Raw genomic sequence first — 125,614 nt, forward strand, 5'->3', positions numbered from 1 at the left:
GACACAAGACTAGGTTCATAAGCAGTTGCAAAGGCAAAGAATCTTCTTCTATAAGATAAAAATTCCACCTCCTTTTGCCAAAACACGCGTTTGACAGGATGATAAACCCCCATTACCGTAATTACTCCCTTGCCATCAAACCTGCCAAGAGCAGTCATCAAAAATTCCCTGGTGGGCATGATTCCGAAAAGTTGTACTGAAATCGGAGGCTCTACAAATTCAGTGAGAGATCGAGATATGGTGAACATCATAGTCCAAGACTTTGATTTTCCATACTCTCTCATAACCCAGAGGTCTAAATCACCATACCAGCTGTCTCGGAGTACGATTCCAAGTTGATGTTGGCCATTCAAAGGCCCGAAACCAACTATTTCTTTCTCCTTAGCACCAGCATGATCTGGCCGTGCCATCTGCCTGAACACTCCATCAGCCAAATCAAAGTAAAGAATCCGCTCCCGTAATCCCCTCAAACTCTCAAATTCGTTAGTAGACAACCAATGAGGCACCCCGCACACAACTGTTCCTACTTCAGGTTGCACACGATATAGTACTTCATATGACAAGCCTTCCTCGACCTGTTTACTTGTACCTGTCCTGAAATTCACTACGAAAACTTTTGCCTTACCATCAAAACTAGCATAATTAACATAATCATAAATAGTTAAAACTACACTATATTCGTTACAAGATGCATTATAGCAAAGCCCTGACAGCAGACGGTCGTCATAACAATCCTCCGGATAAATACTATATGCTTTTTCGTTACAGGATTCCACAGTATGAATTCATTATAACACTCACGTAAACTCAAGGCTACTAACCCATTGCAAGAACCAAAAATTTCAGGTTGTACTTTACAGCCCTTGCCTCAATGACACTTGTGAGGAGTCTGAGGATTTTCCAATTCTGCAGAGGCTGCAGCTTTAAAATTGGAAAGATTATTATAACTTCCAAGGTATAGTTGGTCACTTTCTAAGAAGATTAGGTGATCATCCGCTACTCGGTGAATACGGCGTTGATGAGAACAATGTGTCTGCATAAACTTCTAGCTGGATAATATTAAATTCCATTCTTTGTTAACAGCCTTGAAACAAAAAACAGATTTAGCTGGCAATCTGTTTATGATTTCGTTTGGAAGAAAAACAGATTTCAGTATCTTTGCAAACACTTGTTTTTTGGGATTGTTCATGTTCATGGTTTTACTGATGTAAAACGCTACGGTTGGTTGGGGAAGATTTTCGTGGGTTAGGGTTTTCGAAAGAATCTTCTATGTTTGTACATTGAAACAACTAATTATATCATATCAAATAAGATAGGTTTCAAAAATAAATAAATTGAAAAAAAAAATAAAATCAGATAGTAAGTATATAAAAGTCGTAGGATTAGTTAGGCCACAAGATTTTTTTTTTTTTTTTAAGAAAAAAGATATGATAACTGCGGGCTTGTCCATTTTCACTTTTAATTTTTTTTTTTAAAAAAAAAAATAATAAATAGAAAAATAATAAAAAGAAACCATAAATAAAAAAATAGTAAGGACTTTATCATTGTCAGTTTTCAAAATCATAATGACTTTAATATATACAACTTAAATATGGTATATATAATGTATATGAATGAAGAAGAATAGTTAAAAATAAAAAATAAAAAATAAGTTGATCTTCATTACCTTTCCTTTCCATATCAATTTCACAATGGTTTACCTATAATTTAAGACAGTGGGAATACATGGATATGTAACTATGGCGTATACTTGTACTCTGTTTACAAAATTACAAGAATAGTAATTACAGTAAAGTGAAGAACACATGATTCCTTTTGGTAAAACAGAATCATTGGCAGGCATGGCAGCATATAATCTCATAAATTATGCAATTATCTGAATAATAGATTGGATTCAATACTAAAAGTTAGAACTATGTCCTTGGTAAAGCTTCCATCAAATTACACTGAAATAAAAAAAAATAAATTCAAGTTTCAGCATAATTCATTACCAGCATGCTAGTGATGTGTGTCAGACTGATAATCATGCAGCTTATCAGACATAAACGAATAAATAGATATGAAATAACAAATAAAATTGTTAGAAATACCTTTGATTGATGAATTTGTTTGAGCTCATGATTAAATTGATAGGCGAAGGAAGTTCTAAAACAGCAACTCAAAAGTCTCGAAGACTAAACTTACAAAATCTCACTAGCTTAACTCCATTTTGTTGATCTCAAAACCAGAGAGAAGCTATTCCTTTGAGCAAAATTGGAAAAAATAGGATAGTAGTACATCCAGACAGTCCTGATAAATTATGCTTGCTGATAATGATGCAACTTATACAGCAAAACCTTTCCTGCTGCATTCCCCGCAGCCATGAAACCACCAGCAGGACTAAAATCCAAACATCTTGGATAATGTAGTGTTTTGTTTGCAGGAGGCCAGTTAGAAAAGACAGTAAATGAAGGGATGTGAACCAACTTCAGGCTGCTTTTCTGCATAGTTGAACAGATGGCTAATATCTGGGCATCATGGTTGAATTTCATAAAACTTGCTTCAGTTCTGAGATGCTCAAGTGTTTTGATTGGTTTTCTCTTACCACCCAAAAATTCCTCCCTGTTGTACACATTAACTATTCCACTCGATGAGCCAGCTGCAAATAGATTCCCTACTGGTGCGGTACAAAGAGCAGTGCCATTAATGGAGCCCTCGTCCACACCCTTATGGAGACAAGTTCTCGTTCGTAAATCCCAGTGGTAGACGTGCCCATCACCACCAGAGCTCAACAATTGCTGCCCGTCATCAGTAAATGCTAGTGAGCGAGCTGTTCCATTCATTTTAAAGGTGCCAATCAGTTCCTTCGTTTTAGCAGATACCAATAATATGTAACCTTCATTTCCCAAAAAGGCTATAGTACGAGAATCCGGTGAAACCGCAAATACTTCTAAGCTTTTTTCTTCTCTTCCAGTCAGTGGCCCAATCTTATCAACATTTCCCTTGGATATGTCGACGCTGTAAAAAAACTTTCTTCTCCCTGAAACAATAACTTGAGAGCCATCAGGTAAGAATGATGCAGTTCTAATAGGACAATCTTCAATGAAAATGGAATCCATCATTTTGTTCCTCTTGCCATCAACCTGAAAGAACCTCAGCTTTCGGTCTAATCCAGCAGCAAGGAGTAACTGATGATTTCTGTGAAACTGGACAGAGTTTATTGGGCCATTAGAAGGGTCTTCTGCATTTGCATCTACTAATCTCGAGTACTCAAGGGTTCCAGGCAAAAGCTTTCCCCCCCTCTTCACCACAAGCTCTTCATTAGTTTTAAGAATATCATCAACACTTTTATACCCAGAAGCAACCACAGCCCCATTTTCTACCTCAGAATCCTCGCCAGAATCATATGTTCTGACCTTCGAATCAAGATTGGCCCAATCTGTGCCAGGGTTCAGTTTTGCATGGTGAGCCCTCAACCTTGACACATATGCAGTACCAGATATAACAGTCTCATCTTCTTCCTTCCTCAGCTTCCTCAACCTATTAACCTTTGAAATATTAACAACAATCTCCTCCTCATCATCCATCCAAGCAGGCTTCCTTTGCTTATCAGAGTTATCACCATCTTCATCAGCAAATCCCACTTGATTGCCCCCATCTTCTTCATTAATCAACACATCTTTATTACCAGAGCGGTCCAAGACAAACAATGCAGAGTCATCCACATCCAACACACCTTTTTCATCTTCATCTTCATCTTCATCTTCCTTTCCAAATTCAACGGGGGAATGAAGAGAACCAAACAAAAAATTCCCCAACTTCTGCATTTCCAATTCTTCCTCAACAAGAATTTTCTTTTCCTCAACATCATTCTTCTTCTTTCTTTTCTTATGACTTACAGCAGCTTCAACATCAGAACCTTCAGTCTCTAAATCTCCTCCCTGTCTTCCGTCAAGGAAGGCTCCTCACCCACATCACCACTCCGCTTACCCTTCTTCTTCTCTTTAATCTTAACAACAGCATTTTGAGATATTAAACTCATCTCTACTGCACAGAAATGTAAACTCCTGGCTGCAAATCAAATTAAATCAATTTTAAAAAATCAATCACTTGAAATTTGATCTAAAAAACTCCAAAAAAGCTTACAAAAACCCACCTGTAAAATTACACAAACTATAACAAGGAATTAAACACACACACACACACACACACACACACACACACACACACACACACAAAAAACATAAATTCATGTAAACAACACACACACACACACACACACACACACACACACACACACAAAAAAAAAAAAAAAAAAAAAAAAAAAAAAAAAAAAACTACTACAATTTTGAAAAGAACCCACCTCGACTATACAAACTTTGCAACTTCCTAGCTTCATTTCTTATTAAAATCAAGCATACGAACATCAAATAATTGAATAATTCAGAGAGAGAGAGGGAGAGAATCCCAATTAAACAGTGGCAATTGACAACTTTACCAAGCCCGCCCTAAACCAGGACAGGAGGACTGGCCACACTCAACCCTTTTAATTAGTAAAAGTCCAAAACAAATATGCTAGATCTCAATATCAACGAAAAGGGTTAGCGACTATCTGTTTCCACATCTACCAACTTGCGTAAATTCCCTAATTCAAATCTTAATTTAAGCCTTAACAGCCTAAGTGCCTAACCACTAAACCTTCAATTTAGTATTACAAGTTAGCTTCCTGTTTACAGCAGCATATGTTCCTTTTATTTCCCCTTATAACAATAACAGTATCACAAACCTTATTCTCCTCTTATGTTAAGTTCTAGCTTGGCATTATTCGAATTCACACGACTTCGTACATTAATAAGCAAACATTGTACTTTCTCACACTAATTTTTGTAACACCATTACTAAGAATTTTATCAGCTCAGCCTGTATCGAAACGATGGCAATGAGGGGCAGAGTCAACCAGGCACATAGAATTGATTTTCATAGTTCCATCTTAACATTACAGGGTTATATAAACAAAAACCTGCATTTTATAGTAAGCTCAAAAAATCAAATTTGACTCAAATATCAGAGTAAGCTCAAAAAATCAAGATAAATTCTTCTCGCTCGTTATAATATTTCATAACTTGAGTAATTAATTTTCAAAAGTTCAATGGTCCCTTATAAGAACCCAAAATTGAGTATACTGAATCACTGACAATTAAATTTTGATATAAACCCTAGAATGTGAAATTGATATTCAATAATTAAAAAGAAGAAAGAAAATCTTACCTCAGAAGATGTTTCAATGGAGGAAAAGAAAGCTCGGAAACCGCTTCAATGGAGGATTTAGAGTGTGCAGCGTAAAAGTGAAAACTCCGAAGTGGGAAAAAATTGAAAACATAAGAGAAATACTCATGAGTCATGACACATATTATCGTGACAGTGACTGTTAGATCTTACAAATATCCACGGATCGAAATTCTTTTTTTTTTTTTTTTTTTTTTTTTTTTTTTTTTTTTTTTAAGAATCAAAATTCATTTTTATTTAGGAAAAATTGACATTTGCTACCTGCGAAAAACCTTGTGTCATATTTACTACCTCTTTAATATTTTATTTTATTTTACTACCTTCAAAAGTTACAATAGATAGATTTTGCTACCACTTAACAGAATCTGTTATGATTCCGTTAAGGTGGGGCCCATTTTTTATTAACAATGATTTAATTTATTAAAAAAAAAAGAAAAAACTTTAAAAAAAAAAAACCAAAAATATCAGCCACCTCCCGTCAGTCTCCCTCCCCTCCGTGGCGGTTGTCGGCGCCCAAATGATCTCCCGACGCTGGCAATCTCACCCCCTCCCCTTTACCAAGCTGATTGGAAAAAAATAGAGAAAAGGGAAAATGCAGAAAATTAAAACAGAGTTTAATGAGAAGTTTAGTGGTAATCAGTAGAATGAGAAACAAAATGAAGGGTTGAAGACAAAGACTTGGAATTGAGAAGAAGGTAAGCAGCAGCAGCAGCAGCAGGCTGACGGATGAATTGAAGGTTGATTCTGTCGATTTCGAACTCATTGAGGGTTGATTCCCCTTAAGATGTAGCCAAATTCCACTTTTTCGAGCTCGGTTTGTACAATTAAAATGTAACAAAATATTGATTGCAAGAGGATTAAGGGATGAATTGAAGGTTGATTCCAGCGTTTTCGAACTCGGTTCGTAGCACTGAAGCATTGAAAATGGATAGAAGAGCCATTGAAGTAATTTGATTGAAGATTTTGATTTAGGGTTCTTGAAAAGGGGGGAATTTTTTCAATTAGAGCGACTTGTAATCGGAGACGAAGTCCAAGCATTCATCTTGTACATTGAGGGGTGACAGTACTGCTGTTGATGATGTAAGGTCAGTTAGAGAGAAGTGGTGGGGTGACAGTGCTGCTGTGATGATGTTTTGAGCAAGTCTGGTGTGCTGGTCGCTTGGGATGTGAAGGTGGAGTTTGGTGCCGGCAGTCGGCAAGAGGGAAGGGGAGGGTGCTGGCAGTAAGGGTGGTTGGAAGGGGGGAAGGAGGGTGGTTGGAAGGGAGAAAGATGGCTGCAGTGAAGGTGGTTAGACAATGGTTGTGCCCCCACTAACAGCAACATTAACGGAAACCGTTATCTGGTAGTGAATTATATATTTTTGGTATTTGAGTGGTAGTAAAGTAAAATAAAATATTAAACAGGTAGCAAATGTGACACAAGGTTCTTTTGCTGGTAGCAAATGTCAATTTTTCCTTTTATTTACTTTTTTTGTTGTTGTTGTTGTTGTTGTTGTTTAAAGAGCCACAAGGGCTATTTCTCGGGGTCTATTGTCATTTATTAAACTAAATAGAGCTGAAATGAATTATTTATGAGAGAAGGAAATTTAGAGTTGAACTAAATTGAACTGAACTGATATTAAGCTGAGAGAATAGGTCCTTAGTCCTCACTCACATTTTTATTTTTTTGAAAGAAAGATAGAGCCACAAGGGTTATTCCTCACTCCAAATATTTTGACTTTTATTTGTAGTTCATGTATTATTTCATCAACTATCATTGACCACTTTTTTTTTTATTTTTTGAAACATAAAGTACAAATGTAACTACGTAAAACGTATAGGATAATTTGTCCCGACTTTGTACAAATGTAACTACGTAAAACGTATAGGAGCTCTCGGTTGGGGCCCAGTTGATCTTACCGTGTAAAAAAAAATATATCATTCATAATCGAAATAATCAACCAAACCGTCTTTAACAACATTCCATAGTGTATGTAATTTAATTTTGCGGAGTGGCTATATACAATGGCGGATCAAAGATTTGGGTAATGGGGGTACGAAATTAAGTTTAATAAAAAAAAAATTACAAAATACAAAGTAATATGTGGAGCGTAATAATTTTTTCTTAACTAAATATTGAGTTAATAAACCATTTAACTATTGTAACACTATCTTCCGACAACAAGGCTTATAATTGAGTAACGAAATATCTTTTTAAAAAGAGATTGTTTGAGCAACCTGTTATGGTAACAATAGATCTCTTTGGTCAAAAGTACAAATTGGAAAAACAACAGGTCTCTTTGTTCTAAAGCACTGCTGTGGAATATATATCATCTAAGAGACCACCTGAGGAATATATATCATCTAAGAGACCGCTTGAGACCAGTTTCAAAATAGGCGGTCTCTTAGAATTTAATACTTGTACAAAAAAGACGCGCTGATTAGGTTGTTGTGGTATATTATGGATAACAGTACCTTAGCGAACGCCTATTAGATACAGGCTGCCTCTTTTTGTATCAGTTTTTTATTTTCCATGGAATCGGGGTACAATTGTAACTCTATGTATCCCCTAGATCCGCCACTGGCTGTATATACCACAAAACAACCATACATACCAATTGGATGTTGATGTAGTGGTGATTGGGACTATACTTGGTAGGGAGGACCTGTGTTCGATCCCCCGCAACAACAATTGGAGAGGACTGAAACCTAACCACCCAGATTTGATCCCCGAATCCGGATTGGCCCAAAAGGTGAACCGGGTGGAACAACAAAAAAAAAAAACAAAACAACCATACATTAAAACATTTGCAAATTAAAATCAATATTCATGCTTAAGCGGATGTACATACGAACTCATACGACGCCTACAATATGCAAGCTAAGGTACACATACTTGCTTTTTGAATCATAAAATTAAATCCCATTATTTCAAAATACACACAACATTTAATTTCATCACATCATTTATTTTGTTACATGAATCCTAAGCCAGTTAGGGCCTTTCAATGGCCAGTAGTGTAGCTAGCTCGATCGATTAGGCACCCCTAGAGCACGTATATGGTGAACAAAAGCGAGGGCGATCAGTCAGCCTGCCCTTTGGGTTAGCTTGGCACTCCACAGGTGGATTGGCGCTTTTGCATGGATCCATATTAATGTAGTCTACTTTATTAGTCTGTAAATTTGAATTTGGATTAGATTGGCTATTTGTTATTAGCACCATGCTAATAATTAAATATAAAAACAACGTGAATATTGGCTTCATTTCTTTTGTTGTAACGAAATAAGAGAGTGAGATTCAAATAATAAGTTTGAATCCTTTTTTCAGCTTAAATTTATGTTGTGAAGATAATGGAACAATTATATTATTATTTATTATTTATAAGCTTTATATATTAGTGCAATGAAAGATTGTAATAAGAGGTATAAGTTGGCTGTTTTTAATCCACCAACGTTTTAGATAGTCAAATATTAGGTGAATTTTTCTATTTTTAATTTATTGGTGTAAAATGAAGGATTCAATTATTCTAAACTCAACAAATTAGATAGGATATGATCCGTCTAAAGTTGACAACCTTTATGAAAGAGATAGCATAAAATTAGAGTTTTTTTTTTTTTTTTTTTTTTTTTTTTGGAATAGGCATAAAATTATTAGAGAATTTACCCCCACTAATTCTATATCAAGACTTCTATCAAGACAAATAAACTTTAATATATGTGTGTAAAGCCGCAATGGTATGCTACTCGTATTAGATATCATAATATCAAGGGAATTTCTCTTGATATCAAATTATCAAATTCTTTTATCTTTATGTAACACAATCTCCAATTCTCCCTGATTCACAAGAATCAAATAATGTAATAAGTGATTATAAAATATAATATCAAACAGTATAGTAAGTGATTACAAAATACAATATGAAATATTAGTAAATCAATAAAAAAATACGTGAATAATCTTAATACAATCTCTATGATTCACCATAATCAAATAATATAATAATTAATTGCAAAATATGATGATGTGTATTGAATATATTCACATAACATAATATCGTATTATACCAAAGATGAATGAATTTGATAAAAAAAAATATGGATATTAGCATCAAATATTCTCTCTCTCTCTCTCTCCCTCTTTTTTTTTTTTTTTTTTTTTAGGAAAAACATCTTATCTTTTCCTCAATTTGATGGTGAACCCTTTTATGCTTACTTTGAAAGACTTGATGGTTTCCTTAGTTACCATGGGTGTTCTCTTAGTGATGCTTGTGGTATAGCTGACCAGCGGCGTTTATCAATAACCTCTCTGAAAATATTTATCCTAATAGCACCACTATTTTTTTTTGACATGCTTCAATAGTAACAAAATTGGACACATTAACTTACAAACTCTCTCTCCTCCCTTCTCTCTCCAAAACCCTAGCTAGCCTCCATTGTTGAATTTTGAAGGGGCTTCCTTCGATTTTAATCGGTGGAAAGCCCCAATCCTTGTTTCTTTATTGTTTTTTTAGGTTTATAATAATGCTTTCTCCTTTTGGGAGGAACTTTTCTCCCTCGAAAGAAAGGGTTTCCGATCTTCTTCAAAACACAAGGGTTTTTCGACCTCCTTCGAAAGACAAGGTTTATCTCCTCTTTTCGAGGGAGAAATTTCTTAGGTTTGAATCCATGGTAGCAGATCTAATGGATTGTCGTGAAATTATTTCGTTGGTGAAAAAGCTATCAAGTTTTCGAATACGAACAGATGAATCAGAAGGAAAACATCCTCACGGCTACAAAGGATCATTAGATTGTCTCTCCAACAAGGCTGTAATTTTCAGCGATATAAGCGGGAGATGCTCCGCAGTGCAAGATCTACTCGATGATCATAGTTTTTATGAAGGAAAATTATATTTGATTCAATATCTTATGTATTTGTTAACGTCGAATCTCTATTGTAGATGTCGTATGACTTTTAATTAATGAAATATTTTTGCTATTCAAAAAAAAAAAAAAAAAAAAATTGGACACATTAAAAATCCCTAAATACTCCCTTCATTTTTTACTTACTTGCTCCATTTCTCCATGCACAGAGTTTTAGGAGATAAAAATTGGAGAAGTAATAAAATATGGACATAAATGGGGTTTGATGGAAGAATAAAAAATTGTAAAAAGCTAAAATAGTTGAGAGAATGGGAAGGTAGATAATATGAAATTAATAAAATACGGTGCCTTTTTGGTGCAGCAGGTCACACCATGTGGCCTGCTGCCAAGTCAGCAAAAATAACTGACCTAGAAGTTACTATTCACGCGCATGTAGGAGTTATTGGTATTGTCAGGGTTACTTGTATTTTTCAGGTGTTACTATTTTTTTTTTTCAGGAGTTACTTGTATGATTACTTATTTAGGGGTTACTTGTATTTTTTTTTTCAAGAGTTACTTGTATAGATTACTTATTCAGGGGTTACTTGTATTTTTCAGGGGTTACTTGTTTTATTTTTTTTTCAAGGGTTACTTTTATGGATTACTTATTTAGGGGTTACTTGTATTTTTCAGGAATTACTTGTTTTTTTTCTTTTTTTTTCTTCTTCTTCTTCTTCAGGGGTTACTTGTATAGATTACTTATTCAGAGGTTACTTGAATGGGTTAATTAAAGGGTTACTTGTATGATTACTTATTTAAGGGTTACTTGTATGGGTTACTTTAGGGGTTACTTGTATGAGTTACTTATTCAAGGTTACTTGTATGAGTTACTTATTCAAGAGTTGCTTGTAGCCCCATACCAAACCAGTAACACCCTACAAGTAACCGCCGACCAAAACTAGTAACACCCTACAAGTAACCCCTGACCAAAACCAGTAACACCGTACAAGTAACCCTGACCAAACCAGTAACACCTACAAGTAACCCCTGACCAAACCAGTAACACCGTACAAGTAACCCCTAACTAAACCAGTAACACCCTACAAGTAACACTCTTTTTTTTTCTTTTTTTTTTTTGACAAGTAACACTCTATAATCTGCTCATACTATTATTGTTGTTTATGTTGCTGATTTTTTGACGAAGAATGTTCGATCGAAGATTCCACGAAGAAAACGAGCTCAAATTTCTCCGGTTCTCATTGATTTCACTACTTCAAATGTTGTTGATGATCTTAAGCTTAATTAATCGCAATTTTCACAGCAACTTAACACCCAAATTATACAATTTCGGGCTTTAATTCCATCAATTTGGCAAAGAGGAGAGAGAAAATGGGTTGAGTAGAGATGTGCTTGTTGGCGATGTGTGGTCTGATTTGAAGAAGAAACTAAGAAAAGAGAAGAGAAGAGAGAAAATGGGTGGAGTAGAAATATGGTTATTGGTGATGTGTGGTTTGGCTTGGAGAAGAAGCTAAGAAAAGAGGAGAGAGATAAAGGAAAGAGAAACTTATGTATTTTTTAATAAAATTGTGGTTGGCCACATGGTGTGGCCAACCACATACAAAATTTTGTGAATAAAATATGATTTATGTTGGCTCCACTAGTTTAGATAAATGATTAAATCCCACGAAATCGGCCAAACATGAATCCTAAATTCCTAATAGCCACCCAAAAAGAATAATTGTTATTAACCCTAATTTTTACTACCACTTGATACTTAGAGCATGAGACAATATTGACAATGATATCATTCCACCAAAATCCAAGCCCATAAGGAAGCATTGTTGTCATCTCTAATTTTTGCTACCACATGATACTTAGAGTATGAGATAAGCACGGATTATGATATTTCTCTTCCTCTTATTTTATTGGTTAGAAAAGCACAAATTATTGCTTAGATGCTATCAATCGCATAAATTTTTAGTAGAGCAATAAGCTGTACAAACTTTGGAAGTTGGATGCAGAAAATGACGTATACTATTACACCATTAGCAAATTATTAAATATTAGATGACACAAGTAAAGGAAAATATTGTAGTTTTTTTTTTATCTAACCGTTAACACCATTAGCAAATTATTAGAATTGGAGCAAATATTTAAAAACGGAAGGAGTAAAAATATTTTCTATCAAAATTTTACATTTGTATACGTACGTTGATATAGGAGCTTTGGCTAAATAAATTCATTGTATGAAAGTTGTTACTTTTGGCGGGAAAGTTGGTTAGCAGCTTCATTTTTGTCGTTTCCTAGTTTGTTACAGGAAGATGCTTTTTGTCTGAGTTTGTTACAAGTTGAGCTGTAATATATAATTAGTGGTTGTAATATCATAATCATAATGATAATTACAATCTTATCTCCCTATCTCTCTCTTCTCTAATTCTCTCTCTCTAATCATCTTCTTCTTCCTCACGTTTCTTTTCTGGTTCATTTCCCCTGTTCTTCTGAGTTTATTTTCATTCAGCAAATTCACCCTTATCAGTGGTATCAGAGCCACCGATGTTCCCTCTGCACAGTCTGGCACCCTCACTTTCGACTCGAGTATCAGGGATGGAAGCTCATTTGCAGGCGTTGGAGAAGCGTCTTGAAGCTCAGTCACTAGCTTCAAATCAGAGGCTGGAAGATTTGGCCCTGACTTCTAATCGGAAGTTTGAAGATCTGCTACACATGATGCAAACAATGAAGGATCAACTGGTGGAATCCAGATCACCTAGATCTGATGATCGTATTAATCAGCCTAAACTGGGGTATATTCCTAAACTTGATTTCCCTAAGTTTGATGGTAGTAACCCGAGATTATGGATAAAAAAATGCTGCAAATATTTTACTCTTTGTAAAATTCCTGATGATCAAAAAGTTGATCTAGCTTCACTCAATATGATTGATAAGGCTGAAAATTGGGTGTCTAGCTATTTATCTACCCGTACTGTAGTAGATTGGAATGATTTCGTGATTGATGTGAATGGAAGGTTTAAGGATGAGGTGGGTGTTAATGTGGTTGAGGACTTTAATAAACTCCAGCAAACTGATAGCATTGAAACCTACATTGATGAATTTGAAAATTTAAAAGCCATCATGCTGCAAAATTCTCTGTCATTACCTGAGAAGTACCTGCTAGAGAGCTTTATTGGTGGCCTTAAGCCTGGCGTTAGGCCATTTGTGCGAGCTTTTAAGCCTCAATCTGTGATGGTTGCAGTTGAATATGCTCGTTTGCAGGATGAATCCATTGCAGCTAATTCTGTTAAACCTACAAAACCCTTTCCACCCAGATCTTCTCAACCCAATTTCACTTCCAATTTTTCTAAGCCACCTTTACTACCAACACCTTCGGCTACCCCCACGACCCTTCCTGCTTCAAACACTAAACCACCCTTTTCTAAACCCAAATATGTCCCTGCTACTGTGAGAGCTGAGAAAATTGCAAAAGGGCTATGCTATTATTGTGATGCCCCATATGACAGAAATCATGTCTGCAAATTCAAAGAGTCACAACTATTTACTATTGAGATCCCAGGATTGGATGAACCTGATGCTGCTGTGGTTCAGTTAGAGGAGGAGATACTTGAGGACTGTCAGCTGGACCCTAGGATCTCTTGGTGTGCTCTTTCAGGTAGCCAGAACTTTAATACTATGAGAGTGAAGGCTTTGGTGAAAGGATTACCTCTGCATACTTTAATAGATTCAGGAAGTACTCATAACTTCTTGGATTTGCATCTAGCTGCCAAGTTGGGTTGTGTGACTGAGCAGATTCCTGACCAATCAATTCAGGTAGCTGATGGGAATCACTTGTGTTGTCAATCAATTTGCAGAAACTTCACATGGCAGCTAGGTGGTCATGATTTTTGTGCTGATGTGATGTTGATCCCTTTGGGAAGCTGTGACATGGTATTGGGTGTTCAATGGCTTAGTACTCTTGGCCCTATTTCTTGGGATTTCAAGCAGTTGACCATGGGATTCTGTTCTGGGGGCAGGAATATTGAACTAAAGGGTGTTCCACTCCAGAAAGTTAAGGTGATTGAAGGAACTCCATCTGCAAAGTGTCTCACTAATGTAGCTCATTTCTGCTTGTTGCAAGTGAATAATGTGATGCCATCTGCTGTCCCAACTTGTTTGCTACAAGTTTCTGAGGAAGTTCCTGAACCTGAAGCCTTAACTGCTTTGAAAACCAGATTTGCTAGTATTTTTGAAGATCCAATTAATCTACCTCCTAGCAGAGGAATATTTGATCATAGAATTCCTTTAGTACCTGGAAGTACTGCTGTAAACATTAGACCTTACAGATACCCTTTAAAACAAAAGGATATCATTGAGCAGTTAGTCTATGAAATGCTTGATAGAGGCATTATTCAATCTAGTTCAAGCCCCTTTGCTTCTCCTGTAGTCTTGGTGGGTAAGAAGGATGGGTCTTGGAGATTATGTGTTGAATATAGGGAGTTGAACAACAAGACAGTTAAGAACAAATTTCCAATTCCTGTTTTGGAAGAATTGGTTGATGAATTGGCTGGTGCTGTGGTTTTCAGCAATCTTGATCTCAGGGCAGGTTATCATCAGTTAAGGGTTCACCCTAATGATGTCTTTAAAACTGCTTTCAAGACTCATGAGGGGCATTATGAGTTTTTAGTTATGCCTTTTGGCTTAACTAATGCCCCTTCCTCTTTTCAAAGTTGGATGAACTTTGTTTTCAAGCCACTTTTGAGAAAGTGTGTGCTGGTTTTCTTTGATGATATCCTCATTTATAGCAAAAGTTTGGATGAACATTGGTCTCATTTGGCTAGTGTGCTTGAGTTAATGCAGCTGCATTCTCTATATGCTAAGCTCAGTAAGTGTTCATTTGTTACAAGGAAAGTTGAGTACCTTGGACACTTTATTTCTGCTAAGGGTGTTGAAACTGACCCAAGCAAAATTAGTGCTATTAACTCTTGGCCTAGTCCATCCAATGTGAAGGATCTAAGGAGCTTTCTTGGGCTTGCTGGTTATTACAGAAGGTTTGTCAAGGGTTATGCTATCATTAGAAAACCATTGACTGAATTATTGAAAAAAGGTGCCTTTGATTGGTCTGATGATGCTCAGGCTGCTTTTCTGGCTTTAAAAGCTGCCCTGTGTTCTACTCCTGTTCTTGCTGTTCCAGATTTCTCAAAGACCTATGTGGTTGAGACAGATGCATCTAAAACTGGAATAGGTGCTGTGTTGATGCAGGATAATCACCCTATTGCTTTTATTAGCAGGGCACTTGGTCCTAAATGGCAAAAATTATCAGTTTATGAGAAAGAATTGCTTGTTATGGTTTTTGCTGTTCAAAAATGGGAACAATACTTGTTGGGTGCTCATTTTACTGTCAAAACAGATCAAAAGAGCTTGAAATGGCTCTTACAGCAGAAAATATCTACACCTTTTCAGCAATTTTGGCTCTCAAATGGCTATGATTATGAGATCCAATATAAGGCTGGAAAAGAGAATTTGGTTGCTGATGCTTTGTCAAGGCTTCCTGATGCAGAGATTCTTCTCATGGCTATTTCTGTTGTGGATTCTAACTTAGCTCAGGGGATCCAGGCTAGTTACACTCTAGATGATAACACTACTGCTATTCTGAACAAGTTACAGCAAGGGCAATCTATACCTCACTTCACTTTGAGAGATGGTTTACTGAGAAGAAAAGGAAAGCTGGTTATTGGTCCAAATAATATTTGGAAAAAGAAGCTCCTGCAATGGCATCACTCTTCTCTAGAGGCAGGACATTTTGGCAGGGAACATACTTTGAAGAGAATGCAGTCACTTTTTTATTGGAGGGGCATGACAAGGGATGTTAGTCAGTATGTTAGAAAGTGTGTGGTGTGCCAAGCTTCTAAGTATGATACTGCTGCCAAACTAGGCTCTTTACAGCCTTTACCAATTCCTGATGAAGTCTGGACTGATATATCCATGGACTTCATTTCTGGTTTGCCTTTGTCTATGAACAAGAATGTTATTTTTGTTGTGGTAGATAGACTGAGCAAATATGCCCATTTTATCTCTCTGAAACACCCATTCACTGCTGTGGATGTAGCTCGGGCCTTTTTAGACTATGTCTTTAAATTACATGGCTGGCCTAGAAGTATTGTGAGTGATAGGGATGCTGTCTTTTTGAGTCAATTCTGGAAGGGTCTCTTTTCTCTTCAGGGCACTGAGTTCCTACTGTCTTCTGCTTATCATCCAAAGACAGATGGTCAAACTGAGGTTGTTAATAGGTGTTTGGAATCTTATTTGAGGTGCATGATTAGTGACTGCCCTAAAGAGTGGTGCAAGTATCTACCTATGGCAGAATGGTGGTACAATACTCATTTTCACTCAGCTGCTCAAATGACACCTTATAATATTGTCTATAATCAGCCCCCTCCTTTGCATCTCCCTTACTTACCTGGTGAGTCTCACAATGCTGTAGTTGATAGATGTATGCAAAAAAGGGAAGCTATGATTCAAGTTCTCAAGGGTAATCTATTAAAGGCTTAGCATCGAATGAAAATTCAAGCTGATAGGAAGAGATCTGAGAGAGTTTTTGCTGTAAATGATTGGGTTTGGTTAAAACTGCAGCAATACAGACAACAATCTGTGCAGTTCAGGAGCAACAATAAGCTTGCTGCTAAGTATTTTGGGCCTTTCAAAGTACTCTCAGCTGTTGGCAAAGTGGCTTACAAGCTGCAATTACCTAACTCAGCTAAGATACACAATGTTTTCCATGTGTCACAACTCAAGCCATTCAGAGGTGACCTGCCTCAAGTTGCTCAGATCCCTTCTGAAGTTGAGCATGACACTACTACACCTGTCTTGCCTGCTGCAATTGTTCAGCACAGGGTTTTGGATGTTGCTGGTGTCCCTCAGCAGCAGTTTCTAGTTCAGTGGCAGAATGCTCCAACTCATGATGCTACTTGGATTTCAAAAGATGATTTTGAAGCTCAGTTCCCAGGTTTTCCTCACACCTGACTTGTGGGCAAGTCTCTTAAAGGGGGAGGGTATGATATAGGAGTTTTGGCTAAATAAATTCATTGTATGAAAGTTGTTACTTTTGGCGGGAAAGTTGGTTAGCAGCTTCATTTTTGTCGTTTCCTAGTTTGTTACAAGAAGATGCTTTTTGTCTGAATTTGTTACAAGCTGAGCTGTAATATATAATTAGTGGTTGTAATATCATAATCATAATGATAATTACAATCTTATCTCCCTATCTCTCTCTTCTCTAATTCTCTCTCTCTCTCTCTCTCTCTAATCATCTTCTTCTTCCTCACGTTTCTTTTCTGGTTCATTTCCTCTGTTCTTCTGAGTTTATTTTCATTCAGCAAATTCACCCTTATCATACGTACACAAGAAAACTTTTAGACTATTCAGATAACCTTAATTTCTAATAACAATTTTGTTGCTTGATTTGCATTCTAAATTTATCAAGGTGACGACAAACTTGGCTTTTCTCTCTCTCTCTCTCTCTCTCTCTTTTTTTTTTTTTTTTCTTTTTTTCTCTCCCACGATTAAAATACACATGCAATACGCCACGTGGCACAAATCTATACCAAAAGTCAAAGGTCCCAAATTTTCCAACGTGAAACTTGAATTGATTCATCTTCTTTCTCGTGTTCTTCCTTTTCATTTCCCCCCGAAAGTGAAGGAACAAATTCACTGAACCATAAAAACAAAAAAACCCACAAATATAAATCTTCACCAATCATAAACAACCCCAGAAATTCTTCCTCCAAAAAAAACCCAGAAAAAAAAAATGGACAAAATCTCTCACAGAAAAATCCCAGTAAATGGCATAAACATGCACATAGCAGAAATCGGGGACCCCACAAAACCAACAATCCTCTTCCTCCATGGATTCCCCGAGCTCTGGTATTCATGGCGTCACCAGCTTCTTGCCGCCGCCGCCGCCGGTTACCGCGCCGTCGCACCGGACCTTCGTGGGTACGGTGACACCGACGCGCCGCCGTGTTCGTCGAACTACACCTCGTTTCATGTCGTCGGAGATTTAATCTCTCTCCTTGATTTTCTCGAAATTGAGCAGGTTTTGTTGGTGGGTCATGATTGGGGTGCGATTATTGCTTGGCATTTCGCTCTGTTTCGGCCTGATAGAATTAAGGCTTTGGTTAATTTGAGTGTTCCGTTTTCGCCGAGGAACCCTAATCGGAAACCTGTTGATGGGTTGCGTAAAGCTCTTGGAGATGATTTTTATATCTGTAGATTTCAGGTAGTTTTTTGGTTTTTTTTTTTTTTTTTTAAAGTGTGTTTTTTATGTAATCAATGAATGTTTTGTGTAATTTTTGGTTGGTGTTCGTGATCTTTTTGATGTTGACATGTTTAGTTCATTTAATTCTTCTATTTTGTGGTTTGTTGAATACTGTTTGATCATTTATTGATCTTGGATTTATGAACAAAAGAGGCAAATCAGTTGATTTTTTTGGTGGTTTGTGTAATTAATGTTTTTTTTTTTTTTTTTCTTTCTGATTTTTGAGTGAATTGAAGTCTACCCCCAAGTCCCCAGTTTCTGATTTTGAGTGGAAAAATGGATTTTTGAGTGAAAATAAACTACCAATTGAGAATTTCCTTCATTGATATTCTATGTACATTCATTGGGTGTATACTATATAGTATATACCCCCATTTCCCATTTAATTGCTATGTTGATAGCAAATGAATATGTAGGATTGTAAAAGTTAGATGCTGGCTTTTTACTCTTTTGAATTAGAACTGTAATTTTTGTTATTTACTGATAAATAAATTGATGGGGTTTTTATGGAGAATTATTTGATGGCTTGTAAGTCTTCTTTTTGGTGTATGAGGACAAATTCAACCTGGTACGCTACTCGAATTTAGTTCTGGCTAATTAACTATTTCCAGTAATCTATTTATTTAACCCTAATTTGATTGATGCTTAACATGTTTGGTTTTTTTTTTTTTTCTTGGCTGATGATGATTTTGACCTGTTTAGTCAATAGACTGCCAATTATCGAATACGGAGGATTATGGAGTAGTAATAGTTCTCTTTCTTATTGAAACACATTTCTCTCAATGAAATGCACTATTGTGTATTCTGCTCAGAAGCTATTTGCCTATTTCACTGAAGTTAATTACATTGGTAGTTCAGTTGCCCGCTCTGGCAACATTGTTTGGACAACTATCAGACGAATCAGTTATTGGCTCATTTCCTCTTTGATAAGTATGGACACGAATCGTATCTTCATTGCACTTACCTTCTGGCGTAGTCCCAGAGGTTACATGAATTTAATAGTATCCTCATTACAGTGCATCCTTGACTAATTACTGTCATACTGTAGGAACCTGGAGAGATGGAGGAAGAATTTAATAGTATCGATACTGCTAGATTAATGAAGCAATTTCTTGTATCCCGTGATCCAAAGCCTCCTTGCATACCTAAAGGGAAAATGGCAGCAAGTGCACAAAAGGCTATTACTTTGCCTCCATGGCTTTCAGAGGACGACATCAACTATTTTGCTGAAAAGTTCAAACAGACAGGCTTTACTGGTGGTCTGAACTACTATCGAGCCATGAACCTGTATGTTTCTCCTTAGTCTTGGAATTGTTAATAGACTCTTATTGTGTGATCATTGTCCTTACACTTTTACATCACTTAAAGACTAGCTTGAACTTGAGATGGTGTGATGAGGCATAAGCCATTATGCTAAAGTATATGTATCTCTAGTGCTATTTTATACAGTGTCAGGGATACACATACACTCATTGCTAGAATTCACAGTGTCAGGTAAATGCTTACTTGATTAAATTTTTGGCAATTGACTATGTATTTTCACCAAGAATCATTCAATAAGGTTCCAAGTGTTTGCTCTAGAGACATGGAATTGAGGCTTGTATGAACCATATCCATTTGCATTCGTGAATCTTTATGAACATTGTAGAACAAAAGAAAGGGCATTTATAAACATTGTCTTCTTTTATTTTGGTAGACCATTATAGGCCTTTGAAATAGTTAGTTTTTCCCAAAATCGATATATATAGCTTCGGCATGTTAGTGCTGACTCATAAACTCATTTTCACGGCAATTAGGATTTGAATTACCGGGAATCCATTACTTATTTCTTAGGACTAACAAGGTTCCCAATGCAAATGTGTTGATTATATGATTTTGTGGCATTTCAATTTTTATAGGCCACAGAATAATGAACTATTTATTAATGCTGTACACTTTCTTTTTTTATTGGTAGGACTTGGGAGCTCATGGCACCATGGACAGGGGTGCAAGTCAAAGTACCAGTTAAGTTCATTTTGGGGGAGCTGGACATAACCTATAGTTTTCCACACATGAAGGATTACTTACACAAGGGTGGGTTCAAGAGAGAAGTACCACTTTTGGCTGAGCTTGTTGTAATGGAAGGAGCTGCTCACTTCATCAATCAAGAAAAGCCAGAAGAAATAAGCAACCATATTTTGGAATTCTTTGAAAAGTTTTAATCCTCTGGTAGTCTGGTATATCTCAAGATGCTCTTTGCTTGGTTAATACATTTCAATATTCAACTTATGTCATTTTAGAATAAGCAGAGCACGCTCTAATTAGCTGTAAACATGATTAACAAAGGTGTTGATATGGTGTGTCCCTTGTATAGTGCTCTCCATCTTTAGGATCTCCTCCTTTTCCATTGTATAGTGTTTAGTGTTTAGTTGTCCCCCTTTGTGACTTTGTCCCAATTGTTGAGATTCAAATACAGTAAGTTTTAGAGATGACCCTTGGATTCTTTCGCCAATACATCTTTTTCTTGCCATAATGTCTAAAATATCTTGTGTTAAGTTTTTTTGAATGGTTTTGTTTCTAATGCTATAATTGTTATTTTAGGGGCATGTATATTAGTTGCTATACTCCCTTGTTGCACCCCTTTTATAAGAGATAGGAGGTTACAAACTTACAATAGTTGGCTAGTTCTCTGTTATCCAGGCATAGGGTTAGGGGTCGAATCTCACCAAGCTTATTCTAGGAGTGCTGGAGGGGTTTCCTAAGTCCCCCTCCTAGGATAAGTCTTCTCCTTACCACAGAAAAAAAAATAAAATTTATTAGTTCTATACTTGAATTTATATCATCATAGCTAGAATTATTTACACTATCTTTTTCTGTGCTAGGATTGCAAGCCTAGCAAGTATAACTTGGTAGATTGGCAGCCGGTGTTGAGCAAAGGTTGTGTTCTTGAGCGACTTGCTGTGAGAACAAGCTTGCTATGGTGTTCTTTATAATAAGACGTGTTGGCCTTGGTATGTGTTGACATTCTACAAGATCTTGGCTTCTTGTCTGGAAAGGAAGTCTTTGTTGATAAGTTTCCTGATTATTACTCTGTGATTAATAATTAGGAATGTAATATATTATTGTTGTGAGTACTGCAATATATTTGGTACTATTAAGGACACCATCAATAAAGAAATAATTAAATCCTAGTTCTAGTTCTAGTTCTGTTTATTTGTTTGTGCTTGTATGAGGGTGCACAAGACGTAAACTATAATGTCACTAGATTAAGTCCCGTGCCATGCACGGTTTTTACAAAATTTTATAAAGAATTATACGAGTAATGTTAATTCAAAATCTATCAAAAATAATCCTCAAATTTTTATACGAAATTGAAAAAGTTTGAATCCTAATTTATAACCAGAATTGAGTTCCGAACCAAAAAGTAAAAGATAGTATAAAATAATACTCCCTCCGTCCCCTTTTGATAGTCCCTTATGGACAAATTTTAGTTCCAAAATGTTCACCCCATTTGCTTTTTTCAACAACCATTAATATTAATTTTTTACCAAAATTCCCTCCAATTTGCAATAATACTTATACAAATTTAAATTTCTCATGTAAATTTTGTTTTTCCATGTACTTTTATTACTTTCTCTCTCTACTTTTTTACATACCCAATGTCAATTCATTTTTTCAATGTACTTTAAGCATTCTTATTTGTGTTCATTAATTCCCGTGAAAAATTTCCATAAGGGACTATCAAAAAAGGACGGAGGTAGTATTTTATAAAATAAATTAAAAGATACGAAAAATATGTGAATATTTTCTTAGAAAATGAATAGTACAATAATATGATTTAAGTGAATCACAAATATATAAAAAGTGAATTTTTTGAAAGAAGTGAATTAAAGAAAGGAAAAATTGCAAAAAACCACCTTTTATAACACCTTTTTTGTGGAAAAACACCTTATAAAAATTTTCTTGTAAAAACACACCTAAAACCACTTTTTTTTTTTTTGCAAAGTAACACCTTAACCCGGTTTCCGGTGTTTGACTTGGTTTTCCGGCATTGACTTTGCACGTGTGGGTCATGTGATCTTCTTCCTTTATTTTTTTTTCTCTTTTCCCTCACCGCCACCACCACCTCACTACCACCCCCACCAACACCAACTCACCACCACCACTAATTCACTACTACTATCACCAACACCATTTCACCCAATAAATTTGCTCCCATGAAAATTCCACCCCTATTCATTCAGCCCCATCCATTCAAAAACCCCACTTCACCTCTTCATCCCCTTCCTCCATTGAAGCCCAATAGAGCAAGCACATACAAAAAAAAAAAAAAAAAAAAAAAAAAAAAAAAAAAGACCACATTGGTGTACATTGGCCTCTCGAAATTACTTTCAATTTCATCATTTGTGGGCAAAAACGAAGAACCCTAATTTTCAATTACAAACCCTAATTTATGAATATTCGAAAACCCAACATAATTTACAAGATATTCAGTAATTACAACAACTTACCCTACTCGAAATTATGTCAATTGCAACAATTCATGCTTAAAAATTAAATGGAGATTTCTTCATCAATGGTGAATAATTGGGACTTTGTTGGAGAAGAAGGGAGGAGAGAGAAAGTTAAATTGGAGAAATGGAGGGTAAATTGGGAAAAAAAAAGGGGGAAACTCACCGGTACACGTGCTTCTCACGTGCAAGGCAATGCCTGAAAACCAAGTCAAAGGACGAAAACTGGGTTAAGGTGTTACTTCGCAAAACAAAAGTGGTTTTAGGTGTGTTTTTACAAGAAAATTTTTATAAGGTGTTTTTTTACAAAAAAAGTTGTTATAAAAGGTGGTTTTTTGCAATTTTTTCTTAAAGAAAAATAATTTTTCAAGAAAAACAGCACTAAAAAGTAACACGTGTTATTCTTGGTGTATGTTTTAGTACTCCCTCCGTTTTTACATACTTGCTCCATTTCTTCATGTGCGGAGTTTTAGGAGAAATTAGATAAAGTAATAAAGTATGAAGATAGTGTGGAAGAATAAAAAATTGTAAAAAACAAAAGTAGTGGAATCATGGAGAGAATTGGAAGATAAGAGTTTGATTTATGTTAGGTCCACTAGGTGAGAGAAATTAATTAAATACTCCCTCCGTTTTTTTTTTATTTATTTACATCACTTTCCTTTTTGAGGTGTTTTTTTTTTTTTTTAAATGCATCACTTTTATATTTGGTAACTTTATGCTATATTTTATCATTTCTCTCTCTTACTTTAAACCCCACTCAACTGATTTATCATTTCTCTCTATTTTATGGTCCCCACTAAAATTATAAAATTATAATATATCCTGTCTCACATACTTTCTCTTTCATGGTCCCATCTTACTTTTACTATATTAATTTATTCACTCACTGACAATATTATGTTACTCTCCTAAAACTTTGTGCAACCCAAAATGATGCAAATAAAAAAGAACGGAGGGAGTAAATTAAGTCTCGTGTCGCGCACGGTTTTTACAAAATTTTATAACAAATAATAATTTTAATTCAAAAGCTACCAAAAAAATAATCCTCATATCTTTAAATGATATTGAAAAGGTTTGAATCTTAATTTATATATAGAATTGAGCCCCGAATCAAAATGTAAAAGATATAAAATAATATTTTATACAACATAGATAAGGAAAATATGTGAATATTTTGTTAGGAAGTGAATACTATAATTATATGATTTGGTGAATATTTATTTTAGAAAGTGAATCACCAATATATTTAAAAAAATGAATTTTTTTTAGGAAGTGAATAAAAAAAATTTAAAAACATTTTGGAGGGTAAAAACAGCACCAAGATGTAACACGTGTCATTCTTGATGTCTATTTTATTATTATGTTATTGATTGTAAAATCTTTTCAATTAAGGAAATGAAGCAAGTATTTAAAAAAGGTAGCAATAGAAAGTGGAGCAAATATTTTAAAACGGAAGGAGTATTTTGTTATTGATTATGCAAAGGTGTTATAAACCATTTAAGTAGTACTCCATCCGTTTTTAAATACTTGTTCCATTTCTATTTTTTGCACTATTCATTTGTCATACTTTAACTAATGTTTGTGATTTATACATAATTAAAATTATAGTCTTGTGGGTACTTGTTGGAATCATGTCAATGAATAGATTATTAATTTTCAATTATTAGAATTTACACTTATTGATAATTAAAGATATTAGTGTTCAAAGATTAGCATCGGCATGCGTGTCCAAGAGAAATGGAGCAAATATTTAAAAACGGAGGGAGTAACTTATATCCTGACAGTGACAGTGACTGTTAGATATTACATAGGAGAAATACTCATGACACATATTATCGTGACAGTGACTGTTAGATCTTACAAATATCCACGGGATCAAAATTCTTTTTTTTTTTTTTTTTTTTTTAAGGACTCAAAATTCATTTTCATTTACTCTTTTTTTTTTTTTTTTTGTTTTTTTGATGTTGTTGTTGTTGTTTAAAGAACCACAAGGGCTATTTCTCAGGGTCTATTGTCATTTACTGAACTAAATAGAGCTAAAATGAATTATTTATGAAATAAGGAAATTAAGAGCTGAACTAAATTGAACTCAACTGATATTAAGCTGAGAGAATAGGTCCTTAGTCCTCACTCACATGTTTATTTTTTTGAAAGAAAGATAGAGTCACGGTTATTCCTCGCTCCAAATATTTTGACTTTTATTTGTAGTTCGGTATTATTTCATCAACTATCATTGACCACTTTTTTTTATTTTTTGAAACATAAAGTACAAATGTAACTACGTAAAACGTATAGGATTATTTGTCCTGACTTTGTACAAATGTAACTACGTAAAACGTATAGGAGCTCTCGGTTGGGGCCCAGTTGATCTTACCGTGTTAAAAACAATAATAAAAAATAAAAAAAAAATTCATTCATAATCAAAATAATCAACCAACCGCCTTTAACAACATTCCATAGTGTATGTAATTTAATTTTGCGGAGTGGCTTTATACAATGGCGGATCCAGAATTTGGGTAATGGGGGTAGGAAATTAAGTTTAATAAAAAAAATTTACAAAATACAAAGTAATATGTGGAGCGTAATAATTTTTTCCAAACTAAATATTGAGTTAATAAACCATTTAACTATTGTAACACTATCTTCCGACAACAAGGCTTATAATTGAGTAACGAAATATCTTTTTAAAAAGAGATTGTCTAAGCAACCTGTTATGGTAACAATAGATATCTTTGATCAAAAGTACAAATTGGAAAAACAACAGGTCTCTTTGTTCTAAAGCACTGTTATGGAATATATATCATCTAAGAGACCACCTAAAGAATATATATCATCTAAGAGACCACCTAAAGAATATATATCATCTAAGAGACCGCTTGAGACCAGTTTCAGAATAGACGGTCTCTTAGAATTTAATACTTGTACAAAAAAGGCGCGCTGATTAGGTTGTTGTGGTATATTATTGATAACAGTACCTCAGCGAACGCCTGTGTTCGATCCCTCGCAACAACAATTGGGAGAGGACTGAAACCTAACCACCCACATTTGATCCCCGAATCCAGATTGGCCCAAAGGGTAAACCGGGTGGAACATAATAAAAAACAAAACAACCATACATTAAAACATTTGCAAATTAAAATCAATATTCATGCTTAAGCGGATGTACATACGAACTCATACGACGCCTACAATATGCAAGCTAAGGTACACATACATGCTTTTTGAATCATAAAATTAAATCCCATTTTTTCAAAATACACACAACATTTAATTTCATCACATCAGTTATTTTGTTACATGAATCCTAAGCTAGTTAGGGCCTTTCAATGGCCAGTAGTGTAGCTAGCTCGATCGATTAGGCACCCCTAGAGCACGTATATGGTGAACAAAAGCGACGGCGATCAGTCAGCCTGTCCTTTGGGTTAGCCTGGCACTCCACAGGTGGATTGGCGCTTTTGCATGGATCCATATTAATGTAGTCTACTTTATCAGTCTGTAAATTTGAATTTGGATTAGATTGGCTATTTGTTATTAGCACCATGCTAATAATTAAACATAAAAACAACGTGAATATTAGCTTCATTTCTTTTGTTGTAACGAAATAAGAGAGTGAGATTCAAATAATAAGTTTGAATCTTTTTTTCAGCTTAAATTTATGTTGTGAAGATAATGGAACAATTATTATTATTATTTATTATTTATAAGCTTTATATAGTAGCGCAATGAAAGATTGTAATAAGAGGTATAAGTTGGCTGTTTTTAATCCACCAACGTTTTAGATAGTCAAATATTAGGTGAATTTTTCTATTTTTAATTTATTGGTGCAAAATGAAGGATTCAATTATTCTAAACTCAACAAATTAGATAGGATATGATCCGTCTAAAGTTGACAACCTTTATGAAAGAGATAGCATAAAATTAGAGTTTTTTTTTTTTTTTTTTTTTTTTTTTTTTTTTTTTTTGGGAATAGGCATAAAATTATTAGAGAATTAACCCCCACTAAGTCTATATCAAGACTTCTCTCAAGACAAATAAACTTTAATGTATGTGTGTAAAGCCGCAATGGTATGCTACTCGTATTAGATATAATAATATCAAGGGAATTTCTCTTGATATCATATATCAAATTCTTTTATCTTTGATATAACACAATCTCCAATTCTCCCTGATTCACAAGAATCAAATAATGTGATAAGTGATTATAAAATATAATATCAAACAGTATAATAAGTGATTACAAAATACAATATCAAATATTAGTAAATCAATAAAAAAAAATACATGAATAATCTTAATACAATCTCTATGATTCACCATAATCAAATAATATAATAAGTGATTGCAAAATATGATGATGTTTATCGAATATATTCACATAACATAATATCGTATTATACCAAAGATGAATGAATTTTTTTGATAAAAAAATATGGATATTAGCATCAAATATTCTCTCTCTCTCTCTCTCTTTCTATTTTTTTATTATTTTTTTTTTAGGAAAAAACATCTTATCTTTTCCTCAATTTGATGGTGAACCCTTTTATGCTTACTTTGAAAGACTTGCTGGTTTTCTTAGTTACCATGGGTTTTCTCGCTTGTGGTATAGCTAACAAGCGACGTTTATTAATAACCTCTCTGAAAATATTTATCCTAATAACACCACTATTTTTTTTTTGACATGCTTCAATAATAACAAAATTGGACACATTAAAAATCCCTAAATACTCCCTTCATTTTTTACTTACTTGCTCCATTTCTCCATGCACAGAGTTTTAGGAGATAAAAATTTTAGAAGTAATAAAATATGGACATAAATGGGGTTTGATGGGAGAATAAAAAATTATAAAAAGCTAAAATAGTTGAGAGAATGGGAAGGTAGAGAATATGAAATTAATAAACCATGTGGCCTGCTGCCAAGTCAGCAAAAATGACTGACCTAGAGGTTACTATTTACGAGCATGTAGGAGTTACTGGTATTGTCAAGGTTACTAGTATTTTTCAGGTGTTACAATTTTTTTTTTTTCTAGGAATTACTTGTATGATTATTTATTTAGGGGTTACTTGTATTTTTTTTTCAAGAGTTACCTGTATAGATTACTTATTCAGGGGTTACTTGTATTTTTCAGGGGTTACTTGTTTTTTTTTTTTTTTCAAGGGTTACTTTTATGGATTACTTATTTAGGGGTTACTTGTTTTTTTTTTTCTTTTTATTCAGGGGTTACTTGTTCAGAGGTTACTTGAATGGGTTAATTAAAGGGTTATTTGTATGATTACTTATTCAAGGGTTACTTGTATGGGTTACTTTAGGGGTTACTTGTATGAGTTACTTATTCAAAGTTACTTGTATGAGTTACTTATTCAAGAGTTGCTTGTAGGCCCCATACCAAACCAGTAACACCTTTCAAGTAACCCCTGACCAAAACCAGTAACATCCTACAAGTAACCCCTGACCAAAACCAGTAACACCGTACAAGTAACCCCTGACTAAACCAGTAACCCCTGACCAAACAAGTAACACCGTACAAGTAACCCCTAACTAAACCTGTAACACTTTTTTTTTTTTTTGGGACAAGTAACACTCTATAATCTGCTCATATTACTATTGTTGTTTATGTTGCTGATTTTTTGACGAAGAATGTTCGATCGAAGATTCCACGAAGAAAACGAGCTCAAATTTTTCCGGTTCTCATTGATTTCACTACTTCAAATGTTGTTGATGATCTTAAGCTTAATTAATCGCAATTTTCACAGCAATTTAACACCCAAATTATACAATTTCAGGCTTTAATTGCATCAATTTGGCAAAGAGGAGAGAGAAAATGGGTTGAGTAGAGATATGCTTGTTGGCGATGTGTGGTCTGATTTGAAGAAGAAACTAAGAAAAGAGGAGAGAGAAAATGGGTGGAGTAGAAATATGGTTGTTGGTGATGTGTAGTTTGGCTTGGAGAAGAAGCCAAGAAAAGAGGAGAGAGATAAAGGAAAGAGAAGACTTATGTATTTTTTAATAAAATTGTGGCTGGCCACATGGTGTGGCCAGCCACATACAAAAATTTGTGATTAAAATATGATTTATGTTGGCTCCACTAGTTTAGATAAATGAATTAAATCCCACGAAATCGGCCAAACATGAATCCTAAATTCCTAATAGCCACCCAAGAAGAAAATAAAAGGAAAAGAAAGGAAGAGAAAGAGAGAAGGTCAAACTCTCTTGATTGGATAAGGGATTGATCCATTTTCTCTCTCTTTAATAAACATAATCCCCCTCCCTTTCTTCCCCCTTCTCTTCTTCCTATTTCCCTCCCCTTCCTTTCCATCCTTATTTGTTATCCAAATAAAGCATAAAGAAAATGAACAGTAAGAATAATAAGAGAAGAATACATGTAGTATAGAGACAACTTTGACTTAACTAGTTTGGAATACATAAGATTAAGAAAAGAGAAACTGATTGGAGTTGGAGTTTTAGGTAAGAAGATACAACAGATAATACTAATTCTTCATTCGCTTAATTTAAATGATTAACATGCTAATGTTACAATATTAAACTAAAAATAATAAAATCAGCAAAAACTGCAATGAATTAGTTAAAAATATTAAAGCTATACCAAATCTTTTTTTACTATTTTATTTCTAAACTCATTCACTAGTTTTGCAGGTTTAATACTCCACAGTTTTTAAGACTAAATATTTGCTTAATGATGGTTTCAACTGTCAGAAAGATCAACTTAAAACATAGGGAGTAACATTCAAGTCAAAAACATCCCTTAGGCAACACTTTAGGAAAAGCAGGCGAAGTTATGGAATCTCTTCAACAAAATTTACCTTCAAAACTGATGATAACATTAAAGTTGGGGCAAAATCTGCTATAACTAATAATTTGCTTTGCTAACCCAGCATAAAAACTTAAAAAAAAAGCTCAAACCCAAATTGTAACACATGGATTGACAAAGTCTTTGACAATAGAAACCAACAAACTCTTCTATCTTGATATTTGACTTAATTCCTGTAACCACGGCTGTTACGTCTACCTCTGGCCTTCTCGAATTTACGGCCAGTAGATCGCACATAAGGCTTGGTGTGACTGTGGGGAACACCAGGAGCTTTGCCAAAATGCTTGACAGCCTCTCTAGCATTCTTAGGACCCCTTAGCAGAACCTGCAGCATTTAATAGTAAAAGATTAAATTACCTCAAGTAAAGAACTACTCCATTTCCTCAAGTATAATCAAATGGATAAACAAACTCCTATTCTAAATTTAAGTAACACCCAACAAACCATTATCTTTAACACTAGTAAAAAACGCCACAACAAACAAACTAGAGTAGATTTCAGAACCAAGTGTTACATATATCAATACGTGCAACTCAACAACTCAAGCATGCAAACAATAATAATAATTAAACTTAAAAACTCATTTGTTTTACAGGCAACAAATAGAGGGAAAACATGAAGATAATTAGGTCAATTCAAACTACATTGTGGTATCACAGATTCACAGCAGGAGGACAAAATCACATTGACTTCATAACAGGAATTAATGAATAAAGGAACTCCGTCTAATTAACTTTATGCAATCTGCCTCTCAAATTGGATAAATCGTAAGATTACACATGTGATCTACCGGCAACATTTCGCCGTACGTCAATAGTCATTGTTACATGAGGCAGAGCTAAAGTAAATTGTTTTAAGCTTAGGCTATCACTTCAACACTTCATACCATTTAGATTAATGTACTTTCAATTTCATCAACATACAAAATTACAAATACTCCAGAGCTCATAAGCACATTCAGAAGAGTAGCAAGAATTCGCATTACCCAGTTTCAAATAGTTTCTCAACTCAAATTCAATTATAAAACTTCCAAAAGTTCAATAATTTTGGTCCCTCCTATTATTATCACTAATATAGTGACTCAACCTAGCTGATGTAACCAATTTCACCAGACTATATCATCCTATCTAATCAACACCTACACACTCCTAATCTACATTAATGAATAAAATGCTGCATTTACAAAATGCTGAACCAATTTATTTTCCAATTTCATCATAATCACATAATTTGCATCAAATCATGAAATGTAAGCACTGTTAACACAAACATATGCACAATAAAGAACACAATAGACTGGATCAAAGCAATTATACCGTGTTCTGGCCAAGAGGAGCTCTTAGAGCCAACTGATCAAAAGTAAGGCACTCACCACCGGCCTTCTCGATACGAGCCCTAGCGGTTTCAGTAAACCTCAGAGCACAAACCTTGATGGCAGGCACTTCATACACCCTAATATCATCAGTAATAGTTCCCACCAAAACAGCAATTTTACCATCCTATATCACAAACACATTGCATTTCAGTAATACACCCAATAATATATCATCCACCAAATCAAATTAAATCATTCTAATATAAATTAAATTAAATCATACAAAAACAAATTCAAAATTTACAAATTCAAAAAATTAAGTACCTTTCCGGCCATATACTTAACAAGCCTAGAGAGGGAAAGTGGGGCTTTGTTAGTCTTGCTCATAAAAAGCCTCTTCAAAACAACAGCATTGAAATCGCTACCAGTTCTTCTAACCAAAAATCGGTAAAGCTGTAAAAAAAATAATAATAACAAAAACCCAGATTAACCCACCATTTAATTTCACAAATTAAACCACAAAAAACCCAAATTTAACAATAAAATTCAACTGGGTATTTGATAAAATTTCTGGGTATTGATAAAAATGATACCTTAACAAGGAGCTTGAGGTAAACATCGTTAGATTTAGGCGCAGTGCGCTTGGTCTTCTTGCTTTTGCCTCCTGCCTTCAAATCGATACCCTAAAAAGAAAAGCAAAAAACGATGATTAAGAGGAGATTGAAAGAAGATTGAAGGTGTAAAAATGGAGGAGAGAAAGAGAGAGAGGTGTTACCATGGTTTCGCAGTAGAGAAGTGATGATCTGATGCGGTATCGGCTGAAGCTATAAGAGAGGAAATGAAAACTAGGGTTTTTGGCCTTTTATATTTGTAATTGGGGCTTTAGTTGGGTGTTGTAGGTTGGAAGATGATGGGTTTGATTTTGGGTTTGGGTTGGATCCGTTTGAGTAGATTGTTTGGAAGGTTTGTGGACTTGGATTGTAGGCCTCTTTATCATACTAGTATGATCTCCATGATATTGTTACTCCAATGGAAATTTTATACTTATGATTTAGGTTTAGGTGAGTGTAAAGATGGCATTGTTCCGGCCCAGCACGACGAAATCACGGCATGGCACGGGCACAATGTAGGCCTAATACGGTACGTTACTGTGCGTGGGGGTTGTGGGTCGTAGGCCGAGCTAAGTCGCTTTTATTTGGGAGAAGCACAATAAAACCCGTCACGACAAAACATATTAAAATTAATGCAATTTTGCTTAAGCACACAAGCCCGACACGATGGCACGTGGGCCTGGGCAATGCACGGGCTAAGGCCAACCTTTTAAAAACTTCGTCCCGGCACGACACGTCACAAAACTCGTGGATCGAGGCATGGGCCAAAACTAACAAATCCCAAAACACGTGGGCCCGGCACGAGGCACGAATTAATAGATGTCAGATGTGATCATCAATGACTTGACTCGCTAACTTGATTCGACTCAATCTAAAAACTTGTGGGTTTGGAAAAGGCTAAAATTGTATTCTTAATTCAAGATCCGAGCCCAACCAAGAAAAACCCACATGAATCAGATGAATTTGACACTATTTTGCGGGTTTGGACACAAGATTTTATATAAATTGGTCTAGCTCGACCGGATTTAAATTACCATTGCATAAACAGAAAGAACAGGAATTATTGTTGTCGAAAAGATTTAAAACTTAGATGTACTGGGTCCAAAAATCGACCCCATGTCAACCAACTAGATATTCAAATATAGAATCTATTGTATCGGTTACTCAATGGGTATTGGGTACAAAAATCTAGGTTCGAAACTAGAACTAGTACACACTAAGGGCCTGTTCTCATTGACTGAACTGAACTTATTAACTGAATTGAGTTGAACTGAAATGAATATTTTATAAGAGAAGAAAATTAAGAGCCGAGATGAACTGAACTGAACTGAATTTATTAGAGCTAAACTGAATTAAACTGAACTGAACTAAAAATAATCGTATGAGAGCAGACCCTAATTACTTATTTTGTAATTGGAATCATGACCATGTGGAACAGGCTACCCGAATTTCTTACTCACTTTCTTTAAATGCATCACCACAATGATCCATGCATCTTAGATTAACAAATTTCTACAATCAGAGTTTAACTTAATTCACTCAATTCTTATTACATAGTTGTAACAAAAGTAACTAGCGAGTAGCTCGGGCGTTTCCCCGAGTTACTACTTCTATAATTGTTCAACTGCTAATTTTTAAAAGCATCTAATAGTTTGTATATAGCATGTGTCTTCAATACTTTGTAGTGAGTGAAATATTATTTATTGTGCAAGGTTAAAGAATAATTGACAATTAGCCTAGATGATTAAACAATAACCTTTCTTCAAAGTAGAGGTGGTCAACATTGGCTCGGTCCACTAGCCTGGCCCGATCCGACACAAAAATAGGGTGGGTTTGGACAAGCATAAAACACATTTTTAATTAAAAAGTCCGAACTCAGCCCGATAAGCCCGCCACTCTTTTGCGAGTTTGGGCACAAGGAATTGTGATAAGGTCCAGTCCGACCCGATTTTGATCACCTCTGCTTTTAAGAAGTCAACTGTTCAAACCTTCTCATGTATCCATATATTTTTTCCAATATAGTTGAGACAACATGGAGTATAGGTGGTTGTGTGGATGACGTGACATATTGAGGTGTTGAGTAGATGACATGGCATAATAAGAAGTTGAGTAAGTGACGTGGTGAAATGAAGGTGTCTACGTGCGGTATGACGTTTTTAGGAACGACTTTTAATATATTAGTATAGATTAGTATAGATTAATGGTTTATCAATCTATAGCTTTATTCGTGCGTAGAATAACTACATTAAACATTAAATATGTAGCTTTTATTGGCCTTTCAAATGCGTAAAATCTAACTTTTGCCTCTCGGATTAGAGATCCACCTTAATATTACTATCATTTATAACAATTACAAGTTCATGAATCAACAAATTGTTTTACAAGTTAAAAGCAGAGCTGTCAATTCAAGTAAACGAGTCAAGTTTGGATCGGGTCAATTCAGGTTAATGTCGTAACTTATGCGGGTCCGGTTCGGGTTGGGTCGTGCTTGATTCAGGTCACGTCGGGTCATACATCTGATAGGGTTTGGGTCTGGTTTAGGTCGTGTTAATAACAGGTCGGGTTAACGGGTCGGGTGAATAATAGGTCGGGTTTAGTTCGGATTTTCATGGGTTAAAACAGGTTAGGGTAAATTTTTGGGTTCGATTCAAGTTAATAATTTGCTAGTTATAATCAGTTCGGGTCATTCTCAGGTTTAAGTCGGGTCCGGTTCAAGTCAATTATTTGCGGATTATATTCAGGTTGGGTCATTTTCAAGTCGAGGCATTCTTGGGTTCAAGTTAGGTTCGGTTCAGGTCAATAATTTGCGGGTTCGGTTTAAGTAAAGAAAAAGTACTTTCAATATTAACATAAAGTAGTATTGACAATATATATAGCATATATCTTTATTTGAATTATCTACAATAAAAAGATGTGTATAAAATAATAACTCAAGTTGCTATTGGGTTGGGTCAATAATAAGTCGTGTTTCGAGTCGGGTTTGTAACATATCGGGTTAAATTTCAAGTCGGTCAGTAACAGGCCGGATTGAATTTAGGTCGGGTAAGTAACTTGCCGGGTTAAATTTGGCTTTTGACGGGTTAAAACGGTTTTGGGTCAATTTCGGTCGGGTCGGATTTGTTTTAGGTCATAATTTATGGGTTATATTCGGGTCGGGTCACCTCTAGATCGGTTAATGTTCGGGTTTAGGTCTCAAATACACGGGTTAATTTAAGGAATTGTGTCTTCGATAAGTGCAATTACTAGATATATCAAGGATCACTATTATGGAGATAATAAGTTCATTCTATTGGGGCGTCATCCTCTGTTGCTAGACTATGAGAGATGATCTTTGGGCTAGTCAAATAGCCCAAAGCCCTTTAGAATGGATCCTATATTGGTCACACACAAGGGTATTGGGTTAAGCAAGTTAGAGGCCCATTAATGGGCCTCATGAGCAATTAATTAGTCATAAGCATGAGTGGGCTAAGTATAGTTTGAGTGGGATTAGGAATTGGGCTTGGATTTGGACTTGGACTATTATTTAGAGATACGATCTATAAATAATAGCCTTGCCTAGGGTTGATTCACAAGTCACAATTGACACACAGTGAATTGTGAATCAAGCAACCATCATCCAAAAGCCCTCACCCTCTCTCCCACTCACGCACGCCCTCTCTCTCCCCTCTCACCCACGGTCGGCCACCCCTAGTGGCCACGTGGTGTTGCGCGGTGGTTCTTGGCTAGTTGATCGTTCGTTCATCTCCGTAGAAGGTCGATAGAAGTGTTCTTTCGCGACTAACTAGCATTAGTGGAGGTCTTAATCCGTGCCCGTGGACCAAGTAGAGGAATCACGTTTGAGGTTCTTTATCTCCCCATTGTTCTTGCTCGATCATCGTGGAATCACGCTTCAAAGGTATAATTCTTACTTATTTATGTGTTATGCATGAGATCCTTGGTTTGGTGCTATGTGAATATGATTCATGTTAATTCCGCATTTAGTACCTATAATCTCCTACATGTTATATTTTTAAAAATATTTAAAAATGTTAGAGATAATATCGGAAAATATAAGTGTGATATATTTTTTCGTATTGATCTTATTAGGATAATAATATATTTAGGTTTATTATACTTCCTCCGTTAACTATTATTTGCAACAAAGGGGTGTTTGCGAACTCCTAGGCAAAATTTGTTTGTGAGAGTAAAATGAAGAGAGAAAAAGTTGGGTGCATGTGATGAGGAGAGAGATAGAGAGATAAAGAGAAATGATTACCTAAAAAGGAAGAAAAACATTTGTTGCACATAATAGTTAGCATTCATATATAGTATGTTAAGATAATATTTAAGTATATCTTTTAGGAAGATTGTTTCATATCTTATGTTCTTAGGTTTTGTATAAATACTCTACCTATTGATGAAAAATAATAAAGCCATTCGATTCATTCTTCTCTATTAATTTGTCATGGTATCAAGTGCAGGTTAGATCTTGGGATACTTCACAAAAATCCCCCCCCTGCCGGTGGGTTAGAAAATTAAACTCACCGGCGGGATTCATAAATTTTACCCAAAATTCCGCTGTGCAATTTTTTTTTCTTTTTTGTGAGTTGATTCGACCATGATTTTGCTCTTTTGGATATGAGTTTGGTTTTACTCAAAAAAAACCAATAAGAGATTTGAGCGTGGTTTACTCTGAAAGACCAATAAGAGATTTGAGTGTGGTTTACTCTGAAAAACCAATAAGAAATTTGAGTGTGGTTTATTCTGAAAAACCAATTAGAAATTTGAGTGTGGTTTACTTTGAAAGACCAATAAGAAATTTGAGTGTGGTTTACTCTGAAAAACCAATATTTGATTGGAGCTCGGTTTTGCTCTGGAAAAACCAAAAATTATTATATTTGCAGGTTCGAAAAGAATGACGTTCCTGTTTGATTGATGACAGATGAGTTTGAAAAGATGAACGTTCTCATCATTGAAGAAAAAAAAAATTTGAAGACGACATCACAAGAGTGTGCATCTCAGTTTTAACAATTTGAAGAATTTCCAATCGCAACGTTCGTGTTACTATCGTTACGATTGCGGGAGGGTGTTAGAGATAGTATCGGAAAATATATGTGTGATATATTTTCCGTATTGATCTTATTAGGAGAATAGTATATTTAGGTTCAGCCCGTCTTGTGTGCGGCCGGCCACACCGTGTGGCCACTTAAAGTAACCCCTATAACATTGATTAAGTAACCCATGTAATACCGACCAAGTAACCCCTATAATACTGACCGAGTAACTCTATAACAATGACGAAATAACCCTTTTAACATTGACCAAGTAACCCCCATTACACTAGCGAAGTAACTCCTATAGTGGTTGGCCACACGGTGTAGCCAGCCACATATAAAACTTTGTGATTTAGGTTTATTATATGTTAAGATATTATTTAAGTATATCTTTTGGGAAGATTGTTTCCTATCTTATGTTCTTAGGTTTTGTATAAATACTCTAGCTATTGATGAATAATAATCAAGTCATTCTATTCACTCTTCTCTATTAATTTGTCAAAAATACACATGGTAGAAAGAGAATAGAAGATCGGAAGAGAGAGGTTTGTAGGTGGACCCTACCTATTTTTTGGTCAAATTGTATCACGTGATGGGAGACTACATGCTGATTCTGAAAGTTTACATAGTACCATTGAATCCTCTGTGGGACTATTTATGCATAAATTTAGTACAACTGAATGCATATATAATACCATTATGTGCATATATAATATCACTGTATATTTAGTGGCACCATTTGATCATCCAATGATACCAGAATATGCATTCGTTTGTACATGTGTATAATTACATGAATACCCCTTGTTATGCAATACTACATGCCTAACATTCCTCCTTTTAAAATCCCTCAGTTAATTTACATAGCAGGTTAGGATCAAAATAGTAGGTTAGGATCTAATTTTTTATTTTATTTTTTTCAAAAATATATCAAGCTACATGCAACCAACAACCCCAAGCAAAGCTAATGACTAGTTTTGCATTATAACATTTGCTTTGTATGTACTCTATTTGTTAAAAAAAACCAAAAAAAAAAAAAAGAAAAACAAAAAAAAAAAAAAAAAACAAAAAACTAATCAAATTATGTATAGATAACAGAAAAGTAAAAGTGATGCATTTATTTAAACTAGGGGATTTTACGCGCGATGCACGCGATATAGGTAGTGTTTCAAGTTGAGTCATTGCAGTTAGTCTTATTACCTTATGCATGTTTGCATATATTTTATTATAACTATTTGTACATATGCGGGCGATTAATATGTTGAATGTCATGTATCTTAGCAATGCTCAAAGCTTTAGCAAATTACTTTAGAATTAGTGAATGAGTTCTTAATCAAGTTCTAGACATGCAAATGTTTGCTATATTTAAAGTACAGATTGAAATGGTTCAATTAGCAAGACATCAAATGTCTATATTTTTCTTGTATTCATATAAGATACCAATACACCTCACTTTAAGTTTTAATCGGTTAAAGTTATGATAGTAATAATTACAGTAAATGTCATTTAACAATGATTGCCTTGTAAATATTTATTTTACAGAGTAAATCGATATTATAAGTTAGTAATTTATTTTGTTAAAATTACAAAAATAATGAAGTTATTTCTTGAATTGGTAAAAAATGCAGTGGACAAAATGGACCAAGTAACCTCAAAAACTAAGGGCCTGTTCTCATACGATTATTTTTAGTTCAGTTTAGTTCAGCTCAGCTCTAATAAGTTCAATTCAGTTCAGCTCCTAATTTCCTTCTCTCATAAAATATTCATTTCAGTTAAGTTCAGTTGAGCTCTAATAAGTTCAGTTCAGTTCGATCAGTTCACATATCTTAATGCTTTCGGAATAAACGAATATAGTGTGTCCTAAGTCGGTAGCAAGATCAGAAGGCTCCGGGAGCCCTAGATAAAGATTGAAATCTTGTACAAATCAAAACTCTTGTTCAATTCAGTTCAGCTCAGTTCAGTCAACGAGAACAGACCCTAAGTTAAGCGGAGAAATAAGGTCCAAGAATTAAAAACAATAGATGTTGAGTGATTGACTGTGTGAAATTGTCAATCAAGTTCATTCCCAATTCAAATTTCTACCAAGCTAGTCTTCAATTCAAATGAGTAAAAACTTGGGCAATTATTGCTTGGACCTTAAGAGTCACCAAACTAACTAAACTATCTCAATGGCATTAATACCGCAATCTCTTGAATACCTTTCTGGTTATTGTATTTGACCAACCTTTGTCTTAGCTTCTAATATTTTTATATTTTTTTTTATTTCTTTTTTGTTAGAACTACTTATATGATCTTTCGGGTTTCACTTTTATGAACTTTTTTAAATGAACCAATACTCTTGTAAACTTATATCAAAATCATGGACATCTGTTTTCTCTTACTGTCCGAAATATAACCGATTCACCAACCCACACTTGAGCCTGATTTCTCATATATCAATTTCAGTTTCAGCAAAGTTGCTTTTGCACTATATTGGACAAATGCTTGCTTCCATAGTTCCATGTGCTTCATATAGGAAAGAATGTAAAATCAAAACCTCTCATAATCATACTTATAAAGGTTAGGATAATTAAAGCAATACTAAGTTGATTATACTGACAAGTGAGCAATTAAATTAATGATAAAACCCATATTGTGAAATTGATCAATAATAACAAATTAACAATAAAATAAATACATTGATTATTCATAAAACATTAATGGGGGTGTAAAGGTAATTAAACACTTTCAGGGTTAAAAATGTCCTAACATTATTCATAAGAGTATTTTCCCACTTTTTATAAGGTAGGGATTTAGATAATATGTCATAGATGCAAATGTAGAGCACATTTGGCTCGTACAAAACAAGGTTTCCATGCTTTCAACTTTCAAAATCCACGGCCACTTAGAGCTTGTTCTGATTTATTGAACTGAGCTGAGCTGAACTGAGTTGAGCTGAATTGTTTATGAGAGAAGGAAATTAGTAACTGAACTGAACTAAGGTAAACTAATATGAATTTTTTTTTTTTGAAAGAAAACTAATATGAAATTAAGCTGAAGAGAACAGGTCCTTACTTTATTAGAGCATTTAAGTTGAGCAAATGGGGCATCCGATCAAAAATAATCGAACCTTGAATTGGTTGAGAGTTTTAAACCCTAATTTCGAAAATTTCGAATTTTAAACCCTAATTTGTGAAATTTTGTGTTTAATTTTGATTTATTTCGATGGTAATATGTTTAAGGAATTTAATCTATTTGATTACATGTTAAAAATATGAATTTTTCATGATCAAATTATTTAATTTAAGTGTTAAATTAAATTGGGGATTAATTTCATCAAGAACCCTAATTTCAAAATTCAATATGATTTAATTTTGGAATTAATAGGACCACATAAAGTTTAATTTATTTTTACAAAATCTGTTTTGTTTTAATTTATTAAAAAATAAATAAATAAATAAATAAAAGGTGAAATTACAGCAGCAGCCACCGCGGCTGGGTGGCGCTGCCACGGCGGTGTTGCTGCTGGTGGTCCAGGAGGGAGGGGCGGGACTGGGTCAGGCAGCAAGGGGCAGCGCAGCAGTGCACCACCCCTTTGCGTGTGCTGCTGCTGCTGTTCCTGCGTCACTGCAGGGGCAGCGCACACCGTAAGGTGTGCGGCCACCATGGCTGGCCACACCACGGTGGCTGACGCGGCTTTTTCAAAAAAAAAAAAATTTATTTTATTTTATTTTAGATAAAATCAGATTTCAAATTTTAAAAAGGATAAGTTTAAATTTTGAAAAGATTATTAACAAAATTAAAGTTGTTATTTTTGTTAAGTTTGGATAATTATGGAGCAAAAGATTCTAATTGGATAATAATTGATTAAATAATGTGATTATCTCATAGTTATTTATGGATAATAATTGATTTAAAATATGTGATTGGTTAGTAATTAGGATAGAATTCCTAAATTAGTTAGGATAATCATGGAAAGTAAATATGATTTATCTTCCATAATTTCAAATAAGATTTGATTCTATCTCATACCTAAAATTAAAATATATGATATTTTATGATTGGTCATGAATAATATATGATATTATCTAATTACAGTAATTAATTAATTAAAATATGAGATATTTATAGCCATGTTTCCTTCATTATGATCATTTGATGTTATAGTTTAGGAAAGCATGATGAGTGATTTATTATATGGCACTTTATAATATATGATATTGTTTATTGCTATATATATAGACTAGTATGGCCCATAGATTCTAAATACGATCTGCGCATCGAGATGTATTTTTGTAATCTAAATACGGTCTGCGTACCGTTGAGTATTTTTGTAATTTATTTTATTTTATTTAAGTAGTAGATAGAATAGAATAAAATTACAGGTTGCAGTTGATCCAAAAGCCAATGAAGTGAAGGCCCAATGGAGCAAGATGGATGAGATCCATGAAGGTTCAAGTGGGAGCATTTTACTTTATTAGTTTTCTTAGGATTAAGGGGCCATACTATGTCATGTTTTATTGCATTAGTAGATTATGCATGTTTAGGTTTATTTATGTTGCTTGATGATGCGCTAGAGTTCACTATATAATCACAACATAATAAATCTAGATCCCAGTAATATTGATGCAGCTTTTCCAATTAAAAACCCGACGAAAACCTTGATCGTTTGTGATGGGTCAGCTCTCAGCAGAGCATCATAATATATCTTGGGGAAGTGGGGGTAGGACCGCATAACTACACTTTTAATTGGTTATATTCAACAAGGTTACCTAAATCGTTTAGAACCTTGAAGCTAAGAGTAATAATTAAACATGCGATGGTTAATTATTCAACCAAGAATTACAAGAGTTGTAATCAGTAAAGAGTTTACTCACCTTGAAAATGTAATGGTTGATTGCAGGGACTCACTCTGGTTAATTATTGCACAAATAAAGGATCTTGGAATCATTTTATTCAATAGGGGTCAATTTAAAAATGAATAAAATGCTTTAAAGTTACCAATAAATTCTAATATTACTTATAGTACTTTAAATTTATTAAACATAATTATTGGAATTTTGCCTCGTTTTGTTTTTGTTTGTAGATGAATAACTTATATGACAACACAGATTTACCAATGAAAATCAATTTAAGGCTTAATCTCAGAAACTACAGGCAATGGGAGGGCGAACTGAGAAATGTTCTCACAAGCTTCAAGCTTGATGCTCGCCTGTATGTACCCGTTGAGAACAAGTGTGCTCCTGGTCAGGACCCTGAAATGCATGCAAAATTAGTTTTGGATGCACTAAAGGTCAAGAACCTAATACTGGAATCTATTCCAAACTGTTGGTATAATAGGTTCAAACGGTATGAGGTGACCAACTTATATCAATGTCTTCGTGCTATCTGTAGAGGTGGCATGGGGGCATTGGGTAGCGGAGGTGCCAACGATCCACATGTAAGAGAGATCGTTAACTCGATCCCTCAGGTTTACTATTCCTGGGCTGACAGTTTAAGGTATGAGACTTACAGGATTCATGGTAAGATAATGGCAAAGAAACTCTTACCTGGTCAGTCAGTGAGGAACCATGTCAATGAATTGGTTGATATGATCAACCAAATGGCTGTCCTCGGGAAACCGATCGATGATGATTCTGCGCGTGACATTATCTTGTTCTTGCTCCATGCTGGTTTTGACATTGTGAGACTTTCTCATAATGATGAGGGATCATCAGCGAATTTGATCAACATCTTACTTAACCATGCTGAGGAGTACCTGATTAGGAGAGATTGCCAGTGCTTCTATTGTGGTGGATGGCAAGCCCATACACCAGGGTGTCCCCATTATGCACCAGTGAAAACAGAAGGTAAGGAGTTACTTGATGTTTTTGTTGTAGAGATTAATCTTACTTCATCTTCCACTTGGGTATTCGATACCGGTTGTGGTGCTCATATCGTTAATGACGTGCAGGGCTTGAAAGGAAGTAGGAAGCTAGATCCAGGGGAAGTAACACTTCGAGTAGGAAATGGAGCAAAAGTTGCTGCACTTGCTATTGGGAGTTATCATTTGAGACTTCCTTCTGGACTCATTTTAGTTCTTAATAACTGTTATTTTGTTCCCAGCATTACTAAAAACATTATTTCAGTTCCAGTTTTAGATACTGAAGGTTTTTCATTTGAAATAAGAGACAAACGTTGTTTTATTTCGAAAGAAAATATGTTATATGCTAATGCTAAGTTAATTAATGGTTTGTATGTTTTAGAATATGCAAATCATATCTACAACATAGATCATAAAAAGCAGAAAACAGATGGTTCAAACCCAACTTACCTATGGCATTGTAGGCTTGGACATATTAACCAAAAGCGCGTCCAGAAATTACATAAGGATGGACTCCTTTCTTCTTTTGATTATGAATCATTTGAAAACTGTGAGTCATGCTTGCTTGGAAAAATGACTAAGTCACCCTTCACGGGTATAGGTGAAAGAGCTAGTGACCTTTTGGGACTCATACATACAGATGTGTGTGGACCAATGAGTTCAAAAGCTAGGGGTGGATATAATTACTTCATTACTTTCACTGATGATTTAAGTAGATATGGTTACATTTACTTAATGAAGAACAAGTCGGAAGCCTTTGAAAAGTTCAAAGAATTCCAGAATGAAGTACAAAACCAGCTTGGGAAAACAATTAAGGCACTACGATCTGATCGTGGTGGCGAATATTTAACCCAAGAATTTGATGAACATCTGATTAATTGTGGAATAATTTCACAATTAACCCCTCCAGGGACACCTCAATTAAATGGAGTGTCAGAAAGGAGAAATAGGACTCTACTAGATATGGTTAGGTCCATGATGAGCTTTACTGATCTTCACATATCTTTTTGGGGATATGCATTAGGAGCAGCTTCCAGAGTACTAAACAGAAGCCCATCCAAAGCAGTTGAGAAGACACCATATGAATTATGGAAAGGAAGAGTTCCAAATTTGTCTTATCTCAAGATTTGGGGTTGTGAAGCCTATGTAAAACGTTTACAAAGCGATAAACTACACCCTAAATCAGACAAGTGTTTCTTTGTGGGCTATCCTAAAGAAACACAAGGGTATTACTTCTACAATCGCGAAGATAACAGAGTGTTTGTTGCTCGCAATGGTGTCTTTCTAGAAAAGGAATTTCTATCTAGAAAGCCAAGTGGGAGTAAAGTGGTTCTCGAAGAAATTCGAGACGAGCAACAAATGGATGTGGATAACACCACGTCAGAGGCGAGGGCGCATGAAACGATTAATCATGCGTCGGAGCAAGCTAATTCCACCAGCGAGACTCCTATCGTCCCACTTGAATCTAATTCATGCGAAAATCTTCAAGGAGTTGGAGAGAAAATTTCTACTGTTGCTCCTACCCCACGTAGGTCTGCCAGAATCAGAAACAAACAGTTTGTCGAGGTTCTGTTAACTGAGGATTCTGAAATCTTCTTATTGGAGAATGAGGAACCCACAACCTACAAGCAAGCTTTGGTGAGCCCCAACTCAGATAAATGGCTTGAGGCCATGAAATCCGAAATGGAGTCAATGTCTAAAAATAAAGTGTGGACCCTAGTAGACTTGCCTAATGGGGTAAAACCCATTAGTTGCAAACGGGTCTACAAGATTAAAACAGACAAGGATGGAAATGCCTACATCCATAAAGCAAGACTAGTTGCAAAAGGGTACAAACAGATTCATGGTATTGACTATGATGAAACTTTTTCCCCAGTAGCAATGCTTAAGTCCATTCGGATTCTTCTAGCAATTGCCGCATTTTTCGATAACGAAATTTGGCAGATGGATGTCAAAACCGCCTTCTTGAATGGGTTCTTGACGGAGGAAGTGTATATGACACAACCTGAGGGTTTTGAAGATCCGGAAAATCCTAAAAAGGTATGCAAGCTTGAGAAATCCATTTATGGATTGAAGCAGGCATCCAGGAGTTGGAATCTTCGCTTTGATGAAGCGATCAAAAGGTTTGATTTTGTCAAGAGCGAAGAGGAACCTTGTGTATACAAGAAGTCTAGTGGGAGCAGCGTAGTTTTCTTAGTCTTGTATGTAGATGACATACTTCTCATGGGAAATGACATACCAATGCTCGAGTCAGTCAAGGAATGATTGAAGAGTTGTTTTTCCATGAAAGACTTAGGTGAAGCTGAGTACATTTTGGGAATCAAGATCCATAGAGACAGGTCTCGAAGGATGATTGGACTAAGTCAAGAGACTTATATTGATAAGGTTCTTGACAGGTTTGAGATGACAAACTCCAAGAGAGGTTTTCTCCCCATGTCCCATGGCATTACGCTCAGTAAATCTCAATGCTCGGTTATGCCAGATGAGATGAGACGTATGGCTATCATTCCTTATGCTTCTGCAATAGGATCGATAATGTATGCCATGATTTGTACAAGGCCGGATGTTGCATATGCTCTAAGCATGTGCAGCAGGTTTCAGGCAAATCCATGTGAAGCACACTGGACAGCTGCCAAGAACATCCTTAAGTACTTGAGAAGGACGAAAGGAATGTTTCTAGTGTATGGTGGCGAAGATGAGTTGGTTGTCAAAGGTTATACGGATGCGAGTTTCCAAACAGACAGGGATGACTTCAGATCTCAATCTGGATACATTTTCTGTCTGAATGGAGGAGCAGTGAGCTGGAAGAGTTCAAAGCAAAGCACTGTCGCAGACTCTACGACAGAATCAGAGTATTTGGCTGCTGTTGAAGCAGCTAAGGAAGCTGTTTGGATAAAGAAGTTCCTAACTGAGCTGGATATCGTACCAAGTGCTCAAAAGGGAATTGAGATATACTGTGACAATAATGGAGCTATTGCTCAATCGAAGGAAGCTAGGTCACACTTCAAATCCAAACATGTAGAGAGGAAGTTTCACCTCATTCGAGAGATCGTTGACAGAGGAGATGTCAAGATGAGCAAAATTCATACGGATGAGAACATCGCTGATCCGCTTACTAAACCCCTTCCAATGCCTAAGCATGAGAAGCATACTAGTGCAACTGGATTGAAGCGAATGGTGTAATTAGAAGTTGTTATTTGTTTTGAGAAAATAAATTGCATATGTAATACATTCATTTGCAGAATTATGTTTAATTAGAAATTATCTTTTCTCTTATTTAATTGTGGTTTCAATATTAAATAAAATGTCCAAAATGATTATGAATTGATGGGCTCACTAGGTTAATGACCTTTTGAATGAAACCCCACAGGTGAACAAAATTCATATATTATTAAGTTCCTAGTTCGGAATCATTAAAGTGGACATAAATGATTTCTTATACTGAAATAGCATGTTAAGATTGATTGGATAGCGCAGTTTCATGGGCTATGGGAGTGTAGTGAAGCTCGGTCAATCACATGGATATGCATGAATGATGCATGATCAAACTATAGACCAACTTTGAAGTTCAAGTATAGAACTTCCGGATATATTAGTGGATTCCTTTGACATGAGTGGAACATTGGTTTCATTCAATGGATGATATAACTGTGGTACATTCAAACGTCTTCCCGTAACTGGAGATTATAAAGGGTGTTTCCTGGTTATTTCAGAAGTTGAGTGGGAGTTTTGGTTGCCACGAGATTGGATAGAGTCTTCCTATTTAGGAATGTGTCATGTTTTGGCCTCTTGAAGAGGGAGAATTCAGAAAATGCATGGCCGTGCTCAAATGTGTTATATAGTAACCATTTGTTTTGTAATTCTAACTCAGATTTCAAGAAATGATTTGTAGATTAATATAGATTACATAAGATGCAATCATATTATCAAATCGACACAAAATGACTTAAGGAATTTGAATATTGCGCACTTGTCTCAGACAAGTGGGAGATTGAAGGAATTGTGTCTTCGATAAGTGCAATTACTAGATATATCAAGGATCACTATTATGGAGATAATAAGTTCATTCTATTAGGGCGTCATCCTCTGTTGCTAGACTATGAGAGATGATCTTTGGGCTAGTCAAATAGCCCAAAGCCCTTTAGAATGGATCCTATATTGGTCACACACAAGGGTATTGGGTTAAGCAAGTTAGAGGCCCATTAATGGGCCTCATGAGCAATTAATTAGTCATAAGCATGAGTGGGCTAAGTATAGTTTGAGTGGGATTAGGAATTGGGCTTGGATTTGGACTTGGACTATTATTTAGAGATACGATCTATAAATAATAGCCTTGCCTAGGGTTGATTCACAAGTCACAATTGACACACAGTGAATTGTGAATCAAGCAATCATCATCCAAAAGCCCTCACCCTCTCTCCCACTCACGCACGCCCTCTCACCCACGGCCGGCCACCCCTAGTGGCCACGTGGTGTTGCGCGGTGGTTCTTGGCTAGTTGATCGTTCGTTCATCTCCGTAGAAGGTCGATAGAAGTGTTCTTTCGCGACTAACTAGCATTAGTGGAGGTCTTAATCCGTGCCCGTGGACCAAGTAGAGGAATCACGTTTGAGGTTCTTTATCTCCCCATTGTTCTTGCTCGATCATCGTGGAATCACGCTTCAAAGGTATAATTCTTACTTATTTATGTGTTATGCATGAGATCCTTGGTTTGGTGCTATGTGAATATGATTCATGTTAATTCCGCATTTAGTACCTATAATCTCCTACATGTTATATTTTTAAAAATATTTAAAAATGTTAGAGATAATATCGGAAAATATAAGTGTGATATATTTTTTCGTATTGATCTTATTAGGATAATAATATATTTAGGTTTATTATACTTCCTCCGTTAACTATTATTTGCAACAAAGGGGTGTTTGCGAACTCCTAGGCAAAATTTGTTTGTGAGAGTAAAATGAAGAGAGAAAAAGTTGGGTGCATGTGATGAGGAGAGAGATAGAGAGATAAAGAGAAATGATTACCTAAAAAGGAAGAAAAACATTTGTTGCACATAATAGTTAGCATTCATATATAGTATGTTAAGATAATATTTAAGTATATCTTTTAGGAAGATTGTTTCATATCTTATGTTCTTAGGTTTTGTATAAATACTCTACCTATTGATGAAAAATAATAAAGCCATTCGATTCATTCTTCTCTATTAATTTGTCATGGTATCAAGTGCAGGTTAGATCTTGGGATACTTCACAAAAATCCCCCCCCTGCCGGTGGGTTAGAAAATTAAACTCACCGGCGGGATTCATAAATTTTACCCAAAATTCCGCTGTGCAATTTTTTTTTCTTTTTTGTGAGTTGATTCGACCATGATTTTGCTCTTTTGGATATGAGTTTGGTTTTACTCAAAAAAAACCAATAAGAGATTTGAGCGTGGTTTACTCTGAAAGACCAATAAGAGATTTGAGTGTGGTTTACTCTGAAAAACCAATAAGAAATTTGAGTGTGGTTTATTCTGAAAAACCAATTAGAAATTTGAGTGTGGTTTACTTTGAAAGACCAATAAGAAATTTGAGTGTGGTTTACTCTGAAAAACCAATATTTGATTGGAGCTCGGTTTTGCTCTGGAAAAACCAAAAATTATTATATTTGCAGGTTCGAAAAGAATGACGTTCCTGTTTGATTGATGACAGATGAGTTTGAAAAGATGAACGTTCTCATCATTGAAGAAAAAAAAAATTTGAAGACGACATCACAAGAGTGTGCATCTCAGTTTTAACAATTTGAAGAATTTCCAATCGCAACGTTCGTGTTACTATCGTTACGATTGCGGGAGGGTGTTAGAGATAGTATCGGAAAATATATGTGTGATATATTTTCCGTATTGATCTTATTAGGAGAATAGTATATTTAGGTTCAGCCCGTCTTGTGTGCGGCCGGCCACACCGTGTGGCCACTTAAAGTAACCCCTATAACATTGATTAAGTAACCCATGTAATACCGACCAAGTAACCCCTATAATACTGACCGAGTAACTCTATAACAATGACGAAATAACCCTTTTAACATTGACCAAGTAACCCCCATTACACTAGCGAAGTAACTCCTATAGTGGTTGGCCACACGGTGTAGCCAGCCACATATAAAACTTTGTGATTTAGGTTTATTATATGTTAAGATATTATTTAAGTATATCTTTTGGGAAGATTGTTTCCTATCTTATGTTCTTAGGTTTTGTATAAATACTCTAGCTATTGATGAATAATAATCAAGTCATTCTATTCACTCTTCTCTATTAATTTGTCAAAAATACACATGGTAGAAAGAGAATAGAAGATCGGAAGAGAGAGGTTTGTAGGTGGACCCTACCTATTTTTTGGTCAAATTGTATCACGTGATGGGAGACTACATGCTGATTCTGAAAGTTTACATAGTACCATTGAATCCTCTGTGGGACTATTTATGCATAAATTTAGTACAACTGAATGCATATATAATACCATTATGTGCATATATAATATCACTGTATATTTAGTGGCACCATTTGATCATCCAATGATACCAGAATATGCATTCGTTTGTACATGTGTATAATTACATGAATACCCATTGTTATGCAATACTACATGCCTAACATTCCTCCTTTTAAAATCCCTCAGTTAATTTACATAGCAGGTTAGGATCAAAATAGTAGGTTAGGATCTAATTTTTTATTTTATTTTTTTCAAAAATATATCAAGCTACATGCAACCAACAACCCCAAGCAAAGCTAATGACTAGTTTTGCATTATAACATTTGCTTTGTATGTACTCTATTTGTTAAAAAAAACCAAAAAAAAAAAAAAGAAAAAAAAAAAAAAAAAAAAAAAAAAAACAAAAAACTAATCAAATTATGTATAGATAACAGAAAAGTAAAAGTGATGCATTTATTTAAACTAGGGGATTTTACGCGCGATGCGCGCGATATAGGTAGTGTTTCAAGTTGAGTCATTGCAGTTAGTCTTATTACCTTATGCATGTTTGCATATATTTTATTATAACTATTTGTACATATGCGGGCGATTAATATGTTGAATGTCATGTATCTTAGCAATGCTCAAAGCTTTAGCAAATTACTTTAGAATTAGTGAATGAGTTCTTAATCAAGTTCTAGACATGCAAATGTTTGCTATATTTAAAGTACAGATTGAAATGGTTCAATTAGCAAGACATCAAATGTCTATATTTTTCTTGTATTCATATAAGATACCAATACACCTCACTTTAAGTTTTAATCGGTTAAAGTTATGATAGTAATAATTACAGTAAATGTCATTTAACAATGATTGCCTTGTAAATATTTATTTTACAGAGTAAATCGATATTATAAGTTAGTAATTTATTTTGTTAAAATTACAAAAATAATGAAGTTATTTCTTGAATTGGTAAAAAATGCAGTGGACAAAATGGACCAAGTAACCTCAAAAACTAAGGGCCTGTTCTCATACGATTATTTTTAGTTCAGTTTAGTTCAGATCAGCTCTAATAAGTTCAATTCAGTTCAGCTCCTAATTTCCTTCTCTCATAAAATATTCATTTCAGTTAAGTTCAGTTGAGCTCTAATAAGTTCAGTTCAGTTCGATCAGTTCACATATCTTAATGCTTTCGGAATCAACGAATATAGTGTGTCCTAAGTCGGTAGCAAGATCAGAAGGCTCCGGGAGCCCTAGATAAAGATTGAAATCTTGTACAAATCAAAACTCTTGTTCAATTCAGTTCAGCTCAGTTCAGTCAACGAGAACAGACCCTAAGTTAAGCGGAGAAATAAGGTCCAAGAATTAAAAACAATAGATGTTGAGTGATTGACTGTGTGAAATTGTCAATCAAGTTCATTCCCAATTCAAATTTCTACCAAGCTAGTCTTCAATTCAAATGAGTAAAAACTTGGGCAATTATTGCTTGGACCTTAAGAGTCACCAAACTAACTAAACTATCTCAATGGCATTAATACCGCAATCTCTTGAATACCTTTCTGGTTATTGTATTTGACCAACCTTTGTCTTAGCTTCTAATATTTTTATATTTTTTTTTATTTCTTTTTTGTTAGAACTACTTATATGATCTTTCGGGTTTCACTTTTATGAACTTTTTTAAATGAACCAATACTCTTGTAAACTTATATCAAAATCATGGACATCTGTTTTCTCTTACTGTCCGAAATATAACCGATTCACCAACCCACACTTGAGCCTGATTTCTCATATATCAATTTCAGTTTCAGCAAAGTTGCTTTTGCACTATATTGGACAAATGCTTGCTTCCATAGTTCCATGTGCTTCATATAGGAAAGAATGTAAAATCAAAACCTCTCATAATCATACTTATAAAGGTTAGAATAATTAAAGCAATACTAAGTTGATTATACTGACAAGTGAGCAATTAAATTAATGATAAAACCCATATTGTGAAATTGATCAATAATAACAAATTAACAATAAAATAAATACATTGATTATTCATAAAACATTAATGGGGGTGTAAAGGTAATTAAACACTTTCAGGGTTAAAAATGTCCTAACATTATTCATAAGAGTATTTTCCCACTTTTTATAAGGTAGGGATTTAGATAATATGTCATAGATGCAAATGTAGAGCACATTTGGCTCGTACAAAACAAGGTTTCCATGCTTTCAACTTTCAAAATCCACGGCCACTTAGAGCTTGTTCTGATTTATTGAACTGAGCTGAGCTGAACTGAGTTGAGCTGAATTGTTTATGAGAGAAGGAAATTAGTAACTGAACTGAACTAAGGTAAACTAATATGAATTTTTTTTTTTTGAAAGAAAACTAATATGAAATTAAGCTGAAGAGAACAGGTCCTTACTTTATTAGAGCATTTAAGTTGAGCAAATGGGGCATCCGATCAAAAATAATCGAACCTTGAATTGGTTGAGAGTTGAGACTGGTTCTAATATAAATATTCAAAAATGGAACTGTATCCAGTCCAACTAGTTCCTAGAATTTTGAAACCGGTCTTTGAATTGCTGGTAACTAATTCTAATTTTAGGAACCTAGTTATATATGCAATTGTTGAAAATAATACAAAATCTTAAATTTTATTTAAATCCACTTGTTATAAAAGTAATTTTACAATGTTGATAAATTGAGATATCAATCAGTAAATTTTTTTTTTTAAAAAAAGGTGTCAACTAAATAAAATGGGGAAAATATATATTAATATTTATCTTAATATTGGTTTTAATTCTGAGAAATTGGAATCAACAGCTAGTTCTTAATATTATTACTGTAAATTGGAATCACTGAATACAACTTTGGTTCCAGGCCCGCCGGTTTCGAAATTGACATGAGTACTCGAAATGTTTGCTCACCCAAAATGCGATCTTGTATTAAACAATGTTCTTTTTGTTGCAATTTATGAATAAAAACCTAAACCTCTATAATGTTTAATTATTACCTTTTTTTTTTTTTTTTTTTTGAAAGAAATCCCAAAGGACACTAAATTTCATTAATATAAGCCATACGACATCTACAATTGACAATGAACGATAATGAAAACGAATTTAACAAAAGCAAACAAGAATTAATCGGGGAAGGGCTAAGAATCCAAATACATAAATATAACAATTCGGCATATTCTCGATTCGTTGTCTCATACAACTTTTTGAGTGGATCCGTCGTCGCTTCACAATTTTGTAAGATAGTTAATTCTTGTGCTGATTCCGTAACCCGAATCCGAGCCCTAATCAATAGTAGCTCCGCACAACCGGAGACCAAATTAAGCACAAATAAAACCTTGTCTTTCGAAGGAGTACGAAAAACCTTGTCTTTCGAAGGAGATCGAAAAAACCTTGTCTTTCAAAGGAGATAAACCCTTTCTTTCGAGGGAGACATTATTGTAACGCAAAACAAAAGGCTTAAAAGAAAATAAAGATTGAGGCTTTCCACCGGTGAAATCCGATGGAAGCCCCTTGAAAATTGACAATGGAGACTAGGTTTAGGAGAGAGAAGAGAGAAAAGGAGGCTAGAGTGGTAGTGATTTTTAACAAACCCTCTTTAATTATTACCTTTTGTATGCAAGTAATATATTTATAACATGAGCTATTCTATATAAGACGTTATAAATATGCATTAAACATTTATCTTCTTTATTTAGTTTTGAACCTGATTGTTCAAGCAAAATCAATTTGGTTTTCGGATTTTTAATTTTAACTAGTGTGTGTCCCGGGCGATGCCCCGGATTGCTAATTTGTACTTTTTTTTTTTTAAATTTGATAATTATGTTCAATTGTTTGTATAGTTTATTTACCTCTTGTGAATAATAAATAAATTAAATAACCTCTAATTTAAAAGGAATATATAATGTTAATTATGTGAAATTAAAAACACGAATAAAAGTTGGTTGAGATGGTAAGCGTATAACCTTTATTTGTTGGAGGTTGCAGGTTCGAGTCTAGATCAAACCACAATTTATTCATTTTGTTTAATGAAATTGCAAGCTTACATGTCATGTACTTTGAATAGTGATGTGACATGGTGTCATATACGTTGAAGAGTGCCACGTGGCACCGTTCCTTTAAAAGAAACGCCTTTTAATATATTGTATAGATGTATAGATTTTATAAACTCGTTTATGGTTCAACCCGATTTAAATCTTAAACTAGTGTTCGGCCCGGGCGTTGTTCCGGGTGTTACTTTGAGTATTTTTATCATATTTATTATCAAAGAGCTTGAAAGAAATTTTTTATTGTAAGAAATTATAATACTTACAATAACAATAATAAATAGTTTTGAATAATTTTTGCTTTTATTTCTAATATGTATTTATATATTTATGTGCATAGAGAGAACAACATAAGCTTATAGCTTGGATGGTAATAAGTTGGTCTTCATTCAATGAGGTCTTGTGTTCAAACCTTATTTTATGCATTTTTGGTTAACCATGACATGAAACAAAAATATGCTAGAGGTACACGTGGCATATTGAACGATGATATGGCATTATGCTGGTGCAAGAATGAGATACACGTGGCACATTGACATTTTTAGGAACGATTTTTAATATATAAAACTAGTGAGTAGCCCGGGCGTTGCCCCGGGTTGCTACTGTTGTAGACGTGCAATCAATAAGTTTTTTAAAAGACTTTTTAAAATTGTATAATAATTATTATTGTCAAACTAAAATTGAGTTTTTTTTTTAGTATATTTTATTTTAATTGATTCTTGTGGTTTGCACTTATATAATTTTTTTTTACATATTGATAATATACTTGATAATTGGCTTAGATGGTGGAATGGTTATTCTTGTTGTAAGAGATTGAGGGTTCGATCCCCCTTATCCTTATGTTTTTATATTCAATAATGTTGGTTGTTTGGGTGATGTGGCATCATGAGGCATTGGGAAGATGACGTGGCGTAACAAAAAGGGACTGTGTGGCACATGGACGTTCTTAGGAACGCCTTTTAATATATAGTATAGATATAGATATAATAAAGTATAGATTGATGAACAACCTTTAGTTGCGACTAGGGATGACAATGGGTCGGGTCTGGGTCGGGTCCACTGAGACCCAGACCCAGACCCGGAATTTTAGAAGTGGACCCAGATCCATTGGGTTTAAAAAAATCAGACCCAGACCCAGATCCATCGGGTCTAGCGGGTCTTGGGTCTAAAACGGGTCCAACTATGATTTTATTGATTTTTTATAATTTTGTATCTATATTATAAATTTATAAATATACTACTACGTCAAAATAATAAAAAACGCATTTAACAAAAAATAACTTGTTCACATTCTTGACACACAAATAATTTGTTCATTAAAAAGTTAAGACAATGCAAGAAAAAAAAAATCGTACTCCACAAAAACTTAATTTCTTGGTTGCTTGTTGTTTTATTGCTCACTTTCACTAAAGTCTATCTTCACAACCTCTAATTACATAGTTTATTAAGTGATTTTTTTTAATTATATTATAACTGATATATATTTAGTATTTATAAAAAATTAAAAAAAAAAATAAAAATGAGTCCATGGGTCAGATCTGGGTTTACAATTTTTGGACCCGGACCCAGACCCGACCCATTAAGCTTAGACCCAGATCCGACCCAGATCCATCGGGTCTAAAATTTAAGGACTCAGACCCTAAAATATGGATCGGGTCCAACCGGGTCTGGGTCGGGTCCAGGACCCATTGCCATCTCTAGTTGGGACTCTTGCAAGCCCTCCTTTGATTTATTTTCTCCAAAGTATTCCACAACCTTGTGAACCTTCCACTTTAGATGTACGAGTACTAGTAGTAGATTTTTTTGGTTGAAACAACAATATACAAATCATATTAATCATGAACATTATCAACTACTCCAAGTATTATTACAACAAAACCTTTGAATGAAACAAGCAATTACAAGGTTGATAATAAAGAAAACGGTCCAACAAAACCACAACACGTCAATATAACGCCTAATCCTTAACGTCAACGCTCTCTTTCCATCATCTCACACCACATTCCCCAACTTTCCACCTTGTCAACATTCATCACCTCCAAAATCCCCAAACTACCCCTCACCTCAACCGGTCACCCCTCCCCCTCCAAGCCTCCAATCACATCTAGTTCGGTGAGGTCGGATTGGATTGGATCGACTTTTAAAATTGAGTCATACTGAGTACTAAATTATTGCGTCTAGTGAGTCAAAATCTGAATTTGATAATTTTTCAGGTTGATTTCGAATCGGCTCGGGTCGAATGTGTTTTTACACCTCTACAGCTCCCAGGGGCATTTCCGTCATTTTCACCCTCACCCTCTGTCCAAATCACCCACTTTCTCTCTCCTCCCTCCTAAATCTCCGCCCTCACTTTCTCTCTCTTCCCTCCCCCTTTCTCTCTCCTCCCTCTCTCTCTAATGCAGTCAACCAAAAGTCGCCGGAGAATATCTCCGGCAGACGGCGGCGACAACTCCTCCGGCGCCGACAAACAAGACCAACTCCTCCTCTCCTCCGCCATCTGCAACGGCGAAGACCTCTCCCCCTTCGTCAGAAAAGCCTTCGCCGCCGGAAAACCCGACTTCCTCCTCCACAACCTCAAAGCCTTCACTCGCTCCAAAGAATCGGAGATCGAAGAAGTCTGCAAAGCTCACTACCAAGACTTCATCTTAGCAGTCGACGATCTTCGCTCACTTCTCTCCGATGTCGATGATCTGAAATCGTCACTTTCGTTGTCGAATGCTCATCTTCAGTCAGTTGCGCAGCCATTGTTGAGCTCTCTCGATGCTTTTATCGAAGCGAGGAATGTTAACAATAATCTGTTGATGTGCTTGGGTTCGGTGAAGATCTGCATTGAGATTGTCGAGCTTTGTGCAAGGAGTAACGCGCATATTGAGAATGATCAGTTGTATTTGGCGCTGCGATGTGTTGATCAGATTGAGAGGAATTTGCTGAAGATTGCGCCGTCTTCGACGTTGAAGAGGATGCTGGAGAAGCATATTCCGGCAGTTAGGGTTTATGTTGAGAAGAAGGCGAATAAGGAATTTGGGGATTGGCTTGTTGAGATTCGAGCTGTGAGTAGGAATTTAGGGCAGTTTGCGATTGGACAAGCGTCTTCGGCTCGGCAAAGGGAGGAGGAGCTGAGGATGAAGCAGCGGCAAGCGGAGGAGCAGTCGAGGTTGAGTGTTAGGGATTGTGTTTATGCGTTGGAGGAGGAAGATGATGGATTGGATCTTGAGTTGGAGGGAGAAAATGGTGGTGGGAATGTCAATGGAGGGAATTTAGGGTTTGATCTTACGCCGTTGTATAGGGCGTTTCATATTCATCAATCGTTGGGAGCTGAGGATCGGTTTAAGCATTATTATTTCGAAACTCGAAAGTTGCAATTGACTTCTGATTTTCAGGTATCTTCTATGACACCATTTTTAGAGTCACATCAAACTTTTTTTGCGCAAATTGCTGGGTTTTTCATTGTTGAGGATAGGGTATTGAGGACTGGTGGGGGGTTGATTACGAAATGGGAGGTTGAGAATTTGTGGGAATTGGCTATTAGTAAGATGTGTTCTGTGTTAGAGGATCAGTTTTCGCGAATGCAGACCGCGAATCATTTGTTGTTGATCAAGGATTATGTGAGTTTGCTTGGGGTTTCGTTGAGGAGGTTTGGGTATCCGGTTGATGCTTTGCTTGATGTGTTGAGTAAGCATAGGGATAAGTATCATGAGCTGTTGTTATCGGATTGTCGTAAGCAGATTACTGATGCGGTTAATGCTGATAAGTTTGAGCAAATGTTGATGAAGAAAGAGTATGAGTATTCTATGAATGTGTTAGCTTTTCAATTGCAGACTTCGGATATTACCCCGGCTTTTCCTTATGTGGCTCCGTTTTCGACTACTGTGCCTGATTGTTGTCGAATTGTGAGGTCGTTTATTGAGGATTCTGTGAGTTTTATGTCATATGGTGGGCAGTTGGATTCTTATGATGTGGTTAAGAAGTATTTGGATAGATTGTTGAGTGAGGTCCTTGATGAGGCTCTGGTTAAGTTGATTAAGACTTCGGTGTTTGGTGTTTCGCAAGCTATGCAAGTTGCTGCGAATATGGCAGTGTTTGAGCGAGCCTGTGATTTCTTCTTTAAGCATGCTGCTCAGCTCTCGGGCATACCTTTGAGAATGGCAGATAGGGGAAAGAGGCTGTTCCCGCTAAAGAAGTCTCGTGATGCAGCAGAAGAGATGCTTGCTGGGATGATTAAGGTTAAGATAGACGGTTTTATGTCACTGATGGAGAATGTCAATTGGCTGGGTGACGAGCCTCTTCAGGGTGGAAATGAGTATGTGAACGAGGTTATAATATTCCTGGAGACTCTGGTTTCGACTGCTCAGCAGATATTACCCCCACAAGTTCTTAAGAGGGTTCTGCAGGATGTAATGTCTCATATATCTGTAAAGATTATCGGTGCTTTGATGGGAGATTTAGTGAAGAGGTTTAATGTGAATGCAATTACAGGGCTTGACATTGATATTCAGTTATTAGAGTCATTTGCAGAAAGTCAGGGATCTATTCTCTCCGAAGCTGAAGCAAATGAGCTAAAATTAGGCCTAGCCGAGTCGAGGCAACTGGTTAATTTGCTTTTAAGCAATAATCCGGAGAACTTTCTAAATCCTGTTATCAGGGAAAAAACTTACAATGCTTTGGACTACAGGAAAGTTGTAACCATTTCTGAGAAACTAAGGGATCCTTCGGATAGGAGCTTCTTTGCCACCAGGGGAGCTAAGCCGAATCCCAAAAGGAAGTCTCTGGACGCGTTGATAAAAAGGCTAAGGGAGGTTAGCTGATTTGACATAGACCTGTAAGTAGCCAATTGCTTTATTTTGAGGGGGTGTTTATTGTTCTTGTTTCTTGATAGTTGTTCATTGCTAACTATATATGCAGATCCAATAAACATATTATTGTTTGTAAAATCATGTTTGATATTTTATTTTGTATGTAGTTTTCGATACTTACATTTTAATGTTGTATTTTATTCATTGAAAGAATAGTGAGATTTATTTCTGATCTTCAACTTCAAAAGGCACTTCTTTTTCATTTGACAGTTGTTTGTTCCCCTGATTTTTTGCCTTCTTTTAAGGCGTGCTCATCTTTAGTTTACTAAATTTGGCTCATCATCCTTCTCGTTTCCAACCCCATGAGTCATGTTGTTCAAAGAATGCTAGTTTCATGCTCCAAGATCTTGTACTTATCTCATTGATTTGTCGTCTATTTTTTCCCTGACTTACTACAATTTAGCGTTATGATCATTCATTGTCAAATTATAATTTTGGTTATGATGAACACATTATTTAAAGCATAAATCACTCGTAGGTGTTCTTACTTGATCTTCAATCTTTTGCAACCAATTTTATTGTTACATATAGTTGGCAGTCTTTGCAGTTTGCACTATGAAGCTAGTCAGCTAGATCATGCTAAATTGCTAAGTGCCTAAGTTATTTAGCATCAGTGCAGCAATGTCTTTGATTTTGTAGAGGGAAGTCTTTATTTTTGGTTCATGTCAATTTTTTTTGTTAGTCCTTTGGTAAACTCCTTGAACCCTTTGTCATCTCCTATATACAAGAGTAAATGGGAGTTGACGCTTATAAGGTTAGGGTTTGACTATATATTAGATGGGATAATGCAAGAGGGAAAGAGAAACGGCCGGAAAAGTTGATGGAATGTCATGCTGTAATATTGGTCAAAGTAAACTACCTTGTTAAGATTCAAGCTAGCTGAGAGCCTTCATGGAACATCAATGTTTTTTCATGGTGAGAAAGTCACTAATTTGCTCAAATTTAGGATGATTATGATAAGCATCAACAATCTCTTTAAAGTCTTCAGTTAGTGTACAATCCTTTCTTGCCTAGTAAATATGAGCTCCAATACATGACTGTACATTCTAAGCTTAATTAGCAGAAGGTTGTTCATAATGGTTAATGAAATCTCATCTATCCATATATAAAACTTTGTTATGAATGGGAACATGTAGAATATTAAATTGGTTTTTGTTTGACAGCTAAATTGGTGGTGTAGTTAGAAGTTTGGGAGAATTTGGTGAAATGTCTATTTGGATATTATCAACTGCAGTAATAAACATGAGATCTCTTTGCCTAAGCTGAGCATGAAAGTGCTAGAATAGGACATTTACAAATAAACATATGTTAACAATGCGGCAATGGCCGCGATGGCCATGATGGCCATTGTCTATAGATCACATTATGATTTCTGATCATAATCAGTGAATAGAGACAATAGAATAGAGAACAAATTGGAGAGAAAGCTCACTTTTTATTGACAGAAGTGTATGTTTGAATACACACTGTAAGGAAGAAGAAAGCTACCTAAATACTTGATTATTACAAAAAATGTGCTATAACTAACTTCCTGGAATCTAGGGAAGTTTGTTATTACAAATTATCTTCTCTGATATACTAGAATTGTTGGTAGCTCTGTCATCAACTTCTAGCTCATCCCTGTTTGAGGGTGTGCTGTAGTATCATCGACTGCCATGGCAAATGTATTATAATCCAACATGGTTTGATCACCTATATCATCTTGCACATGATCAATATGATCTTTAATAGATCATCCAAGGTAAGTAGATGGCTAGATGGCTAGGGAGAACGCATGTCATATTTGCTGCTTATATTAGAAACTATTTCTTCAGTGGTGAAATATTGTTGCAGGACTGATGGCCAGGACATAATTGGTTGAGCTTCACCTTGGTATTGAGACTAATGACTTCTTTGATTAGTGACTCAGACTTGTGCTCATACACAAAGCTAATTGGCTTTGGTGGTGGTGGCTAGTGGCTACTAGTAGTGGCGTGTTTATATGTGGCGCCTACACGCCAAGTAGTTGCCAATATGGGTTCCATTTTTGTGTGTTGTTGAACAAATCATGTCGTGGCTACTGGTTAACCACTCCATCAATATCTGATTGGTCTTGTGTTGGTGGTACACTCTAACTATCAGCTTCTATTGGACGGACTCGTTGTGGCCGATGACTTGTATTCTCATCCACCAAGCCAAGCAGTCAATTTTACCCTTGTGCAATGGTAATAATACTAATAAAACGATGCTCAACTGGTAACCATTCGTGAATACCTTGTACTCTGTATGGGTAATTCAGTCATTTACCCCTGATTACTCCCCTCGTGGAGCTCGAGAGAAATTCACTTATGTCCACGTTAATCAACTACCTATTCATAAATAATCAGACACGTGTCAAATATCCCTTATCCTACCAAATATAAATACTCCAATCCATCCAAACTTTTCATTTTGTCAAACAAACTCAACTCACTTACCCATCCTTAGCAATGTCTTCATCAACCACCACAACACTCCTCCTCCTCCTCTTCCTCATCTCACTCGCCGCCATCGCCACCGCCAAACCATCCGCCTACGAAGTCTTAGAAAGCTACGACTTCCCGGTCGGTCTACTCCCTAATGGAGTAACCGGCTACGAGCTCAACCCTGAAACGGGGGAGTTTAAGGTCTATTTGCCTAAAACATGTAAGTTTACCATCGAGGGATATGATCTAGAATACAAATCAACCATCACTGGAGTTATCTCGAAAGACCGTCTTACGCACCTTAAGGGTATTAGTGTTAAGGTGTTGCTTCTATGGCTGAGTATTGTTGAAGTCGATAAAAAGAACGGTGAGCTTCAGTTCTCCGTCGGTATCGCCTCCGCGAACTTCCCCCTCGAGGGTTTTGAGGAGTCGCCGTCTTGTGGATGTGGGTTTGATTGTGATGATGCTAATCTTGCTGTTTTGTAGGGTAAGTTAGTTTATTTTATGTATTAGATTATTAATGTAAGGAGAATAATCAGAAATGTATTGGATATTTGGATTAGCTTTCCACTTATTCTAGTTACAAGGAACATTTTTAATAATCATAATTATATAATATGAATGATTCCTTAATTTCTTTTTTGATAAAGTTAGACTTTCTTGTTCATTTTATATACGAAGTATTATTTGATGATGCAAAAAGTTCTTTTTTTAGGATGTGTAATAACAAATGATATGGAAAGGGATGAGGCATTTTTTTCCTTTATGAGATACGTTTTCATGTTTGGTATGTACTTTATTTTATCTTTCAAAAAGTTGATAAAAATGGTAAATGAACACGATTATTTGAAGCACTATTAGGAAAGTTCTAAGTCATATAGTTTAGTAGCATTATTAATAAAACCACGCAACTTCTTGCTCAATATGTATGTGTTACTCTATCAATTAATTTTTTCACCTTGTGATCGAGAATGTCGGTATGTTACAATTAGGAATTTTTTTGTATAATTATAGTGTCACAATAACTTATTGTGTGATAAACGTGATGAGCTTTCGATTTAAGCTCGTACGGAGTATTCAGAAGAATTACTATGAACTTGTGATACTATCTCAAGATCGATTGATCGACTTGCTCTATTATTGTTTAGTATTCCGTCATCTAGTATGCCGTGAGTACGATCTAGTTTTAAAGTTGGTGTTAAATTTAATGCGAAGGTGTGTTTCACGTGGGAGTTTCCGCACGTTCTACAACATGTGAATTCATGACATGAATCATGAGGTTCAAGATATTTGTTATGTTATCCATTTATCCTCGTACGTAGTATGCGGGACAATAGTTCAGATCACTGGATTGAAATAAACAAAGTTATGTAGAAACTTCGAGTTCCACACTTCTATCCCTCCCTTCAACCAAATTTTTAGTATGAGAGATTAGTGGTTCAATGTTGAATACTAAGTATTATATATTTGAACTTTTGCTATACATGAGTCATTGAGTGTGATGTGATAGAGGAATGATGGAATAAATCGATCTAGTTACTTGAGTACAAGGGTAAAAAAAAAAACTTTGAGAATAAATTTTGATTTTCCTTTACTTTGTGGTCTTTAAAAATTGGGTGTGAGCCAATTGTGAGATACCATGAGAATTGGTTTATCAAAGATATGTGTTAAAATCTTATGAAAAGTATTTTAAAGCAAGTAATAAAAGACGAATAGAGTATAAGAGCATCTCTACTTATAGGTTAAAGTGTTAATTATCTTTTCCTGTCACATAAGATTCAAGCTATTTTTCATCATTAGTTTGAATCCCAATAATTAGCTTATATGGAGTAGCTTGTTATAAATGGTTGATAACCATGTTTCCTCCTTTTGCCAACTTATTGTCAGCCATAATAGCTCACCAAGCAAATTTGTCATTTTAACTACATCATTCAAACTGAAAAGTGGAAACTTCTAAAAATTACAAGCAGGTCTCCTTCCAATAATACCATGTATAAAATATATATTGAGATGGTTCAAACAAGATTTCACATGACTATGTTTTATCATAGCAATAAACACAAAACAAAGTCAAAGTGTAGTTTGTAAATAATGCAAAAGTCAAATGGTGTCAACTAAAAAAAACGAAGGAAGAATCTCTCAAGTAACCCATTACCATTAGAGATGACGACATGCTGTTATAGCTAAACAATAATTTAGATTTGAAATAATTCTTATTACTCCCTCCGTTTCATAATGTTAGTCTCACATGGAATCAATCACATAAAATAAGAAAAGAAAAATATTTGGAATCTAACATCAAAATACAAAATAATTCATAATTAATTTACCTTATTAAATTTTTTTATATTTTTGGAAGTCATAATTGCATAATTTAAGGTAGAGATTTCCTTACTTGGATCTATGTCATCAATCTACAACCAATTATTTTCAAAAAAATAAGTTAAAAATGTAACAAATTCAATATGGGTAGATCTTTTTGAAACGCCCAAAATAATATATGGGATTAACATAATGAAACTGAAGGAGTAATATTTTACCAATATGGCAACAAGATCATTTATCATCTTTCATAATTGATAATTTCAAACTAATTTCAAACCCATAAGTAATTATGAGAGACTAGAACTTCGCTTAGCTGTTAGTACCCCTTCTAATAACATCTCTCAAGTAAACACGTCAATTATCAAAATTTCCACCAATATTTTAGACCAACATTATTGCATCTTTTGGCACATCAATTTAGCCATATGTTGCATCAAATTCCCAACTAAAGACAAAATTAACACCCCAAAATACTAAAACTTCAATAGTACCAAATCAATATTCACAACTTCTTCCTCATTTCACAATAACAATGGCATCTTCTTCGTCAATCCTCTTCTTCCTTGTCTCACTCATCACCGCCGTTGCCGCCATTGATGACAATCTATCAGCCTACGAAGCCTTGGAAACCTTCAATTTTCCAATGGGTATTCTTCCAAAAGGTGCTTTAGGGTATGAATTGAACGAAAAAACTGGAAGTTTCAAGGCATTTTTGAATGGGAGTTGTAGTTTTTCATTAGAAGGGTCTTATCAGCTGAAATACAAGCCTACAATTAGTGGGTTTATCTCAAAAAACAAGCTTACTAAACTTACTGGGGTTAGTGTTAAGGTTTTCTTCGTTTGGTTGAATATTGTTGAAGTGAGAAGGAATGATGATGAACTTGAGTTTTCTGTTGGAATTGCTTCTGCTAATTTCCCTATTGATAATTTCGAGGAGTGCCCGCAATGTGGGTGTGGATTAGATTGCGTCAATCATGTTCATAATGATCAGGTAAGGTTGATTAATGATGATATTAGGTCTTCTGTTTCTTCAATTTGAGGTGTTTTAATTTGTGGGTTTGTTTTGTTTTGGGGTTAATTTTAATGGGTTTTCTTTGCATTTTAATGTTTTGTTGGATCTTGCTGTGATTAAGCAAGAAAGATTGAATTAACCCTTGTTGTATGTAAATTTGGATAACGAGAAATAATGATATCATAAATCTGTTTTGCTTTGATGTTGTATAGTTTTTAATGGTTGGTTGACTTTATGCTTTGTGAAATTTATTGCTTGAATGTGCATATCGATTGTTACTTTGTTAGTACTGAATTACCAACAGGTACTTGAATCAGCCGGTAAGCGGTTGTTCCGAGCACTATAAATGCTTCAGGACTTGTTTGGTAAGTTTCCCCCGGTTCATTTCCAAATTAGTCGGAGTCTAGTATGCTTACGTAGTGCGTTCCTACAAATAATCCTTTTGTGGATAGAGAAATAGGATTGATGTCAAACCTTTTATCAAAAGTTGTTGTGATGCTGTTTCTGAATTTTAATCATAAAACTTGTTAAAATATGATTGGGTTTGATTGAATTGTTGAGTAATCTCTCTGCTATTGAGGAAGAGAGTAGGAAACTAATTCTGTTCAGCTACAAATTAACTTTTTTGTTGATGAAGGAACAAGATTGAGACTGTTTCAATCTTAATTAAAAGATTATTTTGTGCTGTTTCTGATGTTCTTGATGGTTGTAGACTTGGAGGGGGAGGGAGATAAGGGTTAGTGCTTTCACCTTGTAAGAAGTTGTAATTAACTATCAATTGCACAAGTTTGCTGGAAGAATTAGACATTTGTGAGAGTGTGTTCTCCTCCTAGAGGATCAGATTGTTGATAAATCTGATCTTTACCCTGCTGTCACTTCTTTGGATTTGGAGGATTTTCTTTGGTTGGAAGTACGAATTCTTTGGAAGCAAGGCTTTTAATTCTTGTAATCTTGCAGAGTTAGTAAGTACTCATTGTTGAAAAGATGGAGATGATGCTAGGTATTTGGTAATAGTCTGATTCCTCAAAATGGAGGACGTTAGCTTACTTGGTCTTCCTTATGTTTGAAAAGGAAATTTCCAAAGTTTTTATAGGGTTCTTAGATTACAAATATTATTAGAGACCTAAGTACACAACTTATAGATAGAAAATTAAGTATGTAGGAGAAACATGTCTTATGGGAACTTATCAGTATTATGAAACCAAAGTCACCAAACTTCATACAAGTCTACTTCCGTTCTTTTGGAGTTTGTTAAGGGATGTTCAAGAATGATAGGCTTAAAGATTTGTAGTGGCGAATGGAAGGCTTGTTAGTTCTTGATGTTTCTTCATCTTGTGGCTTACTTCATGATCATGAGGTCAATAATTTTTCCAATCAAAATATGCAGTTGGAAAGGGGTTCGAGTATGTTTTATGGAGTTGGTTGGTGCTATTGCTTATAAGCTTGCTTTCACTTCCCCACCCAATTCCCTTCCATCCTCGAAGCAGTTAGAGTTCTTAGGCATTTTTGGGTGGAGAATTAAGGGGGCGTTTGGTTCACGAAATATAGGTATGAGGTATGGGTTTAGAATGACTAAAACCCATACCATATGTTTGGTTGTCAAAAATATGAATTTCAAACCCATACCTCAAACTCATGAGGTATGGGGTTTAGAAACCTTGGGGGGAGGTGGGTTTGGCTCATTCCATTCCTTTAGGTATCAAATAGAAGGAGAGAATAGTGAGATATTCCATTCCAGAATTAAACCAAACACATGGTATTAAGTATCAAGTTCCAACCTGATACCACCTTAACCCCATTCCTGATTCCAACCCCATACCACTCTGTGAACCAAACGCCCCCTAAGGTCTATGTGTTTCATTTTTGGTGGTTAAGAGGTATCGTTAGTCAGGATCTCATTTGATATCCCTCGTTCATTTGCTTCCTTCTTTAGCTTGTTCATTCAATAAGATTATCTTCGTTTAAAGATTGGTCGTTTGTGGTTGGTGCTTAATTTTGTTGACTTCACTTGCTTTTACGCTTCATTAGTTTATTTAGGCAAGTTGGGCCTCTCTAATTTTTGCATCTTCACCTCTCCCCTTCTTGATTTACTGTGTAGTCCGTGGTGGGTCTGCTTGCCCGAGGATGTTTGCTATTGTTGGAATTATCAGGTGGCTCTTTAGATTTAGCTTCCTTTAGATGTTGCAGATTTAGTTCTAATGTAATTGAACCTTGCTTTGAGTTGATGGAGCTACTAGTATTATTATTTTTGAATTAGGGGAATAAAGCAAGGAATCAATTTTCTTTGTTCGGATAGGACTTGGGGGTGGGGGAGAGAATAGGAGACTTCCATACTCCATCACCTTTTTTCCATTGTTAGAAAGATTTGGAAGGAATATGTAAGGTCATTCCCTTACCCCGCCTTCCATTGCAAGGTATGGGACTTGACTCCCACATCGGTCATATGGGGGGTTGATGTTGGATTTATATAGGACAATGGGCTCTCCTCCCCTTGAGCTAGTGTAATAGATTAACTTACTGCAATTATAATTTAAGACAATATGCAAAAATGAAGGCTTAAGCTTAAGTATTTGATTCACTGATGATGGAATTACAACGGATAGGCATAACTTGAGGTTATGAATCTCACAGTAGCTTTAGGCTACAAGTCTCTCATGTGTTTTCACTAATTTCTGGATGATCTCTACTACAACATAACTACAATACATATACTCAAGACTTAACTAGAACATGTGACATTAATTAACTAAAATGGAAACCCACAATGGTTATGATTAAAGGAGGCTGCCTTCTTTCCTTAACTTCCCCTTAATTGGCCTTGTCCTGTTGCTCATTGTTCCTTCTCACAATTGACCCTTGCTGCTGCCCCTGTTTTGCGCGCCTGGAATACACCAAAAGTGGTGGTTGAATTGGCCCCTTAGCTCTGTTGACCTCATTGACCCGTTCCATTACATCACTCCCCCCTTTGAGCTTCACCTTGTCCTCAAGGTGGAAGGAGGGAAATCGCACATTGACTGCGAACTCTTCCCAAGTAGCATCGTACGCTGGTAATCCCTTCCAAGTGAGCAGCACTTCAAGCACGAAAACAGGGCCTTTCTTAACGGTGCGCACCTCAAGCAACTCTTCCGGTTCCACCAACAATTCCAAGTCGGGGGAGAGTTGTGGTGGAATCGTGGGCTGGCATGGAGAGTCCCCCAATGCTCGCTTGAGTTGTGAAATGTGAAAGACGGGATGAATCTTGCAATGTGGCGGTAATTGTAGTTTATAAGCGACTCTGCCAATGCGCTCCAGAATTTAAAAGGGGCCGTAAAATCTAGCAGCCAACTTCTCGAATGGTCTCTTAGCAAGCGATTTCTGTCGGTATGGTTGCAATTTAAGGAACACCCTTTCCCCAATCGAAAATTCCTCTTCTCTCCTCTGTTTGTCCGCGTACACCTTCATTACTTGCTGGGCTCGGTTCAAATTCAATCGCAGCTCTTCCAATATCGCATCCCTCTCCATTAACATCTCTTCAAGACTGCTAACCATGGTTTGGCCCGCCCCTAAACGCCACAGCTTGGGCGGATCTCTCCCGTAGACCACCCGAAAAGGTGTCATCTTAGTAGAGGTGTGGGGTGAGGTGTTATAAGAGTACTCCGCCCACGGAAGCCATCGAGCCCAACTCTTTGGTTTTTCCGCAATGAAACATCGCAAATACATCTCAAGGCTCTTGTTGACGATCTCCGTTTGACCATCAGTTTGAGGATGGTAGGCCGTGCTTCTTCGGAGATGCGTTCCTTGCAATCGAAATAACTCCCTCCAGAATATACTCATGAAGACTCGAACTCGATCAGACACTATGGATGCCGGAAATCCATGAAGTCGGACAATTTCCTTAACAAAGAAATCTGCCACTTTGAGGGCGTTAAAGGGGTGTTTGAGACCAATGAAATGGGCGTACTTCGACAGGCGATCCACCACTACTAACACCGCGTCGAACCCTCGGGATAAGGGGAGGCCCTCCACGAAGTCCATCGAAATATCCTCCCAAACGGCCTCGGGAATCGGAAGCGGTTGAAGCAATCCTAACGGGCTCTTAGTGATAGTCTTGCTTCGTTGACAAACATCGCATTCCCGAACAAATTTAGCCACATCCTTTCTCATCCCGGCCCAGAACCAATCAGCGGCGAGCCGGAGATAAGTCTTGAGCTCACCATCATGGCCTCCAATGGGGGAACTGTGATATTCCTGCAAAAGTGAAGCAATATATTTTGAATGGTTAGGCAATACAATACGATCTTTATAAAAGAGTCTATTCCCTTCAATGTGAAACCCTTTAGGCCCATCTTTTCCTTGCTTCAAGCCCAACATAATCTGGCCAACCCTTTATCATTCTCCAACTCCTTCTCTAGATCAGCCCAGTTCACATAGCAAGAGTGAACTAAGGCCCCAAACTCAACCACTTCATCTTCTTTCTTCGTCCCCTTCACTGGAATAACCAGAGCTTCGTCTTTGCGTGACAACGCATCAGCCACCCTGTTGGCGGTGCCCGGTTTATACTGAATGGTGAAATCGAACCCCACGAGTTTCCGTAGCCACCTTTGATATTCACTACTAACTTCTCGCTGCTTAATTAAGTACTTGAGGCTCTGTTGATCCGTGCGCACGACGAATGATCGACCCAATAGATAATGGCGCCACTTCGCCACCGCCAAAGAGATAGCCATTAACTCCTTCTCATAAATCGATTTGCCTCGAGCTCGCACCCCCAGGAGTTTACTAAAGAAAGCAATTGGGCGATCTCGCTGCATCATCACTGCCCCCAATCCGAAACCAGAGGCGTCGGTTTCCACCACGAAACCTTCGCGGAAATCAAGGACAGCCAGGACCGGGGCTGTGGTCATGGCGGTCTTCAGGTTCTGGAACGCTGCCATGGCCTCCTCCGACCACCCGTAATTTTCTTTCTTCAATTGAGCCGTGAGGGGGCCCGCAATCTGAGCATAGTGTTTGACAAACTTGCGATAATAACCCGTTAATCCCAAAAAACCCCTGAGCTCACGGAGATTCCTCGGAATTTCCACTCCAAAATTGATCGAATTTTATCTCCATCCATGGAAACTCCCTGCTTAGATATGACATGACCAAGATATGCTATTTCACCTTTCCCAAATTCGCATTTCTTATAGTTAGCGTATAATTGGTTCCAACTTCTGAAGGACCAATTGCAAATGATTGATGTGCTCTTCTACTGCCTTGCTGTATATTAAAATATCATCGAAAAAGACCAAAACGAACTTCCTTAAATATGGCCGGAAAACATCGTTCATAAGTGATTGAAACGACGCCGGCGCATTTGTGAGGCCGAAAGGCATCACGAGGAACCCATAATGCCCCTCGTGTGTCCGAAAAGCCGTCTTGTGAGTATCGCACGGTCGAACCCGGATTTGGTGATAACCGGATTTCAAATCGAGCTTGGAGAAAACCGTTGCACCATGTAACTCGTCTAGTAGCTCATCAATAACCGGGATTGGATATTTATTCGGAACGGTTTCCTTGTTGAGGGCCCGGTAATCCACACAAAACCTCCATGAGCCGTCTTTTTTCTTCACGAGCAAAATCGGACTTGAGAAGGGGCTTGAAGACGGTTTGATAATCCCGGACTCGAGCATCTCTTGAATAAGCCTTTCAACCTCATCCTTCTGAATTTGTGGGTACCTTTATGGCCTCACACTAATTGGGTTGGCCCCATCTTTAAGAACAATTGAATGCTCATGGCCCCTTTCTGGTGGCAGCCCATTTGGCATATTGAAGACCCCTTTAAATTGGCCCAAGACATTCATCAAGTACGAAGGTGGGCTGACTTCACTTGTGCTTCAGTTTGATTGAATTCGACCCAAAGGCCTAGCTTCTCCTTTTTTAGCACCCTCACCATGGCCTTTAACGAAACTTGGGTCTTTTCAAGAGTAGGATCTCCGGTAAGGGTCACCGGCACCCCTCCGATGTTGAACTTCATGATATGAGTACGCTAATTAGTCACCACCGGTCCTAACTTCTCGAGCCATTGAACTCCTAAAATCACCTCGGCACTCCCTAAAGTAAGAGGAAAAAAATCCTCGGTGACGGTGATACCTCCCTTCAATTCCACCTTGACCCCCTTACACACTCCCCTACCACGGATTGTATCCCCATTTCCTAAGGATACCGCAAATTCCCCACCTTGTGAGATGGGTATGGCCGCTTGCTCTATTACCGAAATAGCTAGAAAATTATGAGTAGCCCCGGGATCAATCATCACCACTACTTCTTGCCCTTTTACTACTCCTCTCAACTTCATCGTTTTTGGGTTGTGTATCCCGATCACCGAACACAACGACATGCCTCCGACCTCTTCCGACGGGGTGTCACTTTCCAACTCCGGCCCTTCGTCCTCCAACTCGACTTCACCCTCCGCCACTATCAACACACTAAGCTCCTTCCTTTTACAACGATGTCCTACACCCCACGTTTCATCACACTTAAAGCACAACCCCTTCGCCCTCCTTTCCGCTAACTCAAACTCGGTCAACCTCCTCGTACCCCCGGAAACACTTTGACTTGGACCCGACGTGGCCCGGCCCAAATTCACGGACCCTTGGGACTCAGGAGCCTTGGGCCAGGGTTTGGGCGGCCCATTGCTGCTAGGAAGCTATGAGGCCCCCTTTACTTAAAGATGGGTTGCCTTGTATTGGGCCAGAGTTTGAAGGCCCAGCCGTTGATCCACCCCTCCAATTACTTAATGGCTTCTTTCCCTGCTGAACCCGATTCTTCTCTTCAATCCTCCCTGCCATTTCCATGGCTCTTTCGAGGTTAGGCGGGTTGAGGAGTCTCAGTTCCGATTTCACTTCCTTGTTTAACCCGTGGATGAATTGCCCTAACATGATACTCTCCGGCACGTCCTCTAGCGGCGCCGCCATCTCAATGAATCTCCGACGATATTCCGCCACCGACCCCGACCCCTCTTGCGTGACCGCCAGCCACTGTTCGTGGAGTGTTCCCGAATAAGAGGGACGGAACTCGCTCAAGGCCTTCTGCTTGAGATCCGACCACCCATAAAAGGGCCACCGCTTTTGCTCCCACTGGAACCATTTCAGAGCGGCTCCATCCATCGCTACTACCGCCACCTCCATCTTTTCCTTCTCCGTCAACTTGTAAAAATCAAAGTACATTTCGGCCCTCGTCGTCCAATTATCGGGATCTGACCCGTCGAAGAGTGGCATTTCCAACTTCCGGTGCTTCCAGTGGCCGCCACCACCGCCGCCGCCGCCATCTCCGCCTCCTCTCCAGCGCCAATCCCCTTGTTCAAAGGGTGGCCATTCTTGCTCTTCATACGACTTCTCTCTAACCGGCGTGAGGTTATTCCCCAAACCCAATCGAGGGCTATTCTCTTCCACCACCGGAATAGGTTACGGATTTCCTTGTGGTTGAGGTTGCCTCGTTTTCTCCAGTTCCCCCTGCAATTTGGTGATCTTCTGGCGATCGATTGCGGCTTGTGTATCGACAGTGGATCGGAAGCGAGCCAAACGATCCTCCACCTTGTCAACGGCGGCTGCTACGATTTCCTCTGTCTTCTTCCTTTCCTCCGCGATTTTTTGTCTCTCCTCCTCCATGGCGGCCCTTACGGCTGCCGTTACTGCTCGCAACAAGTTGTCGTCCGGGGTTTGTAATTTCTCCACGATTGTAGCCATCTGAGCTTTCAAATCTGCTAGCGTTCCCTCCAGGGCGTCCACCCTCTGCAAGGTGCTGTCTTCCTTTTTTTTTTTTTTTTTTTTTTTTTTTTTTTTTTTGGAACTGGGTGGTGGATTCCGGTGACGATGGCCGCAAGACCACCGCTCTGATACCAAGTTTGTAATAGATTAACTTACTGCAATTATAATTTAAGACAATATGCAAAAATGAAGGCTTAAGCTTGAGTATTTGATTCACTGATGATGGAATTACAACGGATAGGCATAACTTGAGGTTATGAATCTCACAGTAGCTTTAGGCTACAAGTCTCTCATGTGTTTTCACTAATTTCTGGATGATCTCTACTACAACATAACTACAATGCATATACTCAAGACTTAACTAGAACATGTGACATTAATTAACTAAAATGGAAACCCACAATGGTTATGATTAAAGGAGGCTGCCTTCTTTCCTTAACTTCCCCTTAATTGGCCTTGTCCTGTTGCTCATTGTTCCTTCTCACAATTGACCCTTGCTGCTGCCCCTGTTTTGCGCGCCTGGAATACACCAAAAGTGGTCGTTGAATTGGCCCCTTAGCTCTGTTGACCTCATCGCCCCGTTCCATTACAGCTAGCTTTTGGGGTGGCTCTCCTATTGTCCTATATCACCTTTCCTTTCTCTCATTTTCCCCACCCTAGCCCCCCTTCCCTCCCTTTTTTCCATGATAGCATCCAAACACACTTATGGTGCTATATTTGCCCTTGCATCAATGGTTTTGTTCTTAGGATAGTTTCTTGGTTACTATAGGAACTTATGGAGCTACATGTTGTTTAGCTGGCTTTCCAATTTTCCATGGTCTTTTTGCAGAGGTTTAACTGGTCAATCTAAAGGTGTTTATTCTTGATGATGAAGCTGTGTGAAGCTAGTTAATCTCAATTGTATACAGGAGCTTTAGTTTTGACTAATACATCAAATGGACCTGTAACACTTTGCAGTCACTACCTGTTTAGTTCTTCAATGTTGGTGTTTGAAACTTTGAATTGTTCTCTCATAAGACGCTTCAACCATGTAGCTTTCAGTCTTCAATCATTTTAGAGGATTCAGACTCAAAACTTTAAGCATTTGGGGTGACAATCCAATTGGTGTATGGTGATTCGGGGTTAGGTCGACTCAGCCTGTGTTCCTTGTAATATTGTTTAATTCTGCTCTTTAGGTGCCTCGATCCAAGGCGTTTGAAGTTGTTGGCTTTGCCCATCCTTAAATAAAGGACTCTAAATTTTCCAGGAAGTACTTCCTGTTAAAACGAAATGTAGAATGCATAGAGCATACGTATAGTATGTGAGCCATGGATTATTCCAGTTTAAGTTGTTGGTGAATTTGGTTGGCAAGTTAGGGAGTTGAACATTTGTTTCAATTAATCATGAGTTTGTTGTATGAAGTACTTTTGTGATTCTTGCTAGTTGCATAAATCCCATGTCTTTTCACAACTGAAGTACTTCGAAAAATCATAGCTATTTCGTTCTGCTTTTCTTTTATGTTCTAAAGTTATTCCGCGTGTGTTGTCTATTGCAAAGGACTCAGATTTTGATGCCCTCATAGAAGGTCTGATTCTGCTGTTCCAGAATATGAATATTGATTAAATTTGTCAATTATATGAGGTGTGACTGTGATAGTTGTAGTTTACGAGCTACATATACTGATACACATGATCTTGTCAGAAACCCAAGTTTTTATCTTCTTCTACTCTCTTGGCTGTGAGAAGATAGATTGGAAACTTGGGGCATAGATAAATACTTCCCAATGTGATTGAATGGTTGAAAAAACATAACCCGAATACATAAGACTGGCTGGCTAATTCACGGCCCAGCAGGTTCCGTGTGTGTTATGCTGCTGCTGCTGTAATTACATCGTCAGCAGCTGAAATGATGAACCGTGCATGAATTTGTTAGGAAAGGACATTCAGCTTCCATCATACAGTACATGGTTATTCACACAATCAGTCTTGAAATGATTTACAACTTAAGAGGGCAAATGATGTAAACTAGATTCGATCTCATGTCTTGTGTACTACTGATCAATAAGCCTTGAATCATGATAGTTAGTTGGCATCTACAGATTAGGTCGATTGTGAATTAGCCTATGATCAGGGGTGAAAGTTAATACAAGTCCAAGCCAACCCGAGCCAAATTGCTGGATTTGTTATTCTTTTTGAGAATCGATGGGTCAATGTTGGGCTTGTAAAGGTTTCGGATTAAATCCTAACTATTTAGTCGTGAAATGTCAAATTGGATGCTAACTTAATCCAAATTTGGGAAGGTCAATTTCAATTTCTTGACATTCTATATCGGATCTTGTAATTAGGGTTGCAAAACTGCAAACTGTAGTGACTTCCATGACAGTTGTTAAAAAAAAAAACACAATTCTACAATTACGCTACTTTCTATCAAAATTATATACTTCCTCCGTTTTCTTTTACTTGCAACATACCTTTTAGGCACGCAGTTTTAGGAGATGATTAGTGAGGGTAAACGAGCGATTTTATCGATATAATTTTTACACGAAGATTAGAATAGGGTTAAGTATCATTTGTAAAAATTATAATGAATAATTTATCCGTTTACATTACATAAACTCGACCTCAAAACACGTGCCACAAGGCTGTGTTGCAAGTAAAAAGAAACAGAAGTACATATCGTTCATGTTTGCTTGTTGAATGGTTGGAGTAAGAATATGGTGAAAACATAAGCCGCTAATTAATGGTTCCATTAATATAAGGTAAATGCCGTAAATATACTAATTTAAATAAGTTGACGTGAGCGGTATGTAGGGATTTTGATAGAATGTAGTGTAATTATGAAATTGGTTTGTTTTACTACGTAGTAATTTTCACAGAAATTACTCGTGCAATTTGTATATCAACTTTGTGTCGGGCAATTCATTTGAAGTAAGTGACTACGATCAGTATTTCTGTAGCAGCTAATAATAAATGTTGGAGAAATCATTGAACACGAGCTAATCATCGTGTCAATGGTTTAATATGAAATGCATCTTTTGAGATTCCTTTTAGAAATTATGGCAATCTATGTAGTAATCTCTACGAGAGACAAAATAATTGTAGTCCCTAAAAAAATAAAAAAAAAAAAAAAAGAAAAAAGACAAGATTGTAGTGTGATGTTTGGAGTTTTGGAAAGACAAAATAATAGAGATATTATTCATTCAACCTATAAAAAGCATAAGCCATGTTACTATGTTAGGCTTAGCCACTGTGTTGTAATCTTGTGTTTCCTACTTTCCTGGCTGCTAACAAAGAACAGGGCAAATACAAAGTATCTAATTAGCGATTTCACCAAGTTTTTCAACAAATAATCAAATATCTAGCATAAAAAAAAAATTAGGATATTGTTATATAAAAAGAATTGTGAGTTCTAGTTTTCAAAAAAAAATAAAATAAAATAAAATTGTGAGTACTAAAATTGTCACTACGTCACTACTCTTTCCCTAATTATTACAGAGTACTTACCAGCCCTTTTCCCTTCTTAATTCTCGGGGTTTTTTTTATACAATACTTTGTTTTACCGGGCTAGTTTGACTAATCACTTTATTGACAGACTATTAATTATGATTATGACTATTCGATCAAATAAAAAGTGGTTGTAACTTGTAAGCCAATATCTAGCTATGTCGTATGCAAAATTTTACTTCGTATTACAATACTAAATATAATACTCCGTAATAATTTTATGATGACATATTATGATTAAATTTAATGCTCCGTATATAATATTTATTTTTTAATTTATTAAACATTTTAGGTATACGGAATGGAAGTATTCTGTACCAAATTGTGAGTTGTTTATTAAGAAAGTCAAATAGTGTAATTCTTCCACATTTCATTCACTCATTCTTCCAACCTTTAACTCTCATTGACCAAAGTTCAACCAAGGGGATGCTCCCGAGTCCTGACCCCAAGAGTATGTTGGCCCCTCCAAAAGTCAACATTAGCTAATGGGTAAGATCGCAAGACAATTGCAGTTGAAGATAACTCCCAAAGCTCAAATTCGAATTTAATTGTTACATACTCTCTTTATCTAGAATTCAACACAACTTTTATCAAAAAAAAAAAAAAGAATTCAACACAACTAAAATAAGTTTATAATATGGGAGTTATATACTGTTACCCATTTGTTACTCCGTTTATTTTTTTTATTAATTATAACATGTAAACTTTTGCATTGTTCATCAATCATCTTTAACCAAATTCTTTTTAATTGCATTAGATTTTTTACATATATTTTCTTTCAAAATAATTAAAACTTTGTATTGAAAAATACAAAATAAAAAATATAAAATAAATGGCGTACACATATTATATACACTTCCTCCGTTCTTTTTTATTCGACCCGCTTTGACTTTTACACTATTCACCACCCCTCCTTTAATTATTTTTTGTAAATAATTAATATGTAAGAAAAAACATATTCATGTTGGATCTTTTTAAATTCGTTTTAATACGTACTATCATTATATACTTCCTCCGTTTCTATTTAGTTGACGCGTTTGATTTAGGCACATATATTAAGGGCCTGTTCTCTTACGTTGAAGTTCAGTTCAGTTCAGTTCAGCTGAGTTCAGTTCAGTTCAGTTCAGCTCCTAATTTCCTTCTCTTATAAAATATTCAGTTCAGTTCAGTTCAGCTGAGTTCAGTTCAGTTCAGTTCAGCTGAGGTCAGTTCCGTTCAGTTTAGTTCAGTTCAGTTGAGTTCAGTCAATGAGAACAGGCCCTAAGGAGAGGAGAGAGAGTGATAGAGAATGAAAAAGCAAGTGGGGTATCTTGTAAATGCAAGGTAAAAATTTACCCAAAAAAGAAACGTGTCAACTAAAAAGAAACTTCCTAAAAAGGAATACGTGTCAACTAAAAAGCAACGGAGGTAGTATAACTTTTATATATTTTACTAATGAGGAAATAAAGTTGTTAATTGTTAAAGTTTCGTATTGACAAACGTGATAAGAGAAACAAGTCAAGTAAAAAAGAACAGAGGAAGTACTGTATAATGTTTGTGTCTCGCAACTACTATATATAGCATGTTAAGCTGTAATTGTCAACTACTTGTACGAAGGAAAATTGGTCACGTCTACTCTAGCTACTATTTTATTCTAGCCAAATTAGATATTCACTTAATTGTGCCTAATTTAAAATAGTACTATGTCGTATATTGATTTATATATTGAGAGGTGAGATGAACAGTGTTGTAATGATTCATGAACCAATTTAGGAAATTCTTGGACAGGAATAATGTTAGGCAATTATTGCATTATATGATAAGAATATGCTACGTAAAACATAATTGTATGATACGTTTCGTCATTGATATGAACAAGATAAGAAAGGAAATAACTAATTATTCTATTATATAGATATAGACATATAGTATTAGTTCCTTCAATTATACTACCTAATATTCCCAACCTTTCTATAAACTGAAATGCTATTTTATACTTCATATGTTGTTGATTGAGTACTTTTCAAATGCCTAAGTAACTATAAAGTCCTTATACTACATTATTTTGTGTTATATTTCTATGATTACAGGTATTTAATTATCAATAATTTAAAAAATCGAGCATAGCTTGGATATCTTCTAGTTTCAATCTATTTCTATTGAAAAATGTACGAAATTAGTTTTTTCCGTATCTAAAATAATATTACTTAACAACTTCAAAGAGAGATGGAATATTATGCCCAGGCCACTTAAGCAAAGATGTTGTTATATATACCCGGGTGTACGGTACACCAAAGGTGTTTGTTTGCTCATTTATTATAAAATGAGCAATAACCATCGAAATGAGCAAACAATACCTTTGGGTGCACCTTGCGCCCGGGTGTATATAACAATTTCTACTTAAGCTAGCTAGGTTTAAATTGTTCAAAGGATTAGCTAGGTTTAAATTGTTAAAAAAATATATTAGGATTTTACTTTATCAAATTGTCAAGTCAAAGCATAATTATTAAAAGAGGCAAATTATATGAGTACATCCAAAGTTGACAATTCCTATCTACGTACTCTTTCAATACACAAACTTTGTTAGGCGGCAAAGACCTAGTCCAAGTACATGTGAATTTTGCAAGTGCACTTGTCTATATATTCGCTATAAAACTTACCAAGTCTACAACTAGTAAGATTAGCAATGGGGGTATCAAAATGTATCATCCTTGAATCAATCGTATGCTTAACAGTCTAGAGCACGAATTCATAATGTGTACTTCCTCTATCGCTTTTAAAATTGTATATTTGAAAATTTTTTGAGAGAAAAATGATCAAATTGTAAAAATTAAAAGTGACAGAGAAAGTAACTATTTAGAAAATTCCCTCGGTTTCAATTTTCAAAACTCTTGATTATAAAAACTAAGTACTCGTATGTGTTTTCTTCACACGAGTTTATTTAAACTTTTACCCTAATTAGGTTTGATGTCATCGCTTTATATTTATATTCTTACCCCTCGAATATGGTCTTTTGATTAAGTATATTTTTTAATAACATATAGTACAAATACTATTGAGATTACATACTTTAATATAATTGTCCTCATTTTGAATTGTGCCTCCCAAATAATTTGGTATGCAATAATGCAACAACGTGATCCATTAAAAGTGGCAACTTAACACGGAGCAGCATACAAGTCGTATTATATATAAATCGACTCTTTACTACTTAAACTTGCCTCTAAAGCAAATTTCAACATGATAACGTTCAATTGAGCCAACATTTGCAACAAATTACGGAAAACACAATTTTCAACTTTTTTTAATTTTGCACAATAATTAATGATCAATGGAATTATATTACTTTTATGTCAGAGACAAGTATCATATTCATATTACACCATTCAACTTAACAAATATACCCGTCAAAAAAAAAAAAAAAAAAAAAAAACACTTAACAAATATAGGCTCTTAATCAATAGGCCAAAACCTCATTGTTAACCGCTTAATTACAATTCAAATTCACAGCATATAATTGGCAGACGTTAAATGAAAATTGTCCAAATTGTTACTGTAAAATGTAAATCCTCATAAGAATTCTCATTAACCATTTTTCTTTTAAGAAACAAACCTCATAACTTCATAGTCACTCAAAGAATTGAGGACATAACAGTCATGAATCACAAACAACAAAAACACACAATTTCTCTCTCTTTTCCTTAATCTTCAATTTGATAATCTCACCGACGGTCACACACGAAACCGTAAACGGTATCATTGATCATTTCTTCTCTTGTTTTTCATTTTGATTTTTTTTTTTTGGTCCAAATAATAAAATCTATTGAGATCTAATCTTCTGCTTGAGAAAAATCTCACGAAGTTCAGCAACATCAATCTCAGCCGCACGATTAGCCGGTCTGTAATACCCAGTTACCGGATCTGGGACCCACGAATTCTCTGCTGACCGTCCGATCTCTTCTTTCGATGGTTTCTTCCCACTTCCTCCTACTCCTGCCACCCCTTGTGCTGCCGCAGCAAATCCTCGTCTGTTCATTCCCAATTTTTAAATTAAATGTTAATCGCTTTTTCTCCGTTTCAAAATAATTGACACAATTTTTTAAAAAAATTATCTCAAGGTGAAACGATATTAATTGTAACTCTGGGGTGGTATTATTCGTGAAACATAAAAAAATCAAAGATGCAACTAATATGTAACGGAGGAAGTAGTAAAAATGACGAGTTGGGCTTACCTTTGAGAAGCAATGGAGACGTTGTCAGCAACAAGGGACAAGATCACCTTAGCGTTGGATAGAGAGCGAGCCATTGGTACTTTCTTTTTGTTTAAATTTTTTTATTAGAGAATTACAACAAGCGAGAATCAAATGTAAAAAAAAAACGCCGCCGTAGAAGGAAGTTCTAGTCCACCAAAACCTCCGTCGACGACGGCGGAAGAAAAGAATATGTAAGCTTGCTCTTTGTGTTGGCCTCTGTTTTTTATTTTTCAGTGTTGAAGGAGGCTGTTGATTGTGGAGATGGGTTTTTAGACGGGGGAGTGAATGGGGTATATATAGAGGAGGGTTGAGGAGTGCAAGTGTAATAAAAGTGGAGATATTTTATTTGATTAATAAAAAGAAAATGGGTGTGGTGTAGCAAGTGGTGAGAAATGAGAAACGAAGGTGTCCCAGTAGGGTTAGTAAAGGACTGGGTCAAATTTGGGCGGCTTTTTTGGGGGGGTTTTCATCGCCTTCTAAGGGTACTATAAGGTCGTTTTACGATGACTTTTATTTCTGTGCCACTAGTATTTCTCTACGAGTCTACGTATTTGTCCCTCGTACGGAGTAATCGCCATCTCTTATCTCAGGTACTAATACATAGTAGTAAACTAGTAATTTATTCTCATAGTTATCTTTTTGTTTACATGGTCTACCTAAAATTGTCTTTCTTATTACTCCATACTATTATTTACATGTCTTATTGAGTTTGTCTATACTTCATACTACGAATAACAGAGGCAGGGACTATTACGATCCTTCCAATTTTTCCTCTCATCGACTTTACCTAGCTTAGTCAAAAATATATAAGATGGAGGAATCAATAGACATTAATTACAACTACATGTTGTTATTAATTAGGTACAAGTAATAAAATAAAGGGTTAATACTTGAAAGGAAGTTCGATTTTCATAATCCTACACTTGATGAGCAACTGGACATTACGACTTGATCTGATCTGCTCTAATTATATACATAGTTTTAATCAAGAATCAAGATAATTATAACATCCAATACTTTTGTTTTATGGATTAAAGTGTGTTTTAAATTGCTTAACAATTTTATTAATTAAATGTTATCATCATCGTCACAATCATACAATATACTAACAAAGATGGAGAATATGCGATTGGATTTCACATCCCGATTTCCCTGTGTAGTACTTCCTCCGTTTTCTTTTAGATGCAACGCACACTTTTTCACGGTATTTAAGAAATGTGGGGTTCACATGATATGCAACACACACATACTTTAAAATGGGATGAGTGGTTGTTAGGAGTGTAATTTAGTGAGCCATGTGCTTTAAATAAGGAAAATAGTATAATTTTTCCCTAAAGTAACTTTCCTTTTATAGTGTGTTGCAAGTACCGTGACATTTCCTTTTTAAAGAAGTGTTGCAAGTAAAAACAAAACGGAGAAAGTATGACTATTACTCAGTATCATCTTTATATAACCTATGTTGGTATAAGATCTTATTAGGGAAACAAACCAAGCAAATTGTTTCGATCATTGTGGTACTACTACAAGAATACAAGGTCCTTCTAAATAACTCTAAGATAAAATGTACTGTATAATCATAATAATCATACTTAATAAACTTGAACATTATAAATTATAAATTAGTCTGTTAGTATTTGTTTTTGTTTTTTTTCTAAATGGAAAGCATAAACCCAATAAGCTACATACCATTTCAATTGAAATATTGTGAATCAGCATGTTGCCACGTTCATAGTGAACCAAACATATTACCTCATCAACTTTTCTTTTTATGGGAATCACAATTAACATTAGTTGATACATAGCTAGGGAATAATAAACAAAAAGAAATGAAAATAGACAAAAAAAACAAAAATCATCCATCTCTTATGTGATACAATATTAATCGGTCCGTTTTATATGCAGCTGACCATACCGTGTGGTCACTTACAAAAAAACAAAATAATCTTTATAATACTGATCAAGTAATTTTGTAATAATGTTCGAGTAACCCTTATAACACTTTCAGCAAAATCGCTTTCGATCCTTTATAAATGAGAGGCAGCAAAATAACAGAATACAAGTAAATAAAATAAAATAGTAAAGCCACTAAATCACTAATTATGGTTGGAAACAGCAGAAGGCAAGTTGACTACACAATTAGAGGTGAGAACGGAGGTAGAACCGTAGAAGTTTCAAGAAACAACCAAATGAAAAATGAAAAATAAAGATGAACCATACACGTGTAAGTAAAAGTATAAGGAGTAATAATAAGAAGCGGCGTAGGTTCTGTGTATCTGTATCTTTCGTTTTCGAATCTCCTAAATAAATACTATCAAACCAAAGCTTCTTGTTATCCCGTAGGACCACCCTGCCTTCCTCGTCGACCTCTGTTCTACTCATTATTTTTTTAGACTTGATTTTTAACATACCACTTATTTAGTTGCTCCTATCACTTTCACTTTTTTTTTTTTTTTGAAAGATCACTTGTTTGTTTCTTTTATAAACTTGCCAGTTTTTGCCCTTGTAGTATGATATATTGTGGTGTTGGTATGTTGGGGTCGTCATGCAACTACATAACTTCAAATATATTCTAATTTTAGAAACTCAATACGACTTGGAGTGTAACAATGTTTTGATGTACTACATCCGTTTCTTATTACTCGCAACAAATGGGTATTATTTGTGAGATATAAAATATTCATTTGTTGCAAGTAATAAGAAACGGAGGTAGTATACAAAGTTTTGATCTCAACATTAATGTTTTGCAAATCATAATAGAGAAGAATTAATCTAAATAAGATTTAAGTGGTTTACCTTCTTCTAGACTAAGATTATGAAATCTAGATTTAGGAAGTAGACGGTTGGTTACGCTCTTTGTCATATAGAGTAACTCCAACTTCAACCACAAACCCGCAACAGTCGTCCCCTTGGCAATCTCTATCAAAACTTCATTAGAGAGACATAATTGAATTGCCAAAAGAGCCTTCAAATCAATCTCCTCCTACTTATCTATCGTCATGCCCAAAGGCTTTTTATATACATCTTCAAGAGCCTTGTAATAGTCACTTTGAACCAAAATGGCTTTCATCTTCAATATCCATAGGCCAAAATGCAATTGCCTATCGAATTTCTCAATGTCAAATTTCTTGGACATAATTTAATCAAACTAGTCTATGAATATACTTGAAACCTAAGACCTTAAATCTAACTCTAGATTCCAATATGTTAGGAAATAAGAGTGGAATTGTGTTTGATTAATGCGGAACAAGTCAATGAAAAATAAGGACGAGAAAAACAATAAAGAAGATAAACAAATTAAAGAACACAAGTATTTACGTGATTCACCCAAATTATACCTATGGATTCGAGAGTTTCTTCACTATAATGGAGAAAGAACGAGAGAATAATACAAGGAGTCCTTTCATTAATGGCTTTCTAAGGTGTACCGTCATCTAATTGATTAACTACTAAATGGTCCTTTTAATATACAAAAAAACCTTAATAAAGCCCTAAATTGTTTCCCAAATATATCTTAACTAGCCCTCACGTGGAGAAATTAGATTTTAAGAAAGACTTATTCACACGGATTACATGGTCTTGTGTTGAGAACCACACAACCTTGTGAGATCGTGAACTAATAACTAATTTCAACTAGGAGGTTATAGGTTCAATCCCCCATTGAGCAATTAGAGAGAGGGGGTTTCCTTAGCTTGCCTTTTCTCTCCACTTTCCCAAATTACCTAGCCAACTAACCCATAATCCCAAGCCAAAAGTCAAATAAAATGTACTCATTTTATTTTTAAACACTTGTAACACTTGCCTTTTTAATAATTAAACAACTTATTACACTTGCATAAAATATCACTTTTCATGTATTGGCCACTTGTTCTCCTAAAACCATGTACAAATATAAGTGTTGTAAGTACTCGTAAACAAGGAGATTACTTATCAAATTCCTTAAGGCTAGTTCAAACAATGATTCTTACATAAAAGTGTTAACAAAAATCTACTTTGTTAAACATTCTTATATAAAATAAGTGTTTGACTTGTCTAAAGCTTCAAAACCTCATTCAAAAACTACAGTCAAAGACACCAAATTTCAAGTACATCATAAATCAATATAAAATTACAAAGTACCTCATGTATTAAAGTTATGTTTTGTTAATATGAACTTATCTGATAAGAGTTGATTACATATAATTACCCCTGATCTTTATGTTATATGTAAAACTAATAACCCTAATTAGACATGTTCATTCGTTTTCTCTCTTTCTCACACACACACATGAGCCCCTATCTTTATCCCCCTCTATCTCTCTCCTCTTCTGAATACCCGTTTTCTCTCCCCACGTTACTATGTTTGTGGAACGGAGGGAGTATTTTGTTAAAGTTGCACAAAAGTACAAAAACACACCCTAAAAAAGGGCAGACTTGAAAGATGTTAAAAACTCACTCAACCAATCATTTTAGACCCAACACAGCCCAATTAACACAAACCTCCTCATTTACAGCCCAACCTTTCCATTCCCCAAAACCCAAAAAAAAGCCCAATTACTCGCTTCATCTTCTCAACCTTCAACTCAGCTCAATTCAATTCAATTTCTGCGCAGAAGCCATAACAGTATCTCACAACACAGAAATTACGAGCTCAAACATCAATGGCGGAAGTTGCAAACCCTGGAAGTGACGTTCCTCCTAATCAAACAATCTACATCAACAATCTCAACGAAAAAATTAAGCTTGATGGTACTTCAATTTTGCCCTAATCTCTTCAATTTTATCATTGTTTCTTGTTTTGATTGATTATGGAATTAATTGTTTTGTAATTTGATTGTTTCAGAGTTGAAAAAGTCGCTAAATGCAGTATTCTCTCAATTTGGGAAGATAGTTGAGGTATTAGCATTCAAAACGTTGAAGCATAAAGGTCAAGCTTGGGTTGTTTTTGAGGATGTTTCTTCTGCTACTAATGCGCTTCGTCAAATGCAAGGTTTTCCTTTCTATGATAAACCTATGGTATGTAGTGGAACTTGTTATAATTTTGGATTTTGATTTTGTGATTTTGATTAGTGTTGCCATTTAGGGTTCAACATATTGCTTTCGTTGTTCGATATTAATAGTCGCGTTGATTGTGTACTTTGAACAAGTTATGCCATGATTGAATTTAGTTTGAGGGACTAGGATTGTAGGAGTTGCAAAAATTTGAGTTTGTCATTAATGAGTTTGAGGGACTAGGATTGTAGGAGTTGCATTATTGTTAAGCTAAACTAAAGAGGATATTGAGTAAAGATTGATCAATTAAGAGAGGGTTCTGTTCAACATTACCTCAAAATCCTTGGGTCAATGTCATGAACTAATTTGTTCTGTTTGGACTGTAGGTGTTTTGGTCTAGTTGGCATTTTATGTTACATAATTCGAAGGCTAGCAGGAGGAAGTGAGGTCTTTGTTTCAGTGTTCCTCTTATTTTAGTATTGGGAGTTTGATTTTGGAACAAAATTTCGGTGCACCTTCAATTTTTGTTAGAGGTGCTTTGTAGTGTGTAGGCAAGAGCTAAGTTAAAAATTTCAATTTGGGACCTTTTTAGTAGTGTTTAGGGTTTTTTTGGTGGTCATGATAGTATAGTAGTAGTTGCAAGTTTGGGACTTTAGCTTGTTTTTTTTTTTGGTTGCATTATAGAGCAATTCGTTATGCCATCACAAACGAGAAATTAGTAAAGACAAATGAAGCAGGGGAGAGTGCTTCAAATTCTGGTGTCAAGTACTTGTAATTAAATGGCTCTGCATTTGTTAGTTAAAGAAACTTTTCAAGTTTCCAATTTTGAACAGCACAAATCAGACGTACTTGTCGTGACAACAGTTTCTGCCTGGCAGGACATTTTCTGTGGGATTGTGGGAAAGGCAGTAGTTTTTGAATTGCTTATGGTTACAGACTTACAATTGCTGTGTCCTAATCAAATTTCAAGCTAGTTACAGTAACTGGCCGCGAACTTTTAGTTCTTTATATGTTGGGAACAAAATATTTTTAATCCTAGATTACAGTCAACTGAGTATTGCAAACACACATGCACAATAACAGAAATGCACAAAGTAGAACTTTTTAAGCTTAAACGTTCTAAAGAAAATTTCCAACTAAATCATAATCTGCTCTTCAAACATTCTGAGGTATCCCTAAACTAAACAAGGATGTTATGTTTCTAAATAATGAGATTAAAATGATGAGCCGTCAAGTATACGTTTATAACTGAAATGGGGGAGGGTAATAATTGGAGGTTTTATAAATTTGAGGGGAAAATTTTTAAACGGATATGGGAAGTAGTTTTTTGCTGAACCCATTAAGGTAGAAATGAAGAATTATTGTAATCACTGAGAAAGTGGAGAACTGAGTGTTGGTGTCCTTGATGATGGGTACAAAAGGCAATGCGATCTATGTTTTGCTAAGGGTTTGGCTTAGGTTTTAGAGGTGTTCACCAGCTCAGCTTTGTGTTGCTTCTATGAAGCATACTCTCTGTGTATTTGCTGATTCAGTGGCCATTTACTGTCTCCTCTATAGTAGTGATGTATATTTTTTGGTTAATGCAGAGAATACAATATGCAAACACCAAGTCAGATGTAATAGCAAAAGCTGATGGTACTTTTGTTCCCCGAGAAAAACGAAAGAGGCACGAGGAGAGAGGTATGCACTTTCATCTCTTTATGTGTTCTGTGCTACACTAAGTTTCCATTTCAAAATGCCGCTGCTAGTTAATTCTAAAGCAAAGGTGACAAGCAATTTGCCCAACAATGGATTTCTTGTCATAGAATTAGTTCGGTCAGGCACCCTAGATTTACTAACCAAAAAAATGAATATATAAAAAAATTGATTGAGACAGACAAGTTTTTGGATAAAGTCTTCTCACTGATTCCGATCTTTACTAAAAAGACTTGCTTTGTAAGTTTTTTTTTTTTAATAATTTCATCCCAACAAGGTAAATCCTAATTTCTTACCTCGTTTTTAATCCCTTATAGGGTGGGAGCAATGTCACCACATATGTGCGGTATCATAGAATCTAATGTTATCCCTGCTGCTAGAAAGATTAATTAGAATGAAAAGGAGGTGAGTTGTGATGTTACTGATGTCTAGGTGCACCATGATAGTTACTAATTATTATCAATAAAGTTACGTTGTATCTCCCTTCAACTAAATCAAAATTATCAAACATAGTTTCTGGCCTTGTTACATGCTATCCACATCAAGTTACTAGTCTCGTATATGGAGTTGGAAAGATTCTTCTAGGATTTTTAGGAAGTTATAATAAAAAAGGATGACTCCACCTCTTATTTTTATAAATAGGTATGTAGATGCAATGAACAATGAACGTATGCACATCAATAACCTTACAGTCACCTTAGGAATAACACAATGATATCCTTTTTCACTTTCCTTCCCCATCTGAGCCAATTACATTTGTTACATTTGTTGCATGCATATAAATTTTATGATGGTGATATCTAGGTCTATTTACTTTTTATTGAGCTGTGTGGCTATTGCCTATTGGCTAATATGAAAATCCCACCTCCATGGAATGGTTCACCGAATAGGAAAAGGGAAATTCATTGTCGTAGTATTAGGGAATATCAAAGACTGATGACATTATTTGCTGCTGTTGGTAGTCAACCATGAGGGTTCTTGTGAATTTCTCTTTTGGGAAGAAATTAGTGGGATCATAATCCAAATTCTAACTATCCAGGGTGTTCCTTTTCTATCTTTAGGGTTCTTTTGAATATTGTTTTCGTCCTTCTTTTTCTCAAAGTCACTTATAATTGTGTGTTTGTGTGCATGTTGCACATCCGTCCACATCTGTATCAAATTTAATTGCTTCCAACACTAGGATGATTTGTATAGCTCTGCTAAGGTATTTCTATTAAGATATACAGTAAGAATGGAGACTAATAAAACTGGTCTTGTCCTATCTTGCCCCATCCCCCCTTCTCATTACCTTTGATATCTTACTGGCAGCCTTAATCATGACATGCGCCCCTTTTAATTTTATTTAGCTATTTGCTACTGGCTTTTAAAAGATGCAGTACATGTATGTGATTAATAATCAAGCTTGCTTTACATTTTCATCTGATAAATCACACCTAATCATAGGTAGGCTTAAGCAATTAAATAGCTAGCGAATCGGAAAATTGCACCCGTGTAACTAAGGTCATCTTAGGTTAGATGTTAGTAGAGCAATCCATATTAAAGCTTAAAAGCACTCTAAGGCGATAGGGGTCCTGTTGCACCTAGGCAATCTTTGCTCTTGTCCAACATATTTTACTCCTAATTCCCTACCATTTCCTGTAGAGTGTAGATTAGTTGTCTCCTCTCTTAGGAAATTGAATGTGCTTTGCCATAGAGGAAGGTATAGATACCGATACCGATACCTCCTTAAAAAGATTTCACTGAAGTCTGTCATTGAGAAATGCTTGTATGCGGCGGTCATAAATCTGTGGAGTGTGGGAATAACTTTATTGATGAAACTTACTTCTTAATCTCTATCATCTTCTACTCTCCTGTAGAATAGTTTTTAGTTGAAGACAAGGCATAAAATGAATGTTATATCATTGAGAAGAGTAGATAATAACTTCAGCCTAATTTTTGTACATGCTCATGCATATTGATTGTTAAACTTGAAGGGCATGCGAGTCTGACATGATTAATGATTAGTTATTATAGGCTGCAGAAAAAAGTCCTTTCTATCGTTGTGTAATGCGTTTATTACTGCTGATTGAAATGGTTTTGAATTCCATAGAAAACCAAATTGATAGCAAAGTTTGAGAGCAATTAAAAACCCATGGAACAAAAAGGGAAAGAGAAACTTTGTCAGATTGTGTTAGATTGATTTTTTAAATGATTTCAAACTGGTGCTCTCTACTGTGAGCATTTAACAGCTGCTCCATGTTGGATGTTTCATGTTAGTTACTGAGTTTTTTACTGTAATTCTCTTAGCAGGTAAGAAAAAGAAGGAACAACAGGATGCTAATCAAGCAGCTGTAGGCATGAATTATCCGGGAGCATATGGTGTAGCTCCTCCTGTAAGTCATTTTATTTGTATATATTTCATCTTGATGATTTTTTACCTATACTTGCATTAGCATTTGTCTCTTTGGAATTTAAGTAAGTTCTGGTGTTTTTTCTTGTAAGTAGAAAGAGCATTTTGTAAAATGGATAATTACCTTAGAAAACTTGCTCATTGAGGTTACAGGCACTAGAAGTTATAGGTTAAACCCATGATCATTGATTAATTTGGTGTTTATTGTAGATTATTAAAAATAGGAAGGAAATGAAAAGAACGAAAAAAAAAAGAGAGAAAGAAATGCCTCACTAAGCATTGAGGAACTATTTTTGTTTTCACATGCAGATAAAATTCGAAGTGATGTCTTTCTGTAAGTCTGTTCCTATAGTGTGTTGTGTAGTGTAGTGTAGTGTTCTTTCATTTGCAGAGAGTGAACTGCACTTTTGCCTTTTCTTATTTCTTGGAGGGCGATATTGGAGGAGACGGTATCTGAGAACTCTGTGATTGATTAAAACTTTTTTTTTATACCACTTTTAATAGGGTGAGAAATGACATGTACTAAATCATCAACTGTAGCTTAATTGAGGGAAATGATTTTGGTGTACGAAAAATTGATTTTGGCACTCATTGTGAGAGTACAATTTTCTATATACTTTTCAGTTTTCACACAGAGGTGTGCCAATATCAATCAAAGGTGTAACAAAATTAGTTTCCCTCAATGGAACTAGGGAGGGGAAGAATGAGTGGGCTAGCAAGCTAGCAACTACCATTGTTGTACATTAACAGCTGATATTTCTTGTTTCCTTAACCCCAATTTACCAAAGAATTCATGCAATAATTCAACAATGTCTTTTTTTCCCCTTATCTAATTCAATTTTGCTGAGTATTGCAGCTTTCACAGATCCCATATATGGGTGCAAAACCAATCGTTCCAGAGGTCCCAGCTGCACCAAACAACATTCTTTTCGTTCAGAATCTTCCACACGAGGCAACTACATTGATGTTGTCGTTGCTTTTTAGACAATATCCTGGCTTTAAGGAAGTGCGTATGGTGGAAGCAAAGCCTGGCATTGCGTTTGTGGAGTATGAAAATGAAATGCAATCAACAGTTGCAATGAACGCGCTTCAGAATTTCAAGATGGTTGAAAATGCTATGTTAATTACATATGCAAAGAAATAGATGAACAGAACATCTGTGTTTAGCATTGCATGCACTTGGATGGCTTGTGCTTTAAAAATTTTAAGTTGTAGTGTTGTTTCTGAGCTGCCATGCATCCTTCATGGTTTTTTAAGGCACATTGATTATATATAGTTCAGGATGTAAAATTTTAGCTGGATATCTATTTCTGCAACTGCAATCAAATCCAAATAGTATTGATTCTGGTTCTTGTGTTTCCTAATTTTCTGAAAATGCATGCATCTTGAATTTTACCTTACATATTAACCTACAGCTTTGACAAATTATTAACCGTTTGGTTTTAAGTTTTTCATATTGGATTTCTATCTCATTTATGTTGCCTCTATATATTTGGGCACTGAAGATGTGATTGTAGCTTCGCTCGCAGATCTCAACACTATATACCAAATGGATTCGATGCTCCTGGTGTCCAATGATGAAATGTAGTGACTAAATGCTTGAGCTTGAGAAAAGAGCCAAATCCTTACTATTTGATCAACAGAGGCCTAAAATTAAAATTGGAAACTCAACATGTTACAAGGACTAGAAATCAAGTTGTCTGGGACACTCTTAACCACTTCACCCCACTACTCTTACTCGAAGGGTTTGAGCTTTGAATCGTATTGGGAGTTTTCCACAATAGAACACAATAGTACCTGTCCTGGATGTCCAAAACCTTCCGTGCAAGGTCTACAGAGTACAGACTACAGGGTTAGATGTATGTATTCTGGCGCCACTCAAATGTTGAAACTTAGAGGCAATTTTCTACCACTAACCATCTTCAAGAGATACAAATTCAATTAGTTTTTTTTTAGTGTATTAACTAATCATGCTACATCAGGATGAAAAAGCTACTACTGTAAGCTAAACTTTCTCCAGCTCTGGCTTGTGCTTGTCGAGTTGCTCTCTCAACTCTTTCTTCCATCCTTGAATCAGCTGTTCTTGTTTCTTAATAAGCTCTGTTTTGACCTTCAACTCTTCTTCCATGACAGAAATTTCCTGATAAGACATGAAAAATGACCAGTCAGTGAATCTGCTCTAATAATCACACCATGTCTTATATAGATGGAGCCACATTTCAATAGGTCCTTCATACCTTCTGAAGCATTTCAGCCTTGGTAGGTTGCTCCTCACGTTGCAGACTGATAAAAAACAATTGAAGCCTTTTAGCAGCCTCCATGAAGTCTCTTGCATGTCTTTCCACATCAACTGAAGCAATACATAGCATTATCAGCAACTTCACACAAATGAATTAATGTAAATACTGTTTTAACAGAGCTCAGAGGAAAGTTACTATAAGCATCGAGAAACAACAATTCCAGCACAATGATACAGAAACAATGATTCTGCAACAGTTTCTGTCCGAAAGTAAGATCATAATCAGAGATAGAGAAGACTTTAGGAGAAATAACTAAGAAATTGCGGTACTCCATTTACAGTTCTAAGTATAGATTACATTCGAGCAAAGAAAAATATTCCAGCTCCTTCAGATTACCACCTAGATACATAAAGGCTAAAACAACAGGTCACTTGCATATCAAAATGCAAACTGTAACAATTAGGCACTACAGGATTGGATATAGCAGATTAGTCTAAAATCCAAACCATAATAATGTTCATGCATGGAAACTGCAACTGTCGCCCAGTCGGTGCCGTGTTGCATTTCCAATTTACCCAGAAAATGCTTATGATTGATGTATACACATCAGTAACTAACATTAGATTGTGACTTTTGGTCAACAACTAGGCTACAGAAGCCACCAATCTAGGCATTTTCAGACCACAGCATATGTAAGAGCCAGTCCACTACTATCAAAGAGGATAGTTGCCGACAATGGAACCTTAATGACCTAGATAGAATACCCTTGATAATAAGAACATCTCCCTAACTTATTAGCCTAGCACCTCACTCCACCAATTAACCATGTATTCTTCAAAAATTATGCTTTTTTTAGTCATACACTTAGAAACACAAAGAAACCTGTCCATTTCCCTACTTATAGATGTGATTTGTGTGCAATTTAAATTATCACAGACGAAACCAATATGTCTTGCATTCTATTTCTTATCGGCTATCCTCAGAAGTAGCCTCGTCTCAATTAGGACAAAATTGCATATGATTCGAGTAACAATCAACACAATTACTAATGTTTCCCATCAATTGCTCCAGTGTGGCCAAAATCCAACAGGATGATATTAACTATTTTCAAAGAGCGAAACAAAAAGCAATCCGACTACGAATCTGCCAAACAAACCCTATCCCAGAAAACATCAATAGGGCTTATAAGTTCATCAATTCTTTACCCAACCAAGGGCATAAGTTCTATCACCAATATCACTTGCACAACAACTACAACCAAAATTAACACAGAATTCAACAAACATATGAATTCAACAATTAAACATATAACCATCTCACAAAATCCAATCCACAGAATTACCTCTCTATTCAACAGTAAGAAATCAAAAAACTCAAACAAAGCACTAATTTTTTTACCAAACAAGGATACAAAATACATTAAATACAAAAAAGGGCAACTGGGTAATTCATAAATTATACAAAACAACAAAATTGAAACGAAAATAGAAAGAAATAATGAAAAAGAAGAAGGAAAAGAAAGTAACTCTGATGAGAAGGATGAGGGGAACGATCAATAGCTTGGAGTTCACGAGCGGGTAAGCAGGGAAGAAGAGCAGCCTCTAAGGCGGTGACGCACTGTAACATTTCATCCTTCCCCGCCTGAATTGGCGGAGTTTGCGGTGGTTGTTGCGGCGGCGATTGCAGGTTCCCCGTCGATGGAGTATCCACTGTTTGCTGGTCTGCCATTTGCTTCTTAGAAAATTTGTTTTTCTTTGGGGCTGTTTAAACCTTGTTTTTAAGGTGGGGTTAAATGAGTCAAGTGTAATGCCGATTAAGATTTTGACTTGCGTTGGCTCAAATTTGAATAAGAGCCGATTAGACTTGATTTAACGCAACTCAATCGTCCGAATTGACACCTCTAGGGTCAAGGTCGGCTGAGGTAATTGGGTAAATCAGTAATGCTCTTATCAATTTATTTTTAATTGTTGAGTAGCATTTAACGCAAATTAGATGGTGCACTCAAAATGATTAAATATGACAATTTGGATAAATAATTGTGTGTCTCCCTCTATATGGGTATGAAAAAAACATCAATCAAATTTGACAAGAACATACTTTGTAAAATTGTTTCCCTCGAATATATAACCTAATATTGAAATAAGATGAACTGTTTAATATGGTTATACGAAGCAAGTTAAACATAATTTTAGGTTTTAACCTTCATTAATGCTATTGAGAGGGAATAATTCAAAGTTAGGGGTTATTTATAATGATACGGGATTTTTTTCATTTACTAAGTCAAGAAGGCAACAAAACACATAATTACCAATGAGATGATAATTATAATTTAACACACTTATTAATATTAACCAAAAATCAAAGGAAAAAAAAACCTTCATGCATTTTGAAGCCCTAGATGGCACTTATATATTTGATGCCAAAATGTCAAATTAAAGAACACAAATAATCAAATACAGAATATAAACTAGCCAAAGATCGAAAACTCCTACAATATTAAAAGTTTGTGCAAACAAGTTTCATAAAACCGTGCATCATATGAGCCTATAATTAACATAGCTTAGCTAACACATCAATTCAAAATTTGTATTATGAAGAAAAGTATATAATTTATGTGTATAATAATGGTGGTAAATCACCTCAACATCATTCATGAAGTTACAAGACAATAAATATCAAGGAAAGATTTTTTACATGAATTGAAATCACCTAAACAAAACTCTTCTATACTTTTACAACAAGAGCCCGGTCGGTAGGGCAACCTTTGCCTTCACCCTAGAAAATCCTTTGACATCATTTTCCATCAATTTTTGCGCGTTTGTTTGGCCGAATTTGCCTTCTCTTTTTGCCTAAAACCACAACAATCACAATAATATTAGTTGTCACATTGACGTGATAACTAATTCCAGCCGGAGGAATACACCATAAATCAGACTTTCGGCCCTTTTTGATTTGTTGGTTGAATAATAAACATCCACCCCACGACGAACCACAAATTTCTTGTACAAATGAAACTAACATACAATCAAACAATGTATATCCTTCTTCCTAATCAATCTTCAACTCCTTACAATGTTTTCACATTTTACCTTCGGTCAAAAGTTGAAGCACAACGGCTAGAAGCTTTAACACACCATGTGTATCCCTTATATTTTTATCCAAAGGACATGTAATATGAGGCTTAGCATAACAAGCCCCTCTACAACTATCCACCAACCCCATGCCATACTCAACCCAAACCTTAGCTTCCTCGAACGAGTTATTAACTACAATCATCGTACTCACACGATTGTCAAGCTCGTCCTTCAATCGACTAAATGCCTCCTTACACACACACAAAACTTCTTGAATATACGGATCGGGTTGATTCGGAAGTAGGGTATTGTTGATCCTATCCAAGGCCCTTGTTGCATTGTCCTCGGAAAAGTCACGTGCAAAATACGAAAGAAACTTCATGTCCGTTCCTTCAACGGCTGCCCCGGTGTTGAATACATCTATGCAATACCAATATAGTTGTGGTCCGGATCTATGACAAACTTCTTGCACTGATTTTGGTGGCGATTTTCAATCGTATGAAATTGTAAGGGTGAAGAACATGGATGTTATTAGCACTATTAAGGTTAATATCAAGAATTGATGATTTTTTTGACATGATAAAATTGCCATTTTGAAATGTACTCAAAGAATAAATTATATTTATTCTTTTCTTTTACTTCTTTAAAAATTCTTTGAAAATGTAATCAAAGAAGAAAATGTTTGGTTTATATTTTCATGATTATATATACCAATGCATGTTTTACACCAACTCATTTCAAGCTTAAATTTATTGTTGTTCATGCATTTTTTTTTTTTTTAATTACCACCTCTAATTGGAACGTGTCTCTATAAATAGTTAGGGCTTAGCTATAAGTACCGCGTATTAGTATGCTAAACATAGATTTATTAATTTATTTATTAAATATTATTGTTGCATCACAAAATTTATTTAAAAAAAAAAAAACCATCTTGATTTTACAAGGTCACGTTGCTCTAATTATTCTTAATTAATTAACTATAATTATCCAATATTGTACATTACCTTATGTTGCACATCTTACTGTAAGATGGCTTGGTAAATGGTGGTTGAATTGTAAATTACTCTGTATTGTTCTTCTTTTGGTGCTTACAAATATAAATCATGAATATAAATAACAAATATGTTCATCATCTTTGAACTATATGCTCAATATTTTATACAAAGTCAAGCAATTATATTATTCGTTCATCTACGATCAAAATACAAGTCTGATCTAAAAACTATACATGTGAAACAAATTTCTATTAACAACCACCAACATTCTCACCTTCTACTCTTCGAGCTCTAACCTCGTATTCTTTCTTCCCACGAACCAATTAAAACCGCGACCTCATCACAAGCTTAGCTTCTCTAATTAGTCCGGCCGTTAGCACAAGAATATTAGTCCTATACAAAATCTTTATACCATGAACTATACCAACCAAATCTAAGCTAGCATTACTATACCAGTGGACATACTCGAGTAACATTCGCTTGTATAACATAAGTTATACTTCTAATGTTAAAGACATTGCCCACAAGACAAATGCTAGATAGATTTTGCTTATAACTTAAAATACTATGTAATTTATGTTGGATATAACTAATACAAGTATAATTTTGATTAGACCTTTTAAAAATATAAAATAAAATAAAATAAAACCAACAGAACAAAGAGGTAGAAAAATTTTCACTTTCATCATTTAACTTTTTCAGAAAAATCAAAGTAGAAAATTTTCACTTTCATCATACTCAAAACATAAATGCTTACTCTGTACTACTCGTACACATTATCATGATTTTTCATACACCGACGAACATGTATCTTTTCATGCATGTTCACTATACTTCTTATGTAATTTTTTTTTTTTTTTTTTTCTTACATGCATAATTTCTCATGTGTAGTGTAAAAGAAAAAATGTCAAAGTTTAATTTTCAAACATGCACATAATTAATGAAAACTGTCTCCCACAAAGATGTTGGTCATGAAATGTAGTGTCGCATGATTATGAATATCGTACATGAAATAATGTATTACCAAAAATAGAAAATTTAAAAGTATAGAAAATAAGACATGCAAGCATGGAATGAAAAGAAACAAGAAAAGAGCACTTGGTTTTACAACGGATCGATGAAGAAGTTCAAGTATGGAAGACGGAGAGGAGTTTTGAAGGTCTAAGGCCGCCGGAAGAACTAAAGAAGGTGAGGAGCCCATGGTGGAGAAGGGGAGCACGTGCAACCGCGAATGGTATGCTACGTTTGCACGTGCCCTGCTTCTCCAACAAGGAGCTACTCACCAAAAAATATCACATACATACACTACTTATAGCTTGTAGGAATACTCTTTTTCTTAAGAAGAGTTGAGAGTATTTTTTGGTGTGCATAAGAAGGTGCATAATTGGCCTCTATTTATAGTGCCAAGATAATAACCTAGCTAAAGAATAGTAGAGTAGTAAAATAAACTTCCCATGCATGCAAAGGAACAATTGAGTGATTTCAGCTTTTGTCATCCCATGCTCTACCATATTTCTTTACCATGTCCTTTTTTTTCAAAAAAAATAAATTTGAATAATAATAATAGGTGAAGAAAAAAATTCAAAGTAGAGATGGGAGGGATTTCTTACAAAACAAAACAAAGGTTTGTCCTTCTGACAATTACTAAATCCATAAATCAGTAATGTGCCCTTTATTTTATCTACAGAAAGTATAATGTACGTACTATAGTACTTGGAGACTTGGAGTAATCAACATGACCAAATCTATGCGACACCTTTTTTTTTTTTTTTTTTTTTTTTTTTTTTTTTTTTTTTTGTATCTTGTCAGAGATATTAAAGTTGCTCCAATTTATATTTTTCCTAGATTCATAATAGTGTGCCAGTGTGGAGTACATACTTAACATAAATGGTTTTATTTTGTGGAATTGCGAAAGGGTTAAAGATTACTTAACAAAGGAAGAGGGTTAATTGAATAAAAAGATGCTACTATGCTAAGGGTTAGTATTTTAAAAAATTAAATTATATTACTCGTATAAGCAATAGGTATTACTCAATCTTATGGATAAAATAAGATTACTCTTATGAATAATTAAGGTTACTCATATTAATAAAATACTTTAATAAATAAATGTAGCCACAATATGTGGCTAGATAGCCACAAACAACTTACTAAATTATCTCCGTTCAAAAAAAAAAAAGAGCTTACTGAATTATTATCCAAACCTATCCCACAATTCACAAATAAATTATTATATGCATGTAAGGGTAATGGAGTGTAACTCATGATGAGTGGTGTAGATTTTCAACACAACTCCTTTTTTACTAGACTAACAAGTTTATAACATGAGTACATGTTTCCTTGAAATTAGAAATGGGGTACTAGCCCCACTCATTCTCCATTTGAGCTAATTGGCTACCACCTACAAATGATTCGGCTTATGACCACCTCTCTTTTAATATTGTATTGTTAACATATAGAGTGTAATTAAACAAGTCAAGCAAACTATGATAAGTGTCACTGTGTCAGCTTATATATATATGTAATCAAAACTTTAAGGGACAACAAATTATCGATCTATTGCTTATGACCACCTCTCTTTGAATATTGTATTGTTAACATTGGAGTATTATTTAACAGGTCAAGCAAACTGTGATAAATGTCGTCTCTGTGTCAAATTAGATACGTAAATTATCGATCTATTGATGTACTTCGTATATGATATAGAAAAAAGCTAAATTTGATCACTATCACAAAACGATTCCTTCTTGATTGTTACATATCTATGTCAAAAGCTAAATTTGATCACTGCTACAAAACAATGCATTCTTGATGGTTATTACAAGGTAATACATTTCCAAATTACAAAAGAACGTCAGTGTTCAGTGCTACTTTGCTTAATACTAGTTGTATTTGAAACAAATACGGATTATTGTTTTGACTAAAACTATAAAGATATTAAGTGATACAACCTAATTAAGTGATTTGATATAATAATGTGTAGCAATATTAGTGTTCTTATACAGCCTTCTTAGCCTGCGAACTAAAAGGAGAACTATTGCCAACAGTACACTTTACATGTCCTTTTGGCTCAGTAACTACTAGCACTACTATTATTTTCAATGTACTAAAAATTGAGCCTACTATGCATAAAATAGTACTCCTTATATGTTTAACCTAGGCAGTAGGTACGATTGATACGCGTGTTTAAATAAGTTGATAAGGGAGTAATTCTAGTTTAAATAGAGACACCAAATTCGGTCTTTAGCTAGAATATGCGACAAAATATGTTAAGTCAATTACTCCTAAATGAAGCCCAGTTTGACTCACCCCATGCCAAAACTGCTTCTAGTGACGGGGGATGATTGTTACTCATATAATTAACAAGGCTATGACTCTATGAGATACAATTTTTACCACTAGATTAAGTATTATATGATGATTTCTATTAAATCAGCCGAAATTTATTTATTACAGAATTGTGGACTCTAAATTACAGTGTAAGGTACGATCAGATAGATAGACGTTGAAATTAGGTTAAGATAGCTAAGGTTGGGGCCATAACATAGGGTATGTAGTGTTTGCGTGTAAGGAGTGAAGTGTTGGATCACGAATCATGATTCATGGGTGTGGTGAAATTGAGAAGAAAGAGGCTAATTAAGGTGGAAGGTCATCCCTATATAACACTACTACGATATGATATGATTCCCTATACTATAGTTATTGATAGGTTTCAGCTTTTCCCCCAGACTTCATGGCGGTCTTTAAATGTCACAACATACACACACAAACACACGCACGTACAGAGTATGAATTTCAACCTTCACTGATTGCTAGGCAATTATTTGTGTACTCCTTTGCTTTTCCTACTTTTTCAACTTAGCCTTTTTTTTTTTTTTTTTTTTTTGTTTTATCTTTTGTTTTTCAATCCATCATCCAACACTAGCAAATGGGAATAGTGTAGATAAATTAGGCTTTGTTCTCTTTCCTTAATTTATTCTTATTATTTCGTTATTTTTTGGTGTTCCAAACAATTCACCCTTTGGGCTAATTTGGATTCGATGATCAGTTCTTGGTGATTAGGTTCCTATCCCCTCCCAATTATTGTTGCGGGGGATCGAACACGAATCCTCCTTACCAAGTGCAGTCCCAATCACCACTGTACCAACAACTTATTGGTCCCATTCTTGTTGGTATCAAACTAACTAGATTAGAGTATATTACATTATATTAGACTTAAAAAAAATCCAAACATTAGACTAGATCAAACCAAATTAAGCTAGATCTGGCCTTTAAAAAGCGAGACTAGAACACTTTTATTTAGGTGAAGAGAACATAGTCTTTTACCATTGATAGATAATTTATTGTGCACTAATCTAGCAATTCTAGAGTTTAATTTGAAAGTTATTCCATTATTTAGTTAATTGCACACATTCTCTCTCACGTACTACCTTAAAAATTTTGAAATTTGACTACAAAGGTTTATTAATGAATCATAATATAGCACAAATATATTTAGATCATGTTAGAATTTGGGAGTTGGGAAAGAAAAATGATGCATGCCGGATAGGTGAGAGACACCACTGTTATTCTTTGGAGGTAGGACGACCTAAGAGAGAATAGTATGCTAGTTTTAAGAGCTAATGAATGTTTTAAGATAGATACTAATTAACTATTACATGAAGCTAAGTAATCTACTTATACACTAAATGCATTATAAGAAACAACTAACTAATAATAATATTAAGAAAACCAAAATCAGCTAAGTCAATAACAAGTTGATTACTAAGAAATCTCCAGGCTAGGCAAACAAATTCTAGTTGATTTAATCTTCATCAATTTGATTTATCAAATACCAATAAATGGAAAGGTTAATATGAAAGAGAAATGATGTGTTATAAATTAGGTTATTATTGTGTTCAATTCATACTTCATGTACCAATTGAATCGCTTAAGGCATAAAGGTTTGAACAAGGTTTCGCTAAGCAATCTACATATGTGGTATAACGATAATATGAAGGGAAAAACGATGTGTTATAAATCCTATGTACAAAGTATTATTTTTCTTTTTCCAACGAGGGCAAAACATAATGACAAGCCTTTTGGCAAATGGATATGACCTCATACAATGTACTATGTATAGTTTTTAGAGACTTATATATAGTCAAAATTGATGACTTTATTATCTATTTTCAGGATTGTATCTTCTTCTTTTTTGAACAAATGATTTGATTTTCTTGAGCAATAATCCCTTAAGAATAGAGCTTTTGGTTGGCCTTAGATATATCCAATTTTAGTTTTAATTTAAAGAAGAGTTAGTACTCCAAGCAAATTACTCCATTTTATGGCATTAACACAAGCTTGCATTTGAACCCACGTACTTTATATGGATTCAAATGCGGTGGCTATTTTTCAGATTTTGACAGCATAAACAGACATACAATAGTAATAGGTAGTGATTCTTTGAAATATAAAGAGTACTGGCTAGCTAGTTACTCCGTATCAAACTAGCTTGTAGGCATACACTACTCAAGTAAATTTTAATTTATCTTAGCAACTTTGTTTATTTGATGTTATGTCTTGTTTCAACATATTTGACAAGGCGGCATTTAAACCAATCAAACATAGAAAATACGTTATGATCTTAATAAAATTTAAAGTGTTAATAATTCAATCCTTAACTTAAACTTTATGCACGCATATCATCATCTTCATCCCATGTTAGAGCAAAATGCAATGTCTCAAGTGCATAGATTGTGGATGATGTCAATGCCAAATCTAAGGGCATAAATACTATTGTACTCATCAATATCTATCCAGCCATGTAAAATGATGTAAACTCTCAAAATTGGTACTAAAATTAAATGCTTTATTTGTTCAAATACTCATATCTATTCAATTTTAAGTAGAATTGGGTCCAAATTTCTACAACTACTTGATGCATACGTTTGACTTTTCCCCTAGTTAAAAGGGCAAGTAAAGAACAGCAAGAAAACAAAAGTAATACAAGAAAAACCATATCTTACGCTATTTATATCATCATTATGACGTATATATTTCCATGTTATCTAATATAATAATGGTGGTCTTACTTTAGGGAATCCAAACCGTCAAACCCTGCTCTCTTTGCTTCTTTGATCAGATCGATTTCTGACATTTTCAGGCACTTCAGAACACTCCATTTTTATTTTTTACTACTTAAATATGTGTTGATAATGATCGAGTATATTGGTGTAGTATGAAATATAGTTAGTTTATAGTTGCATGTTAAAAGTCGTATGGTAGTAAGCGTGCATGAAGTTATCTTTACTTGCCTAAAGTGTAGTTTTTCTTTAGCATTTGTTTGTCTTTGGGAATTTTTGTTAGTGATGACTTGCCATTAATTAGCTTTCAGCATCACATATGTGATATATATGTGGATGGATCGGATCGGATCGAAGTATGATGTTGGTTCGATTCATCATCGCCTTGGCGTCTTAGGTTGTTTTATAATGGATTAATTCTCACCTTTTTTATTAACCTTTTCAAAATTTATTTATGATGTGAGGGATCCATATATATTGGATCTAGATCCATGTGTAAAGTTTGTATCTTGATCTAGATCAAGAAGAGTATGGTCAAAATTTAGTGTGATGGCCGTCTTTGTCTAAGAGTAGTTGAGTATGTTCGGGACAAATTGACTGCATAACACATATCAATGTGCCTAATGCAAAGAAGGTTGGCGCGAGCCATTTGTTGGCACAAGTCGACATAAGAGATCACATGTCAAAGTGGTGTAATTGATATGTTTATGTAGACATCTTTTTTAAATATCAATACAAATGTGAGAGACCAACTACAAATTTACTTGGGTTTTCCGTGCTTAAAACATATTAAGATTCTTTGATTTTGAGATTTACTATTACGATTATTTTTTGAAATTTTTTTGTCAGAAACTACCTTATAAAACCCAAATTTTGTAAGAAACTACCTACATATTTTTTAAAAAATGTTGTAAAAGACTATCTAATAAAAGGTTAAATGTTGTAAAATATTACCCCTACCCGGATTTTCACCGTTGACCTAATATTCCAGCGTTACGTTGATCTACATGAAAACAACCCCAAAACCACCACAAGGGTTGGTTTTCAATGTGGTAAGGCTATTTTCATGGTGGGGGATATTCCGAATTGGTGGGGGGTACTTTCAAGCTATGAGACAGTGGTTTTTGGGGTAAGAGGTGGTGGTTTTGGGGTTGGAGGGTGGCTTCAGCATGGTAAAGGTTGTTTTCAAGCCGGTGTAGACACCTATTTGTGTCTCCCCAAAACCAAACCCAATGATGAGTACCTTTCGCGTCAAACCATAATCGAATGAAGTAAAAGTGTGAAAAGTCAAGTGTTGCGGTTAGTTTTTATTAAAAAAATTTCTCTCTGTTTTTGAAACAGCTCTATTTTATAAAAATAGCCAATCCAGTTTAGTTTGGTCCGTGACAAGGGTCCAATAATAGTGTAGTTGGATGGGGCTTGAAAAGAGTTTTCCAACGATATATTATAAGCCCAATTCCGATGAATAATGAGGAAGTTATGGCAAAATACTAAACTGGGCCCGGCTTGTTCTTTACATGCGGCCCAATGATTATTCTTAAAATTATTAGGATTAATTATAGTCTTCTAGAATTTTCTAGTAGGTTCTTTTAAATTCTAATAGAGTTAGGATTGATAATTATATTATGATAAGTTTTATTTGAAATAAAATATTATTATTTTATTATTTTATTAAAATACGTTTTTAGCTTCTGTACGGATTCCATGGATCAAATTTGGTTAAAGATTGGATTCCGCGTGAAAAGCGCGTGAAAACCAAGCTGTCGCCACGCGACAGAGTAGTTTTGCGGCGACAGCTTGTAGTTTTATTCCTTATCAAATTCTATGCTTTTTCGGACTATTTTTATTATAAATAGGGTCCCGAAACTCCGTTTTTATTCATTGACAATCACCAAATTCTCTCTATTCTCTCTTGAGCAATTCATGCTTTATTTCTCTCTATTTCTAAACTAGCTTTTTACAAACACAATACCGCATACACAAGATTGTGTAACACCTAGCCAAGTTCGAAATTGCCTTCGCCCTAGACGTGAAAGGTTGATAACTTCTGAGGGTTTGGTCCCAAATCCAGTCCAAACTTTATTTCTCTTTCTTTCAATTATTTAATTTAATTATTTGATTTTATTATTTTCATTGAAGTTTACTAACTCGTGTATTTTGTTATTAGAAAGAGGTACGAGGCTTCAAAGTATGTAATCTTATTGCTTTATTCTTGTAGGAAGCATGCTTAGATTTGGTTAATTCCTAGTATCATGTTAGGATATTATTTATTGCTTTCTAGAATCATGTTTAGGGTGCCTCTTATTATTTTCAATATCATGTTAGTACCATGTTAGGTTTAAAAGCTTTAATCTTTAAACCCGATGGTCTGCCCGGTGGTCCGCCCGATGGCGCGCCCGATCGGGCAAAGAAGACTTATATCGCAACAGCCCTTCGCCCGATCAAAAAGGCGCGCCCGGTCGGGCGGTGTGGCGCCCGGTCGGGCGCGTGTCTTTGATGAGGACGTTCTAAGCGTCGTTTAGTTTGTTTTAGTTTAGGATTCTTGCTTATTATAAATATGTTTTCGTTAAGCAAGTTTAGTATTCTTTTACACTTCCTTATTCTCTCTTTACTATTGTAATTCTTTCTCTTAGACTTTCTCTTTTTACTTAAGCTTATTTTCTCTCTCTACACTTTATACTTTGTTCTTTACTCAACTCTTTATTCTGATTACTTTGGTAACGATTTCTTTTCTCTTAATCTCAGTTATTTATTTTATTCCTTCTATCATGTTTTATTTTATTGCTTTGATTAGTTTAGATTTAATTATGTGTGAGTAGTTCTTTTTCTAGGGTTTATGGGGATCCATAAATAATATGAAGGGGTAATTTATTGTTGTTAATTATCAATGCTATATTAATTTCCTATTGATTGATTTAATGCTCTGTGACTAGATTAGGCCTGATCTTTTATGCATGAGTTTGACAATATTGATTCGAGATTCGAGAGATGAGAATTGATGTTTAGGTCTAGTTTCAATAGGCAGGTTAATCTATAAATGGTTAAGTCGAGATTCGAGAGATGAGATTTAATACCGGTAGATTAATTCTGTGATTGTAATACGTAGCGAAAGCCCTTTATTATCTGGTTAATTGATGCATTAATGATTGGTTATTATGTTTTACCTTGGAATATTATTTATTGGTGAACCTATGCCCTAGGTCTTTAATTCATTGATTCCTCTTATTTTATTCTCCCTACTTATATTCTTCGTAGTATAATCTTTAAATCACAACAAATTGTTACTAATAATTTAGATTGCTATTAATTAATTAGGAATAGAAAGACTAGTTTCCCTATGGATTCGACCCTACTTCCCTATCTACTTTAGTTAGAGGACTTAGGTAATTACTTTTGATTAGGTGATACGACTTTAGCCTGTCAAAATTTGGCGCCGTTGCCGGGGAAACGGTTTTATTTTTATTTCTAATTGTTTTTGTAGTCTAGATTATTTTTCTTTTGCCTCAAAGGACATTAGTTCTTTGAGGTAGTTCTAATATCTGTCTTTTTAGTTCTTGGTTTATGCCCAGGTGTTCCAGATCAGGTTACATTCCATTCGATCCTGAGATCGAGCGCTCGTTTCATAGACAAAAGAATTTTTATAGGCAGATCCTGGCAGGTTCTGGGAGTAACGATATTCCTAGAAACCCATTACCTAATTCTAGTGATTCGGAACACTCTTCTGACTCAGAACTAGAAATGGGTACACCACCACCACCTCCACCTCGCAAGCTTAGCGATTATTCGCAGCCATCCCTGACGGATTTTCCACATCTTTCTCCTACACCTGATCTCGAGGGAGTCCAGTTCGAGATCAAGCCCCAGTTCATAACGATGATAGAAAGAAAGCAGTTCAGTGGAGCTAAGGGTGAAGATCCTAATCTTCACATTGCAGACTTCTGTCAATATTGCAATACTATTAGGCAGAATGGGGTAACGCAGGACCAAATCAGGGAGATTCTTTTTCCCTTTTCTTTATGTGGAAAAGCTAAATTATGGTTTAATGGTTTGAATAGAGCTGCACTTGGTATTACTAACTGGGAGACTCTTGCTTTAAATTTTTATAATAAATATTACCCTGCAGAGAAAACAGCTTTATTGAGAAGTGCCATTCAGAATTTTGCCCAGGAGACAGATGAAGCATTATATGAAGCTTGGAAAAGATTCAAGGATCTGCAGAGAGAGTGTCCCCACCACAACTTGGCAAAGTGGCAGCTAATTCAAGCTTTTTACAATGGATTAGGAAATGCATCTAGGACAATTTTAGACTCCGCAGCTAGCGGTAGATTTATGAATTTAAATGTTGATGATGCAGGTCAGGTTATTGAAGATATGGCGATCCATAATTCCCAATATGGGAATACTAGAGGTTATGCTAATAAGGGCAAACATCATGTTGATTCAGTAACCCTTATGCAAGCTCAGCTTACTTCTATTTGTCAGAAATTAGATAGCCTTACTACTAACAATCCTAATTCTGTTGCTAATGTTTCTGCTGTTGATAATAATGCTAATGATGCTTTCTGTGAAAATTGTGGAATTGTAGGTCATTGGGAACACGAGTGTAGGAGCTCTATGGAGCAGGTTAACGCTTTTCAGTCTATCAAGCAAAATAACCCATACTCCAACACCTATAATCCTGGGTATCGGAACCATCCTTATCTTTCCTACAGGAGTACTAATGTGCAAAATCCCACACCTCCACCTCCACAACAACCACAACAACTAGCACCACCACCGCAGCAGAAATATTACCATCCCAATACTGGCCAGAAAAACCAACCACAAACTCCTCCACCACCTTCTGACCCAGCTTTATCAGAAATTAGAGCGATGTTAACTAGTATGCAAAAGCATATGGAGAGTAGAGACTCACAAATTGACTCGATTGTAGCCCACAATAAAGTCATAGATACTCAAATTGCACAGTTAGCCGCTGCTCTTCAGGTTCGCCCACAAGGAGCCCTACCATCGCAACCAGTACAACCCACAGATCAGGCGTTTGCAATTACCCTCAGGAGTGGTTCACACTATGATGGGCCTCCTATGCCCAAAGAAGATGAACCTGTTTCAACAGAAATTGCTAATCCTGATTCCTTTATACCAAGGGATATTAATCCTAGCCCTGCAGGGCTAAAGGGTAGTACTAATATTTCTGATGTTACATTGCAGGGTAAAACTCCAGGGAAGGTTGTAACTCAAGACAGGAATAATGATGTGCAACAACCAATTATCAAACTACCATTCCCAAATCGACATTTGAAAACCACCATGGATAAGCAGTTTGGTAAGTTCCTTGACATGGTGAAGGATTTGCAGGTAACAGTTCCCTTTACAGAATTAATCACGCAAATACCTGCATATGCAAAATTCATGAAAGAAATATTGACTAGGAAAAGGTCTATTAGTGAGGTAGAGACTGTCGCTTTTACTGCTGAATGTAGTGTCGTACTACAAAATAAATCTCCACCCAAACTAAAAGATCCCGGTAGTTTTTCTATCCCTTGTCATATTGGCAATTTAATGATTGATAATGCATTGTGTGATTTGGGCGCTAGTGTTAGTGTCATGCCATTATCTGTGTGTTTAAAGCTAAAAATGGGTAAATTAAAGTCTACTAATATTACTCTACAAATGGCCGATCGTTCTTCTAAATACCCCATAGGCATATTAGAAGACGTCCCTGTTAGAGTAGGTAAATTTTATATACCTGTGGATTTTGTTGTTCTTGATATGTCTGAGGATTTGCAAACCCCAATCATTTTGGGTAGACCCTTCCTTAATACTGCAGGAGCAATTATTGATGTAAAATGTGGTAAATTGACACTATCAGTAGGGGATGATAAAATTGTTTTTAATTTGAATAATACCCCCAAAAGCCCCATGCTAGAGGAGAAGTGTTATAAAATTGATGTGGTTGGTAATTGTTCTAATAAGCCCCAAGCTTTTGTTAAAGATCCCTTGGAGGCGGTATCGTGTGTTGCATCTTCTACAGGTACAACTAACCGATGGATAGAGGAAGTGGACGCAATAGAGAGAGCCTTATACTGTGAAGGTCTTGGTTTTGAAGATGAGAAGGTGGAAATAAGTACACAAGTTGCGGAAACTGAGCCTATAGTGAGAGTTCCACCAGATCGTGTTGTAATAGCTCAACAAAGTGATAAATCGAGGCAACCAATGGTCAAAAAGGGTTCTCAATCGAACAAAAGCAAAGACCCACCAGTTCAAGCCAATGAGGATCCACCCAATAGGGTGAATTGGCGCCTTACAGGGCGTGTTAGGAAGCCGAGTCGTGGTTTAAAATCGCTCAACCGGGTGAAGAACCACCCGACCAGGCGATAGGCCAAGGGGCTTAACTTCCCGACATGTGGTAAGAGGGTCGTGCGGGACCTAAATAAACCAGCGCTTTGCGGGAGGCAACTCGTATATTTCTTGTTTTTTTTTTTAGTCTTCTTTCTATTTCTTGTGAGAGGAGAGAGTTTAATGAGTTTATTGAGTTGTACAGGTTAGAAGGAAAAGAGTTAGTCAAATTTGGAAAAAAAGAGAAGGATTCTCTCGTACCAAACATTACCTCGGGCCCGACCGGGCGAAGGACCGCCCGACCGGGCGAAGGACCGCCCGACCGGGCGCGAGAGCAAGGGTGAAAAATTGACAATTTTTGCCCGACCGGGCGCGAGAGTTGACGAGTACGAACATTTCGAATGCCCGACCGGGCGGTATGGCGCCCGACCGGGCGCGAGAACAAAGAGAATTTAGAGGGTTTATACCGCCTTACCGGGCGGAGTGGCGCCCGACCGGGCGCGAGAGCGAATCAGCAAAACTGCTCAACTTTGACAGGCCATAACTTTTGCGTTTTTTATCTGTTTTTGGCGTGTGACCTATCGTTGGAAAGCTCTTCAAGTCTACTTTCCAATGAAATTAGAATCATTGCATTATCAATTATATATCAAAAGTTATGATCAGAATAGTGCACCTGACTCAATTTTTATCTTTTTTCCACTAACACTTTGTTTCTTTCTTGCCCAATTTTTTTCCAAAGAGATGCATTGCAATCCTGAGGCTTTGGTGACATTGATGTGGTGATGATGAAGAGTAGTCACCTTGAATACTTGCTTCCCCTTAAGACAATGAGGACATTGTCTGATTTAGCTTGGGGGGAGGTTCTCGTGTTCATATGGTATATCTTTCACTCTCTCTCTTTTTATTGGTATGCTTAGTATAGTTTTACTGTTTTCCTAGTATAGTTTTACTGCTTTCTTATATGAAAAATACAAAAAAATTGAAAAATTAAAAAATCCAAAAATACGTTCCAATGAATTGTAAATCATGCTTCTCTATGCCCCATACTTGAGAAAATTTGTTTTGATTCTTGGTTATTGATAAAAGCATTGTGGACTTGTTGGTCATGATTTGAAGTTTAATTGCTTGGATGTCTAAACATGCGTCAATTTTGTCCAACTACTTGTGAATATAGTGCTTGACTAGTTGATTTGGTTAGGAATGTGTGTTTAGTTCCTGGTATGTCAATGAATTTGAGTATTGGTTTGCAACTATGAGTAGTATTTCATGACTCACCTATTATGCACATGAGGAGGACGAAGGCGTTCATTCTTTTAGGTAGCCTTCATACGATATTAGATACATTTGTTCCCTTCTTGCTACCCATGTTGTTGCTTGTGCCCTTTTATTGTTTATTTAGCCACATTACAAGCCTTTTTAGCCCCATTGGTTACTAGTCCCAAGCTTGGCTTGGGGGAGCTATAGTTAGTGAGATGAGGGAGTTGTAGTGTGCACATTATTTGCACAATGTGGAGGTATAAGAAGAGTAATTTGTTCTTTGATTTTTGTGATTGGAAAAAATAAGAATTTGTGTTTCAAAGTTGAAATTTCCAATGTGGAATAAAAAGAAAAAAAAGCAAAAGAAAAAAATTGTTATATGTTCAAATTATCTATATGAAAGTTGCCCAAGAAAAATTCAAAGAAAAAAAGTATCAAGTTTGAAAAAAAGAATGAGTTCAAAGTTTGTTTATTCACTCAAGTTCTACATTGTCATATTTTTATGAGTGAAATTGTAAGTGTTGGGATTGTTTATGTTGTTTGGAGTAGTATTTGGTGGATTCTTGTTGGAGTTAGTTATGTTGGAGATGTTAATCATTATTTATTTTGATCATTGGTTTTATTAGGATTTAGCTCCCTTTAAGCATGGCTTTTCTCTCACATGTTCCCAAATATTTCCTACCCTTTACCCTAGCCTTACATTACAAGCTTTAAAGACCTTCCGACCTTGTGCATAGAGTTGTGTAGATGTGAAAGTGTTGTTTATCAATGCAAATTATGAATTGACATATTCCGAGTCGACTATTAGGTTGAGCGTATGTCTTTTTAAACACACGAGTGTTGTGAGTTTGGGAGGGCATTGTTCACATTAAAGGGTGGTTGGAGAGCGATCGAGTACATCTTTTACTCGCCACATAAATGAGAGTTGAGTGTGTGAGCACTAGTCTTGAATTCTATATGCTCGTGTGGTTTGCTCTATTTGACAATTGTTGGGGAGGAAGAGTGATTGGATGAATGAGATTGATTAATATTGAAGCATGCTCATTAGATTTGCCTTGAATCGTCTGTGCTTGATTTGATTATTGGGGTGAGGAATGTTTTATATGTTCATTGATGAGCTCTTTGCTTAGGGACAAGCAAAGGTTTGGCTTGGGGGAGTTTGATATATCTAGTTTATGTAGTATTTTACCCCCGTCCCTTGGTCATTATTAGTAGTGTTTTTGGCTCTTTAGAGCCACTTTTATTACTAATATGTGTTTTCTAGTGTTTTCGTAGTTTTGGTTGAGTTTTGTAGGGAATTGCACCTTTGGAGTACTTTCCCGGGATTTTATGGAGCAACTACGAGCATTGGAGGAGCACGGCCATCTTTCGTAGCCCAAGATCGGTTAGAGTAATCAAACCGGTGAATAAGGGCTCGACTTGTGTGAAGACGAGGCATTTGGACCGAATGATTAAAGCCCCAAAGAGGATATTTGGTTTGGACCAAGTTACGAGCCTAAACGAGGAGTCCAAGCGGCCCAAGGGTGTCCGCCCGGTGGTCCGCCCGATGGTCTGCCCGGTGGTCCGCCCGATGGCGCGCCCGATCGGGCAAAGAAGACTTATATCGCAACAGCCCTTCGCCCGATCAAAAAGGCGCGCCCGGTCGGGCGGTGTGGCGCCCGGTCGGGCGCGTGTCTTTGATGAGGACGTTCTAAGCGTCGTTTAGTTTGTTTTAGTTTAGGATTCTTGCTTATTATAAATATGTTTTCGTTAAGCAAGTTTAGTATTCTTTTACACTTCCTTATTCTCTCTTTACTATTGTAATTCTTTCTCTTAGACTTTCTCTTTTTACTTAAGCTTATTTTCTCTCTCTACACTTTATACTTTGTTCTTTACTCAACTCTTTATTCTGATTACTTTGGTAACGATTTCTTTTCTCTTAATCTCAGTTATTTATTTTATTCCTTCTATCATGTTTTATTTTATTGCTTTGATTAGTTTAGATTTAATTATGTGTGAGTAGTTCTTTTTCTAGGGTTTATGGGGATCCATAAATAATATGAAGGGGTAATTTATTGTTGTTAATTATCAATGCTATATTAATTTCCTATTGATTGATTTAATGCTCTGTGACTAGATTAGGCCTGATCTTTTATGCATGAGTTTGACAATATTGATTCGAGATTCGAGAGATGAGAATTGATGTTTAGGTCTAGTTTCAATAGGCAGGTTAATCTATAAATGGTTAAGTCGAGATTCGAGAGATGAGATTTAATACCGGTAGATTAATTCTGTGATTGTAATACGTAGCGAAAGCCCTTTATTATCTGGTTAATTGATGCATTAATGATTGGTTATTATGTTTTACCTTGGAATATTATTTATTGGTGAACCTATGCCCTAGGTCTTTAATTCATTGATTCCTCTTATTTTATTCTCCCTACTTATATTCTTCGTAGTATAATCTTTAAATCACAACAAATTGTTACTAATAATTTAGATTGCTATTAATTAATTAGGAATAGAAAGACTAGTTTCCCTATGGATTCGACCCTACTTCCCTATCTACTTTAGTTAGAGGACTTAGGTAATTACTTTTGATTAGGTGATATGACTTTAGCCTGTCAAATGTACAGTGAAATTTAATATAAGAAGGGAAATGAAACCCGAAAGGGTGAGGAACAGGTTGCCCACTAGTAGTTATGGTTGCTACTAGTTGGTTTAAATTATTGTATATTGCTGTTAGTCTTCCTCCTAATCATTGGGTATTAGTGAGGGGTATGCACACTAGGGACATTCTGTTTATTTCATGGCTATTTGGGGTTACGCGCGACCCTCTGTAAAGTAAGTGGTGACAGGGACTAGTCCCGGCCTACTGGCGTTCTCTTTCCCTTTCTTAAATAAAGTAATAATATTTTATGTGATAATTTGAACTTGGTTGAGTATTATAATGTCTGTGAGGCTATATTATGTATAATATGCTTTTGAACTAAAATTATTTATTTTATGGGATGGAGTTGGAATTACTCAGTTTATCTGATTTTTGGGAGTTTTCTCTCTTTTCTTGTTTCTGATTTATTTTGCAGGTTGGTAAGAGGGTACTCGGTTACGTGTGAGGAGACGTTAGAATAATCACGTAGCTAAGACAATTTAGTTTATTTATGAATTTAATTATTTCCTTTAACTATCGTTTTTAAAGTAATTTGCAGTTTTGATGTAATGACTATTTTTTTTTACCACAACTTAGACCACTTAGGGCCTGTTCTCTTACGTTGAAATTCAGTTCAGTTCAGTCCAGCTGAGTTCAGTTCAGTTTAGTTCAGTTCAGCTCAATTCAGTTCAGTTCAGTTCAGCTCCTAATTTCCTTCTCTTATAAAATATTCATTTCAGTTCAGTTCAGTTCAATTCAGCTGAGTTCAGTTCAGTTCAGTTCAGTTTAGTTTAGTTTAGTTCAGTCAATGAGAACGGGCCCTTAGTCTATTTAAATATTATTGTTATTTTGCTTTGCATTTATTTTCTACGGAAAATAAGTGTAGCAGTAACACTCCCAGAGTTCGATGGATGGTTTTTGAAGGTTAAAGGTTACTCTTATTATTTTTAAAAGACTCGAATTTTGGGGGTGTTACATTTGTCTCCACAGTTACCTCTTCTTTCATCATTAATGGGGTTCCCTCGGATACCTTGACTCCGTCTAGAGGGCTTCAGCAAGGGGATCCTATATCTCCTTAACTTTTTATTTTGGTAGCTGATGTTCTCTCTAGAATGTTGCAGATGGCATCGGAGAAAAATTTGATTCATGGAGCTCGGGCTAGTAGGAATGGCCCAGAGATTACTCATTTGTTTTTTTGCAGATGATAGTCTTTTATTTACTAGAGCCAATTGACAGGAATGTTCGATCATTGTTGATATTCTCAACAAATATGAAGCAACTTCTGGGCAAAAAATAAATTTGGAGAAGTCGGAGGTGTCTTTTAGTAAAGGGGTTCCATTATCATCGAGGGTCACTTTTAGCTCCGTTCTTGGTATGGAAATGGTGGAAGATCATGTGAAGTACCTTGGATTACCGACTATAATTGGGAGATCGAAGAATGCGGTTTTTGCGTGCATTAAAGACCGAATTTGGAAGAAAGGGCAAGGGTGGAAAGAGAAGCTTCTATCGAGGGCCGGCAAGGAAGTGTTGCTCAAATCCGTTATCCAATCTATCCCAACATACTTGATGGGTGTGTACGAGTTCCCGTTGGGGTTGATTCACGAAATTTACGGTTTAATGGCTCGTTTTTGGTGGCGGTCGAATGAAAGAGGGAGAAAAATTCACTGGAAAAGTTGGGAGAGTCTTTGTCAACCCAAGTGGTTAGGGGGGATGGGATTTCGAGACTTGGGCGTTTTTAATGATGCCTTACTCAGCAAACAGTTGTGACGATTGGCTGCGAATGAGCAACTCTTGGTCAGTCGGGTTTTTAAGGCAAAGTACTATCCTCATTCTTCTGTTTTAGAGGCTGCTCTAGGACCAGTTTCTAGCTACTCTTGGCAAAGCTTGTGGAGCTCTAAGGCTTTAATTAAAGAAGGAATTCTCTGGAGAGTTGGGGATGGCCGGTGTATTAGCATATGGAAGGATCCTTGGGTGATATACGAAGAGGGCCGCTTTGTCACTACCAAGAGAAATGGAGAAGAATGCAGCATCGTGAATGAATTGATAGAGGAGGGTAGGAGCAGTTGGGATATTGAGAAGGTGGAGAGGATTTTTAATGAGCGAGACAAGAAAGCTATCTTAGCCATACCAATAAGTGAGCGTCGCTCAAGTGATTCCCTTACTTGGGCATGGTAGAAGGATGGTTGCTATGAAGTAAAATCAGCATATCTCCTTGGAAAGTCATGTAATCTTGACAACTTTGAGCAATAGTGGGTGGAAATTTGGAAGGCAAAAGCTACCCCGAAGGTCCGTGACTTCCTTTGGAGGTTCTAAATCTCTGCCTACTCGAAGTGTTCTTGAATATAGACACCTGATTGATGACACTCAGTGCCCCTGCTGCCTGTCCGAATGTGAGACTATCATCCACGCCATAATTACTTGTCCCTGTGCTGCCCAACGTTGGATAAAGAGTTGTTGTGGGGAGGCTTTAAATGTTGGGGATGCTGCTTCTTTTGGTGATATAATGCTTGGTTGGGCAAAGAATCTCTCCAAGGAAATCTACCAACAGAGTATCTTTTTGGCTTGGTTTATCTGGTTCCGCCGCAATAAATGGCTCTTTGAAAACTTGTGGGAGCTGGATGACATTCTTCTGGGAAAACATAGCAGGCTGGTGGTTGACTTCGGAGAGTATACAGAGAAAATTTACGGGGGTACAACACCCTCTCCAAGTCCAGTTGGGAACAACATTTGGTCACCCCCTCCCCAAGCTGCAGTGAAGGTCAATGTTGATGCATCACTTGCAGAAGATGGATGGGTTGGTTTGGGTATGGTTGCTCGAGATTGGAAGGGGCAAGTGATGTTTGTTGCTGTCCAAAGAGTTAGATCCACATGAGATCCGTTGGTGGCTGAAAGTAAGGCTGCTTTGTTTGGTATAAAGAAGGCTAGAGCATTTGGTCTTAATGACATTATCCTTGAATTAGACTCGCTGTCCTTGATTTTGAAGCTCAAGAAATGCTCATTCTCTTTCTCTGCTGCAGATGGTATACTCAAAGACATTATTTCGGTTAGCTCTTGTTTTTCTTCTATATTTTGGTCTCATGTTAAAAGGAATGGGAACTTTGTAGCCCACCATTTAGCTAGGTTAGTGCCTATGGGTAGTGAACAAGTTTGGGATAATCTCGTTCCTAATGAGATATCTCCGTATGTACTTATGGACACTCTTCTTTTGAACTAATGCACTAACCGCTATTTTCTTAAAAAAAAAATAAATAAATAAAAAAGAAAGTAGTTTCTTACAATAATTTTTTTTTTTTGGCAAGTTTCGCCCAAAAGATCCTTTAAAAAAAACCCCTTATTTTAATAATCTTAACTGTTTTCTTACATTTCAAATTGACGAGCATTATGTCATGTGCTTAATTAATTAGAATGGTGTAGATGTCTCTAGAACTTGTGTGAGTAGAATTCTCCATTTGAGGAGGTTAAGAACACTCTAGATAAGAAGGATCTAGGTTGTAAGGAGGACTATAAATAGGGAGTCTCCCCCTCATTTTTATATCATCCACACAATTGTATACTCTTTCAACCATTAATACAAGCATTCTTTTATAAACCACTTTTCATACTTGCTTTCTTACTTGTGTATTTAAACTTTTTTCACTTAACGTAGTAACATCTTCACTTATTCCAAAAAATACTCAAATACAGCAAGATTTTCACAGTATTTCATCAAACAACCAAACAATCAAATCAGCAAAACCATCCAAAGCTCTCAATGCAATGTGCTTCTTTGAACTTTAATCAATATGTCATTACGCATAATATATGATAACAATTGGAAGGAAAATATTTTTTATACCAGCTGCAATATCTTGTGGTTAATCAGTCATAATATAATAATAATTCCTCCGTATTTTAATAAGTGTTATATTTTGACACAATCCAATTTTTATCTTCTTAATATTCTGAAGGCATAGCTTTTGAAGAAAAAAAAGGAAAAAAAATAAAAATTATTATTTTAAATGAGAATGTAGAAATAATTTTTGTAAAAAAAATATTGATATTTTTATTAATATTTATTGACAAAATATTCACTAATAATTAATCAATTTTAATAATTATGAAAGACACTAGGGCCATATCTTGTAAAAAAAATCAATATCAATAAAATAAAAATAAATTACAATTAATACTCCCTATAATGTAGCATTGTAGTGCTTCAATGTTATGTTAATAAATTCTTTCCCCTAATTAATCTTCCTAGAAAAAAGCTCCTTCATTATGGAAATTTGAATTTGTCAAATTAATTCTCCAATCTAACCAAATTAACTCGTACTATAATCTTATAAAATCAATTACTTCTGATTTTTCATTGGTATAACCATTATTTCATTTCCTGATTTTTTATCTTTCTTTCCAAAATTTAATTCTCAAAGATGGTTTTCTCATAAACGTCCTTCTTTGCAATCAATTTTCAACGGGATTAAAATCTACAAATTTTCCTAGAAATTATACTCTTTCAATTGTTCTCCACGTATCAATTTCCTAAATCACTTTTTTCTATTTCATTCTATTATTTTCTATTTTTTAACCATTTTTATAGATTTCGACTTCAAACTTCGAAGATGAAGTCGACTGCCATTATCCTAAAGAGTCAAGAAAGGTTGAATGATTAGCTACTTTATGTATTAAGAGAACTATGTTAGAGCATAGTGATTTGGAAACTGTTATTAATGACTTTGCATACAGAAATAATGTTAGAAGAAAATGTATGTTTTGTATAAGTGTTTTTACACTTATAAAATTTCATAGCATCAAATAAACATAACTTAAATTTTTTGCATACCCAATTTTTTCCTTAATAATTTCAATCTTTAGTCAATTAAGGGCCCATTTTTTTTAATCCACCCCTAGGCTACCAAAGTCTCAGAAACGGACTTGAATGACACATGTACCTGAACAAAGATAATTTGGTCAAAATCTATTAATTTATATGTTGAAAAACCTTTCAAGATCACAAGAAACCTATAACACAATAATAAATTGTGAATAAATACTTGGCCAGCGAGTAATTTACACATAACAACCTTCAATCTAATGATCTAGATATGAACTGCAATTATTATTCCTCCACATTGTGTTTATTATACACTTTTTAAAAAATGTATTATTTAATAAGAAGAAAAAACGATACTAAATTATTAAACCTTATTGAACTTATTAGACCTGATTGAATTTATCATACTTTATTGAAATTTATCTTAACTTATCTAATCTTTTCTGAACTTATTAAATTCACCCTTAGTAGCTCTTAGTAATATGTACGGTAATATTTTTGAATCCTTTGTCAAAAACACTTGTCATTTGCCAATTGCCATAATTTACCCAGTTGCACTTTTTTAAAGCCAACGCCAAAAATCAAAAAATCAATCGTGCACTCCACTAAAATTTTCCTCTCCCTTCCCTCATTCCCTTTATGTGGAAAGCTTTCCTAATTTTCATTTATTAGTCATCCATTAATGTATAGTCGTGAAAGTGATAAAACTTAATTAACCATTAAGATTGACAATTTCCAAACAAATCTTCAAAATTTGCACCCTTAAATTAGCAGACACACAACTACACAAATTTACAAAACAAATCTACCAAATATGTATGTATTCCTGCACACACAAAAAACAAACCAGCAATGCTAAAAATTCCACCAAGAAGAAACCGACTAAACCCTACATGGAGGGACGGAATATAATCACCATATTGTTGGTAATCTTTTTTAGCTAAAGACATTAAATTAATAAAGAAGAATTTGGGCACCATCTATAAAATCAATGACAGCGCCTATGTTTGGCTAGGTTTGAAGAGATAACGGAAATTTTTAGGGTTTTTTTTAATTATTTTTTTGTTTTAGTTTCAAATTGTTCTCATGGCCCCCATTACGGTACATATTTTAGCTTATTGTACATTTGTACTCCCCCTTTTTTTTTTTTTTTTTTTATTCTTCGTAGTTTTTTTCAATATATTTTTGGCATTTTCCACTAGTGGGGAGGAAAATATACTAATACTAGATTAGTCTTTCAATATATTTTTGGCATTTTTCACTAGTGGGAGGAAAATATACTAATACTAGATTAGTCTTGTGCAATGTATGATTTGAACAAATAAAAGATTTCTAAATTGGTTTATTTTTTCATACCAAAATTTAAAACAAAAAAAAAAATACCCAAAACAGATAAAACATCAAACATTATTAAAAAAAAATAGAGCTCATAGAAAAATTGAATGATGAATAGACGAGGATACGTAACTGAGGAAGAAAAATTAAATTATTATAGACTTATTGTTAGAGAGAATAGACTAGTAAATTTTTTTTTTAATTATCCAGAGACCTAAAAATGCCACTTGAAGTAATGGTTTTTATCCTAGTAAACCGCCACTACTTTAAGTAGTGGTTTTCACATAAAACCTTAAAAAATAAATAAAAAAATAAATAAAAAATAAAAATATAGCTTGAACTGGCGGTGACGTGGACGGTAAAGTGAGAATTTGTATATATATATAAAAAAGAGCGACAACATTTATGGAATTAGATCTTTTTATAGCATTATTGTTACACCTCCAAATCTCCCTCTACGGAAATACTAGTATAATACGTATAATTATACCGTAGAGATAAACTTAGGCATATTACTGCCGCGTGATTACGCAAAGTTACCAAAACTACTAATTAAAAACCAATACTTTGCAGCGGAAAGTTCAATTCTTTCTTTATTAATCATTGTAACCATTGTCATAGTACTCATAATTAAAAACAAGGACCAACATTCCTAATCTATATGAAGACATTCCTGGGACTCCATATGCTCATATATTGACTCCACCTAAAATTAGTCAACATTGCTCAACATTAAGGTATACATGGCAAACAAAAACAAATAAAAGGAACGGGTTAGCAAAATATGCTAAGTACGGTAAGTGCAAGATAAGTAAACTCAACTTATTTGATAACATGCTTTTAAATCCAATTTTAATAATTAATCAAATAAATCCCAAACTCATTATTCCAAAATCAATTCCAATGATTCAATATTCAAATAATAATTAATAAAACCAATTCCTTAATAAATCCAATTCCTCACCCAAGTGTGCACACCCCCAAGCCAGCCTCCTTATATTACAAGGCTATTCTTAAGGAAAGACTTGGGCCTCGTTCTTTAGAGTTGCTCTGCTCTACTCTGCTTAAAAATAATAATTAATATTTAATAATTATAATGGTAATAATTAATATTTAATACTAATAATATTAATATTAATAAGAATAATAAGTAATAAATATTTAATAATAATTTTTAATGATTATAATAATAGTGCAATAATAATAATACTAGTGATAATAATAGTAGTAATAATAATAATAGTACTAGTAGTAGTAGTAGTAGTAGTAGTAGTAGTAGTAGTAGTAGTAATGATAATAATAATGATAATAATAATAATAAGAATAAGAATAAGAATAAGAATAAGAATAATAATAATAATAATAATAATAATAATAATAATAATAATAATAATAATAATTACGTCTTAATCATTAAGGCATTTATTGCTCTCTAATACAGAGAACACCTGAGCTTGGAATCCGAGCAGGTAACTTACTTTCCGCACGTTTTACTCCGATTCCGTATTAACTTAACCTTCGGAGGCAGACCTCCGACCATTCGGAGCTCTGTTTGTCTTGATGGTACATGCGTCCTTGTCGAATTCAGTCTTCGAGTTGTAACTCTCCCAAGGGACACAAAAACACCCGAAACATTTGGCGCCATCTATGTGGAGAGTACCTCTAAGATGGCTTCACAAGAACAACCTGTGTCGCCTCCAGAGACCAATCGGCCTCCGAAAGAAGTACTGGTCCAGTCGGACCATGACTCTGGTGACGATGGAGACATCGAAACCTATGTAGCCCGAAACGGGTCCTTCATCTCAAAGCGCATCCGTCATAAAGACAGGCGGGAGCGCAATGCTAACCAAGCGGGTCCAAGCAGGCCCCATGGACAATCAAGTAAGCCCTAGGGGCAGCCGGCTGATCCATCCCAGGCGGCAAGATCAGCCCCAGTCACCCGGGATAAGCTTATGAAATTCATGAACAACTTCAAAGGTGAAATTAAAGATTTGATCACCAAGCGGTCGACTGCTCCTAGAAAGGAACAATCGGCCAATAAACTAGCTTAGTTTGGAAAGCAGAAGTCAGTCAAGGATCGTCAGTCGACTCTTCACCCTGCTCTAATGGAGAAGGGTCGACCCCAGGTAGACCTTTCGAGACTCCGTTTCCCAGAAACGGTGAAAAGAAAAGCTATCTGGCATGTACAGTTGCATGGTAGCAAGAAAACATTTTATGATGCTTGGCACTACATTGAGCAAAGAAGACCCAACAACTGTCAGAGTCGGCATCTACGTCAACTTATCATGATAGCTTTCAGAATACTTTTGTGAGGATTTCTCAATCAGTACATGGGACGCCGTCAAGCGGCCCTCTCGTCCAGTCGGGACCCCATGTAATCAACTCGGCGCAGTATATGGCACATCCATTGTACAGGTCACCTACTTTACCCTACATCCAGCCTGCCCTCTTCAGGAGACAAACGGCATATGACTACCAGCCTATGGACTGGCAGCTCCAGCTACAAAACCTTGGGGAACAATCCTCTGCGTTCTCCAGGGAAATAGTCGAGGCCGAACGGCCGGCCAAGGTTAAAAATGTGTTGTTTGGGACCTATGATGGTACCACCAACCCAGAGGACCACCTTCTGGCATAGACTCACCTCATGTACTTGCAGGGGTCTGATGATGCCGCATGGTGTCGTTGTTTTCCAGCTACCCTAAAGGGAATAGCCCAACTGTGGTTCGGCAATATGCCAACTGGTTATATTAATAGCTTCAAGACGCTTGGGTTCTGGTTTGCTTCTAACTTTTCTATGAACATCCCTACAAAGAAAACAAGCCTTGATTTAGGCAATGTACAGCAGGGGGATAGAGAAGGGTTGTGCTAAGCGCTCCTACGTTAGGTGGTTCAATCTGGTGAGGGTCCAGATCCAAGGACTGTTTGACGAGGTCGCTTATACAGACTTTTTCAAAGGTCTAAAGGATGGGCCGACTTTCAAGTTCGAACTCATCCGCAAGAAAATCTTCACCCTCCAAGGAGCTCTAATGGAGGCGGAAGCCTATATACAGTCGACCGAACTCTGCTCCTCAAATAAGCAATCAGACTTAAAGAAGTCTGATCGACAGAAGGTGAGTCGGCCTACTCAGCCGTACGTTCCAAGGTACGAGTTCCACAAAGACAGCTACTCCATCCTCATGGAAATAAAGGATCGGCTGACTTTGGAGAAGCCGACTCCTATGAAAGGTTCCGCTGAAAATCGGAACAAGAACAAGCACTGCCATTACCATGAAAATGTCGACCATGACACTAATGACTGCTTCAGCCTCAAGCGGACGCTTGACCGTCTGGCCGACAAAGGAGCGTGAAGTCCTATGTGAAGTCCAAAGTGAGTTCCAAGGCGAATCTGGGGCAGTCTAGCAAAAAGACTCCCCGCCTTACTGGTAGTTCCGAAACCGATAAGGAGCTCGTCTACATAATAGCAAGCGGATTCGCCGGGGATGGCCCGACCATGCAGGGCACCAAGGACCATCTGAGAAAGATGGTCCATTCTGTTGAAGAGGGACAGGCGGCAAGCACGTCCCCTTCCCCGAAGTCATCACCACCAAAAAGGACAGAGGAAAAGTCCGTCGGCCGCATGATAATCCTGTGGTTATAGAATGCAAAGTGGCCAACTAATTGGTTGGCCGAATCCTTATAGACACGGGAAGCTCCTCATACATCATTAGCCGCAAATGTTTATCCAACCTCAAGTATAGGCTGGATAGCATGATAGATGTCTCCCATCCCCTTGCTGGGTTTGGGGGAGGAGTTGTGCACCCAGTCGGACGAATTGACTTGCTTGTCTTCCTGGGAGAGAAAGGAAGCGGTCGGCACATGACCATGTGTTTTCCGGTGGTTGAAGAGCTGACCGCCTACAACCTCATTCTTGGCCGACCCCATCTTAACGAGTGCAAGGCCGTCATCATCCCTACCCTCATGCTGGTCAAGTATGAGAAGGATGATGGAACTGTTGGCTCCCTGAATAGGGACCAGAAGACGGCTCGAGAGTGCTACCTCTCGGACGTCAAGCCCGCGGCAGTTGTAGCTGGTCAGGTTAAAGAGCCGATAGATCTTGATACACTCAAGGATGACAATCCGACCCCACCAGCCGCCAAGAAAAGAAAAACTGATCAGCTGGTGGTGGTCAAAAAAGAAAAGCAATAGCAATCACTGATTGGGGAACGGTCAGATGACCTCCGTCCCCAGCCAACTGGAGAGCACATTGATATCCCTTAGGACGACAGTCGGCCAGAGCGGATTGTTAAGGTGGGGACAGTTGCTTTTGCTAAGTTGGGAGCAAGCTTGCACTAACTGTTGAAAGAATTCAAAGACATTTTTGCCTTTGAAGTGGAAGAGATGCCAGGAATTAGCCCGGATCTTGCTGTCCACAAACTCGCCGTAGATCCTAAAAAGAAGCCCATTCGGAAAAAGAAACCACGGCGAGGAGAGAAGTCAGGCGGCAGCCGCCGAAGTAAAAAAAGTTGTTAGACGTTGGGTTCATTCGGCCATGTAACTTCCCTGATTGGGTTGCAAACGTTGTACTGGTGAAAAAGCCGAATGGTACCTGGCGCATGTGCGTTGATTACACTTATAGTTGTGATGATGATTTCCATTGGATTTATCTAACAGTATTCGAAAAATTGAAAACCTTTGCGACCCCGCATAATTTGTCACCGATGAAATAATTTCACGGCAATCCATCAGATCTATTATCTTGAATCTTAAGCCATGTCTTTTAAAGGAGAATCGAAAACCTTGTCTTTCGAAGGAGATGGAAAAAACCTTGTCTTTTGAAGGAGATCAAAAACCCTTTCTTTCGAGGGAGATATCATTATTATTAACCAAAAAAATAAACAAAAAAGTGTAAAGAAACAAAGGTTGGGGTATTTCATAAGTAAAAACCGATAGAAGCTCCTTCAAAAATCAAGAATGGAGACTAGAATTTTTTTTGTTTTTTTTTATTATTATTTTTTTTATAGAGAGAATAGAGGAGAGAGACTTTTGTAGCATTATATAGGGAAAGGGCGCTCTTTTTATTTTCACTATATCCTTTTTTTGAAAATTTTTAACAATATGTATCTATAACTAATAGTACTAAATTAGCAAAACACTAACATAATCCTATACTAAAATTAGACACGTGTCATGTTGTCATTAAAAATCCCCCCTCCCCCAACTATAAATGATATCATTATTTTATAATATTTATTTTATTTTATTAAAATTTTGGTCAACTATATTATTATTATTAGAATCAATTTTCGAAAAACAGTATTCTCTCTAATAATAACCTCAAGTATATTCTCCCAAAAAAGAAAAAAAAAACAATAACTTCAAGTAGCGGTCTTCGATTTTGAAAACCATCACTTCAAGTAGCGATTTTTCCTCTGAGCCGATTAAAAAAAAAAAAAGGTTTTTCCCACTTGCTTACATGAACGGTATTTAGGGAATTTATGAAAAAATAATTATAACAGAAATTGAGTCGTTTGGTAGCATTATTTAGGGAAAGAGCTCAAGTAATAAAATATGGTCACAAAAAAAGAAGTGGAGCAAGTAATAACATACCGAAGGAGTGAGTACACTCTATTTTCTTTCATACTCATTCTATCCTAGAATAACTAATAAAACGGTAAAACTTTGCACAGATGCCGATGCATTGGTTTATGTTAATAACACGGTAATATATTATGAAATCAAAATTTTGAGTTATTTTGTGGTGTTTTAATAAATTTTTTTTTTTGGGTGGTGTTATAATCAAACTTTCGGTTTTTTTTTTTTTTTTTTTTTTTTTTTTTTTTTTTTTTTTGTGGTGTTATTTTTTAATTTTTCCTAATTAAAAAGTACTCCCTCCCTCCTTTTTTTACATTCCTGCTTTCCTTTTTGAGTATTCCAAAATTACATTCCTCTTTTCCTTTTATAGTAAGTTTTTTTTTTCAAATATCCCAAATTATCCCTCTTTGTCTGTTTTGTAATTAATGCTCACTCTTATTTTCTCACTCTTAATTTCCTATTCTCACTCTTATTTTCTCAGTCCTTCTTCATCAATCCTTATACCTAAATTTAGATGAATATGATTGGTTCTTAATTTTCCAATAGGAGCATGTTATTGGACCTTTTTTTTTTGGCAAAAGATTGTTGATATGGCATTATTAAATAATAATCTATCTTTGTTTTACTCAAAGACATCATTTAATGTTTTGTACTTCCCATTGTATTTTTTTATTATTATTTGTTTTATTCTTATTTCTTTAATTCCCGTGCAATTTTACAAACAGGAATGTAAAAAGGGACGGAGGGACTAAGGGCCTGTTCTCATTGACTGAACTCAGTTGAACTGAACTGAACTGAACTGAACTGAATTGAGCTGAATTGAACTGAACTGAGCTGGATTGAACTGAACTAAACTGAATTGAACTGAAATGAATATTTTATAAGAGAAGGAAATTGGGAGTTGAACTGAACTGAACTGAACTGAACTGAGCTGAACTGAACTGAACTGAGCTGAATTGAACTGAACTGAGCTGAACTGAGCTACACTGAACTGAACTGAATTTCACCATAAGAGAACAGGCCCTAAGATTATTCAAAGTATATTACTCAAAGTTAGAATAATTAAAACTAAGGGCTTGTTTGGCATTGTTTTTTGTTTCTTTTTTTTTTTGGAAAATTTGATAATTACCACCACCTATTGTTGCTAAAATTGAAAATACCACCTCAAGTTTTTTTTTTAAATTTTACCACCTAGTTTTTTCCAAAAGTTTTCAAATTCCCACCTTTTGTGCGACATGACGTCATCATGCCGATTTCCCTCTTTCTTCCCACGATTTCCTTCCAATTTCATCTTTAAATTTGATTGCAAATACAAAAATTTCGCAAATTAGGTTATAATTGCTACAATCTAACCTACAACGAACTGAATTAAGTAGTTTAATTAGGGTTTGGGTAATCAATTTGGGGGTTTTGCTCAATTGAAAAAAATAGGGTTTATGAATTGATTAATTGGACAATTAAACATGTAATTGGGGGAAAAATATAATTTAAACTTGTAATTGGGGCGAAAACACTAACATTGTAGTGGTGATTAATGAATTCATAAACCCTAATTTTACATGTAAATGGGGCGAAAACACTAACATGTTTAATTGGCCGTTTAAATTATGTTTTTACCCTAATTACATGTTTAATTGTCAAGTTATTCATCCAATTAATGAATTCCTAAACCCTAATTTTTTCGAATTAACCAAAACCCCCAAATTAATTACCCAAACCCTAATTAAACTACTCTATTCATTTCGTTGTAGGTAAGATTGTAGAAATTATAACCTAATTTGCGAAATTTTTGTATTTGAAATCAAATTTGAGAGATGAAATTGAAAGAAGGGAGTAGAAGAACAAGGGAAATCGAGGGAAGAAAGAGGGAAAACGAAAGTGTGGGTCCCATGATGACGTCATGTAGCAAAAATGTGGGAATTTGAAAACTTTTGGAAAAAACTACTCCCTCTGTTCCTAAATGTTTTTTACGTTTCCATTTAGGGTGTTCCTTTTTATTCTTTACATTTAGTATCTTTCCTATTTTGGTCATAAATTTTGGACTAAATTACCCTTGTTTTACAATTTTTTTTACTCAAAAGTCCTTACTTTTCCATGTGCTATTGTACTTTTTATACTATTTTATTAGTTTTTCAACACTTATTATTACTTTCTCTCTCCTCTCTCCTCTAATTTCTCCACCCCACATGCTCAACATTGTATTTTTCAATAAATTTGTACTTTCAATCATTGAAATATTCCAATATACCTCAACTTTACACAATTTCTTAATTACCGCGCATAATTCCAAACGTAAAAAACATTAGGGAACGAAGGGAGTAGGTGGTAAAATTAAAAAAAAAAAAAACTTGAGGTGGTATTTTCAATTTTGGCAACAATAGTTGGTGGTAATTATCAAAATTTCCTTTTTTTTTTTTAAGCTAAAAACCAAAAACTTTAAAAACCAAAAACTGGAAACAAGAAAAAGGCGTTTTCACTATTCTGTTGTCAGTTTTCAAAATTATTATGATTTTAATAAGTTTAACTAATTCTTGATTTATTAAATGACATATATTATATTCCCCCCGTCCCATTTTGATAGTCCCTTATGGACAAATTTTAGTCCCAAAATATTTATCCCATTTGCTTTTTCCAACAACCATTAATATTATTTTTTTTTTTACCAAAATTCTCTCTAATTTGCAACAATACTTGTACAAATTTAAATTTCCCATATAATTTTTTTTTCCATGTACATTTATTACTTTCTCTCTCAACTTTTTTGCATACCCAATGTCAATTTACTTTTTCAATGTGCTTTTACTATTCTTATTTGTGTTTATTAATTCCCGTGAAAAATGTCCATAAGGGACTATCAAAAGGGGACGGAGGGAGTATAATTTTGAAAAAAAAATACACCAAAAAATAGTACTCCATCCGTCCCTAAATTACATTCCTGTTTGGAAATTTACACGGGAATTAAGGAGGAAAGAATAAGACAAATAACAATAATTAGATAATGTAATGGGAAGTACAAAACATTAAATAATGTTTTTGATTAAAACAAAGATAAATTAGTTATTGCTCATGACATGTCATCAATCCTTTGCAAAAAAAAGGACCAATCACATGCTCCTAATTGAAAATTTTTAACCAATCATATTCATTGTAATTTGGCACAAGGATTATGAGT

General features: G+C 35.6%; 10 protein-coding genes, 1 non-coding gene and 1 pseudogene across 13 annotated transcripts in view; 7 read left to right on the plus strand and 5 right to left on the minus strand.

The window, feature by feature from the left end:
• Positions 1 to 5,438, minus strand: part of LOC145618151 (U3 small nucleolar RNA-associated protein 18 homolog) — a 6,063-nt pseudogene extending 625 nt beyond the window's left edge. The window contains exons 1-3 of the transcript XR_014107856.1: positions 5,248 to 5,438; positions 2,091 to 4,050; positions 1 to 604 (exon numbers count right to left, since the gene is read on the minus strand). The exon at positions 1 to 604 is cut by the window's left edge and continues 625 nt beyond it. The product of XR_014107856.1 is annotated as a U3 small nucleolar RNA-associated protein 18 homolog (transcript). The remainder of the gene's footprint in view (positions 605 to 2,090; positions 4,051 to 5,247) is intronic.
• Positions 5,439 to 16,629: 11,191 nt separating this feature from the next.
• On the plus strand, positions 16,630 to 17,094 carry LOC145616821 (uncharacterized). The gene has a single exon (XM_081671545.1). The coding sequence runs from the start codon at positions 16,630 to 16,632 to the stop codon at positions 17,092 to 17,094; it is 465 nt and encodes a 154-aa protein (XP_081527671.1).
• Positions 17,095 to 17,719: 625 nt separating this feature from the next.
• Positions 17,720 to 21,613, plus strand: LOC145617968 (epoxide hydrolase 1-like). The gene is made up of 4 exons (XM_081672740.1): positions 17,720 to 18,346; positions 19,434 to 19,672; positions 20,340 to 20,601; positions 21,247 to 21,613. The coding sequence occupies exons 1-3, from the start codon at positions 17,876 to 17,878 to the stop codon at positions 20,584 to 20,586; spliced, it is 957 nt and encodes a 318-aa protein (XP_081528866.1). The 5' UTR covers positions 17,720 to 17,875; the 3' UTR covers positions 20,587 to 20,601; positions 21,247 to 21,613.
• An 8,122-nt stretch (positions 21,614 to 29,735) lies between these two features.
• Positions 29,736 to 31,862, minus strand: LOC145617660 (large ribosomal subunit protein eL18x-like). The gene is made up of 5 exons (XM_081672386.1): positions 31,793 to 31,862; positions 31,611 to 31,700; positions 31,342 to 31,470; positions 31,019 to 31,201; positions 29,736 to 30,027 (listed from the first exon to the last, which is right to left on the minus strand). The coding sequence occupies exons 1-5, from the start codon at positions 31,793 to 31,795 to the stop codon at positions 29,869 to 29,871; spliced, it is 564 nt and encodes a 187-aa protein (XP_081528512.1). The 5' UTR covers positions 31,796 to 31,862; the 3' UTR covers positions 29,736 to 29,868.
• A 23,051-nt stretch (positions 31,863 to 54,913) lies between these two features.
• Positions 54,914 to 60,860, plus strand: LOC145616334 (exocyst complex component SEC15B-like). The gene has a single exon (XM_081671037.1). It carries the CDS (start codon positions 55,400 to 55,402, stop codon positions 57,806 to 57,808), a length of 2,409 nt encoding a protein of 802 aa, XP_081527163.1. The 5' UTR covers positions 54,914 to 55,399; the 3' UTR covers positions 57,809 to 60,860.
• On the plus strand, positions 60,325 to 60,786 carry LOC145616822 (uncharacterized protein At5g01610-like). Its single transcript, XM_081671546.1, has one exon. It carries the CDS (start codon positions 60,325 to 60,327, stop codon positions 60,784 to 60,786), a length of 462 nt encoding a protein of 153 aa, XP_081527672.1.
• A 2,297-nt stretch (positions 60,861 to 63,157) lies between the features above and the next one.
• Positions 63,158 to 63,664, plus strand: LOC145616823 (uncharacterized protein At5g01610-like). The gene has a single exon (XM_081671547.1). The coding sequence runs from the start codon at positions 63,158 to 63,160 to the stop codon at positions 63,662 to 63,664; it is 507 nt and encodes a 168-aa protein (XP_081527673.1).
• Positions 63,665 to 78,369: 14,705 nt separating this feature from the next.
• Positions 78,370 to 79,351, minus strand: LOC145617514 (late embryogenesis abundant protein Lea5-like). The gene is made up of 2 exons (XM_081672223.1): positions 79,055 to 79,351; positions 78,370 to 78,850 (listed from the first exon to the last, which is right to left on the minus strand). The coding sequence occupies exons 1-2, from the start codon at positions 79,126 to 79,128 to the stop codon at positions 78,643 to 78,645; spliced, it is 282 nt and encodes a 93-aa protein (XP_081528349.1). The 5' UTR covers positions 79,129 to 79,351; the 3' UTR covers positions 78,370 to 78,642.
• A 4,292-nt stretch (positions 79,352 to 83,643) lies between these two features.
• Positions 83,644 to 89,474, plus strand: LOC145617561 (U1 small nuclear ribonucleoprotein A-like). Of its 2 annotated transcripts, none has more exons than XM_081672275.1 (5): positions 83,644 to 83,800; positions 83,895 to 84,067; positions 85,630 to 85,723; positions 88,025 to 88,110; positions 88,984 to 89,474. In XM_081672275.1, exons 1-5 carry the CDS (start codon positions 83,713 to 83,715, stop codon positions 89,269 to 89,271), a joined length of 729 nt encoding a protein of 242 aa, XP_081528401.1. In that variant the 5' UTR covers positions 83,644 to 83,712; the 3' UTR covers positions 89,272 to 89,474. The 2 variants fall into 2 exon arrangements, with proteins under 2 accessions (XP_081528401.1, XP_081528402.1); XM_081672276.1 differs by having other exon boundaries at positions 88,028 to 88,110.
• Positions 89,475 to 89,839: 365 nt separating this feature from the next.
• On the minus strand, positions 89,840 to 92,136 carry LOC145618179 (mediator of RNA polymerase II transcription subunit 28-like). Its single transcript, XM_081672965.1, has 3 exons — positions 91,894 to 92,136; positions 90,365 to 90,477; positions 89,840 to 90,267 (listed from the first exon to the last, which is right to left on the minus strand). The coding sequence occupies exons 1-3, from the start codon at positions 92,093 to 92,095 to the stop codon at positions 90,133 to 90,135; spliced, it is 450 nt and encodes a 149-aa protein (XP_081529091.1). The 5' UTR covers positions 92,096 to 92,136; the 3' UTR covers positions 89,840 to 90,132.
• Positions 92,137 to 104,632: 12,496 nt separating this feature from the next.
• LOC145618762 (small nucleolar RNA R71) lies at positions 104,633 to 104,739 on the minus strand. The gene has a single exon (XR_014108014.1). It is a non-coding gene; the product is annotated as a small nucleolar RNA R71 (small nucleolar RNA).
• A 7,364-nt stretch (positions 104,740 to 112,103) lies between these two features.
• On the plus strand, positions 112,104 to 113,595 carry LOC145616824 (uncharacterized). Its single transcript, XM_081671548.1, has 3 exons — positions 112,104 to 112,293; positions 112,567 to 112,894; positions 112,992 to 113,595. The coding sequence occupies exons 1-3, from the start codon at positions 112,104 to 112,106 to the stop codon at positions 113,593 to 113,595; spliced, it is 1,122 nt and encodes a 373-aa protein (XP_081527674.1).
• Positions 113,596 to 125,614: the final 12,019 nt, after the last annotated feature.

Source organism: Chenopodium album, chromosome 26 (genome assembly GCF_948465745.1).
Source record: "Chenopodium album chromosome 26, dcCheAlbu1.1, whole genome shotgun sequence".
Lineage (NCBI taxonomy): Eukaryota > Viridiplantae > Streptophyta > Magnoliopsida > Caryophyllales > Amaranthaceae > Chenopodium > Chenopodium album.

Bases quoted from the DNA above. Each gene is read 5' to 3' on its own strand.
- LOC145616822 (XM_081671546.1), top strand. From the start codon at position 60,325: ATGTCTTCATCAACCACCACAACACTCCTCCTCCTCCTCTTCCTCATC.
- LOC145617561 (XM_081672275.1), top strand. From the start codon at position 83,713: ATGGCGGAAGTTGCAAACCCTGGAAGTGACGTTCCTCCTAATCAAACA. The intron at 83,801-83,894 runs GTACTTCAATTT...TGATTGTTTCAG, and splicing joins CGAAAAAATTAAGCTTGATG to AGTTGAAAAAGTCGCTAAAT. The intron at 88,111-88,983 runs GTAAGTCATTTT...TGAGTATTGCAG, and splicing joins CATATGGTGTAGCTCCTCCT to CTTTCACAGATCCCATATAT.
- LOC145616821 (XM_081671545.1), top strand. From the start codon at position 16,630: ATGAAAATTCAAGCTGATAGGAAGAGATCTGAGAGAGTTTTTGCTGTA.
- LOC145617660 (XM_081672386.1), bottom strand. The intron at 31,202-31,341 runs GTACTTAATTTT...TTTGTGATATAG, and splicing joins TTAAGTATATGGCCGGAAAG to GATGGTAAAATTGCTGTTTT. The intron at 30,028-31,018 runs GTATAATTGCTT...TAAATGCTGCAG, and splicing joins CTCCTCTTGGCCAGAACACG to GTTCTGCTAAGGGGTCCTAA.
- LOC145616824 (XM_081671548.1), top strand. From the start codon at position 112,104: ATGGTGGAAGATCATGTGAAGTACCTTGGATTACCGACTATAATTGGG. The intron at 112,294-112,566 runs GTGTGTACGAGT...CTTCTGTTTTAG, and splicing joins TATCCCAACATACTTGATGG to AGGCTGCTCTAGGACCAGTT. The intron at 112,895-112,991 runs GTAGAAGGATGG...GAAATTTGGAAG, and splicing joins GATTCCCTTACTTGGGCATG to GCAAAAGCTACCCCGAAGGT.
- LOC145617968 (XM_081672740.1), top strand. From the start codon at position 17,876: ATGGACAAAATCTCTCACAGAAAAATCCCAGTAAATGGCATAAACATG. The intron at 18,347-19,433 runs GTAGTTTTTTGG...GTCATACTGTAG, and splicing joins TTTATATCTGTAGATTTCAG to GAACCTGGAGAGATGGAGGA. The intron at 19,673-20,339 runs GTATGTTTCTCC...TTTTATTGGTAG, and splicing joins TACTATCGAGCCATGAACCT to GACTTGGGAGCTCATGGCAC.
- LOC145616334 (XM_081671037.1), top strand. From the start codon at position 55,400: ATGCAGTCAACCAAAAGTCGCCGGAGAATATCTCCGGCAGACGGCGGC.
- LOC145616823 (XM_081671547.1), top strand. From the start codon at position 63,158: ATGGCATCTTCTTCGTCAATCCTCTTCTTCCTTGTCTCACTCATCACC.
- LOC145618179 (XM_081672965.1), bottom strand. From the start codon at position 92,095: ATGGCAGACCAGCAAACAGTGGATACTCCATCGACGGGGAACCTGCAA. The intron at 90,478-91,893 runs GTTACTTTCTTT...GTATTGCTTCAG, and splicing joins CCCTCATCCTTCTCATCAGA to TTGATGTGGAAAGACATGCA. The intron at 90,268-90,364 runs GTATGAAGGACC...ATGTCTTATCAG, and splicing joins AGGCTGAAATGCTTCAGAAG to GAAATTTCTGTCATGGAAGA.
- LOC145617514 (XM_081672223.1), bottom strand. From the start codon at position 79,128: ATGGCTCGCTCTCTATCCAACGCTAAGGTGATCTTGTCCCTTGTTGCT. The intron at 78,851-79,054 runs GTAAGCCCAACT...GGGAATGAACAG, and splicing joins GTCTCCATTGCTTCTCAAAG to ACGAGGATTTGCTGCGGCAG.